Below are 130,510 nucleotides of genomic sequence, written 5' to 3'. Positions count from 1 at the left end.
TTGAACATAATCTGATCGTCGCTGAAGTTCCTGCATTACTTTGCAGTTCAGCCTAAGGCTGAAAGCCTCCTAAATAAAGCTAAATAGTAATAATAATACTTTGCAGTTCTTTAAACTGCATTGAAAGCCATGGAACTCCCTTAAAATGATCTCACATTTTCCTGATGCTCATGTAACATCTCTTATGATTCTGAAATTTAAATAAAGGTCTTGGTTGGTGAAGTTTAGGAAATTCCCTGAGTTTCTTGGAACTTCTTAAGCATTCTTCAATTCCCTTGAAATTAGTTGAACTGTTCTTAGTTTATCTGATCAGTCCTTCTGTTTTCGAAGCATTCTTGAAGTACTTTCAATTCTATTGAAGTTCTTGGTATTACCAACAATCAATACGAAACTAACGATTTTAAATTGGCTCACCACTTTAGTAGCCTATTGGTCCCAAGCAAACGATTAACGTACCCTATTCTAGTTGAAATTCTATTACTACACTATGTTTGTTTTGATTCGCTATGAAAGTTTGACAGATAACATCAGGGGTGTGTGGATTCATGCAGAACATGCAGGGGTGAGTGAAATAGCTTGGGACTGCTTGGGACCGTTGTTCTGGTACTGAGTGAGCCAAAAATAATAATGATTTTCTTCGGGACCCAGTGGTCTTAGAGTTACCTCTGTAAAAACTGTAAAAAAAAAAAATTTCGAAGTTTTTCTGAAGTTTATGGAATTGACCGGAATTTATCGGACCTTACTCATACAAATCTTCGAACTTTCCTTAAAGTCTGGAATTTCTTGGTTTTCACGAAGTTATGAAGTTTCTTAAACCCATCTAGTCTAACTTCTTTGAGGTACTAGGAAGTTCTTTAAAATGTCAATTTTCCTCTCTGAAATTATTTTGACTTCTCTAAAGTTCGCTAGATATCCCTGATTTTCTCAAATTTTCTTAAAAGTTCCTGAAGTTTTTGGAACCAATTTGAAAATCCTGGAGTTTGCCTGACGTTCACCAAAATTTCCAGAAGTTTTCGGAACTTCCCTTTTGTTCCCGCAGTTTTCCTATAAAACTTCCTGAAATTCTCAGTACTTCTTTTCATTCCTCAGACTTTCCTGAAGATTTCTATTGTTTCCTTAAGCTTGCTAAAATTAATGGAACTGTCCAGAAGATCTTTAAACTTTCCTTTAAACATAGATCTTCTGTGTAGCTTTCTTAATGTTTTAAGTTCATTCTCTGAAGTTTTTTACTATCCTTAAATTTTCGGAACTTCTTGATGGTTTCCTCTATTCTACTGAAATAAATGGAACTGCCATAAAATTCTACAAACGAACCTAAAGGTTTAGGAACGTCCCTCAAGTTCTCACAGTTTTCCTGATATTCATGCAACTGCCCTAACATTTTCAGAACTTACCCGAAGTACACGTAACTTACTCATAGGTCATTAAGCTTAAATTATCCTGAATTTAATGGAACTGCCCTGAAGCTATTAGATTGCACTGGAGCTGCCGAAACTTACTCTTAATGATCTTTTAACTTCCCCACATTTTTATCAATCAGAACTTTTTTGTTTCTGATGTTAATAGATCTACCGTATTAAATTCGACCAACCGAGCTTGATACATTCACAGGGGGAACGACACTCATTTGGATGTTTTTTTTCAGTCTAGTAATTACTTGGGATTTTCGGGGAAAAACATAATTGATGGGATTTTTTGAGTGTGTCGTGTTGACGAAAATAGAGCAGGGATAGAAAAAATAGATGGGAATAGATTAGGCAATTGATGTGAAGTGAGGGATGTTAAAATTTTTTAGAGGGATACGAGTCTGAACGCGAAGAGGATAGGTGTAAAAAGAAGACAAATTTGCTGCAATGAAGCGTCCATGAATTACGTTACGCTTATAGGGGGAGAGGGGGTCACCTATATCGTTACGAATTATACATAGGGGAGGAGTAGTAAAGCTTTGTGTTACGTAAAAAAGAGAACATTTTGTTTTTTTTTTCGTTTCTTGATGTAAAGTTTGAAAATACAGGTCTTTTTTGACGTTTTTGGTAACAACAACGAATGCTGTCATCACTAAATCTTGCTTTGCAAAATGGATCTGTTTTAATTTTATAAATTGAGATTTTTGCTATCCTTGAACTTTTGAAAAGGAGGTACTCGATAGTACCATAGAGGTAACTCTAAGACCACTGGGTCCCGAAGAAAATCATTATTATTTTTGGCTCACTCAGTACCAGAACAACGGTCCCAAGCAGTCCCAAGCTATTTCACTCACCCCTGCATGTTCTGCATGAATCCACACACCCCTGATGTTATCTGTCAAACTTTCATAGCGAATCAAAACAAACATAGTGTAGTAATAGAATTTCAACTAGAATAGGGTACGTTAATCGTTTGCTTGGGACCTATAGGCTACTAAAGTGGTGAGCCAATTTAAAATCGTTAGTTTCGTATTGATTGTTGATAGTACGCTGATCTTTTGTTTTTGTTTTGAATATTAATAATATAATTAATTACCTAAAAATCAGGGTTATAACATGTTATCCAGCATTTTACGAGCGCTAATGGCCGCCACAATCTGACTGAGTTTTTGGTAGGGAACATATGATTTGACGTTTGGGTTGTGTCGTTTGACGTGTAAACGTTCAAATTTGAACATTTACACGTTAAACGACACAAGCCAAACTTCAAATCTTATGTTTCCTACCAGAAACTCAGCTCTGGCTGGCGGCCATAAGCGATCGTAAAATACTGGATAAAACGCTGTACAGACTGGAGAGTTATAACATGTTATAACGGTTGTCAAATAATTGCAATACAGAAACCACCATCAAGATAGCGCTATAACATGTTATAACCATAGAGGTAACTCTAAGACCACTGGGTCCCGAAGAAAATCATTATTATTTTTGGCTCACTCAGTACCAGAACAACGGTCCCAAGCAGTCCCAAGCTATTTCACTCACCCCTGCATGTTCTGCATGAATCCACACACCCCTGATGTTATCTGTCAAATTTTCATAGCGAATCAAAACAAACATAGTGTAGTAATAGAATTTCAACTAGAATAGGGTACGTTAATCGTTTGCTTGGGACCAATAGGCTACTAAAGTGGTGAGCCAATTTAAAATCGTTAGTTTCGTATTGATTGTTGGTATTAGCATAGAGGTAACTCTAAGACTAGAAGGTCCCGAAATAACGTGCTCAACTTTTTGGCTCAGCTCTGGTACTGTCTTCGGTCCCAAGCTAATCGATTCACCCCTCGAAACATAGGAAAAACCAATCACCCCTCATTTTATCTGTCAAACTTTCATAGCGAATCAAAACAAACATTGCGTTGTACTAGAATTTCGACTAGAATAGGGTACGTTAATCGTTTGCTTGGGAACAATAGGCTACTAAAGTGGTGAGCCAATTTAAAATCGTTAGTTTCGTATTGATTGTTGGTATTAGTACCTCTGGAAGTGAATTAACTACCTACGTGACATCGGTTTACTGGATCCCGGTAAATGTACCTTACTCTCCGCTTTGGACGTGAACTGCTTGCCTTCAATAAATTGAGTGATTTGACTAGTAACTTCAAAAGAGGTTTTCGTTGGACCGCTGATTCTGAACTGTATTGTTCCTTCATTGCTCAACATTTACCGTTACCGTTGGGACTTCCGGTCTTCTTTGCTTAGCCAACCGGTTAATCGTATTGAAGCGATACTTCTAGATTATTATTACGCCTATACTGTGGGCTCATAGAACAATAAAACCATAGAGGTAACTCTAAGACTACTGGGTCCCGAAGAAAATCATTATTATTTTTGGCTCACTCAGTACCAGAACAACGGTCCCAAGCAGTCCCAAGCTATTTCACTCACCCCTGCATGTTCTGCATGAATCCACACACCCCTGATGTTATCTGTCAAACTTTCATAGCGAATCAAAACAAACATAGTGTAGTAATAGAATTTCAACTATAATAGGGTACGTTAATCGTTTGCTTGGGACCAATAGGCTACTAAAGTGGTGAGCCAATTTAAAATCGTTAGTTTCGTATTGATTGTTGATAAAACCGAGCCTGGTTATTGGGTAACACAAAATACTAAAGTAGAACATTCTACCAACATATAGAGTCCAAGAGATTCCTTCAAAAAGGCACTATATATGCGACCGAAACTTCGGATGAAATCCAAACAGATATTTTGAGAGGAACCAGTCGATCACAATCCTCTTATTGAGTTTAACCGGTATTAACAGAGAAATAAGACGCGTTAACCACGAATCCTTGGGAATGATCGTGACACGCTTCATATGGATGACGAATCGTCCTCATCTCATCCTCAGAAAATGGTACCCATTATTTTAATCGGCATCCTTTTGAAAAATTCCCCTCACAAAAAGGCTTTTCATGTACTTCCAGAGGGTAGGGGGAGAGGGGCAATTTAATTATTACTAAAATGAACGAAATTTACGATGTGCGCTTCCATCGTGCAAACTTTATTTTGATTGCCGAAGCATACACTCAAAAAATTTACCACATAGGTATCTAATGGATAAAAACCATGTGAATTTCACATAGCTAAAAATCCCACCACAAAATCACATGAATATCAGGAGGACGATGAAAGTCATGAAAAAAGTGTCGGAAAAGCATTAGAAAATTAATCGTTAAACTCTTTCTTGATAATGTTGTGGCCCTGAAAAGGGCCATTTTTCCAACGCGCTCGGCGTAGTTGCCCTTGCGGAGCATACGGTGAATACGACCGACTGAGAACTGCAGCAGCTGGGCATTCCATGACGGCGGCCCAGTATACCGGAGCACTGGCACCAACGCACTCGGCGTAGTTGCCCTTTCGCCCCCAGGCTCTGCTGCCGCTGCTCTGCTGCCGTTGATCTGCTTCCGCTGCTCTGGTACTGCTGCTCTGCTGCTGGGTCGACGATCGGATAGACAATGATGGAACGGGCGACCTTGTTGGACACTTATATAGTAGAACAGAAAATATCAGAGGTGTCAGATACTCGCATCTGATGTCTCGGTTGGAGAAAGTATAAGAATATAAAAAAATCAATCGATTTTCACCATCTTTAGACAATGGTTTACTTTTAACCATTTTTCAATAGTTTACAAAATGAAATCAATAATTTTGAAACATTCAGCAAATTGCTAGAAATATTTCCAATCGATTGATGCCATTATCTCGTAAATCTATCGAAAGAGGTTGAGTTATTATCGTTCAAAATCTTTTAATTTTTCGTAACTCATCCAAAATGACTGTTTTCAATTTTGTACCCCCGTATGTTGCCGAAAGACGTTATCCAACGTCAAAAATGACAAAATGATACGCACTCTTTGCCGAGGGGGGCGACTCTATCTACGATGCAGAAAAGATTGTGTTTTGCTGTGGCTAGTGTACACACGCTGAGTAGATATAAGGAAGATTTATGTCGATTTTGAAGATTTCCTGCAAAAAGATGAAGCACGATGCAAGTAGATGCGAGAAATGAAAGATGATTTTTTTGAAGATTGATTCGCTAGTGTGAGATTTTTTGAGCATCTAGAATTGAGATTTAGATGTGTCGCCCCCCCGCTCTTTGCACATGTGCACTGTCAAAGAATCATTGTACACAAAATCAACTTTGTTCAAATCAAAACAAAAAAACTAACCCATCTTCCAAGAAGCACAAGCTTCCAAGAAAATTCTATTACAGTGAACCACATTATTTAAATGGATTTCTTCGCCAGTTAGTCGTCTGTCACTTCGTTTGTAATTTTGTATCTACTTTTTGCTATTACATAATTATTTCATTCATCAGCTTTGAATTACATTGATCGATATTACATTTTTTTTTTGCTGTGTCTTCGTTCTAAATATTTTTATCGTTCTGATCGTTTGACTGGTATGTGTGGCGGAAGGGGGAATGTTTATGTTTAGTTGCAGATGCATTAATGTTGGAATCAAACTTAACAAAATTTATTGAATAAAGTTTAGCAGTTTCCCTTCTTTGATTCATCAACCAGTGGAATGTTCTGTTCTTTCTGCACGAAAAGCGCTTCCAATTTAGTAACAGTATGTGATAGTGTAATTAATTCAGTCAAAATATAATATTATGATTGACTTGTTTTGCATCCCTGTTTCTAAATGTAGCATTCATTATGCGGCTGCTGTTTGAAGCATCTCGAATGCTACGAAGCAACTGTGGCCAATCGATTGGCAGATCATGCAAAGAAGATCATCGTACCGGATGAAGATGCTAATGGGAAGGTCGATTGCGAAATCTGCCTGGAGAAGTACCCGGAAAATGAATTTGAGGAACACCGGGAGATGTGCACGGCACGATTGGTGTTCCACTGTGCCGTTTGCGATGGAGACTACGTGAGCAAGGAAGGGCTGTGGAATCATCTGGATTTGCATGATGTAAGGAAGAAATTCTAGTATCATATAATTTTCGATGTGCTATGCAAATGGTTTCTATCAACAGGTTGCAGATGCAAGTAAAGAATCATACTACCGTGAGACGAGAGCCACGTACAAACTACACAAATGTGGATTGTGCAATGATCAACGTGGTTATCAGGAGAGTCTGTACTGGATACACGTTCACGTGAGTGATGAATTTTAAACAATAATTGATTGGTCGTACAACAATATTGGTTTGTGTTGTAGGAAGATCATGATGGGTTCTTTCTGCAGTGTTCGGAGTGTGGCGATAACTTTCGTTCAAAAAAGTCCAAGAATGATCACGCTCTAAGCCACTGTAAAGCTACTGTAGAACAAACGGTGGATCACCAAGTTAGTAACATAGTTCATCCGATTAAAGTTGAAACCCCGGCTTTAGATAGCTGTGGAAATTGGCATCAATGCGGAAATGCTGTTGAAGGTATGAATAGTAGTATGACTGCGGACAACTGCGGCAATACAGAAGAAATATTCTGTGAGAATAGTCCTAGTGAATCATCAGAAACTAAGTGTTCCTATTGTGACAAAATGTTCCACGATAAAACGTTATTAACCTGTCACGTCGAAAATTGTCATCTTCCAAATGTGTGCAATATCTGCGGAGAAACTGTTTTTGGTCGAACCAGATTCCGTTATCATAAGGTAGTCGTAATCCTAGGGGTAGCATTTTTCAATCAATTTAAATATTATTTTTTACCGTTCGATACAGTTGAAAAATCATACGGAACCAAAACATAAATGTCCGTACTGTCCGATGGAGTTTCACCGGAACAATAATTTTCAGCGTCATATGTCCAGACATGTCGAGGAAAGAAATTTTCCCTGCGAGTTATGTGGCGCTAAATTTAAATCTTTGCAATACGTGGCATTGCACAAAAAACGAAACCATGAAGTGAAGAAACTGCAGACTAATCCTCCGGATTGTAACGAGAAGAACTCAGTTGATGAATCGTCACAACACTCTGACCATGTGGCCTCAGATGACGAGCCTTCCACTATTTATCATTGTCCAGTTTGCGATGTAAAGTTCGACGACGAGGAACTATTTGCTCAACACGTTGGCGGAGTCCATCAACTGACCTTTTGTAGCATATGTGGCACAACTTTCGCCAGTGTCGATCAGCTGAATGAACACAAGGTATGTCTAGCAATAGACTCATATTCGTTGGTTCAAATTAGTTCGTCTCTTTTGTCTTTATAGGAAACGCATCATCCAACAGTCAAATATAGCTGTAGCCAGTGTTATCAGACGTTCGATAAGAAAACATCTTTCCAAGGGCATTTGGCAGAGCACGAAAAGAAGGCAAAATTCCAGTGCGGATTGTGTGATCACCGATTTGAAGACCAAACCACGCTTCAAAGTCATATGGTGAGCGACCACAATACCGTTATGAACCCGGATGGGATCCAGTGCACATGTCCAATTTGTGGAGAAACTATTCCTAGTATTCTTATGTTTCGACACCACAAGGTTTGTTGGCTACTCAATCGAAAAGCCGGTTTCCTAAAGCATGTTTCTTTCACAGCTAAAATTCCACACAGAACCGAAATATCAATGTTCGCATTGCCCTCGAAAGTTCCTCACAAAGGGTAACTACATGTGTCATGTCGTGGCCCACAAAAGAAAGAGGATATTCTCGTGCAGATTCTGTAGTGTTCGATACAAACGCCTACATATGCTAGAAGCTCACATGGAGCGACGGCACGGCAGCGAGTTGAAAGATGCCGACCAGTCAGGACAAGTTATTACTATCAACAATCAAGACATGGTTCTGCAGAACGTTGAGCCTGAAGACTTGGATCATGAAAACTCGTTGAGTGCATACGACGAAGGAGAAGGGGATGAAGATGTCGAAATCAAGGAAGAAATTCTAGTTGAAGAAGCTTCAATAGCACCTTCAAGTTTTAACTCGACGCAATGTTCGCAATGTCATCAGATGTTCGGTGATGCAAATGAACTCCACGATCACCTTAAAGTCAGTCATCAATCGATAAAGTGCGCAATCTGTGAACTTGACTTTGAAAATCAAGTCAGATTAAGGTATCACAAGGTTAGTTCGAGCAGTGCACGTATAGAGCTGCTTGCGAAACTTGATTATTTCTTTGCTTTAATACAATTTTGCAGCTGGTTTCTCACACTGAACCACGGTATGAGTGTTCGCACTGTGCAAAGAAGTTTCATGTTAAAACCGCGCTTGTTCGCCACGAATGGACGCATCGGAAGGACGATGGTGCTGAAAATTCGTTGAAACCTGTCATCAGAACCCGCATTAGGTCCAAGTTCGCTGCACCGAAGACAACGACACGTGAAGCAGACCAATCGACCGGTATTGAATGTAATCTGTGCTCGAGTAAATTTCTAACTGAAGAGCGGCTACAACGGCACATTGACTATACCCATTCCAAGGCAGAGGTGCAATGTACAATCTGCGAGCTCACTTTTCCTTCGCAGTATAAAATGTATTATCACAAGGTGTGTAGATGCTTAGTAGATGTTAGTGCCTAATCGATAATGTTTCACTGTGTCAAATTCTAGACAAAAGTTCACACCGAACCCCAACATAAGTGTCCACATTGCGAAAAGAAGTTCCATGTGAAATACCGCCTTCAGGAGCACTTGGTTGTCCATTTGACGTCGGGGGATAATCGCAATCTGAACGGCTCCGAATGTCCTGCGAAAGTGAGAGAGGAAATGTGATGTGGTATGCGGTATGGATGATATTTTCTAATCAGTTTTTTTGTCTGAGTAGAACTCACTTAAATAAATTCGGTGATACGGTAGATGTACTAGTCATGGCTATACATTCCTATTATTAATATCAGTAATAGGAATGTCCTATGCAATTGTCAACCCATCTACCTAACAAGTATTTTAATTACCTCGAATAATTGTACTTTACTAATAATTTTGTGAAACTCCATCTAACCATATACATACATATTATCAAACCAGTTCGCTCTCAGCTGCTGTCGAGATTGGCAGCAGCAGTTGTATCTTTTAGTGTGGGTAAAGATCGGATCATGCGATCGTTTGTGAAGAATACGGTCTGCTTCGATTTTCCCAATGCGAAGTTTACCTACGACGAGATTGCCAATTTAGACAAGAGACCCATTTGACGGAATGCTGCATTTCGCGGAAAATCCGGGATTGCATTGTAGAAATGCGAATTATGAATTTAAAAGAATTACGAATACAGGATAACTCTAGAGGAAAATTCTTCTGAGAGTTATATAATTCACATTACTTATTCTTATTTCAAGCCGGAAACGCAAGAAGTTTAGAATATACAGTAAAACTGAAATAAACTGAACATCGGACTTCACATTGTGCTCACAAGTTTCCCATATTTAAAAAAGCACATGAAAACTCTAAAGAAGGAAAATTCTTCAAAACTATAAAAATCAGATTTTACATTTTGTTATATCCAAGCTAGAAGATCACAAGTTTCCCATAATTTAGAATGCACAGGAATTCTCCAAAGAACTGCCATTGTTTCAAAGAAGTACAATTCTCCTACTGTGTAAAAATCAGATTTCACATTTTGTTTATTTCAATCTACTAATTATATTTAAAAAAAAAAATGCCAAAAAGAAATACTTCGAGTTATTAAAACATTCCGCCAAATAAAATTCCGCGAAATGGGTTATTCTACCAAATGGAACCCCGCGAAATGTACTTCCGACAAATGAGTCTCTCTGCGAAATGCGTTAGGGATTTTTTCAGTTTCCTTCATTAGTTTTCATTTGATTTTGTAAAATTAAAAAAAAAGGGAATATGAAAATCCAAAAGATTATTAACTTTAGCAGCACATTGTTTTTGAAACAAAAATAATATTTTTTTAGTTAAAAAATTGAGTGTGTTATTGAATCAAATTATGTTGCTTAGCTTAAAAAAATCATAACATACATTCACAGACAAACAGACAAATCTTTCACCTCAATCGTCCAACACGCATTTAATCGCATTTAACGTTCAATTTAAATATTATTAGTTGCGCGAATACCCCACCACATCGCTGGCATCGGATCATTTTGAAGTTTCTATATATATATTTCATCGAACTTGTATACAAGGCAGGGGGAACGACACTCATTTGGATGTATTTTTTCAGTCTAGTAATTACTTGGGATTTTCGGGGAAAAACATAATTGATGGGATTTTTTTGAGTGTGTCGTGTTGACGAAAATAGCATAGGGATAGAAAAAATAGATGGGAATAGATCAGGCAATTGATGTGATGTGAGGGATGTTAAAAAATTTCAGAGGGATACGAGTCTGAACGCGAAGAGGATAGGTGTAAAAAGAAGAAAAATTTGCTGCAATGAAGCGTCCATGAATTACGTAACGCTTATAGGGGGAGAGGGGGTCACCTATATCGTTACGAATTATACATAGGGGAGGAGTAGTAAAGCTTTGCGTTGCGTAAAAAAGAGAACATTTTGTTTTTTTTTTCGTTTCTTGATGTAAAGTTTGAAAATACAGGTCTTTTTTGACGCTTTTGGCAACGACAACGAAGGCTATCATCACTAAATCTTGCTTTACAAAATGGATCTGTTTTAATTTTATAAATTGAGATTTTTGCTATCTTGAACTTTTGAAAAGGAGGTACACGATGGTACGCTGATCTTTTGTTTCTGTTTTGAATATTAATAATATAATTAATTACCTAAAAATAAAAAATACAAAACGAAATCATACATTAATTAAATGAAAAGGCGGGGGAGGGGGGTTTATAGAGCGTTGCGTAATAAATAGAGGGGGGTCATTTTCATTGTACCGTTTTGTTCCAAACATATTGATTTTTAGCGAAACGGAATTAATGGACACCGCTCGGGACACCGCCCAACTATAATAATCAAAGCTCACAGCTCAAGTGCAGAAAACGGTTCCGCACCGAAAAGGTCGAAACTGCACAGTAGGATGAACGGGTGATGGCGATGGATTACAAGGTTCCAGTTAATATTCCCAGCTGTATTTGAACGGGAATTTGATCCGCAATATTCTCGCACAGAAATACATCACCCGGTGGGTGTCTTACTTCACCATTAGCTCTTTCTTATCCGAACCCTTGACCAGCAGCAGAGACGAGTAAAACTTGGGCCGAGTGGAAGAAACGACCTGAATTCCTTTTCCACCTGCTTGTCGTAGGGGGTTTCATTGGTAAGGCTTTTCCCGGGGCTAGAATCAGCAGTTCGAACGAAATCAATAGTTGCTTCGCGCCTGTTCGGTAACTTCCATGCTACAACACACAGAGACCCGGGCTCTTATCCGTCGAATTCGATCGGTTTGAGTCCGGGAAATGGATGTGCGTTGCCGTCTCCTCCGTGATGCACTTGATGTTTTTTGCCCCCAAGACCGATTATAGACGAATGGTCCGTCATCTTTTTTTAGTTTTCGCACCGATTTTTTACCGGCATGCTCAGCTGACATACGTGGTGTTTGTTGTGGAGAGTGTTGGAAACTGACAGTGAGTATGGCAGAGTGCTTCGCGGTCGACCTGAAAACTTCGAGAAACTGCACGGCTTGCTTGACAATTTGTGTGCATGCAGAAGGGATAAGTTGGGAATAGAAAGAATAGATAGGATGGATTGAAATTTTGTGCACGTTGAAAATTATATGAGAGGTTTGGGTAAAAATGGGATAATCCTGAAGTGTCGTTCCCCCTGATACAAGGTATTTTCATTGCTTGCACTGAAGAATTATGGATTAAAATATTTTCCTTCACTCAAAAAATTCCACACGTAATCGTAATGTGTCTCCCACTTAATTTTTCACTTATTGTGAAACACATCCACTTCATGTGTGAATCTTATGTAATGAACCATGCCTGAACTCTATTGATTTGAATTGTGACACACTTGGATGCTATGTGTCTCACATGGTGATATCAATAGCATTGCACATCATAGTTTGTTCTACATTTATCGACATCTACTTTACCGACGCTAAAAATGAATCCACAAAATATATAAAACCGCCTCGCCGGGACCTCCTCGGCAAAGCTGTATCACCTGTATATAGTTAGTGTGGAATAAAGAATGAGTAGAGTCGAGTGAGCGAGAAGAGTTTAAATTCATATGAAAAATCATATAAAATTAACGTGATCGCATAAATGTTACACGGCGAATGAGAACGACACAAATTTGAGTTTAGTTCACTCATAATCGCCAAAAGTGCAGGAACTCAGCGATGAGTAAAATTTGTCTCATGGTTTCCTGTGGAAAACCTAAAAAATCTGCCGGAAAATGAGGAAATTGACGAAAATTGTATTCAGTCTCGGAGTAGTACCAATAGACTAAGTGAATCCAATCTTTACTTTTCTCAAATTCGGCAATTTTTCCCTGGAAAATCCTGGAAAACATGCAGTTTTGGCGATTATGAGTGAACTAAACTCAAATTTGGGTCGTTCTCATTCGCCGTGTATGTGAAATTCAGATGAATTCCATTAATTTTTCGGTGTACCGTAACCTGACTAAAGCCCTACACCGAAAATAGTTTTCAAGCTTCCATTGGAAACGCAAATGATCTTCATCCAATAAACAAAATTAATGGAATTCATTCGAATTTCACATAACATTTGTGTGATCACGTTAATTTTATATGATTTTTCATATGAATTTCAACGGCCTCATAATATTCATGTGATTTTGTGGTGGGATTTTTAGCTATGTGATCACATGAAAGCTATGTGAAATTCACATGGTTTTCATCTATTAGAGGTTGTATATAGAGGTTGCTAAAGTGTGATTGTGTCAGTGATTTGTTTTCATCGGGAAAATTGCAATATTACATCAATGGATGTAATTTTGTTCGCAAAATCGATGTACATCGAACAACGTTATATTATACCTTGTACAGACATACAAAGTACACTGTTGTACTACCGTTGTATTTCTTTAAGCTTGTACCTCAAATTGTACCTTTTGAGGTACTCGATTAAAGGAGTACAACGGTACTGCTTTGTATATGTCTGTCAATGGTATTACACAACCGATGGATTGACCTGGTTGCAGCAGTTTGGATGTAATATTCAACAACTTTTTTTTCTGTACGTGCGTACGATAAACGTCAGCAATCTCTACACTGAACCAAAACACCCGCCGCCTCCTGAATGATTTTTGCCTCACCCAAGCCCCACCCGCATAAACGCGAACCATAAATTGACCTTACCTAAAATGGTTAAAAATTGTTTATAATCCCTGCTAAACTTTAACTGAAATGGTTATGGAACTTTACATGAACGTTTAATGATAAAGTTTCAACCTTATGTATTATGGTTTTTTGGAACTGGACTTTACAAATAATGGGTTGTTAAGAACCATTACACAGAAAAAAAAGTTGTTGAATATTACATCCAAACTGCTGCAACCAGGTCAATCCATCGGTTGTGTAATATACACTCAAAGATAAATTAAATCATAAAAGCTTAAAAAGTATGCAGTTTCCCGCTTCACCTTATTGAGTCCGAGCCATGATTACTTCGGCAATAGTCATGCATGATTAAAATCGAAATAATCTTTCCAGTATTAAATTTTATTCTTTTTGAATACTGATATATAATCAAAAAAGATTAAAATTCAATCAAAAATTATTAAAATAAAATCTAAAATGATTAAAATTTATTCAAAAAAAGATAATCTACAATCTAATCAACCATGATTAAACTATGATTAATATCAGATGCTTATTTTTTAATCATTCGATATGATTAAACTGAGTTTAATGTCAAATTGATTAAATTTCAAGCAAAATGGGAATAGTTCAATTTATCAGTGTAACGTTGTACGATGTACATCGATTTTGCGAACAAAATTACATCCATTTATGTAATATTGTAGCTGCTTTTTGCTATTACATCATTATTTCATACATCAACTTGAATTACATTGATCGATATTACATTTTTTTTGCTGTGTACCATTCCAAATTCTTGTTTTCTCCATACATTTTCAGAAAGAGAACTATATAAGAACGTTTTTACTTATGATTTGAGAACATTAATGGTAATGGTTATGGTAGTCAGTAAGGTCCATTAATGGTTTTGTATTATCGCTCAACTTTACGTGGAATATATCGTGAATTGGTAATCAGTAAATTACAGGCAACCAATTCGCGATATATTCCACATAAAGTTGATCGATGTTACAAAACCATTCGTGGACCTTACTGACTACCATAACCATTACCATTAAAGTTCTCAAACCATAAGTTAAAAGGTTCTACTATAGTTCTCTTTCCGAAAATGTATGGAGAAAACAAGAATTTGGAATGGTAATGGTTCTTAACAACCCATTATTTGTAAGGTCCAGTTCCAAAAAACCATAATACATAAGGTTGAAACTTTATCATTAAACGTTCATGTAAAGTTCCATAACCATTTCAGTTAAAGTTTAGCAGGGATTATAAACAATTTTTAACAATTTTAGGTAAGGTCAATTTATGGTTCGCGTTTATGCGGGCATGCTTATAATCAGATGATTTTAAGAAGATCGTCATTCAATTGGGTTCTTTAAGGGTATTGAGATAAATGCATCTTCGTAATCTTCATTAAAAATGGAACCCAAACCCAAAATTTCATCAATTTTGGTACACTGGAACTATTTTAAATAAGTACGATTACATTTGCAAAAATCACCTTATTAGCGCCCCTCGGTGTCACTTTGGATGGGAGCGAGCTGTCAGTTTGTCAGTTTAGTGTCAAACAGTGAAGTTATTATTTTGCTTTAAATCTTGATTTAAAAATCGAGATAAAAGTGTGTGGGTTCGAAAAAAAATATCGCTGTGCTCAGAAAACGAAGCTCTTTCAGATAGTATATAAAAACCGATATATTTTTCAAAATTAAAGAACCCAATTCATATTTTGACAGAATCAAGTCAAATGTATGAATATAATTTAAAATCAGCGTTATAATAATACATCAATCAAACCAAAATAGAACAAGATGTGAATGATTTGCATGAGCATGAGCATGATTGACCGCCCACGGTTGCTACTCTGTTATTGCCAGACCAGCTGTAATTACACAGAGAAGCAATCATCCTCAATGTGTAAAAACTGGTGATCTCGAATTAGGTAATACCAGCGCCAGCCGCTCCTGAACGCAGGTCAAGAAAGGAATGGGTAGGAATGTGTTGACGTGACAGCAATGAATGTGTTGGGTTTGCAGCAGGGTTCGTTTTGGTAAACGATAAGCTGAATTGATGTCCTAACGATCGTATAACGCGAATGAGCTTGGGATTGAACCCACGGTCTTCTGCTCAGTAAGCAAAAACGTTTGCTACCAGGCAAACGATCTCTTTTTTAATCATCGAGTTGCTATTATTACCATGTAGTCATATTAACAAATAAAACGATTGACGAATCTTGATGTGGATGGGCTTGAGATTAGACTCAGGATGTTCTGCTCAGTACGCAAAAACGGTTGCTCTAAGGCCACCGAGCCCCTCATATCACATCATACCGTTACTCAAGCTGTTATAACTATTAGAACCCGGCACCGACGACAACGAAAGGTTTAGCAAAACAAGCGATCTTACCATACATTTTTAATATGAAAGAACCTGGGACCGCGTTTTGCTGCTCAGTAAGCAAGTCACTGCAACCGACGATCTTTCAAATCCGAAAACAAAAGGCTACGAAAAAGTATTTAGGCCTTGATTAAATTCCACTATCACGCTTTACGCATTGTTCAGGCAATCATAACAAGCTATGACCGACGTGACGATTGTTTAAAGTAATATGAGTAATGTGAGTATTATTGTACAAATTACAGTACATTGTAGAAGTTACCTCATTATTTTGCAGCGCCAGCGGTTTTTATTTCTGGATCTTGAGTTGTTTTGGTGATATACTTACTTGCGACATACTATTTTGGGCGCCCATATAGGCGTGTACTATGTAGGGTAGCTCATCTGAGCGAACAGCATCCTAATCAGTAGATAAAGCAATGTTGTCTCTAGCCGTTCTGATCCTGTCTCGGTAACATCGATTTCTTTCAGCATCAGTTTTCAGCTGCTTCTTCGGAGGTTTGTCCGCTTGCAGTTCCTTTGAGCGCTTACTTGATCCACGCTTGTATTGGGTTACCAAATGCTGCGACATGGCTGTATCGATAAACTCACAAACAGTTTCTCAAATATCACTTATTTCGCAATACAATTGTAGAATTTTGAAGAGGTTGAACCATAGAGGTAACTCTAAGACCACTGGGTTCCGAAGAAAATCATTATTATTTTTGGCTCACTCAGTACCAGAACAACGGTCCCAAGCTATTTCACTCACCCCTGCATGTTCTGCATGAATCCACACACCCCTGATGTTATCTGTCAAACTTTCATAGCGAATCAAAACAAACATTGCGTAGTACTAGAATTTCGACTAGAATAGGGTACGTTAATCGTTTGCTTGGGACCAATAGGCTACTAAAGTGGTGAGCCAATTTAAAATCGTTAGTTTCGTATTGATTGTTGGTTGAACTGCCTATTAATTTTGGTATTCGGACATTAAATCTGTGTTAGGGAAAACACATCAATCACAGAATCTGAGCATACCGGACGGTACCTACGTTAATGCATTTTGATGCAAATTTTAAGCTCCTCTTATTAATAACATTGAGGATTATTTTAATGCAATTTTCAATAGTAACCTTTAGAAAAATGATGGCCTTAAATTTAACAGATTCGCAGGAAAAATTTCCTATTGATTGGTGTATTAAGAACAAGATGTGAATGATTAGCATACATAAACTTTTCAACTCATCAGTCTGGTAATGGAAGAAAATCAGATCGTATTTTAATGATGTCCATATATATCTTCTTCTTCTTCTTCGCATTTCAAGCTTATTGCACATCGCATATTAGCTTATTGCGTGCTCTCAACTTAGTTTTCTAGATGCACTTCCACAGTTATTAATTGAGAGCTTTCGATGCCTGTACCATTTTTGTATTGGTATTATTGTGTGGCAAAGTCCAATCATACTTCTATGCCCAGGGAAGTCGAGAAATTTTTCAACCCGAAAAATTCCTTGACCGGACCGAGAATCGAACCCAACCACCTCCAGCATGGTCTTGCTTTGTAGCTGCGCCTTTACCGACTGAGCTAAGGGAGGCCCCATGTCTATATCTATGTAGTTGGCTTAATAGAGGTATTTGCTTTTCAGAAATCTTATTGAAATAAATAATTACACAACCATTTCAATCAGTTATAAGCATTACTAAGTAATAATCTAGGTAATAATCGAAAAAATGCTTTTTCGCTTTTTTCTACTGTTGAGATTACATGAGTCATCTCTAATGAAATGGTTGTATAAATAAATGTTTTTATCATATTTAAATACTCGTGCAGTCACAATGCTGTTTGTTCGCCACCATTTGCTAACTGATATGAAATAGAATTATTTTGATACAGGGATATTCATTTTGGTTCATATGAAAAACATACGCTTAATGTGCCTGTTAATATGTGACTGATTATCGGATGCATAGAAAAAACATTATTTTGAAATGTAAACAAAAATAACTTATTGCTGATCATAAAATCATTCGACTTGATTGTCATTCAATCTCAGGAATCATTAGTTTTGCTTGACACTGAATGAGATTTCATTCAACGGGCGGCGGGTGTTTTGGTTCAGTGTATACAGTAAAAGTATGGTCGTCTGTCAAAAATTGTTCCAATCGAACGAATCGAACCGTCAAAATGCACCGTTTTGTTCGATTGGAACAGCTTTTTTTCAGATACTTTAACTAGAGGGCTTTAAACCTGACCGCTTATTTCTTAAAAAAAAAACTGTTTTTGATGGACTGTTTTTGTAAAATGATCTTTAAATTTAGTAATAATTAACGCAGTGGAAACAAATTTACTAATCTACGGATCGTACTCCATGAAACGTGAACAACACTGAATAGAAGAAAAATACATCGCTTGGGTATAATGTCTTGTTCTTTCTGCAAAAAAAGTGCTTCCAAATTAGTTACGGTAAGTGAAGAAGAATCTGTGAATGGCTGCAACCGTACCAACATTTTATTTTATACATATCAGCACTCACTATGCGGCTGCTGTTTGGTGCACTTGGAAAGCTGCGCTGCAACCGCAGAAAAGTCCATTCCAGTCGTTTGGGAGGAAGATGCGGCTCGGAAAGTTGAGTGTGATATCTGTCTTGAGGAGTACCAGGAAAATGAACTGCAGCAGCATCGGGAGACGTGCATGCCACGGTTGGTGTTCCGGTGCTCCTTGTGCGACGAAGACTATATGAGTGAAGAAAGTGTGTGGAACCATCTGATTGAGCATCAGGTATGAGGAAGATTTTTATGTTTCATCGAATTCATGTCGTATTCAGAGGTTTCCATTAACAGATTGCACACGAGGACAAAGAATTGTACTACCGGGAAAAGAGAGTAACTTATAAACAACACAAATGTATCCTTTGCAATGATCAACGTTCTTATCGGGAAAGTAGCTACTGGCAGCATGTTCATGTAAGTGATTTGGAATTTAGATAGAATCGATTGTCATATCATTTGGTTCACTTTTCAGGAAGAACATGATGGGTACTACCTACGATGTTCAGAATGTGGTGAAAGTTTCCCATCAAAAAAACGTATGGCTGAGCATGGTCTTAACCATTGCAAATCTAGGGAACAAACGATAACATCTGAGTCTGGTGGATTAGAAATGGGTGATGATTATGCGAATACCAATATCAATGAGCATTCATCGCAAGAAAAGTCGAACGAAGCGTCTGAGAAGGATTTTGAAACGAACCAAGATCAGCAGTCGTCACTCGAAATCGAGGTAGTTGAATCCTATGGACAAAATTCTACGTTGGTTGAGAATTGTGACGATGGTCTTACTGATTGCAATCAAATCGGTGATGATGTGGACGAAGATGAATGCAAGGGGCATGCATCAGAAGAAATTTTGCAGCCCCCTGTTGAGAATTGTTCGAGTAGACCGTCCGATGCACAGTGTCCTCAATGCAACAAAGAATGTTCTAATGCTAGGGCACTCTCACGTCACATTAAGAGCACACATCAACCGGCCACGTGTGATGTTTGTGGGCTTTTTTTCAGCAGTGGTAACCAAGCTAATTATCATAGGGTTTGTTGTTTGAAACTTTACTATAAATATCTACATGATAATGCAACTTTTGTCTTTAGATAAGAAATCATTCAAAAAAGAACTACCAATGTTCGATATGTTTTAACACATTCAGATCAAAGGATTCTCTCGGGAAGCATGTAAGAGGTTTTCATTTTCATCGGCAAATAGTGGCTCAAACTGGCTCCTCCGACAGTGTCAAGAAGCAAGAGCCGAATAAAGCCAAGATATTGTGGAGTGTTAAGACTGATTGTCCAATTTGCCGGAAAAAGTTCAGCGATCAAAGTCAAGTTTCTCAGCACGTCGAGGAGATGCATAAGGTGACCATTTGTACCATTTGCAGGGAGATCTTCACCAATGCGGATGAGCTAAGCAATCACAAGGTTCGTATAGCGATAGACATTTCCCGTCTACCTTACCCTATAATGAGTGGGAGTTTGCGTCGGATTAATATTTTGTATTTTTTGCAGTGTTCAATGTGCCCTCACTGTAGTAAAGGGTGCTACAATCGCACACGTCTAATAACTCATATCGAGTTGTGTCATGAGATGATCACGTGTGACGTCTGCGGAGTTTCCGTTTCCGGTAGAAGTAAAATATGGCATCATAAGGTCGAATTCGTGACTATATATAAAAAAAATCAACAATTTCATTATTATCTTATCATTACAGATGAAAGTGCACTCGGCGCCGAAACTGAAATGCTCCCAATGTTCGAAGAAATTTCATTTCAAATGTGACTATAAGCGCCACTTGTCTTTGTGTGTGAAGAATGAATATAAGTGCAAATTATGTGGTTGCAAGTTGAATTCTTTCACCTTTGTCGCCACTCACATGAGAATAGTTCATGGTGTTACGAGACCCCAAGAAGCTCTCGCAAACCGCAACGATAAAAAGTACCATGACATTTTGGATGTGAAGGAAACATCGATGTTGAAATCTGTAGATCGAATGCCCCATGACCAATCTGAGCGTAGTTTTACCATTGAGGGTGATGATAAGGATGATACGCCTAAAGATGTCGCTAAGACAAACAATTCCATGTCCTCTCAAGTAAAAGAATTTAAAGGCAAGAATAGAAGAGTTAAAGTTGCAGCGAAAGTCTCGCAAGTTCTTGGTGGGACTACATCGAGTGCGAAGAAGTTTCACAATGAAGGTGCCTATAAACGTCATCTATCTAGGCATAATAAGATTCGAAACGTGTTCCCCTGTAAACTCTGTGGTCGCAAGTTTAAGCGTTTAGCTTACGTCAGGAAGCATATAAAACAGGTTCATTCTGTAAGAAAAACTCAAACCAATATTGCAACCAGCAAAGAACTGAACCAAGAACTTGATCTCAAAACGGAAATCTCAGTAGAGGAAACTCATCTACAACAAAATGAAAGTCAAGTTCGAAATGACGACATTGAAAAATTCATCTCAAAACATACTGTTTCCAATGCTTCTCAAACCAATACTGCAACCAACAAAGAACCGAACCAAATGGAAATCTCTGTAGAGGACACTCATCTACAACAGAATGAAAGCCAGTTTTTAAATGACGACATTGAAAAATTCCTCTCAAAACATACTATTACCAATACTGCAACCAACCAAGAACTTGAGCTCAAAATGGAAATCTCTGTAGAGGAAACTCATCTACAACAGAATGAAAGTCAAGTTCTAAATGACGACATTGAAAAATTCATCTCAAAACATACTGTTTCCAATGCTTCTCAAACCAATACTGCAACCAACAAAGAACTGAACCAAGAACTTGACCTCAAAATGGAAATCTCTGTAGAGGAAACACAACTACAGCACACACCTGCTGTTGTCAATTCTTCATTCCTTGAAAAGTGTCCCCACTGTGACAAAAACTTCAAGTACACATCTCTATCCCGTCACATCAATGATAACCACAAGATGCGCTTGTGTGATTTCTGCAGAGTTTCTTTTTCAAGCAAACGTCAACTCAATTATCATGTGGTTTGTATGGTAGATTTTTTTCATTGTTCATTATTTATAATGCAATTGTTCATTTCAGATGATTTGCCACACGGATCCGAAGCACAAATGTCCTCACTGTCCGCAGACGTTTCACGTGAAATCTACATATTTACGCCATGTGGTCACACATAAGAAATAAAACTGTGTAGCGAACGAGGGAAGGACGAAAAGAAAAAGAATAATAAAATGGGACAGTTCAAGACCAATAATTGAAATGACCTTAACTCCATTTTGTAAACACACCTTGTAAGGCCATTTTCTCGTGAACCGATACCTTCATTCGCAAACCTAAACCACAATAGGGTATAGGAGAATTTCCCCTACCTGTTAATTATGTTGGTTTGCCTTTGCGTACTTTGGTTCACGAGAAAATGACCTTACAAGGTTTGTTTACAAAATGGAGTTAAGGTCATTTTAATTGTTGGTCTTGAGTTGTTCTTTTAGTTTTTCTGTTATGATCACTTCATTCGTTTTGTTTTTGATGTATCCAAATCCAATATAGGTATACCCCATCAACTTTCATTGATTTTAGTGCCCATTTTATGGTTGGCTTACCACGAAACTGGCTCATTGAGATCAAAGAATTAGTTTAGAACTCGACAATAATAAATTGATTAATGTGAAGCCTAATGCCTATCTATTACTATGATCAAAAATCGAAATGAAAACATTGAACGAGATTTATCTGCCAAATTTGGATCGAAGTGTGCTCTGCTTCTCCATGAACGCGAACAATTTCCAAATGTTATTTTTCTGAATCGCGTTTTAGCTCAAAACAATGTGCCACTCGATAACATAGTTCTAGAAAAGAACTCTAGTGCAAAGGAAGTGCAAGTGAACGAGTATTGTCCTATGCATTCCAAAGTTTTTTTTTTATCAGTATCCTTTTCTTCAGAACTGTTATAAGGCGATTGGCAGGCTGGCGCGATGATTCTGATTAGAGGCGGATTGTGCAAAAGTTTCTTTGAAGATCGGATGGAATGTTGTGAAATGTTGATCTAGTCTTTTAAGTTTTTGCTTCACGGGCAAGCCGTCGTTCATTTGGTGAGTTCGTTCCAGTTTATATATTCACTTGTTTTGGTATCTAATATCAGTTTTCTACAACTTTGCCTTATACATCTAGAGCTGCTATCGTGCTGTAATTTGTTGAGAAATGTCCAGCGCGCTATTCTCAAGTGGTGGTAGGAATGGCCAAGTTCCAGCACATATTTGCCCACTGGTTCATTGGGCAAGATAGTAGTCCTAGTACTTTTGTCTCTGGGTTTAGACGTGATGCTTTTGTACTTGAAAGTTCCCTTTTTGTGATCATCATGGGTCTGAAGAGTTGTTGAGCTAATTTGGAATAGCTCGGAAATGTATTGGAATAGTCTTTGGTTCAACAGTAGTATGGTAGTACAGCAGGACAGTAGGAGTACAAAATTATGAAATTGGATGCATCTCATGAGATCTTTTCTTATTTTCATTGTATGCATACAAGTAAAACATGCCATCATACCATCTTTTGGTTTTATTATTCCGAAAAACATTATTTTAGCTGAAATGAGTCTTTGCAACCTTGGATTTCAGTAGAGAGAAATAGAACGAAAATCAGTATATTTCGTTCTATTTCTCTCTACTGAAATCCAAGGTTGCAACGACTCATTTCAGCTAAAATAATGTTTTTCGGAATAATAAAACCAAAAGATGGTATGATGGCATGTTTTACTTGTAACTTACAAGAGGGGTTACAAAGTATGCGTTGGAAACATAAAACCTGTAAATGTTGCTTTCTATGAGTCACAATCAGCGATTTGCTGATCACTGATTGAGTGAGTGAGTGAGTGAGTGAGTTTGTGAAAAATCGCTGACTGTGACTCTCATGAAGTGAAATAAACAGGTTTAATATGTCAAACACATTCTTTGCAACCTCTTCTTGTATCCTACCAATTCAAAATTTGATCATGGCATCTAATTATTTCATAATTTAGAAAAACATTGTTTTAGCTGAAATGAGTCTTTGCAACCTTGCTGAAATCTAGTCCTTACCTCTTCGTTTTCAGCGTTGGATAATTTCGCGGGATTTTATGAAGCTCACAAAAGGAAAAATTCCCGAGTCATTGTGAGTTTTCGCGAACCTTTCCTGTAGATTGATTAGAGACCCGTGTTTTCTCAGTTTTCATACAAGGGGAGGATAGAACCAGGGTTCCATTCTCCTACGTCCTTTTCTTCAAATTATCTCTCTTCAGAAAGTCAGAAACAGTGCACAGTGGTACAGGAGGGTGTTTTTCAGGTAAAAACTAAATAAGTGCATAAAGATGCAGTTTAATCAAGTTGGTGTCTTCAGACAAGTTTATATTTGAAGAAAGGCGCATCTGATGAAAGGGTCGTCCATAGTTTAAATCCCTTAGGACAAAAAATAAATAAAAATTCTAACTATTTTTCTTTGCGGTTTAGAAAAATAAAATGTTCCACAAAGTTGTAGATCTTATCATTACAAACTTTGCTGAAAACATCAATGGTTTAAATCGTCGTTTTCATTGAGATATGAAGTTTTTTTTTTTTTTTTTTTTTTTTTTTCTTTATTATAGAGATTTTTAGCCTGAGGCTAGTTCATCTCTTGAGATATGAAGTATTTTTTAAGGAAGGTCCCTTCAAATCGTTTTTTCAACCACAACTTTTTTTATTTGATTTTTTTCTTGGCATACTATGTTTGAAAGAGTAAACAAGCAACATTCTACAATACTTGAACACGCTACCTCACAAATGCAACATGTTAAGAGCGTTTATGTGTTCAAAACATACGATATTCTGGTGGATAATTTGCAAATTTGGGCAAACAGTTTTTCAAACTAATGACGTGATCAAATTTTACGTGCTTTGATGAATATTTTCATGTAAAAATATTGGAGGGGAAGTTATTTTTCATTACAGGAAAGCTATGGTTTTTAGCTCAGTTTTACTTAAAATTGGCTCTTTTCTGAACTAACTTTTGTACATGGTGAGTTTTGGATCAAGTTTCGGTTCTGGTCACTTCCCCGGGGGCATCCGGGAAATGCCCGGAAGTGGCTAATGTGGTCATAGATACTTAATAATAATAATAATATTAATAATAATAATAATAATAATAATAGATTTGGCTTATAGTTTTTACACGCCCGTTCAAAATTACCCAAAAATGTGAAAGATAAACATTGTAATGGAATATGAACCCCGCTAAACATTTGCACATTTCACTAGCACACGGCGAATGAGAACGACCCAAATTTGAGTTTAGTTCACTCATAATCGCCAAAAGTGCAGGAACTCAGCGATGAGTAAATTTGCCTCATGTTTTCCCAGGATTTTCCAGGGAAAAATTCCCGAATTTGAGAAAAGTAAAGATTGGATTCACTCAGTCTATTGGTACTACTCCGAGACTAAATAAAATTTTCGTCAATTTCCTCATTTTCCGGCAGATTTTTTAGGTTTTCCACAGGAAACCATGAGACAAATTTTACTCATCGCTGAGTTCCTGCACTTTTGGCGATTATGAGTGAACTAAACTCAAATTTGGGTCGTTCTCATTCGCCGTGCACCAATACTGCCGATACTCGCATAACTGTCCCATCTTTGCTTGATTTCCTATTCATATGGGACAGTTATGCTTTTATGGGCAGAATAAGTCCTTTGGGCTGGACCTTGTATAAATGACATTGATTTCGATCAGCTGCAGCGGCAGCAGCTCATTGTTTGCGTGTCTCTAAATAGTAAATAAAGTCTCTGACGTATTAGAGATAACAAAATTTCGGCTATGTATACAATCAGAAAACATAATTAAAATGCAGCACCATGGCGAAATGTTATGTTCTTTCTGCAAAAAAAGTGCTTTCCAATTAGTTACGGTAAGTGATGAAGAACTTGTGAAAGGCTGCAACCACTTCAACATTTTGTTTTATACATTTCAGCACTCCTTATGCCATTGCTGCTTAGTGAATTTAGAATGCTGCGATGCATCGGCAGAGAAACCCATTCCGATCGTTCCGAAGGAAGATGCGGTTCGGAAGGTTGAGTGTAATGTCTGTCTTGAAGAGTGCCAGGAGGATGAATTACAACATCATCGGATGATGTGTATGCCCCGGTGGGTGTTCCGGTGCTCCGTTTGTGACGGAGACTATCTCAGTAAAGAGGCTCTGTGGAATCATCTGGCCCTGCATGAGGTACGGTCCTCACGGGGAAATTGTTTTCTAGTTCCATCGCTTTCTATGTTGAATGAAAATGTTTCTTTTAACAGATTGCAAACGATAGCAAAGAATTACATTACCAGGAAAAGAGAGTAACGTATAAACAACACAAATGCATACTCTGTAATGATCAACGATGTTACCGGGAGAGTATCTACTGGATACATGTCCATGTAGGTGATGGTTTATATTTTATGATTGTGTCGCATTACCCCGAATGTCACTTCCCCTTACCGCGGTTACCCCAAATTTGAAAAAAATGCACAGCAAGAAGACACTTGCATTCGGGGGAACGTCAATCGAGGTAATTTAGCACAACCCAATTTAAACCTAACATTTTGATTCACTTTACAGGAAGATCACGATGGATTTTTCTTGCGGTGTACAGGATGTGGTGAAAATTTTCGGTCGCAAAAACTTAAAGCGGATCATGCTCTTAACCATTGCAAACATAGGGAACAAATTGTACCAACCGAATCTGCTGAAGTAGATGTAGATTATGCGTATGAAATTAATACTGTTAACAGACGACATTCAGCACAAGTGAAAGAAGTGCGTTGTGAAATACCGGAGAAGCAGGATTCTCACGGATCAAAGATAGTTGGATCCTTGTCTATTGATATCCAGGCAAATGATTCCACTGTGGTAACGGATAGCGACGATGCGGTTACTAGTTTTAATAAAATCGTTGATGATAAGGACAGTAGCGAAATCAAAAATAATGATGAGACAGAAGAAGCTTCAGAGGAAATTTTGCTATCTCAAGCTGAGGATCCTTCTGGTGAATCATCCGGTGTAAAGTGTCCTCATTGCGACAAACAGTATGCTAGTGTCAAGTGCCTCGCACATCACATTGGCTATTGCCATCAGCCGACTTCATGTGACATCTGTGGACTTTTTTTCACCACTGGTAACAAAGCTCGTTATCATAAGGTTTGTTGTTAGAAGTTTCGCTGTAAATGTTTACTTGATGATGCTCTTTTTATTGTTAGTTGAAAATTCACTCAAAAATGAACTTCAAATGCTCTGAATGTCCAAAGGAATTTGTTGTTAAAGGAGGATTACGACGTCATCTAATCTCGCATCAGGTTGAAAGAAAGTTTCTCTGTAAAGAATGTGGAGGCACGTTCAAGACCTCAGCCGCTCTAAAGAGGCATACGAAAGTTGTCCATACTCGTTATGAGAACCTACAGATTGACTGCTACATTCCCATCAAGAAGCAAAGTAAGGTCAAGAAGGTTGTCAAGATTGATTGTCCAATTTGTCGGGAAAGTTTCAATGATCAGAACGAAATTTCCCAACACGTCCAGGAGATACATAAGCTATCTATTTGCACTATTTGCAAGGTGACCTTTACCAGTGCTTATGAGCTAACCGAACACAAGGTTTGTAAAGCGATGAACAATATTATTGCTCGGAAGTGTACCGTTTTAAAGCCTTATGGATTCTATTTTTCCTCCAGTGTACTATGTGTTCCCACTGTGGCAAAGAGTGCTACCACCAAATGCGCCTTAAAAGTCACATCAAGTTGTGCCACGAGCTGATCAAGTGTGACGTCTGTGAAACTTTTATTCCCGGTGAAAGTCAATTGGTGTACCATAAGGTTTGTTGGTCGAATTTGCAAATCTGAAATTACTCATTATAATGCAAATTAACTACCTATTATCTTTTCATTACAGGCGAAAGTTCATGGGGAACCGAGATACAAATGCCCTCATTGCTCGAAGAAATTTCATCTGAAACAAACATATCAGCGACATATGCTCAAATATTCGAAGATTAAGAAGTTTCCATGCGAATTATGCGATCGTAAGTTTAAAAGTTTAATTTACGTCATCAGGCATATGAGAAAAATTCACCGCATAAAGAAAGCTCGAAAAGATCTCGTAAATTACAACGAGTCCAATTGCAATGACGCTTCAAATGACGAACCAGCTGATGTTGCATTTACATTGGAAAGCATAGTTGAAGTTGGGGAAACAACGCTTATAAAACCTGAATATACTTCTGAATGTAGTTCCTCCATCGAGAATATTGCTGATCATACGAACAATGCGGTAGCTAGGATCAATATTTCAAAGTCTTCCCGAATTCCAAATTTCAGAGGCAAGAATAAGAAGCGAAAAGTCTCACGAGCCATTGGTGAGAATCCGTCGGCTGAACCCTCCGATACAGTTTGTCCTCACTGTGACAAAGAGTGCTACCACAAATCGCGCCTTATTAATCACATCACTTGGGGGCACGATGTGACCGAGTGTGATGTTTGCGGAATTTCTTTTACCGGCAAAAGTCAAGTCTGGTATCACAAGGTTTGTCTGTGGCAGACAACACTTAAAATATTTTATTTAAAATATTTCTTCTATTATTTTAGTTGACAACTCACTCGGAACCGAAGTTCAAGTGTCCTCAATGCCCGATGAAATTTCATTTAAAACATTCCTATCGGCGTCATGTGTCTATGCATGATAAGTATAGCAAAGTGTTTCCCTGCAAATCATGTGGCGCCAAGTTCAAAACTTTAGTTCAACTCAGCAAGCACGTGAAACAAGTTCATTTTATCAGAAAAGGTCAAACCGACTGTACCAACATCAACAAACTGGAAAAAGAACTAGATGGTCAAAAATTTGAAGAGATTTCCATTAAAATTGAATCATTAGAAGACAAATCATCGCTTCAGCACCTAGATGACGACAATGGAAAGTTTACCATACAGGCTTCTACTATGGATAACCCTGCAAAGTGTCCCCACTGTGGCAAAAAGTTCCACCAAGAAAGTGCCCTATCCCGTCACGTTGCAAACAGCCACGTGCCGACTAGCTGTGAAATTTGCGGAATTACCACGGACAACAAACATAAACTTGGCTATCATAAGGTTTGTCCATACATCTCATCAATAATCGTAATTGCATAGATAGGTATGTTTGTTCATTTCAGCGGACAAGTCACGTGGAACCGAAGTACAAATGTCCACATTGCCCGGAGAAATTCTGCATGAAAGCAGGTTATGAGCGTCATGTGTCCAACCATGGAACAAATAAGTTTCCCTGCAAATTCTGTAGCCTCATGTTCAAAAATGGTCTCGCCATCAGTAATCATGTAAGGCAAGCCCATCTCGCCAAAGCAGGTTACACTACTAAGGTCAAAAAGAACTAGATGAAAAAAAAAACAAAAAACGATTGGCATTCTACGATGAAAGTATGGACCTTAGTGGACAAATAATAATAAATGGATTAATAACCGATAATGAAATTGATTTAGAAATCACCATTCCCAAGTCTGTTTAACAGCGCATAAGCATTTTTATCCTGAACCTTCACTACATTGATCTGTATCAGATTTAAATAATATGCGGCAGAAACAGTCGAGCATTTTACCATTTTACTTACGATGAAGACTCATCCAGGCTTATTCTGCGGGCAGGGTGGCCACATTATTTTTTCATTATAGGTAGCTTCTCAAAACTTGTATAGGTAGTTATCGGTATACCCATGTAGTCACCTTGGGTATAAAAGCCTTTTAAGATTGCACTCGTATACTTCTCCGTGGACAATTTTGAAACCATCATCACTTTCATAGTTCTTCTATTCTCCACGAGTGCCAACTTTGATTTGCCAATGTAGAAGTCCTCTGTTGCCAAGTGAAAAGAAAGAGAATCTTTCGAAAACCGTGTAGCGATTTCAACTATTTTTCTCTTGGCGTGACTCATTATACACCGGCTCTAGGATGTTCTTGTTACAATTGGTACGATACTTTTGAAATGCTTTATACATTTTGTAAACAAAAGTTGTCATGCCCTTTACACGCGAACCGAAGTACGCCCACGCAAACCAATACAATTCAGTGCCAACATTTCAAAGGGTCGTAATTGCTTTTGTAAACAATGGCTTTAGCCATCGATTTCTCGCAAATAAAAGCTCACTCCTCTAAATTAACAATGCTATCTGGTAGAAGAAACATTCCTCTACCTGTTGGTGTAATTAATTTTCATGAGTGAGCTTTTATTTACGAGAAATCCACGGCTAAAGCCATTGTTTACAAATTCACTTTTCATCATAATAAATTAATCACATGGCTTTTAAATTTAAAACACGTGAAATCCATGGGTGCTACAAATCAATAGAGCATTCATGAGATATGGTTGATTTCATAAGATCGCCACTTGAAATGAACACTGATAAATTAAACTATTCCCACTTTGCCTGAAATTTAATCAATTTGACATTAAACTCAGTTTAATCATTTCGAAAGATTAAGAATTTATACTCTCTTTCTAAAAACTAAGCATTTGATATTAATCCCAGCTTAATCATGGTTGATTAGATTGAAGATAATCTTTTTTGAATAAATTTTAATAATTTTTGATTCTATTTTAATAATTTTTGATTGAATTTTAATCTGTTTTTGTTTATATATCAGTATTGAAAAAGAATAATATTTAATACTGGAAAGATTATTTCGAATTTAATCATGCATGACTACTGCCGAAGTAATCATGGCTCGGACTCAATAAGGTGAAGCGGGAATCTGCATACTTTTTAAGCTTTTTTGATTTAATTTATCTTTGAGTGAATGTGTTTGCCAGGTTTGCCAGTACACTGAGCGAATTTACCATGTCGTCATTGCATGATTAATCATTCAGAGCTATCCGATTTCTTTAACATCGAAAATAATATGAGATACCCGATTGACTGATAATTGACATTAAATGGGATGATTCATCATACATATCATAAAAGGAAATAACATCAACCACTTAATGAAGTACCGTTCAAATTTTGAAAGGTATTAACAATAAATGAATTCAAGAACAGAAATGAACTAAAATCATCCAAGTGAACCCCATAACGAAAATCATACAACAACTGTCATACGATTCATTTTCTTGTCGTTTCAGTCTCCCATTGCGTTTTGGCCTTACCATTTTTTCGCAGTTTGTTGCGTCTCTCGAATAGCAGTACACAGTTTTTTCGCATACCACGGGGAGTGTCACCAAAAAGCGAACGAAAAAAAAGTTTTCGGATTCATGTGGCAAAAAAATATCTACTCGTTCCGTTCCCGTTTGATTCGAATGCTTCAGTGCCCGTGGATTGTTCGCGATCCAGCCCCCCCTCGAGGAGGTGGTCAGCGACTTTGAGGAAAGCAAGTACCAAAACGCCGAACTGCGTCTTTCGTACTACGGCAAGTCGTCGAACGAGTGGAGTTTTACAAACTGGCCAAGTGGCCATAGACAGAAACGTGTAATCAAAACAACATCCGCTGGTTGATTCAAATTCCTAGACTTCAGTAAGTTACTGGGAGGGAGGTCCTTTGTTTCAAGCAATACGATTCTAACAAAACAAATTTATCTTCCAGTGATATCTTCAAGACCAACCAGCTGATGAGCTCGTTCCAGCAGATTTTGGACAACGACAAGTCGCCGAACGAGTGGAGTTTTACAAACTGGCCAAGTGGCCATCAGAAACGTGTAATCAAAACAACATCCGCTGGTTGATTCAAATTCCTAGACTTCAGTAAGTTACTGGGAGGGAGGTCCTTTGTTTCAATCAAAACGATTCTAACAAAACAAATTTATCTTCCAGTGATATCTTCAAGACCAACCAGCTGATGAGCTCGTTTAGCAGATTTTGGGACAACATTTTCAAACTGCTTTTTGAGGCCACAAACAACCCGAGCCAACATCCTAAATTGCACAAGTTCCTACAGAACGTGATTGGGTTCGATTCCGTGGATGATGAGTCCGAACCGGCGAATCCACTGTTCGATGGGGACGCCAGGGGCGAGGCCGGCCCAGTGCAGCATTTAGTGTGGTTGTTTTATCATAAATGAATAAAACAATTGTTCAGCTTATAAAACAGAAGTGTTTCATTTACAACATTAATTAACAGTTCCAACAATTTAGAAGAGATATATTTCGTTATGATCACAATTTTTAAACAGTAAAATAAGCTTTCTGCTTCCATATATTTTTCATTCAGATTGCACTTATATTTCATTTAAACGTTGCATGACAATATTTATTTTGAAACTGTATGACGAGTCCGTATCTTTCTCAATGTTAATCATACGGTTTGTTCATTTCAAGTCTTCCTAAGAATGGATGATAATCATGCTAATGGTTTACAGCGTGCAGAACGAAAATCATCCTGTTTTAGAATTAATGCTATTCAGTTCTTCTGTGCTTTGAGAGCTGAATCAGAGAATGATAATCTTTCGCAAATAGAAAAATAATCCGTATGGGGCTCAAGTGAAGCAATAATCATACATTGATGTATGGACAATTTGGTTCAGTGTATGCGCAAATTCAAATGTGAAGCACATGATAGTTCGTGTATTGACTTCTCGACGCAACATCTCACTTATACAACCTAGCTAGCGCAGCCCTGTAAAATCGCTTTGTTTATTATTTTCAACCACGAAATCAGCTGTCAAAGTGTTCGACTTGACAGCGGTTTGTTTTTTATTTTCAACCAGTAAAATGCATGTATTAGTGAAACTTCTCACTAATACTAACGGTGGTAGAGAACTCTATAGATTTTTTTTCTCAAGTGTATGGAATGTTATGGTAGAATGACGTTGTCACTTGAGTGCTCAACAATGTTTACAATATTTATTTTCACTTCTAACACCAGCAAGCTGCCTGTTGGTGTGGACCTTATACACTGAACGAATTTGACATATTCCTGTTATGTGGAAGTCTAATAAATTTGCGCTATAAGATAATCCATTGAAAATGATATGATTGAAAATGTGTCAGGTAAATTCTATATGAATATCTGATACATTTACAATGCTGATAATTTGGTAACTTTTATATGATCGTCATATGATAAATGAAAATCGATTAAATTATAATAATTAACTGAAATGGATTTGAAACCCATAAGCATAACCCTAATAAAAATGGTATGGTTAATTTGCTTAACGACGTGTTCTGGGTATCATCCAAACCATTTGTGGAATAGTTCAATGATTTGGGTTATCGTTCGTTTATGGTTATTTTTTATTAGGGAAGCTATACTTTTCACCACAATATAATATATGTGTCATAAATCAATCGAAGTAAAGTTTATGTGAAAATAACATGAAATTTACTTCTTCTTTTGATACATATATATTTAATCGATTTCTAAAAATAAATTCGAAAAATAAACATCAGGCAGTGGGAGCTTTCACAGTTGTGCCTTTTTTTTATTGTAGCTGATTTGGGATTCGATCAAGATCTGTTGAGGTGTGATGCTTTCGGTGTCTGTGCTCGATTCCACTGGGCCACGGCTGACTTCAAGATTGAGCTCGTTCAAATAGCAGCTCTCCCGACATGGAATGTAGTGCAACTTTATGCTCGTTTTGCTAGAGTGAAAACAAATAGCACTGACAAGTTTATGTTCCGTTTCGGTGGTGTGGTTTGTTCAAATCTTTCTTAATGCACCTGTGTGCAATAAATCAACGACTAAATTATATGATTTGATAGAACTGGCTCATGAAGTTCGAGTACTACTTAGGGCTGGAATCTGAATTAGCCGTGTAGAAGGCTTACAATTAGAATCATAGCAAAGTAAATATTACAGTAGAATCATTTTTTTTTTCAATCTCAATACATTCTTTTCTGGAACCAATTATCATATGAATGAGTGTACGTTAACATCGTTGAAAATTGTTTCAATAATTTATAAAGAACAATCAAGATGTATATGTATTTTATTGGGAGCGATATTCATCCCAGAAAAACATGCAAAAACAAATGCTTGCTGTTGGATTTCTTAAAAGGCATATCTATATGACTATTTCAGTGCCAACATTTCAAAGGGGCGTAATTGCATTTGTAAACAATGGCTGTAGCCGTCGATTTATCGCGAATAAAAGCTCACTCATGAAAAATAATCACACCAGCAGGTAGAGGAATGTTTCTTCTACCAGCTAGCATTGTAATTTTGGAGAAGTAAGATTTCATTCGCGAGAAATTGACGACTAAAGTCATTGTTTACAAAAGCAATTACGCCCCTTTGAAATGTTGGCACTGATTTAATGATTGGGATAGATCTGTTTACAATTTTTAAACGTCAAAAATCAAAGCAAGCTATTACAATGAGATATACATGTTTTCCTATACTGCAAAGTTAAATGACAGTCCAATAGTTTCTACATGTATATTTACACGCGACATATCAACAAACGTCAAAAATCAGTAAAAGCAACTCCAATAAAATATACATGATTATCTTATAAGATATATATTTTAGTGGGCAATATTCATCATGAAAACAGGTATATTTTACTGAATTTTCTCATAGTGCAAACTTATATGATTTTCCATTAGTTTCTAGATGTCTGTTCCCACCCATGACATATCAACAGTTTTTCACCATGAAATATATCAGACAATACTCATATACTTCTTACCTTCGCTAACCACGTTCGAAGCAAAGTATTATCAAGTACTAAGTATATGAAATTACGGTAGAAATCATTCCATATCGCAGTCATAGTTTTTAAGTGATAATCCAATGGAATCTATCAATCATCACATAGAATGAATAAATCTGCTGACATTGCTATGTTATAAGATGAATCCAATAAACAGTACATGTCGATTTGTTTCAGTGTATATAAACGTCATTGTCATCTCCCCCAGCACGGCGAATGAGAACGACCCAAATTTGAGTTTAGTCAACTCATAAATCACATAAAGTGCATGAGTAAATTTGCCTCATAGAGTTCTCTACCACCGTTAGGCCGTTCGCAATGCTGTTGTATTTTATAAGGATTGTTTCAATTTGAAACTAGAACAGAAACGCACCTCTCGCAATGCTGAGTTGCAGTTTCATTATTCGAGCACTATTTTGCACCAGATTTGCAACTGCTCGACTATTCTGTTTTATTTCTGAGCGAGTTTGAAACACGAATGGAACTCTGTTTCAAATTTCTTTGTATGTATTTAAAGATGTTTCGAAGAGCTTCACAAACAACTCTATGAACTTCATAGAAAACAGTAAAGTTTATGGAACTTGATGATTACAAACATCTTTTAGAACTGTGCGTTGCGCTGATCGTGTTGCAGTTTTATTTTTGACAGTTTCAAATTATAGAATTGTCGAGGAGTTTAAAACAATTTTGAAACTCAGCATTGCGAACGGCCTTAGTATTAGTGAGAAGTTTCACTAATACATGCATTTTACTAGTTGAAAATAAAAAAACAAACCGCTGTCAAGTCGAACACTTTGACAGCTGATTTCGTGGTTGAAAATAATAAACAAAGCGATTTTACAGGGCTGCGCTAGCTAGGTTGTATAAGTGAGATGTTGCGTCGAGAAGTCAATGTTTTCCCAGGTTTCTCCAGGAAAAAATTCCCGAATTTGAGAAAAGAAAAGATTGGATTCACTCAGTCTATTGGTACTACTATGAGACTGAATAAGATTTTATTCAATTTCCTCATTTTTCGGCAGATTTTTTAGGTTTTCCACAGGAAACCATGAGACAAATTTACTCATCGCTGCGTTCCTGCACTTTTGGCGATAATGAGTGAACTAAACTCAAATTTGAGTCGTTCTCATTCGCCGTGAGGTAAAAGGAGGAGCAGACAAAACAAATCGGCCTGAGTAAAATTAAATTTGTTGTTCGCAATGTTCTGTTCTTTCTGCAAAAAAAGTGCTTCCAAATTAGTTACGGTAAGTGACGAACCGGAATCTGTTATAAGTTACATAAGTTCCAACGTTGATTGAAGAAAGTAGTTCGGATTGTATGCAACATTAAGCGTAGAAAATCAGCAGCCACGGAACGGAGCAGAATCCCTGAATTTGAGATTAATTACTTCCACTAATGACTTTATTGTTCTCCTTTAGTTAAAAATCAAATGTTGTGTTTTCCTTGACCTGAGCAATGGTGTAACCGACAGGCTAACGTTACGATAATAAATTACAAATTACGAAAATTGCAGCAGCTTTTTCATGCCGTTCAGAGGTACTTAAAATGTCACAGGTCACATTCAAAGGAAGAATTTGCTGAACGTCTGGCCACAACAACCAACAATTTTCGCCTTCAAGGCTGCCCTCAAAGGGTATTGGATAAAATTTTCACTGAAAACTTTAAAGCTGAACAATGCTCTTTGCATCCATGTTAAGACATTCCCAGTTATTTTCAGCACACAGATCGGTTATCTAGATTCTAATACGACAAACACGATAAGAAACGGTTCTATACGTAAGTTATTAACGAAAGAGAAAGTCAATGAAGATCATCGATCAATCTTACTTAGGACCTAATGCATTGTTCAGCTTGATTTCTATATGTTTTCCTTGACTTGATGTAAAGCACCACAAGCAGGGTATCGATGACTAAATAAAATTACAATTGCTTTGTACCTACATACATTTCAGCACTCGTTAGGCGATTGCTGTTTGGTGCATTTAAAATGCTGCGAAGCAACAGCAGCGAGTCGATTGGCTGTCGGTGAAGATGCGATTCGGACGGTTGAGTGTGATATCTGTTCCGAGGAGTACCAGGAGGATGAACTCCAACGGCATCGGGAGATGTGTATGCCACGGTTGGTGTTCCGTTGTTCCTTGTGCGACGAAGACTATCTGAGTAAGGAGGGTCTGTGGAATCATCTGAGTCTGCATGAGGTATGTGGAGGGGTTTCTATTTCATCGGGTTAGTCGTCCTATGTACATAAATGCTCATAAATGAATTTTATCAACAGATTGCAAACGAGAGTAAAGAATTATATTACCAGGAAAGAAGTGTAACGTATAAGCAACACAAATGTATCCTGTGTAATGATCAACGTTGTTTTCAGGAGAGTGTCTACTGGAGGCACGTTCATGTGAGTAACTCGGCTTAGAATTAGATTGAATTGTTTATTACAAGAGTTGGTGCACCTTTCAGGAAGATCACGATGGCTTTTTCCTGCGGTGTTCCGAGTGCGGCGAAAGCTTCCGGTCACAACAACGTATGTCTGATCATGCTTTGAACCATTGCACATCTAGAGAACAAGCGATGCCATTCGAATCTGGTGGACTAGACATGGATGACGGCAATGCTACTGGTGACAAACAGCAGGATTCACTCGAATCAGAGATAGTTGAATCCTTGTCGGTTGATTTCTATGAACATTGTTCTGAATTGGTTACGGAGTGTGACGATAATCGTACTGGTTGTTATGATCAAATCAACGATGAAATCGAGAAAACATCCGACGTGCAACCAGTTTCTCAACTGAAAAACAAAAAGAATAATCCGATTCCGAACGTGGCTTCAGGGGGCATTTGTTCGAGTGAATCGTCCGATATAAAATGTTCCCAATGCAACAAGAAGTATTTCAGTGCTAAGATCCTCTCACGTCACTTCCAAAGATGTCATCGGCCGACCACGTGCGACGTCTGTGGAGTTGTTTTCAGCACTTTTAACCAATTCCGTTATCATAAGGTGGGTGGTTAAAGTTTAACTATAACTGTTTACTTGCTAACGCAATTTTCCTGGTTAGTTAATCAGCCACTCTGGAGTTCTTTATAAATGTCATGAATGTCCGATGGAATTTAATGTAAAACATTCTTATCAACGTCATGTGGCCAGACATCACAAGGCTATGAAGTTGTGCTGTAAAATATGTAATCGCAAACTCAAAACCTCAGTCGCTTTGGCAAAACATATGAGTTTATGCCATAGTGACTTTACTAAGATCCAACAGCAATATCAAGCCAAAACGGTTGTCAAAACTGATTGTCCAATTTGTCGGAAAAGTTTCAGCGATCAGGAACAAGTTTCCCAACACGTCCAGAAGATACATAAGCTAACCATTTGCAAAATTTGTGGGGAGACCTATGGTAGTACCGATGAGCAAAACAATCACAAGGTATGTACTGTTACAGCGATAGACGATTTTCGGAAACAAGGAAACGATTTCTTGGGAATTGACATAGAATCAAGATTGACCTTTAAGATCTTTTCAGTGTAAAATTTGTCCCCATTGTGGTAAACAGTGCTACAACCCAACGCGTCTAATTGTACACATCACCAAAACTCATGAACTGACCGCGTGTGACATCTGTGGAATGTCATTTGCCGGCAAAAGTAAAATGATGTATCATAAGGTTTGTTTGTGAAATTTGTTACTCTGAAATTTCTCTCATTAATTCGATCTCAATCTCTACAATTCCAGCTGACAGCACATTCGGAACCAAAATACAAATGCTCACATTGCTCGAAGAAGTGTTATTTGAAATATGACTATCTGCGTCATTTATCGTTTTGTTTAAAGGGTAAGGTCTTGCGGTGCAAAATATGTCAACGGACGTTCGGAAAATTAGTCCATCTCACTGATCATATGGAAATGGCTCACGGGGAGAAAAGAATCCAAACAGATCTCGGAGACTGTATCGAACCAAAGTCCTGTGATGTTTTGAATGTGCGGCAAGAAGAAGAGATGGAAATGGAAAGCATAGTGGAAGTGGAGGAAACAATGCTTCTTAAAGCAGAAAATAAAATACCACACGATCCTGACTGTAATTCACCAGTCGAGAATGTTGCCAATACGAGAATTCAAAATAAAGGGCAGAATAGACGGTTGCACATCTCACAAACTCTGGATGGGTATCCGTTGAGTGGATTTTCCGACACAAAGTGTCCCGACTGTGGCAAAGAGTGCTACCACACCGAGCGCCTTACTATACATTTCACGCGTCGCCATAAGGTGACCGAGTGTAAAATTTGTCATGCTTCTATTGTCGGCAGAGATCAAACCTGGTATCATAAGGTTTGTTTGTCGAAGTTGTAACTCCAAAATTTCTCTTAGTAATGCAACCTCATTTTCTATATTTTAGTTAAAAGTTCATTCGGAACCGAAATACAAATGCTCCCATTGTTCGAAGAAGTTTTATTTAAAATACGGCTATCGGCGGCATATGTCCGTTCATAAGATTATTAAGGGCTATCCCTGCAAGTTCTGTGGCCGAAAGTTTAAAACTTTACATGATGTGGGACGCCATGTAAAGCATGTCCACTTTGTGAGTAAAGTGCAACCCGACCGAGAACATGTCCAGCAGATGGCAATCAAAGAAGAAATCTCAGAACTAGATGACGACGGAGACAAATTGATGTCACTGCCTTCTACAAGCGGATCCACGATAAAATGTCCCCACTGTGACAAAAAGTTTCAGCAAGACAAATTTCTAATCCGTCACATTGCAAGCAACCACAAGCCGCGCACTTGTAACATCTGCGGACTTAACTTTGAAAAAACACATCAACTTTATTATCATAAGGTTTGCGATGTTCGATTTTTTATACTGATCACCATTCATCATAAAATTGTTTATTTCAGCTGACGTGCCACTCGGAACCAAGGCACAAATGTCCGCACTGCCCGGAGAAATTTCACTTGAAATCTCTCTGTGATCGCCATGTGTCCAGGCATAAAGAAAACACATTTCCCTGCAAATTATGCAGCCTTAAGTTTAAAACTGCTCTCTCTGTTAGCAAGCATGTGAAACTTTCTCACCGTGCTAAGGAAATGAAAACTGAGGCCACAAAGATGTAGTTTTGGTAAGTTAAGCCATCTGCATCCCTGATTCAAAACTGATATAGATCCAAATATTTAGATCTGAGCCGATCTGAAATCATGCACCTCGGCGTTCTAAATTTGGTTTTAATTTCATACAACCACAGTTGTTTATTTAAATATTTAACCCTCAATTATTCGCTTATTTAATCAACAAGAGTTTCTCGAACGACCCATAGTTCCTAGATCTTGCAATACTTGGATGAACAACCAAGCTCGAGGGGTTCCACTGCGTCTTCGTTATTGCCTTATCCTCTCTGTCTATAGTACCTTCCTTTCTTTAGCTACCTACTGTAGGATATAACCACAGAGAACAGACATGGAGGCTCGAGCAAAATTTCTCTAAAAACTTGTGTAAAGATTCCTATTCGACTTAAGCGTCACTAACGGTGACTTCCCCACTTAAAAACCCTCTTTGACAACATGATGGCGCTGGCGTTGAACAAATTACACTAGACACTAAGTGCTAGTAGCGCCAAGTGGCAATTTTCAACAGAAAATTTATCGATGCTAGCACCAAATTGGTCGAAAGTGGAAAATCTATAGAGAAAATCAGGAGATGCTAACACCACGTAACGGCGACGTTCCCACTTATTTTACACAAGTTTCTGACCGAACTTGAACGTCTGTTCTCTGTGATATAACTAAATAATTTGGCCAGCTTTCTCAATTTTTAATCAATTCGCCAAAGATGGTGACAAGCACACGACGCTCGAAAACTTCCAACGCTCCTCCTCAAGCATTCCCCGCAGATAACTAAAGGCCTTAAGGGTGTGTGTTGACTACGCCCCGTCAGAATCAAACGTGACCGTGCCCACATTTAACGCTCCGCTACTGTACGCCACACCCAGCGCTGGTCAAGGGATTAATAGCACTACGAATGAATCATCACCCGAAGAGATGCAAAATAACAACAAAGCGGCCATCGTTAAATCAAATTAATCTACAGTTTTTTTTTTGTTAAACGACAATTAAGTACTTAATACTAAATTGGTTATTCCTAAATTTACGGAAATTTGAACTATCATCTACTGAATTGTTCGGATTAAGCTAAATTTAGGTGAGTTATTTACAAGATAATGATATAAGAGTGAAAATATCGTATAATACTACATCTAGACGAAAAGGAGGTTATTCAATGAGAACCAGGCTTTGAACAGCCCGTAATGACGAATGCCATTGTACTGTCGTTAGCTCATAGGTGAGAAATTCCTTAATTCTATAGCTATTTAAATACTAAACGAATATTATATACACAAACACAGGTCGTTAGCTGCGGGATATTCGAATATTACAGTTGTTAGAGAAACTAGAAACACTAAAAGTAAGATTAACTTAAACTTAATTGATTAATCTGCTGACATTACCAGTAAAAACTGTTTCATTCTTAGGAATTTTATAATTTACAACATTGACGGATTAAATTCATGGAATTTAGTTTCTTGTTTCACTCTCTCAACAACAATTTATAAAATTCTTTTATTATGTCGCTGAAATCGTCAAGTTCCACACGGACGATCATTGCAACGCAAACACCAAGGCACATAGGGGAAAACGGAGACAATCTAGTCCCAGGAACCGCGAGAACCAGTGCAAGTGGCACATCTCCGTTTGTGGTCATACCCCCTCCTAGCATCATAGGCGAGGAAAATGCTGACGTTGCCAATATCACACAACCCCAAGGAACTGGGGCAATTCCACACCGAAACGCTGTCAATGTCGAGAAAAACAACGCTGGTACCGTGATCGCTGCTAGACGTAACCCTATTCGCAATGTTAGAAGAAATCGTGATTACCAGTGTCAGTTGTGTGAAGAGCGTGATGATAATCAGATGGTGCAGTGTGATGGTTGCGATCGATGGTTCCATTTCGTATGTGTGGAAGTTTCAGAAGATATCGCCAACGTCAGTTGGGTCTGTCCGGAATGTAAGGACGTACTCATTCCCCTCACCAGTACTTCCACCACAACGACTGGTCAGCAACAACAAAATCCCCCCCTAAAGAAGACCAATACAGTACGAACCAAGAGCAAAGCCAGTTCTTCTCGCAGTGAGGCTAGAAGGCTGAAAGAACTTGAGCTGAAAAGACTGGAAGAGGAGTTCGAGATGGAGAAGCGTTTTCTGGAACGAAGGTACAATGTACTTAAGGAGTACAGTAGCGAAACATCAACCGAGGTCGATGACGTCGAAGATCATGTATCGAGGATTGCAGAGTGGTTAGCTGAATCGAAACACCAAGGGGAAGATTCTGGATCAGTAACGCAGGAGACGAATTGGCCACCGAACACGTCGGATAGGCCTGAGAAGCACCAAGCTTCAGATGTCGTCCAGTGCAAGCGAAATCCATCAATTTTCCGTACGAATCAACTCGGTCAGCGTCGGTCAGAGCCAGTTTTGCAGTCTGAACAGCAGTATCACTCATGCCAGTCATCCACCACGTCGGTTGCAGCTCCAGAAAGGCAGTACGAACTTCATTCATCGGATGCTCATTGTTGGCAAACTGCACATTCGCAGTTCCACGATAAACCAACGTTCTTCCATAGGAAGATTTCGAATACACATTTTCGCCAACAAGCAGCTGATATTCCTGAGTTTGGACAGTTGAATATTCACGCTAAAGCACCGCTTGCACCTGAAGCAAATCCTAGTGCACAGAGTGGCTACCCGCAGCAAGCGCAGCCACAATTACATGCCAGACCATCGTTCGTTCCTTCCATTAATGCAGGTATCAATGTCAACGAGTTCGCTCCAGGTCAGTATTCAACTCCAAAACAATCGACTAATCCGAGATTATACCCGGCAGCAACAACCGCAGACGAAACATTCTGCATTCTGAACCGGAACCAAATTGCAGCACGGCAGGCGGTGTCCAAGGATCTGCCTGAATTTGACGGAACACTAGAGGACTGGCCACTATTTTACTCTACGTTTAATTCGTCCACACAGATGTGTGGTTTCACGAACGAGGAGAATATGCTGAGATTACGCAAGTGCCTGAAAGGTAAGGCTTTGGAAGCAGTAAGATGCGAGCTACTTCACCCGTCAAACGTAGCGGATGTTGTGTCGACTCTGAAAATGCTTTTTGGGCGATCAGATGCAATTGTCCAGTCGATCGTCAAGAAGATCAGGAGTCTACCTCCACCAAACATGGAGAAACTCGAGACGGTGGTGAATTTTGCACTGGCTGTGAAGAATATGGTTGCGACAATCCGAGCCTGTGCTGTAGACGACTTTGTCTTCAACGCATCACTCCGATACGAATTAGTAGAGCGGTTGCCGTCAAGCCTAAAATTAGACTGGGCGAGGTTTGTTCGGAATAACCCAAACCCAGATCTTGTAAACTTCAGTGCGTGGCTGTACACTATAGCGGAGGATGTAAGTTCAGTGATGGTTACTACAAGTCGTGATCAGCGATGTCGTGGTACCAAGAAGGATGGGTTTCTAAATCTTCACTCTGAGTCAGAGTCCAGCAGCTCGGAACCGACCGAAGCGTCTACCAAGCCGAAGTCGATTGCACCAAAGGAAACTGTCGAAGCTGAATGTGTAGTGTGCAAGGGAAGCTGTTCGAACGTGGCGAAGTGCAGTAGATTCGAATGCTTGAGTTACGACTCGAAGTGGGCAACTGTGAAGGAGTGCAGACTTTGCCGCAAATGTCTTCGTAAGCACAATGGCTCATGTAAACAACAGAAGAAATGTGGTACAAACGGATGTACGTACCTGCACCATCCTTTACTCCACAACCCGGTGAACCATCAAACATCAACACAATCGACATCGCAACATACTACTGATTGCCTTCCACATTCGGAAGGATCAGAACCAAGCTGCAATTTGCATCAGGGACAGTCCACAGTGCTATTCCGCATCGTTCCAGTCGTATTGTACGGACCAAAAAAAGTTGTGCCGACTTATGCGTTTATCGACGATGGATCTGAGCTAACTCTTATGGAGCAGAGTTTGGCAGAGGAATTAGGCGTTGAAGGACCCAAAAAATCTCTGTGCTTAAAGTGGACTGGCGGTACTCGAAAGTTAGAGAATGAGTCGCAACAGGTGAATCTACAAATCTCCGGGGCGCGAAGCTCAAAGAAGTACGATCTGGCCGGAGTCTACACTATGTCTTCTCTACAAATTCGTCCACAAACGTTGCTGCTTTCCGTGTTGCAGAGGAAGTATCCACATCTGTCTGGATTACCGCTTGAATCATATCATGACATAAGTCCGCGAATTCTAATCGGTTTGGATAACACCGATCTCGGACACGGATTCAAGAGTCGTGAAGGAAAGCCAAACGAACCGATCGCTGTAAAGACGCGCTTGGGTTGGATGGTTTATGGTAACTGTACTGGCAAGCAAGATAGAATCGGATACTTAAACTACCACAGCGTTCAAACCTGTGAGTGTAATCGGGAGTACGACGATGGCCTCCATAAAGCGATGAAATCATACTTTGCGCTTGATAGTCTCGGAATCATCAAACCAAGCAAGCTTCTTCTTTCAAAGGAAGATCAGCGGGCGCAATCTTTGTTGGAATCTCTGACACGTCCTATGAATAACCGTTACGAATCTTGCCTTCTCTGGAAATACGATCGCGTCCGTCTTCCGGACAGTAAAGGGATGGCTTTCAGACGTTGGAAGTGTTTAGAAACTCGGATGATTAAGGATCCCGAGCTTGCCGAGGCACTTAAATTGAAGATGCACGAACATATTAGCAAGGGCTATGTGAGAAAATTGATTCCAGAAGAACTGCACGAATCGCATGCTCGAATTTGGTACCTGCCAATTTTCGTAGTGATGAATCCCAACAAGCCTGGAAAGATACGCTTAGTGTGGGATGCTGCAGCCACTGTGCACGGTGTTTCACTGAACTCAGTTCTCTTGAAGGGCCCCGATCAATTAACATCGCTTCTGTCCGTACTGATTCGTTTTCGTGAGTTCCGGGTGGCGGTATGCGGTGACATCAGAGAAATGTTCCACCAAATACAAATGTTGCTGGAAGATCAGCACTGCCAGCGTTTCTTTTGGATGGACGACGATGAGTCAGAACCAAGTGTCTATGTTGTACAGGTGATGACCTTCGGTGCCTGCTGTTCTCCAAGCACTGCACAACACGTCAAGAATACCAATGCGAAGAAGTTTGAACAGGATTACCCAGACGCAGTCGACGCTATCATCAAACGGCACTATGTCGATGACATGCTCGTGAGCACGGAAACAGAAGAAGAAGCCGTGAAGTTGGCTCAAGATGTAAAGAAAATCCATGAACATGCCGGGTTCGAAATACGCAACTGGATCTCCAATTCTGCCATGGTCCAGGCGACGTTGAAAGGAGCAGCAACGGAGGAGAAAAATCTGAATATCGGCGAGGAGGCAACGACAGAAAAGGTGCTTGGAATGTGGTGGAACACATCAAATGATTGTTTCACGTACAAATTGTCTTCCCGGTATGATGAAGCACTTTTATCCGGTAGCCATCGACCAACGAAGCGGGAGGTTCTCCGGACGCTGATGATGATCTACGATCCCTTAGGCTTCATTGCACATCTTCTAATGTTCCTGAAAGTGCTTCTGCAGGAAATTTGGAGAACGTCGGTTGGCTGGGATGATCCAATTGAAGACTTGCAGTTTGAGAAGTGGCTGAAGTGGTTGGCAGTATTTCCGGATATGAGACTTGTTGAAGTACCTCGATGTTACCGATCATTGACGTCAGTAGAAGCTGAAGTAGAGATGCACACATTCGTCGATGCAAGCGAAAACGGTTTTGCGGCAGTAGTTTACCTCCGATTCCGAGAAGGGAACGTGATCGAATGCGCTTTGGCGGGAGCAAAAACCAGAGTGGCTCCACTGAAGTTCCTGTCCATCGCACGGTCCGAGCTACAAGCAGCGCTACTCGGAGTTCGATTAGCGGATACTATACTGGCGTCCCTCTCCATCAAGATCTACAAACGGTACTTCTGGACAGATTCCAAAGATGTCCTCTGTTGGCTGGCATCCGATCATCGGCGATACAGCCAGTTCGTGGCTTTTCGGGTCAGTGAAATATTAGAATCGGCCGACGTCAACGAATGGCGATGGGTCCCAACGAAGCAGAACGTCGCTGATGAAGGAACAAAGTGGACACGAGTTCCTGATTTTTCCAGTGATAGCCGGTGGTTCCGTGGACCAGATTTTCTGAAAGAAGACGAACATGGCTGGCCAGTAACCCCTAGCTTCAAAAAATCAACGGATGAAGAGATTCGGCCACACCTGCTTATCCACGCAATGCAAATGGATCCGGTGATACGTGTGCAAGATTATTCCAAGTGGATTCCTCTTCTTCGTCGGACGGCATACATATTTCGCTACGTAGAAAATCTTAGGCGTTCCATGAGAAAGGAACAACGCACCTGCGGACCATTGATTCAGCAAGAGTTGGCTAAAGCGGAAAACTATCTGTTCCGATTAGCACAGTCGGAAGCCTACGCTGATGAAATCGCTACGTTATCCACACGCGACTCTACAACAGACCCGCAAAGGAAGATCGTCCGAAACGACCCGCTCTTTCGCAGTGCTTTCTTGGATGACAACGGAGTTGCTCGAGTCCGAGGTCGAACTAAGGCATGCTCATTTGTTGACCGTGATGCAGTTGAACCGATCATTCTTCCTCGCCATCATCATATTACACGACTGATTGTCTCTGACACTCATGAGCGGTTGAACCACCAGAACCATGCTACAATTATCAACGAACTTCTTCATATTCCTAGGCTGAAAGCGACTTACTACGCCATTCGGAAAGATTGTCAGCAGTGTAAGAATGATCAAGCAAGACCGCAGCCGCCAATGATGGGTGATCTTCCACAATCACGTCTGGCTGCGTTCAGTCGACCTTTCACTTACATGGGGGTGGATTATTTTGGTCCGATACTAGTCTCGGTGGGCCGACGATCTGAAAAGCGTTGGGGGGTCCTCGCTACTTGTCTCACTACTTGCGCCATCCACCTGCAACTCGCTCACACACTGACCACGGATTCGTGTGTAATGGCAATTCGGAACGTCATGGCTAGGAGGGGAGTTCCCGCTGTTATCTATAGCGACCGTGGAACCAATTTCCAAGCTGCTAGCAAGGAACTCAAAGCAGCAATGGAGCTACTCGACCATGACAAGCTAGCGAACGAATTCACTTCAAGCTGCACTCAGTGGACCTTCATCCCACCGGGTTCGCCACATATGGGTGGAGCGTGGGAACGGCTGATTCGCAGCGTCAAGCTGAACCTAGCTAAAGTACAAACTAGCAGACTACCTACCGACGAAGTGTTGCAGAATGCGTTGGTGGAAGTTGAAAATACCATCAACTCACGACCACTGACCGACATTCCTGTAGATGACGATGAATCGCCCGTTTTGACGCCCAACCATTTTCTGCTGGGGTCAGCAAATGGCTTAAGGTCGTGGGTTCCCATCGATGACAGTCCTGTGATGCGGAGGAACTGTTGGGCTCAGTCTCAGATCATGGCTGACATGTTCTGGAAGCAGTGGGTAAGAGATTATCTGCCCACCATTACGCGTAGAACCAAGTGGTTTACACCAGCGAAACCAATCACTGTTGGAGATATCGTAGTGATCGTCGATCCGAAGCTGTCCCGAAATTGTTGGCCTAAGGGTAGAGTTATCGCTACGCATCAAGCTCCCGATGGACAGGTACGTTGGGCAACCGTACAAACAGCGTCTGGTGGAATATACGAGCGCCCGGCGGTTTCATTGGCTGTGCTCGACGTAGGCGTTAGGACGAATACGCTATTGGATGATCCTTCGCGCATTCCGGGGGGAGTGTTGACTACGCCCCGTCAGAATCAAACGTGACCGTGCCCACATTTAACGCTCCGCTACTGTACGCCACACCCAGCGCTGGTCAAGGGATTAATAGCACTACGAATGAATCATCACCCGAAGAGATGCAAAATAACAACAAAGCGGCCATCGTTAAATCAAATTAATCTACAGTTTTTTTTTTGTTAAACGACAATTAAGTACTTAATACTAAATTGGTTATTCCTAAATTTACGGAAATTTGAACTATCATCTACTGAATTGTTCGGATTAAGCTAAATTTAGGTGAGTTATTTACAAGATAATGATATAAGAGTGAAAATATCGTATAATACTACATCTAGACGAAAAGGAGGTTATTCAATGAGAACCAGGCTTTGAACAGCCCGTAATGACGAATGCCATTGTACTGTCGTTAGCTCATAGGTGAGAAATTCCTTAATTCTATAGCTATTTAAATACTAAACGAATATTATATACACAAACACAGGTCGTTAGCTGCGGGATATTCGAATATTACAGTTGTTAGAGAAACTAGAAACACTAAAAGTAAGATTAACTTAAACTTAATTGATTAATCTGCTGACATTACCAGTAAAAACTGTTTCATTCTTAGGAATTTTATAATTTACAACATCGACGGATTAAATTCATGGAATTTAGTTTCTTGTTTCACTCTCTCAACAACAGGTGTGTTTATTTGTGTATTTGTTATGTTAGCATCAACAGACTAGAAATAGTCCCGATGATGTGTTGTAAAAAATACAGGTTATACAGACTACATATACTACAGTTACAAACGAAAATAACAAGGAAAGCATTGTAAAGTTACTAAAAATGTATAAGTCTAAAATTTTACGCTTAGCTGTTGGGCGTCAAGCGCCTTCGGTCAGCAAAAAAGGCATAGAATATTCGGCGATGCATATTCTGTGTCAAGTGGAAATCGAACATCGACGCTACTCGGTTGAACACTCGCTGCACGCCGTAAATAGCGCTCCCTAAGCTATAATTAGTTCGAAGAAGTGCTTCGCAGTCGATTCTTCCTTGCATAGTATCGACGACGGTTAAGGCTCTGAAACCATCTCTTCGGATACGTAAGGGCTCGACATTGATCAATTGGCAGCGATTCTCGTAGCTTGGAAGACGAAGTGGGTATCTCCAAGGCAGCTTACGGAGCGCGAAGCGAAGAAAACGTCATTTCACAGATTCAATTCGCTCGGCCCCTTATTGTAGTTCGGGGTCCAGACTGTAGAGCAGTATTCCAACGTAGATCGTACGAGAGAGCAATAGAGCAATTTCAAGCAGTAAATGTCTGGTGAAGTTCTTAGTAATCTTGCAGACAAAGCCAAGCGTTCTGGACGCTTTGTCGACGACATACGATGTATGGTGTGAGTATGTCAGCTTTGAGTCCAGAAAACGCCCAAGTCTTTCACGCAATGCACCCGTTCGATAGTCGTGCCTGTGGTAACATGGTGAACGTCGTCGAAGTAAAGGAGACATACCAATGGTCCCAGCTGGATACCCTGAGGTTTACCGGACTTTGCGCAGAAGCTTGCTGAACGACAAGTACCCAAAGTTATTGTCAGTTGGCGCTCTGTGAGGTATGAACGAAACCATCTCAAAAGATTTCCACCGATCCCTAGCCTATCAAGTTTAGCGATAGCGAAATTTCGTGGTTCAGCTTATCGAAGGTTGCCGTAAGATCTGTGTAAATGACGTCCGTTTAGGACCGAGCAATCAAACTGTCTGTGATGTAAGACGTTAGGCAAAGTAGGTTCGTAGTTGTGATCTATTTTAGATATTGCGCATTTAGGGACTCTATGATAACCAATTCAAAAAGTTTTGATACAGCACTCAGCGACGTGATTCCCCGGTATTTGTTTACGTCGCGTTTGCTTCCCCTTTTATGAACAGGAAACATATCCGCAGTTTTCCAGCAAGACGGTGTCCTTACAATCCACTCTCATTCCCCCTATTGTGTGAGTCGTGTGACTCTCTGTCACTAGTGACGTGACTCCATTTTAATTGCAGGGATTTACCTGACACAACGCGACTTTTCGACGCATCGACAAGAACGTCATCGATATGAATACGCTATGTACGTACAACACTGAATAGTTAACTTAACAAACCATGTATTTGACTAATACTAAAAGAAATGCATATATCAAAAGCTTAACTTACTGCTCTAATGCTACGTTCAGACTAGCTGATATTACGTAATGTAGACTGTCTTGCAATAGATATTGATTACGTAATATCTGCTATAGTCTGAGCGTAGTATAAGATCTACTTTCCCATATTCTCCTTGACCCAGGGGTGCTTCATCACATCAATGAGGGTAATTCGGGAACCACTCGGCTTCTTCAGTAGCTTCGAGATCAAATCCTTAGCCCCGGAGGTCATGAATCTTGGATAGGCCACCTCCAGACGACGAATTTTGTCATAAGTGGCTTCAGTAGTTTCGGACTCGAACGGTGGGTATCCGACTAAAAATTCGTAGCACAGAATTCCCAAGCACCACTGGTCAACGGAATCGTCATAGCTTTTTCCATCCACCATTTCTGGTGGCAAATAATCCAGTGTTCCGCACATGGTCTTCCTTTTGTTGGAGTTTGTGTGCGCGGACCAGCCAAAATCGGCAAGTTTCACGTTGTCGTCATCGGTCAGCAGGATGTTCTCCGGTTTCAGATCGCGATGGATTACGTTGTTTGCGTGGCAGTAGTTTAACGCGTCTGCAACCTGATAGGTGTACTTGGCGGAACGTTGCTCATTGAATCGTCCGTTTGGTGATGCTTTCAGGTGTTTGTATAGTTCACCCTGAGAAGCAAGCTCTAATGCTAGGTAGATGCGACGTTCGTCATGAAACCAGGTGTACAAACGGAGGATGTGCGGGTGCCTGAAAAAATATGGTAGATTATTAAAAAAAAAATCTTCAACCCTTTCCTTTTAAGAGTTGTCATTGTTATGAGATGCAAAAGTACGTTTTTGAAAAAAGTGCTGAAACAAAAGATGTTTCATAGTCTAAAATTGTGTCTGTGCTATCATGGGAAGGAGAGGGTTTGAACACAAGATCCAACACCCAAACCAAATAGTAGCACACAATAAATACCCTTGAACGTATCGTGTCAATAGAATTGAGCAAATTGCATAGAGTTCTAAATTGTCGATACTCACTTCAATCGGGACTGAATCTCCACCTCCCGGAGCAGCTGCTTCTCCACCCGTCCCTTGGTGAGCTCGGATTTAAACATCACTTTCATAGCTACCATAAATTTGGAATTCTTTTCACGAGCCAAGTAAACTCGCCCAAACTTTCCCCTTCCCAGTGGGCAGCCCAGCTCGAAATCGTCCTTTGTCCATTCGTATTTGTTCCCGTAAGCCGGGTGGGACATCATATTCACGATGACCTGGGTCACTCCGATGACATTCTCCGAACTGACGCCGTCGATCAGCTGCGGAAGATCGTCCATGGTATACATGCGCTCCGCGGTATTCATGTTTAACGGCACTGAACACTCGGTATAAAGTTTAAATTCCACAAAAAGTATCACAAATTTCAATCATTCGAGGTAGCGTGCAATCAACTGGAGAAACACGAAACGATTTTTTTTGACAGCTGTTTAAAATTGACATGGAAGACCTGATTAGGTCAACTCAGTAAGGTCAACAAAAATTCAGCACAAGATGCACTCAAAAATAATTAGGTTCTGCAGCGTGACGTCACAAATGAACTCAGTGTTAAACGGCTGAACCTTTTTGACAGTTCAGTGGTACTGTTTACAAGCACTTAGTCGTTTTTTCGAAAAACAAATTTTCTAAAGTTTCTGAATTTAAACTTGAAAATTGTCGAGGAACAGCGCGTTGCAAGGATGTTGTTCGTGAACATTGCAGAAATGCTGTGTACATCTCACTGCAGTCTGAAAAATTATCGAGAAAATCCACCCAAGAAAAAATCGGCTAAGTCCACGTAAACAGTACCACTAAACTGTCATCAGATTGAGGTTAACCCCGACGGTGCAAAACCTAATACTATTCAAATACCCCCTGCAGGGAAAAAGAAAAGATGTTTACACTGTACCAAAACATCATCCTCTGTTCGAATGAAACCTCAGGCCAAATCCCCGATCAAATATGTATGGGTATTTTGCTCGAGATTTTGCTTCACGATGTGTTCATGGTATCATCCAAAACATATATGTAATAGTTCAATAATTTAGGTTATCGTTCGTTTAAGCTGACAGTTGTTTTGTAGTCAGATTATGCTCGTGATAAAGTTTTAACCTTATGTATTATGATTTTTTTAAGAGGACCTTACTAATAATGCGTTGTTAATAAATTATTACCATTCAAAATAGTTGTTATCTCCATACATTTTCCGAAAGACAACTATATTAGAACCTTTTTACTTATGGTTTGAGAACTTTAATGGTTATGGTTATGGTCAATATGGTCCATGGATGGTTTTGTAACATCGATCAACTTTATGTGGAATATATCAAGAGCAAATTTTCATTATGTCGTAAGTAACATTCGCACCAATCCGAGAAAAATAAAGTTTTGTTTTGATGACCGAAAAGTTATTCCTATTTCCAAGTAAACACATATAATCTCATAGTGATAGCCTTGTTTAACATATTTAGCAGGGTTTTAATCATACAAATGCAAATCGCTAGCTTTCATGCTAAAAATACTGGTTTTTGAGTCAAAAGTTATTAAAGGGTGATACGGTCAAAATTTGGTCAAGGGAAAACGCGTGTAAATCGGTGAAATCGTTTATTTAAAAAATCAAATTAAATTTCTTTTTCAAGTTCAATTAGTATAAAATTCAGGAAAAATATTCAGTTAGGCTTCCGCTTTTCCAAATCCGAATTGCCGGGCCTTACGCTTGACCCCTGCCATCAGATTTTGTACAGCCACCTTGTCCACCTTCTTCGCCACAGAAAGCCAGTTTGCCTTGAACTGCTGCTCGCCCTTAGCAGTTTTTTTGGTCTTCTTTAGGTTCCGCTTGACAATAGCCCAGTATTTCTCAATTGGGCGGAGCTCTGGCGTGTTGGGAGGGTTCTTGTCCTTGGGAACCACCTGCACGTTGTTGGCGGCGTACCACTCCATGGCCTTTTTACCGTAATGGCAAGATGCCAAATCCGGCCAAAACAGTACGGAACAACCGTGTTTCTTCAGGAAAGGCAGCAGACGTTTATTCAAACACTCTTTCACGTAAATTTCTTGGTTGACTGTCCCGGAAGCTATGAAAATGCTGCTTTTCAAGCCACAGGTACAGATGGCTTGCCAAACCAGATATTTCTTTGCGAACTTTGACAGTTTCATGTGCTTGAAAACATCTGCTACCTTTCCCCTTCCTTTTGCCGTATAAAACTCCTGTCCCGGAAGCTGCTTGTAGTCGGCTTTGACGTAGGTTTCGTCGTCCATTACCACGCAGTCAAACTTCGTCAGCATCGTCGTGTACAGCCTCCGCGATCGCGCTTTGGCCGTCGTATTTTGTTTATCATCGCGATTTGGAGTCACTACCTTCTTGTAAGTCGATAGTCCGGCTCGTTTTTTGGCTCGATGCACGGTTGTAGACGATACATCCAGCTTATTTGCGGCATCTCGGAGAGAGAGGTTAGGGTTTCGCTTGAAACTACCGGCAACTCTCTTTGTCGTCTCAGCGGCTTCCGGTTTTCGATTTCCCCCCGATCCAGATTTCCTGGCTGTCGACAAACGTTCCCCAAACACTTTAATTACATTTGTAACGGTTGATTTGGCAACTTTTAGCGATTTTGCCAACTTTGCGTGCGAGTAGCTCGGATTTTCGCGATGCGCGAGCAAAATTTTGATACGCTGCTCTTCTTGCTTGGACGGCATTTTGACAACTGAAGAGTGAATTCCAAAATCAAAATAGGAGCAACATTCTACACACACACACACCTTCAAAATGAGGGGTGTTCAGGTTTTTTAAATGCAAAATTTAAAGAAATACGTCAAGTTGATATTGACCAAATTTTGACCGTATCACCCTTTATACGTCGTTTGGTGGCCCATATTGTTACTTAAGTCAAAGTGTATTTACCAGGATATTCGGGAGAATTATCAATTACGTCTCGTTACGTGCAGCCCATTCATCATTTTAGGACCACCGAAATCATCTTAGCAACAAACAGTTCGATTTATTCACTTTAATAATGAGAAAGCGAAACGACGAACGTACACTTTTCACGGGTTTCTCAGCGCTGTTACTTAAGTCAAACGGCATCTCCATAGAAATTGGGTGTCTTAAGTAACATCGAAAACTATTTTGATCGGAAGGTGATTACGTCAAAAAGCAATTTGACTGGTAAATAAATTTAACAATGGGATTTGATCCTATATTCGGACAAGTGTAATAGCAGGAGAATCGATTTACACTGATAGCTCGACTTTGTTTACCTTTGTTACATTCGACGTAATGAAAATTTGCTCTTGATATCGCGAATTGGTTCCCTGTAAATTAATGATCACCAATTACCTTTTTGTATTAGCGAGCTTGATGGTTGCTTGGATGCACGGCCAATCATACCAACTCAGCGACTAAGAATAATTGATTCAGAGAATTTTCTTTCCATACGAAATTTACTCAGAGCTATAAGCTGTGAGTAACTGCAGTTTCTTCCAAATCTGAGAAAATTTCGTATGGAAAGAAAATTCTCTGAGTTAATTATTCTTAGTCGCTGAGTGGTATGATTGGCCGTGGTACACGAGGCTGAACATTAATGCATTTGACAGCTGGTTTGACACATTAAATGCATTAAAATTTAATTTCAGTTTACGAGCGCCGTTCGGTGCGAAGAGTAAACATGGCATTGTTTTGATTTTTTTTTTATCGTCAGGTAATGCATTTCGATCTTTTTGTAGACAGTTTAGCAGCTTTTTTGAACGGCAGAAACAGTGACGAATCAAACCTGTTAGATGTCCAATGCAAGGATGGTCGAATGTGGAATTTGCCTTGAAGAATACCAGGAGGGCGAGTTGGAGTTGCATCGGGAGATGTGCATAGTAAGGTTGGTGTTCCGGTGTGTTTTTTGTAATCGGGACTACGTGAGTAAGGAAGGACTGTGGAATCATCTTGACCTGCATGAGGTAAGAAGAGATCTATAATGATTAATCCATCGTAGGCAAAATGGTTTTTCTTGACAAAAGATTGCAGATGAGAGTAAGGAACTGCACTATCAAGAAATTAAAGCGAAACACAAGTTGCATCAATGCATTCTGTGCAATGACCAACGTGCTTATTCAGAGAATCCCTACTGGAATCATGTTCATGTAAGTATACTAAATGTACATAATGTACAGCACAATCATTAGTTTCTATTACAGGATGTTCACGATGGCTTCTTCCTGCGGTGCTCTGAGTGTGGGGAAAAGTTCAGATCTGAAACAAATAAGAATGATCATGCCCAGAGTCATTGTAAGACCAGGGATCAAATGGTTACCTCGGGCTGTGGTTACCTGGAAGCAGATAAGAAAGTCAGCGACATATTTCCTATTAAATCTGAGTCAACGATTTCTGATTCTGTACACTTTATACTATCGCAGGCAGAGCAGAGCAACCAATCAAATGAGGGAATTGAATCAACAGTGCCTAATGTGGATTCTCGACCGAATGAGTATTCGCGTGTTGACTTGAATGCTGCCAACGATACGTATAATAATATAATCGAGAAGAAACCCGAAGTGCTTCCTATTGTGAGGACTGAAGAGAAGGATTTGCCATTCGCCTGCGATATTTGTGGAATTACATTTCCCTCGAATCACACCCTCTATTATCATAAGGTATGTAAACCGATTGTCTTCTACAATCTGACTTCAAGTAATACAATCAAAATTACTTAAAACAGAGGACGAAACATGGACGGATGGATAAATGTCCTCATTGCCGGAGAATATTCCCGATAGAAGATTATCAAGCACACTTGTCAATATGTGAGGCAAATAGGATTTCGTGTAAACTATGTGATTCAACATTCCAAATTCAACGAAATCTTACTAGACATATGAAACGAATTCATCATGTTAAAAGAACAGTTAAAAAGACGCAAAAAAAGAAGCAGCCGTCACTTGTTCTGACATTCACTTGTGATATTTGCGGCAATACATTTTCCTCTTACCAGCATGTCCAATATCATAAGGTATATATTATTGTATGATTTGCATTATTCTCACATTAACTTTCACTATGTAATGCGTTCTTTATTGCTCAAATAGAGGAAGGACCATGGACGGAAGCATAAATGTCCTCATTGTCGGAGCTTATTCCAGATAGAAGAATATCAAACTCACTTATCATCATGTGAAAAAACGACAAGAATTTCATGTGAATTATGTCATTCAAAATACCGAAATTCAGTATATCTTGCTAGACACATGAAACGAGTTCATCGCGGTCGAATTCAAATGAAGAAAAACTCAGTTGTAGAAACAATTACGAGCACTAGTCAAGAAATTTTAGATTCAAGATTAAATGAGCATTCACCTGCTAACTCTAATTATGACTATGATACAGATAGTAATATGGCTAAGAAGAGCTTGCAGCAGCTTGCCGACGATCCATCAAGTAGATCATCCAAGACCAATTGTCCCCACTGTGGCCGAGAGTATACCAGAGGCAGATCTTTGCTTAACCACATAAGAAGTACTCATAGGCCGTCCAAGTGTACTATCTGCGGAATCACCATTTACGGCATGGAGAAAGCCCGCTATCATAAGGTATTACAGTGTATTACATGTATTTCTATGCATTGTCGAGCTTTGTCGATATTATGACTTCAGCAATTATTACCAATAATTACAGAAAAAATGGATGTGTTTAATTGTAAACTTGAGAATGTTGCTCCAAAGACTTCAACAATTTAATTGGAGTAAAGTTTGAATTGCAATTTAATTTTTATTCAAAATGTACATAACTATTAAAACTAAACTTAACATGGGCCCAACCCCCTATTCTCGTTCGTCGTTCGAACCGTATTTGTAAGGAAAATACGATTGGAACGTTAATCGAGAATATGGGTGCTTGTCATTTCGTAGAATGGATAATTGTTGCACTCTGAGATACATTTATAATACTGTCTTTATCACTAATTACAGGTTATGAAACACACGAAACCGATGTTCGAGTGCGGCAACTGCTCGAAAAAATTTCACTGGAAAAAAGATTTTATGTTTCACCAAAGCATTTGCGATCCTGTCCAGATTGACCTCCCGAATCACAAAAAGCAGCAAGAGCAAACTGAGGAGATTGATCTGAAAATGGAAATAAAAGTAGAGGAAACAACGTTAGTGCCACGTGATGGCTGTGAAAATTCATCGACAGATTCATCTACCGTAATTGATTGTCCTGATTTGAGTCAATCCGAAAAAAATTGATACTTAGTAGTTCTGAATCTCTGTCAGTAGGTTGCAGTAGACAGAGTTCAGTGTTGATGCAAGAGAGATCATTTCACACGAAGAAATTGCATCGTCATGTGACTTTACAAGTCAAAAGTGTTACTGATCTTTTCGGGTTGACTCAACATGTTTAATCAATTTAATCTTCATTGCAATTTCTCTAACAGGATCTGCATGGCGGTAAATCGATGGACGAAGTGACTGAAGATGCAACTTTAAGATTCTCGATTAAAAAAGAATGTTCAGAAGAAGAAGAAAACACCTAAATCAAATCATACCTCAGAGTACAAACTGGTTTATATGGTTTTGCCATTAAGCTAACAGTTAAAATGTATGACGAAAAAGTATGATTCATTTCTATGCGATGACAATACTTGACAATAGATAAGGAGAGTAACTACATTAATGTAGGGTTCTGAATGTTTAACTCCTGTTTTAAAATTCACCTTGGCTCCCAGTTGACAAGCAAATGGAGAGGAAGCGCACCGCCCAATAAATTTTCCTGAGTTTTTCTATGTTTTTCTAGGAAAAAAATCTCGAATATGAGAAAATTCAAGATTGTTACTACTTCTAGACTGAGTAAAATTTTCGTCAATTTCCTCATTGTCCGGCAGATTTTAGAGGTTTTCCACAGGAAAACATGAGGCAAATTAACTCAACACTGGGTTCAAGCATTTTTTTTGGGATTTATGAGTAAATTAAACTCAAATTTGAGTCGATCTCATTAGCCGTGTAACACCCACAAAAACAGACTTCAAACACGGTAAGCAAAAAGTACCTAACGGTCAGTTCACTTTTACCTACTTTTGACTAGTTTGTCTCCTTTTCTCCTTCTAATGTTGTCAAAAACGGAGGAGCAAAACCACCCAACAGGGGTAGTAAAGTGTGGGTACTCAACGTTGAGTATAATCATGTTTACCTACTTTTAGGTACACGGCGAATGAGAACGACTCAAATTTGAGTTTAGTTCACTCATAATCGCCAAAAGTGCAGGAACGCAGCGATGAGTTAATTTGCCTCATGTTTTCCCAGGTTTTTCCAGGATTTTCCAGGGAAAAATTCCTGAATTTGAGAAAAGTAAAGATTGGATTCACTTAGTCTATTGGTACTATTCCGAGACTGAATAAAATTTTCGTCAATTTCCTCATTTTCCGGCAGATTTTTTAGGTTTTCCACAGGAAACCATGGGACAAATTTTACTCATCGCTGAGTTCCTGCACTTTTGGCGATTATGAGTGAACTAAACTCAGATTTGAGTCGTTCTCATTCGCCGTGTACAACTAACTTACTTTTGGCACAGAGAACAGACGTCCAACTTCGGTGAGAAACATGTGTAAAATAAGTGGGAACATCGCTGTTACGTGGCGCTAGCATCTTCTGATTTCCTCTATAATTTTTCCACTTTCGACGCTAGTTACGATAAATTTTCTGTTGAAAATTGCCACTTGGCACTACCAGCACTTAGTATCTAGTGTAATTTGTGCAACGCCAGCGCCTTCAGGTTGTTAAGGAGTCGAGTTTCGAACGCCTTTGGATACGGTTGTGTCTAAATTTGCTCTCTGTTTTGTACGTGCATTCTCTTTCATAGTTTTCGGCTGTATTTGCCGGATTAGCGCTGGCACTCTGCCTCCCGGACGGTTATACGTGTGTGAATGGTGGTTTTCTCGCTTTCCGAGAAGTTTTAGAATCAAGAAAGAAAACATGATTCATCATGTTTGCAAAATTGCAAGCATCAGAAGATTTGGCGCTGCGTGGTTTGATTGTTTCTCCCGGACCAAAAATATGTTGCATCGCGAGTGAAAATTTTAATTTCTGTTTATTTACGCGGTGATGAGCACGGCACTGATCTATTGTTAGGGTTTTGCGATGTGCATTGCTTTTGTGCACGGAGTGTCTTGAAAAAGAAAAGTGAAGAAAAGTGATATTTGGTTGTTGTGTGGTTGGAGTGGAGAGAAAAATATGCGTGGAAGCATCGGGAATGCGCTCCGGGTGAAGTGATTTGGTGAGTACGTTCCAGTTGAAGATTGTTGACAAGTGTATTTGTGGTGATGCAAATTATGGTTTAGATGACGCATGGCTTTAAACATTTTGTGTGTTCAAATAAAACATATTACATACTAAATACGCACAGGGCATCGTCTGCTGACCATTGCCGCGGGTATATCGTGGGAGTCCCAGGTACCCGGTTCAAGCTTTAGTTGGCGGCGGTGGCTCTTCTTGACCTTCTATCCCCTGAGTAGTTAGTGTGAATAAGGGCGTCTATGTGATGTTTTGCTGTACCTGTTGTGGACATCTAGTGCATCCTGTTCCCTTAACTTGTTGAGGACAACCTGTCTTGCCTCAAAAGTACTTCAACTAGTCTTCACAACATAAAGGGCACCATTACGGAGCATGAGATTTGATCAAATTATTCGCAGTTCTACTTGTCCAACGCCCCCGGCTGGGTGAGGGATAGAGGATGACACACACACACAGCGCCTTCAGGTTGTTAAGGTTTTTAAGTGGGGAAGTCGCCTTTAGTAGCGCTTAAGGTGAATAGGAATCTTCACATAAGTTTTTACAGAAATTTTGTTCGAGCCGCAACGTCTGTTCTCTGTGCTTTTGGGTAGCAAGCTATAGAACATTCAATATGAATTACACAGAAGTAAATGAAAACTACTTTGGCCCGCTTTACCTACTTTTGGGTTCCTGCACTATACACAGAAAAAAAGTTGTTGAATATTACATCCAAACTGCTGCAACCAGGTCAATCCATCGGTTGTGTAATATAACGTTGAACGATGTACATCGATTTTGCGAACAAAATTACATCCATGGATGTTATATTGTATCTGCTTTTTGCTATTATATCATTATTTCATACATCAGCTTGGATTACATTGATCGATATTACATTTTTTTTTGCTGTGTAGTCACAAAGAACAGACGTTGAGGCTCGAACTTAATTTCTGTAAAAACTTGTGTAAAGATTCCTATTCGACATAAGCGCCACTAACGGCGACTTCCCCACTTAAAACCCCTCTTTGATAACATGATGGCGCTGGCTTTGCACAACTTACTCTAGACACTAAGTGCTGGTAGCGCCAAGTGGTAATTCTCATCCGAAAATTTATCGATACTAGCGCCAAATTGGTCGAAAGTTGAAAATTTATAGATAATGAAATAATGCAATCTACGTATATTGTTCTTTTCTGGCTTGCCTTTGGTCAAAAAGAACATTTTACTAGAATGCATTGAGGCCTATTCTGTGCCTCATGTGAGGTGGCTCTCCGAGTACATCAACTAAAGAATCACCTCACATAAAGTGACTTCATTAGTGACAGCGAGTCACCTCACCTCACAGTGGTGCGCAGAATAGGCCTGATTATTATTGAAGATGCATTTAATAAAGAAATTAACCAAAGAAATCTACCATAAATACACATAAACATCACTGCAAAATCCAGTGACATGTACTAGAAAATCACGTAACTTTTAAGTGGAGCCAATTTGACGTCCATCGGTGCGTCCGATAAAATTTACGTGAAAATCACTTGATTTTCATATGATACATTTGAAAAAAAAAAAAATATTCCAAAACACGTAATATTCACCTGAAAAGTTCGATGGAAAATATCTACGTACCTTTTCAGGTGAATATTACGTGAATTTTATTTGCAGTGTATGCAACAGTAGTAAAGCCCTACAGTAAAAGTATGGACGTCTGTCAAAAGTTGTTCCAATCGAACCGCCCTAATTTTTTTTTTTTTTTAATTCTTTATTTAAGAGATTTTTAGCCTTAGGCTGAACCGCCCTAATAAAATTGTTATGGTTATTTTGCTTAACGACGTGTTCCGGGTATCATCCAAACCATTTGTGGAATAGTTCAATAATTTGGGTTATCATTCGTTTATGGTATTTATTTATTAGGGCGTCAAAATGCACAGCTTCGCTCGAACAGCTTTTTTCAGTTTTGTGGTGACAGTCGTCCATACTTTTACTGTAGGGCTTTAAAATGGATGAGTCATTATTGTTTTGAAAAGATCAAAAAGTTGCTTTTGTTTATAATCAGGTAAAAAATACAACATATTTTTTTTTTTATGTTCTGCTGTAAGTGACTGATTTCATTGATTTTATCCAAATTGTTCATGTTCAATAACCATATTAAATGTGTATCTTAAAAGAGCATTCTTCATGTGACTCCTGTTTCCAATAGGACAAAATTTAATACAGTGAAACGACCGTGTAATCAAGCCATGCTGGTCGAATGCGGAGTTTGTCTTGAGGAATACCCGGAAGGCGAGTTGGAACTGCATCGGCAGATGTGTGTGGTGCGATTGATGTTCCGGTGCGTCATTTGCGACGAAGATTACATGAGCAAGGAAGGACTGTGGAATCATCTTGACCTGCATGAGGTAAGAAGAGATCAAACATGATCAGGCGATCCACACCGAAATGTTTTCCTTGCCTAAAGATTACAGATGAAAGTAAGGAACTGCACTATCAGGAAATAAAAGCAAAACACAAGTTGCACCAATGCGAGCTCTGCAACGACCAACGTGCGTATTTGAAGAGTCACTACTGGAAGCACGTTCAAGTAAGTGATGGATTGCAATACAAATACCATAGTTCAATAAAGGGTTCGCATTACAGGACGTTCACGATGGGTTCTTCCTGCGGTGTTCTGAGTGTGGGGAAAACTTTCGATCTGAAAAGCTTAAGAATGATCATACCCAGAGCCATTGTAAGTTTAGGGATCAAACGGTAACATCGGAATTGGCTGATCGAAGGGTCAGTCGCGTAATCTTTCCTTGTGTAGTTGAAAAAACAACTTCTGATGCTGAACAATCGCGAAGAGAGCAGGGCAACAAATCAAATGAAGCAGTTGGTGTAAATTCTCGACTGGATGAGAATTCACCTGTTGATTTGAACGATGTTACCGAAACAAAGATGCTTTCTATTGATACTACTGATAATGATTTGATGCAACCTGTGCTGCCATTCATGTGTGATATTTGCGGTAATACATTTTCTTCTCACTTTAAGGTCCAGTATCATAAGGTATGTATATCATGTTTCACCGCCAAACTTCTCTATCTAGTACCTTCTTTTTTCGTCCAAAATAGAAAGCGATACACGGACGGATATATAAATGTCCTCACTGTCGGAAATTATTTAATATGGAAGATTATCACGCACACTTATTATTATGTGAAAAAAAGAAAAGATATCCATGTGAATCATGTCGTACACAATTCTCAAAGCCATTTTATCTTGCTAAACATATGAGACTGGTTCATCAAGTTACTAGAACTTTGAACAACAAGAAGCAAGATCAACCTCACACGGAGCAAATTAATAAACCAACAGAAACAATTACTAGTTCTGGTAAACAAACAGCAGATACTGGTGTGATTGAGCACTCAGCACCTGCTAATTTTAATGCAGTTCAGGATACAGATTGTAATGTAGTTGAGAAGAGCATCGCAGAGACGAGCTTGCAGCTACTTACTGAGAATTCAACAAGAAGATCATCCGCGATAAAATGTGACCACTGTGACAAAAAGTATAACAGTCGTAAAATTTTAGGTGCTCACTTCAGAAAACATCATAAGCCGATAAAGTGTAGCATCTGTGGAATCACCATTTATGGTGCGCAGAAAGTCTTATATCATAAGGTTGGTCTGCAAAAGCTAATTGCGAAGCATGGCGATGTATGAAATAATTTGCTATAATATTGTTTTTTTTTTTTTTTTTTTTTTATCGTAAATTAGTTGACTCACGAGGAGCTACCATACAATTGTGCTATATGCAAGAAAAAATTTCGCTCGAAATTGGATTTTGAGGAACATGTTAGCAATTGTGTTCCTGAACAGATTGTCTCTCCTAATTTTACTTTGAAAGACAGGAGTGACCCAAAAGTAGCGAAGGAGAAACCTTCGGGTAAGGATTGTCCCCAATGTGGAAAAAATGTGCGTGATGCTGTTGCCCTAAAACGTCATATCCAACACAGCCATGTGCCAACAACATGTAATATCTGTGGAATTAGTTTCCCCAGTTTTTTGCGGGTGCGATATCATAAGGTTTGTGGACTAAATAATGCTATTTTTTTTTTAATTTTATCTATGTGTTTATCGTTTAATACAGGCTGCAATTCACAAAATAGCGAAGCACAAATGTCCTCGTTGTTCGAAGACTTTTCTCACGGAAAAACGACTTAAGATGCATATATCCATATGTGTTGACCGGAATTGTGAGTTTTGTCTCAAAATTTTCAAACATCGATGCTCTGTCAGTCGCCATCAGAATGGAGCTTGCCGTGTCAAACGACGTTTGGAGAAGAAACAGGAGAAGCAGCGGCTTCTAATGGAGAGAATTTCACTCTTCCGTAGTTTACATTCAAACTTAAACAGTATGCATCAGAAAACAAATCGCCAAGATAAGAGCAATTTGAGGAATGTCCCAGAACAATCACTGGTAAATCCATCCATCATAGTTGATAAAGCCAGCCTTAACAAAAAGCCAAATGCTAAAGAAGTAATTTGTTCAAGTGGACAGAGCAATGCAATTGTTCCCGAAGAAAATGATTATCTAGTTAGCTCTCGAGACAGTCAATCATTTGCTGATGATACGGATAGTCATATGATCAACAAGGAATCCAGTGTGCTCTATGTTGCTTCTATGAAAGCTAAAGGTGATAGTTCAGAGAAGCCATGTATTGAAAAGCTATCAGCGCACCAATATCGGTGCCCCATCTGTGATATTATTTGGCCTAGCTATCGCAAAGCAAGGTATCATGCGGTATGTTGGTAAAATTGACGTTCTTGATTTCTGTTTGTAATACCTACTTTCTTTTTCGTTCAATTCAGCTGACGAGGCACATTACATCGAAGCTCCAATGTTCCTATTGTTTGAAGCAATTTCATTCTAAATCAATGTTAAAAATACATGCGATAAGTTGTGTACAAACGAAATATCCATGTGATTTGTGTGGTAAAAAGTATAAAAACGCGACCCGTGTCGAGGTGCATAAGATTCTAGTGCATGGAATTAACGATAACAAGCCTTTTAAATGGAAAAATCGCGATGCGAATAGTAAAGGCACTGATGACCATAACAAAAACAGTGTTGGAATGAAGCATTCTAAGCAACCGTCAGCCGATAGCAGAGGAGATCCATCGAGTGGATCATCCTGTGCACAGTGTTCTTACTGTGTGAAATATTTTCCCAGTGAAGATTTATTATCTTTTCATATTAAAAAATGTCATGTTCCATGTGCATGTAATATTTGTGGAGCTATTATTGCTAGTGTCGATAAACTAGGGTATCATAAGGTATGTTGATCAAAATTTACTTCTCTAGTTTGATATAGTTAATACAGATTTTATTCTACAACACAGGCCACGACGCATAGGAGTGCGAAACACAATTGTCCTTATTGTCCGCTTAAATTTTATCAAACCTCGCCTTATCGGTTACATATAGTCAAATGTAAGAATCGGAATTTTTCCTGTGATCTATGTGGTAGAAAGTTCCAAAGTTCTAAAACTTTTAAGTTGCATAACAAAGTGCATCATCAAGATAAGGAAGTGTTGAAGAAAGGTCAACAATGTCGTATAACTAAAACCGAAGAACGCAAGCAACAGCAAACCGAGAAGATTGCTTTCACAAAGGAAATTACAGAACAGGAAACAAAATCAAATCTAGTGGTCATTACTGACTGTTCGATTTGTGGAGAAAATTTCGCAGACCAGCACTTAGTTTCCCGACACATCGAAACAACTCATCGGATGACTATTTGCTTGATTTGTGGAATGACGTTTCCCAGTGCTGATGAGCTAATGAATCATAAGGTTTGTATGATGTTTAATGATAATTTGTAATGTATCTATTTTAGTTAACCTGCTGGAATTGTCTGAATTAAACCTTTCCTGCCCAACCCCCTATGTTTGTTGTTTAGGAGTGATAGTAATTTTGTTACCAATGCCTTGAATTTCTCCTCACAATCGCAATAGTTTTTTTTTTCTCAGAATAATCGTAGAATTAGTATTACATTCTTCTCAAACTTCGAATGAAATTCTCATGATAATTCTTCAATAAGCCAGATTCTTGAATTCTGAATAATTAATGGGTAGTTCTCAGGTTTACTTCCCTTTACGTGTTTTTCAGTTAGAAGAGCGTATCAACTGGAACGTTTATCTTATTCCTGGAATCTTAAAGAAAATTTCAAATCTATTTGTTATGTTTTTAATCTTATGTTTTCTAATAATTATATTCTAATATATATATATATATATATATTTTTTTTTATCTATTTCAGCTCAATTGTTCTCAGCATCTAGCAAAGCACATAGATTCTCAATTCGATACAGAAAAAAAATCACTACTCCAAGGTGAGAATTTATCCAGCGTGGCAAAAGAAATTCAAACTGATTCCTTGCCACAAGAAGAAAATATTGAAATCAAAATGGAAATTCAAGTAGAGGACATAATGCTGCAGACAGAGCAATACCCAGTTTCAAGCAATGATCGAGGAAAATCATTCACCACGACTTCGGCCAGCGTTAGTGAACTTGAAGTTGGCAAGGTTTGTATAAATTGAACTTTATTATTATGTGTTTTCTGAAGTGATTCACTACTTTCCGTGGGAGTACCTCGTTTGGCATAATGGCCGTTTGGAATAAATTATGAAAAGAAGGGGAAATTATCGTTTTGTCTTCTTTTGAACATATGCTCTTCTTTATTTTTTTTTGAGAACCGATAAGAATGATAAAAAATCAGTGATGTTCGATAGAGACTATACATTTTTTTCTCGTTTATGCCAAACGGCAGTTATGCGATACACAATTCACTTTTTTGCGACCAATACAGAATTTGTCTTTAAAAACTCACCTCAAATAACAGCTTGATTTGGTTAATTAAAAATCGTGAAGTCCGACGAGAAGACTCCGTGATTTAGACATTCAAGCCTGTTATTTTCAAAGTTAGTCAAGACCATCAGATAATACAATTTCTATTTTTCCGTTGCCTGTGATCTCGAAATAGCATAGACAATTTCATCACAAATTATGTGATGTTTCGAAAACCCCTCCCCTTGGCTAGTTTTTGCACCTTGCTGTTGGTGGGCGGCCTTTATAGTGGAGTGTTGGAGACGGTAGGCTTATGACCAGCGTTGCTGGCTCATGCCGCGATAGAATAGCGCCATGGGCAGGCGATGGAGATTGCTAAACTTACCCTCTCTGATGAACCACTGCATGAGAGAACCAAAGATCTAGTCTGGCAGTGATAGTATCACACTTGTTACTCCTTTTATTGAGAGCCGCGTCGTGGTACGCTTACGTACAGGCACTGACGTTGGGTGTGATACTGGCGGGTTTTGCCGCAAATCACTTATTTTAATTATTTTCATACAGATAGATTTATTTGCGTTTGCAAGGAAATATTTCAGAAAGTGCCCCACCGTGCTCCTTTTATTTGCGTGACAAGCTTTCATTGTTTGAGTGGGTTGGTTTATTTCCTTTAAATTCCGTTATAATTGCTTATCTTTTGACAGTGCCACTGAGTACTTGGCACTGATGAAGTCTGCAAGTAGTAGACGAAATACGCGTATCTGTCAAAAAGAAGCAATTCCGGAGAACTTTGAGAATAAAGCGTAATTGCTTTTGTAAACAAACACGACAATCGCCGATTTCTCGCCAATTAAGGCCTAATAAAAAAAATAACAGCACAAATAGGTAGATAAATGATTCCTCTATCATTTGGTATGGTTTGTTCGCGAGATTGAGTATCAATTTACGAGAAATCGGCGATTGACGTGTTTGTTTACAAAAGCAATTACGCCCAAATCTCAAAGTTCTCCGGAATTATAACGGAATTTAAAGGAAATAAACCAACCCACTCAAAGCTCTTCATAAAGGAATTCCGTTAAGAGTTCGACAAATTTAAAGGATCTTTCATTGTTGTTTTCATTGAAGTATTACTCAGGGAACAATGTTAAACAACATTTTTGTACATGGTATTGTAACTAATCTTATATGTGCTTCATTTGGGATAAATGTTTGAACTATGGCTCGGGATTTCCACTGTGGCGTGCTTCTATTGTGACATACCCATACGTATTTCTGTGGTGCGACATAGTGGAAGCGTGTTTACTCCAGCAGGCCTGGGTTCAATCCCAGTCGGCGCCGCCGGGATGTTCGGAACGGAAGTAAAGCTGTTGGTCCCCGGTTGATGAGTTGATGGGTCGATATGTAGGGTCCAGGTGTGGGAGCTACCTCCCTTGCGTCGGTAGCATTGGTGCTCAGCACGGAAAACAAATCAAACTTATGGGATATTTAAACCATTATTTGTTTATTTTTAAAGGAGCATGAAAAATGCTCATGATAGGTTGTGACTGAGAGTTTATAAAATTTCTCGAAGTGGGTCAACAAAAGATTGGAACCATTTTTTTCGATCAATAAATGTCACTATTAGTCACTTTATTATTGTTTAAAAGTGCATATTTGATCACCTTTTTGTTTTTTTTAAACTTAATTATAGAGATTTTTAGCCGTAGGCTAGTTCATCTCGTATCACCATTTTCGTTATTTTAGTTACTAAAGTCACTACTTTTATATTACATAAACCACTACCAGCCCTGTAGTGTATTACAGAATTTTCACACTAGATGGCGCTGATTCTAAAATAATAAAGTTGCGCTCTAGGGGTGAGACAATGTTGCGAGTTTCTGATAGCCTTATTTGCCGTTTTATTTTAATTCAGCGTTCCGTTTCGCATCGTTCCATTTCGCTTTACTCCATTCCATGTGCTAAATGACGGACGGTCTGACGATTCACGACTGCGGTTTGGATGGAAAATTTGTGTGCTGCTTGAAAGGTAAGGCACCACGTACTCCTTTTCCGAACGAATCCAAATCGAAAGCACCAATGGACCTGGTGCATATGGACGTTTGCGGTACTTCTTCTTCTTCTTTCCTTTATTTAACGTCGGTCTCTGTTCCGCAATCTAGTTCCAATCACCGACGGACATCGATTGCCATCCATTGACGACAATCGAATGTGCAGAAAGGCAGCTTCCACACCTGCGTAGGATATCGCATCCATTCAACACACATGGGCCGGGACCAACGGCTTTACTTCCCTTCCGAAGGAAGACGTGACCAAAGATTTTTATGCCTCAGAAAAATCCCACCGACCTCGGCTGGGATTGAACCCAGACCGATTGGGGTCACGCTTACCACTACACCACCGGCGCCAGCGGACGTTTGCAGGAGTCGTCGGTCAGTGGTTATCAGTATTTCATTACCATAATCGGCGACCACAGTCGCTATTGCATACTCTACCTCCTGAAAGAGAAATCGGAGGTCGCCACGAAGATCGAGGTGTATGTCGACTTTGCCAAAACGCATTTCGGTCGGAAGCCAAAAGTAATCCGCTCCAATCAGGGTGGCGAGTATAGCGGGAAGCAGTTGCGTTCCTTATACAAGCGTAAAGGGATCACACCCCAATACACCGCCAGCTACCCACAGAAAAATGGGATCGCGAAACGGAAGAACCGTTCCCTCTTCGAAATGGTACGGTATGCTGATTTCCTTGTTAAAAGGTAAATGTAATAAGGTAGGGAACGAAAAGCTATGTTTGTTTGGCCAATGTCACTGACGCTATACATATTCTTCATCTTCTTAAGTTTTGAAAGTATTCAAAAAAGAAAAACAATGCTACACGGCCAATCATACCAACTCAGCGTCTGGGATTAATTTACTCAGAGAATTTTTTTTCCATACGCAATTTACTCAGATAAGGAATAAACTGCAGTTACTCACAAGCTATCAGTAACTGCAGTTTATTCCAAATCTGAGTAAATTTCGTATGGAAAGAAAATTCTCTGAGTAAATTAATCCCAGTCGCTGAGTTGGTATGATTGGCCGTGTAGGATTAGCAGGGTAAGGTAGGCCAAGATGGGTCAGCTAGTACATGTATTAATTTATTTGTTTGTCAAAATCAATAGGTTCAATAGAACCTCAATGGTGGTTTGCTTTTCCAAACCAGCATTAGGGATATTGAGCCTGTTGATTTAATCGATTAAAAAATAAATCTTGCCTCACCCTACCCTATTTTTTTTTAACTAAAATCAAAATAATTTTAACTTCTAGGAATTTATTTATTTATTCATTGTTACATGCAGATGAAATGTCATTCGAAAGCCAAATATACGTGTCCTACTTGTGGAAAAACAACTAACTACATACGAAGCTATAAATCTCACATGTCAAATTGTAAGGGAATCCCAACGATAATCAATATAAATAAAACCATGCTCTTGCCACATGATGACCACGGACAAGACCAAAGACAATCAACGGTTAATCCATCCACCATACTTGATGGTGCTGCCTTGAAGAAAAACGCAAATAACCACGAAGCAGTTTGTTCGATTGCAAAGAGTGATACTCAAGCCGGTGCAAAAGAGATTACTGAAAAGCAATATTTTTGTACCATCTGTAGAATTAGTTTTTCTACTAAAGAACAAGGCAAATATCATAAGGTTCGTTAGTTGAAATATTCACTCTAGTTTTCACCTTATAATACTGTTTTTCTCTTCGTTTTTTCAGCTCAAATATCACACGAAAGGGAAACACCAATGTCCCCACTGTTTGAAGAAATATCACCGAACCGGAGATTTAAAAAAACATGTTCCAGTTTGTGCGGGTAGAAAATCTGCCTGTGATTTGTGTGGTAAAAAAGTCAAAAACCTGAGTATGGTCAAACAGCACATGAAACGAATCCATCATGTTGACAACAGCCGTAGAAAAAAATCGGATATCGAAGTAACGAATAGCACTGAGGAACAAAAGCCAGGCAGAGTTGAGACGAAAGATTACAGTGGAGAGAATTCATCTTTAAATAAGGTAACGGAGATGTCGAAAAACCGTCCAGTGGAACATCTTGTGTCAAATGTTCTTACTGTGAAAAAATGTTTTCGAAAGAAAAGTCTCTATCTCGTCACATTGAACTCGGCCACATACCATTGTTTTGTCTATTTCAGCTCACTTATCCTCGGCAGCAGCTGGCAAAGCACGTTGATTCTCAATCTGATACAGAAGGAATCTCATTGCTCCAAGGTGAGCACTCACCCAGCGGATCATGTATGGCTGTCCATGGTGCCAAAGAAGTTCAAACTAATTTCATGAATTTGCCAGAAGAAGACTATATTGATCTTAAAATGGAAATCCAAGCGGAGGACACAATGCTACAGGAACAGGAAAACCAAGTACCAAATAATAACCGAGAGAAATCATCAACCACAACTTCGGACAGTGTTAGTCAGCTTGAACCTTGCAAGGTTTGTGTAGTTTTACCAGACATAACACATTGAATATTTCTCAGTTTAAAACACTACTGCCATCTGATGAGTACACTGTGACTGGTAGTACGCTCAACAGATTGCGATAGTGTATAAACGTCAAACGCAAGGCAAATAAATCAAGATAATCATATCAGTCATTCACTTCGCTTGGTTTTTTATGCAACTAGCGAACATAGCACAACATATTTAAGTTTTAACATATTATTGCCATTTCACATGCAGCAGCCGGATGACGGTAAATCAAAGGTCGTTGCATCTGAGGATACAGATCATGTAACTGGAATCGCCATCAAAGTGGAATGCCCAGGAGATGAAGAAGAAGAGGAGACCTTAATCGTTCCACAAAGTACAATGGAACCAATGGACCTTATACTTCATGGAACTGATGATCAGGAGAAGGCAAAATGCAGCAACAAGTATTCCCATCCTTCCTCAGAACTGTTATGTACCAAATGCGATGTCAAGTTTACTTCACGCCATCAGTTAAATTGTCATATGGTGCGCACAGCGATAACAATGTAATCAGTAATGTTAATAATGAACGGTCCTTTTTACCAACTTGCAGAAAAAGATACACACTGAACCTCGTTTAAAGTGCCCAGAATGCGAAAAATCGTTCAACAATCAACGCGTCCTTCGGAATCATATGGAGGTCCACTTAAAGGCCGCCAAGAAGGAACTTGGTGGCAAGAATCACTCGTCGGATGGTTCCGAACTTCGCAGATCAAAGAGGACGAGGGTGATAAAGAAAAAATGATTTGGTAAGAAAACTCCAGTTTTAAATGCACATTTTGCCAGTCGGGACAGACAGCAGACGTTTGACCAGTGCTTCAAATTGTCAGTCGTGGTGTAACAAACAACCACATATTTCGCCATATTATTATATTTTCGGAATATAATAGGTGGGTATAATGACGCAGCTCGCACTCGGATTTTTCTGTCATACCTACCACGAGCAACTATAAGCTTGTTCGACTTGCTTTGCAATTTTCTTTATTTTTGCGGTGAAAAGCCTATAAAAAATTCAAATTACATGTAGATTAATTTTCTATTGTTCCCGTGGTCATACGTCAACATCTCGACCGAGTTCGACCAGTTAGAATTTACTCACACTAAATAGTGCGAGCTGTTTCAACCATATCACATTCGGTTATATTTTGGCTGAATGGACACCGGCACAAGTAACTCGAAGTAGGTTGGGTCGGCTGAATGAACGAGCGCTCTTTATACAAAGCTAATATTAATATTCTCTTTATATGAATTAATTAATAATTATGTTGGTTACTATAATACAACAAATGTATTAATAAATCTTTATTCAGTTTGTACGTATTGTGAAAATTCTTCCATACATGTGATACAGTTCAAAAACTAGTTTATTGCTTTGATTGTTAAATACCTAATACATTAAAATCTTGTAAGGAAAATGACGGATTCGGAAATACCTTCACCTAAACTGTACCACACAGAGTACGGTGGCTCTGTTCGAATAAAACCTCAGACCATTCAAATCGAAACATCCAAATCGCCTTTTCGAATGATAGCTGCAACTGGATGACGGTTGTTTTTAAATCAGATGATTTTCCTCTCGAATACAGGATGAACATTGTTATGAGAAGGAATAGGGCCTTCAGTTGGAATGCATAATGCTCTCTTCAGAATGATAGTCATCTTAAATTGAAAGGCATTTGGTATTGCCCGCATAAACAATAACCATGAGATGCGCCTAACCACCAATTCGGGATATAATTCTAACTTTATGTGGTACGGTCGTACAATCTATGATATCGTTAGTGTATGGCACCCGTTTATTAGATTGTGCTACATTTCCCCGAATGTCGTTTCCCCGAATGTCACTTCCCCGAACGCCATTTCCCCGAATGTGCCATTTCCCCGAATGCCATATCCCCGAAAAAAAAAATTAGGAAATTTCCAACCGTTATTGCTGGCAATTTTCTTACTATATTTTGAGCACAGTGAGCAGATTGCAAACCAGATTAAATTTCAAGCCATGCAAATGGAAGGTTTATGAGATTAACCCAACTACCAATTAATTTGCTTCGAGTAGCTAGAAACGCATTGCCAAAGCACATGATGCTCAACTATGCCCCTCTTTTCCCTATATTAATGTATTGAGCCGTTAAAACCATTTTCATTTTTATATATAGAATAATAATCCAAAACCAAAAAGGCAGACCAAAACCAAAGAGCACAAACAATTTGGCAAAATATCGTCGGTTTGACAAATTGGTTATACATTTTAAGGAGATTTTGCCTTCTTTTATTTACGAGCAATTCTTTCGAGAACTTTGGAAAAAACATGAGAGATCGATGGTTTGACAAAATGGTAAAATATTTTTAATCCTACTTTTTTACATAAGCAGTTCTTTCGGGAAATTTAGCAAAACTTGTTTCGGAAATTATTGCAATCAAATTTCAACAGGTGACAGTAATAAACAGAAGTTATGGCGATTTGTTTTGTACGCATACAACCGGAAAATGTTTATTTTATTAAATTAGAGCCTTTTTCTTGGCCCTTTCAAAAAAAATATTGGTACAGAAGGTGGCTTATATTATGGCGCAACACCCCTACCAAGTATTTTTTCTCGTTTCGCCTCAACAAACGAAAATTTAATAAAAATGTTGAAATCTGCATACATTATTTTTCGGTTTAACTTTTCGTCCATAGAAGGTCCCTGTCCAAGGATGAGAGGCTTGATGATGATTTGTCAAGCAAGTGTCGCTATGTTTTTTATGCAATTTGTTAAAATTTTAGTTTTTTTCAGCTCATTGATTTGAACGGTTCAAGCGAGTTAATTTCACGGAGCCGGAAATTGTAGTTTTATCATAATTTTAATATTAGCATAAAATAAAATAGTAATTTTAAATTCGCTTTTGTAATGCTAAAGTAAATAGTTTGCTTTGAGTGTAAAGTTAATTTATAAGAAAGTTCTAACAGTTTTTTTGCACTTCGAAACTTGACGGGTCATACCTCTAACATAGTAGCAGTGACAGTGTCGCATGTCCTAACAACAACTGCCTGCGACTAGTGTTCGAGGGGCCGACAGGGCTGAATAAGGGTCAATACTAGCAAAACTATAACACTAACATGACCCCGAAACTAACGTTCATCCATTGCACAGACAAACAGACATAACACATTGAATATTTCTCATTGTAAAACATCGTCGCTAAAACATTACCGCCACCTGTTGAGTACACTGTGGTGGGTAGTACGCTGCACAGATGGCGGTAGTGTGTAAACGTCAAACGCAAGGGAATTTTCTATGCGCGCCACAGGTGGTAGTACTACCAACTGAGATACTTTCAAATTGACCGTTAAATGCTTGTTCGATGAACAACTTATGAGTGTTATGTCTGTTTGTCTGTGGTTATAATGTAGTTGTACTTTCCTACACTCAAAGATAAATTAAATCAAAAAAGCTTAAAAAGTATGCAGATTCCCGCTTCACCTTATTGAGTCCGAGCCATGATTACTTCGGCAGTAGTCATGCATGATTTAAATCGAAATAATCTTTCCAGCATTAAATTTTATTCTTTTTCAATACTGATATATAGTCAAAAAAGATTAAAATTCAATCAAAAATGATTAAAATTTATTCAAAAAAGATAATCTACAATCTTATCAATCATGATTAAACTGGGATTAATATAAGATGCTTATTTTTTAGAAAGAGAGGATAAATTTTTAATCATTCGATATGATTAAACTGAGTTTAATGTCAAATTGATTAAATTTCAAGCAAAATGAGAATAGTTCAATTTATCAGTGTAATAACCCAATTATCACAGACAAACAGACATAACACTCGCATTTTGTTCATCGAACACGCATTTGACGATCAATTTGAGCGCACGGTCGGTTCCCTTGCGTTTGACGTCTGCGCACTAGCGCCATCTGTTCAGCGTACTATCCGTCACCTGATACTCAACAGATGGCGGTAGTGTTTTAGGGACTACTGTGTGTGTGTGTGTGTGTGTGGGGGGGGGGGGGTAACCAATACTAATAACTTTCTCTCTGTTCTTTTATTCGTTTTCTATATCCCTTCACCATCACCCCATATCCCATCATTTTGACGAGAGATGAGTTACTTGCATGGTGCACGCCCAAGTCGTACTACAGGATAATATGTCGAGCGTGGTTATATCACAAAAACCACGCAGGAACGGAAATCGATGGAGCTGAGGAATAATGAGGTAAATTCTACACAGTATTTTAAAGGAGCCAACTCTAAGCAGGTTATAATAGCAATTAATAATTAAACAACCATAAAAAGGTAAGAATGAATTTATTTATTTTAAATACAGTAATGACCCGATTTTGTCAGCCCCTCCGCGCTTCAGACTTTTTTCTTTAAATAATTTCACATAATCATTTTTTTTTTTTTGTAGTGATCCAGTGGCAGCACTTGCTTAAACTCTACACTGGACCCCTTTTATTGATAAATTTTGCTTCTATGAGCCTCTATTTTAAATCAACACACAAACGTTCCTAGGCTATGGTGCCCATTTGGTCACTGTTGTTTTTGTGCTGATCCAAATAGTTTTGATAATATAATTGCGCATTCTTTTTTTTTAAGGTTGATTTTTGTCCCAGTCTTGTCTTCTGTCGTCACTTATTTTGTCATTTTGTCTTGTGTATTAACCCCCACTTGTCTTGTTTATTGTGTCAACTTGTGTCTATTGTCCTTCCCCATTTGTTTTTCGTTCTGTTACTCTGTCATGACTAATTTCATTGATATATAAAAATAGTAATATCAATTACAGGATAATATGGTTGTTTCTCGATTACTTTTTCAAAGGGAAGCACCAGCTCCTGAAAACAATGCATCCGATCGTCGATCCGGCGCTACCGGCAGCTCGCGCACGCCTGCCAACACCACTACCAGGTAGAGGAAAATTTCCCTATCTGATGATAGTGCTAGCATGCGTGGGCGAGCCACCAGCTACGCCAAATCGACGACCAAACGCACCGCCCACAAAAGCCGATACGCTCCCTTGAAAAAGTTATCGAGATTTCTACTAATTAATGAATTATAGACAATTACCTCTCATGATCCTTGGCTCCACTATGATTTAACTTACCACTTTTTGATTATTTATCAAATACCTCACCGAGTATATAACGCCCATAACGCCCCGATGCCTTGTTGATTTCTGGTCTCATTTGGATTGGTCCTGAATTTGTTTGACATCCTGTTCGAAGTAATTCTTTGAGTTCCAGCTTGTTCGTGTCTCACGTCATATGATTCGCCATTCATAAAGATAATGGGTTAAAAGGGAGTAAAACATACATAAAGGTAGATTAGTATTAGGTGTACTTGATCCAAACAATAGAAAGAAGTATAGATGACTTAGTAGAAAAATAAAACTAATATATAACTAAAAGTGCAATGGATAAGTGTTAATTCCGGGATTATTTTAGTGTTAGTAGTTATGTTAGTTTTGATCCGTATTCAGCCCTGCCGGCCCCTCCAGCACTATTTGCAGCAATTGTGATAAGATTATGCGACACTGCTACTACTACTATGTTAGATGTATGACTTGTCAATTTTCGCAACGCAATGTCTTTCAATAAATCACTCAATCACTTTGATGTCTGAAAATTTGCTCAAAAGGGTTTTGTTGACACATCATACCTTACCTAAAGCACAACAATCCTAATTCTTATTTCAAACCCATCAACATATTTAACACATCTTTCCTAAAACTTTACTTGTTCGTAAGCGTCTGGTTGAAGATATGACTTTCGCTATTAACATTGCCTGTAATTAACAAATACACTAAATAGGAAGATTTATTATACAACTTCAAAGGCTAGTCGCCTCCCTAAGCGGACCCCCCGCGTCCTATCTCTTATGTTAATTAACTTTCTGAATTCTCTAATTGAAGTTTATTTAATAAATAACTGAAATCTCTAATCTACCTACACAATCATAACCCATGCTTTTAAACTTAAATTTAACGTGTTTCAAGTACTTCTGGCTTTGACATATATTAATTATATCTTTGTTCGTCCCAGGTGACACCTTCAAGTGACTAAAATGCTTCACTTTGAAGTAAGTTTCCAAGCTAATTTTAAATTGTATATTGTATAGGATAAATGTTCCAACTGCGCTCTCACGTTTCCACTATGTCGCACCACAAAAATACATATGGGTATGTCACAATAAAAGCACACCACAGTGGAAATCCTGAGTCACAGTTCAAACACTTATCCCAAATCAAAATGAAGCACATATAAGATTAGTTACAATACCATGTACAAAAATGGTGTTTAACATTGTTTCCTGAGTAATACTTCAATGATAACAACAATGAAAGCTTGTCACGCATATAGAAGGAGCACCGATAGGCACTTTCTGAAATATTTCAATAGTATAATTCCCTTGCAAACCCAAATAAATCTATCTGCGTAAAAAATAAATAAATTAAGAGTGATTTGCGGCAAAACCCGCCAGTATCACACCCAACGTCAGTGCCTATACATAAGCGTACTACGACGCGGCTCTCAATCGAAGGAGTAACAAGTGTGATACTATCACTGCTAGACTAGATCTTTGGTTCTCTCATGCAGTGGTTTATCAGAGAGGGGAAGCTTAGTAATCCCCATTACCTGCCCATGACGCCATTCTATCGCGGCATGAGCCAGCAACGCCGGCCATAAACCTACCGTCTCCAACACTCCACTAAAAAGCATGAAATTAAGCCCGCCCACCAACATCAAGGTGCAAAAACTAGCTAAGGGGAGGGTTAAATAATTTCACATAATCATAAATCTAAATTTTTCTCATTCATCGTTAAGAGGGATATTTAAAGTATACTTTGGTGCAATAGGTTCAAGAAGATTACTGAAAAAGGGCATGGGTTTTGTAGAATATTGGAAAACATTTTCAAAAAAGGGGACTGACAAAATCGGGACATTACTGTATTCCATTTTCATTTACATGATTTATCACATATTTTCGGAGAGCTTCGAGGTTGAAGCGTAGTTGCTTTTGTAGATAGGTATGTCATTTGCCGGTTTCTCGCGGATTGGGTCTCAGTCTGGAAAAACTAATAACACAAACAGGTAGAGGAATAGTTCCTCTATGATTTGGTATAGTTTGTTTGCAGGATTGTTCTTTTGTTCGTGGGAGACCGGCGATTGACGTGTTTGTTTGCAGGGGCGATTGCGCCCAGATCTCGGGGTTCTCCGGATTTATGGTCGTAATCTAATACACACAGTTGATCACAATACGAGCCTAAAAGCTGCAGTGACCTAGTGAGCACCATAGCTCGAGTCGTCTGAAAGTATTGTGTATCGCATGGAGAGCCCAACCGAGATGCTAGCCTATTAAGACTGCAGTTGGTCAACTCTCGAAAAAAAAAAAAACTTTTCGTTCATAGAAGGTGGTGCTATGCTGGCAGTAGTTGTGAGTGTAAATTCCTCGATTCATTTGTCAAATCAGTTTTGCCAAATTCCTCGATTTGAATTTATAAAAGAAAAAATCTCGTAAAACTATGTTATCAATTTTCGACCTCACATATTGTCTAAGTTCTCGGAAGACTGCTCGTTTATAAAAAAGGGAAAAATTTCCTCAAAATACATTACCAATTTTTCAAACCGTCAATCTCACAAGTTTTGAGAAAGTTTTCGAAAAAAAAAAATTATAAAAGAAGGATAAAATACGTCTACGGCTGAAAATCTCCTTAATAAATTTAAAAAGAAGGGAAAATATCCTAACAATATATTACTAATCTGTCAAATCATCGATATTAGTTTTGCCAAAGTTCTCGAAAGAACTGCTCATGTATAAAATAAGGGAAAATGTCCTAAAAATATGTTACCAATTTTTAAACTTCCACTTCTGGTACTGCCGCCGCCTCACTAAAACCAGCAATCAATACGAAACTAACGATTTTAAATTGGCTCACTACTTGACTAGCCTATTGGTCCCAAGCAAACGATTAACGTATCCCATTCTAGTCGAAATTCTAGTACTACGCAATGTTTGTTTTGATTTGCTATGAAAGTTTGACAGATAAAATGAGGGGTTATTGGTTTTTCTTATGTTTCGAGGGGTGAATCGATTAGCTTGGGACCGAAGATAGTACCAGAGCTGAGCCAAAAAGTTGAGCACGTTATTTCGGGACCTTCTAGTCTTAGAGTTACCTCTATGCTAAAACTCTCGCCCCATTGATTTACTTTGAACAGAGATTTTCCCTTCTTTTAATCATGAGCTGTTCTTTTAAGGTTAATTGTTGCAATATTCAAAGATGTCTTCTTAATGCTCGCGAAACCAACCTTAGAAATGAAATACAGTCAAAGTATTTTATAAATTTTTGGATTTCATTCGAGGAAATTACATTCGGGAAATGGGATTCGGGGAAATGGCGTTCGGGGAAGTGACATTCGGGGAAACGACATTCGGGGAACTGTAGCACATTCGTTGATTACGGTGGTTCAGCCCCTTAAAGCAAATCATTCAAAACTATGATATAAATAATTCTACTGAACGTCATTTGCTGCTCTGAGCAGACAAACGAGGTGGAAGCATACCCTGAACGAGAACATCCGCAATAGTTTGACTGATTATTGTATTGCTCGAGCCCTTTAACAATATGCTGTCGAATTTTGGATGATTTCCTTATGGTTGAATTATTCGTCATCAACTGATGAGCATCCATATGACTGTCTTCCAAATAAAGGGTGATATTTAGTTGAAAATTGGCTGTAAAACATACAGGGCTCAGCTTTTAGGTTGCATCTTTTGCATACATGGAACAGCGAGCCATTGAACATTTAGAAGACACGAATAATTTGAAACAACTTTTCACAACAGTAGTATATCGAAAAATCAACCAAAATAAATGTTTACGAAATGAACGTAAACAAATTCGACAATCAAAACAAAAACAAATTGTATGCATACCATGACAGTCTACAAACGTTAGTGTGTATAAAATGAATCTTCTGCAGTGGCATTATAGTCGCTATATTCATAGTCAGGCGGATAGAATTTCGATCCATCAAAAAGCGGAACCAATTCAATATATTGTAGACCAACAATTGAAAAGGCACTATCAACTTTTATAAACAAAACGTTGATTATTCTTTCCTCGCCAATCGAACACAAATTACCGGCATCATCGGATAGAGGAAACTTTCCTCAACCCAAAGATGGTGTTAGTTAGCGTAGGCAAGCCTTGAGTCACGAGAAAAGGGTTTCCGAAGTTTTGTTCGCAATAGCTGATGTGCTCTTTTCTGTTGTTGGTCATGATTTGCTCGATTGGTTCCGCTATTTGACGGCTTAATAGGTTCCCGAGATTCTATCCGCCAGACTATGAATATAGCGACTATAAGTGGCATATGTATTGTATAAAAATAGCATATGTATTGCTGTGAGAACTGTCAAAATCCTATGAATTTACACGCAGCAATCTCACGAACACTACACTATTGGGCTATCCAAGTAGAATCTTAAGCTGGGTTTAGACAGGGCAAGTCAATTGATCAAGTCAGTTGAATTCAACTGACTTGAACGCGAATTGAACGTGTAAACAGGTGTAAACCATGCTATTCAACTGACTCGATCAACTAACTTGAATTGAAAAAAAAAAGTTGAACCAGGCTCAACTTTTCAAGCCAATTGAATTCAACTGAGTTGATCATTTGACTTGCCTAGTCTAAACCCAGCTTTACGAACATTGCTGGAGCTGGAGAAGATTATACCCTAATAAACAAATACCATAAACGAACTGTATCTCGGATGGGTACACGATGGGAAATACATAGGTGCCACAGTCGGAAGAAGTGTTAGTTTGTTTACATAAATGAACCATGCTCATTTTGTTATGGCATGTTTGCTATAAGAAATGCGCCTCGTGTTTATTAGCGAATTTCACATCAAAGATTGATTAATTGAGTAGGAAATCAGTTTGGCACGGCATTTGTGACCAGCATACACCTTCCGGTAGTATGAAACAGGTCAAAAACTGTTCAAATCCGCAGATAAAAATTTTTGTTTTGAATTTCTGTATAGCAAAATAGTGAACTTTTCGTGAACATTAACGGCAAAGAACTCACCAACACTGGGAGACTGTGAGTTCCTGCCCACCTGTCATTTACCATCGTGGGATGGGTAAACCTGTAATAAGGCCCTCTGTGTCGTAATGTATGTTGTTAGCAGTGTGTCATTCACTTGCTCACATTGTCATTCGCTTGCTCAGCAATGTTTACAACATGTTTGCCTCTAACACCAGCAAGCTGCCTGTTGTTCCAGACCAAGACGGTTTTATGACAGGTAGGCAGGAACTCACGGTCTCCCAGTGTTGGTGAGTTCTTTGCCGTTAATGTTCACGAAAAGTTCACTATTTTGCTATACAGAAATTCAAAACAAAAATTTTTATCTGCCGATTTGGACAGTTTTTGACCTGTTTTATACTACCGGAAGGTGTATGCTGGTCACAAATGCCGTGCCAAACTGATTTCCTACTCAATTAATCAATCTTTGATGTGAAATTCGCTAATAAACACGCGGCGCATTTCTTATAGCAAACATGCCATAACAAAATGGGCATGGTTCATTTTAGTAAACAAACTAACACTTCTTCCGACTGTGGCACCTATGTATTAGGCGCCGAGGTTCCAGACCTTGTATGTGTCAATCATATGGTAGTAGGTCGAGACGGTTTTATGACAGGTGTGCAGGAACTCACAGTCTCCCAGTGTTGGTGAGTTCTTTGCCGTTAATGTTCACGAAAAGTTCACTATTTTGCTATACAGAAATTCAAAACAAAAATTTTATCTGCGGATTTGAACAGTTTTTGACCTGTTTCATACTACCGGAAGGTGTATGCTGGTCACAAATGCCGTGCCAAACTGATTTCCTACTCAATTAATCAATCTTTGATGTGAAATTCGCTAATAAACACGAGGCGCATTTCTTATAGCAAACATGCCATAACAAAATGGGCATGGTTCATTTAAGTAAACAAACTAACACTTCTTCCGACTGTTACACCTATGTATTAGCCGTCTCGGTAGTAGGTAATCTTATGTATTCTACGCGGTTCAGTTGATGTTTCGATGCGTCTTTTGCGGCGAAGACTACGTGAGCAAGGAAGAACTGGTGAATCATCTGGACCTGCATAAGGTAAGAAGCGATCATGATTCATCCGTCATAGCCAATCCATGCCGAAATCGCAAGCGTAACTATTCAAATCGACGTGTCTGATTTTGTAAACAATCACTTCAATCGACGATTTGAGGCAAAAGTGGCAAATCGGGCAAATGCTAGCTCACTCACAGAAACTAACAACAGCTAGTTATAGTCGCTATATTCATAGTCTGGTGGATAGAATTTCGATCCATCAAAAAGCGGAACCAATTCAATATATTGTAGACCAACAATTGAAAAGGTACTATCAACTTTTATAAACAACACGTTGATTATTCTTTCTTCGCCAATCGAACGCAAATTACCAGCATCATCGGATAAGGGAAACTTTCCCCAACCCAAAGATGGTGTTAGTTTGCGTAGACGAGTCTTGAGTCACGAGAAAATGGTTTCCTTAGATTTGTTCGCAATAGCTGATGTGCTCTTTTCTGTTGTTGGTCGTGATTTGCTCGATTGGTTCCGCTATTTGACAGTTCAATTGGTTCCCGAGATTCTATCCGCCAGACTATGAATATAGCGACTGTACATCAAAAGTAGGGGAAAGATTCCCCTACCTGATGATGGTGTTTGTTTGGGTGGGTGAGTTAGCAGATAAAACAAATCATCGATTGAAGTGATTGTTTACAAAAACAGGTATACGTCGATTTGAATAGTTACGCTTGATGGTGTTTTGTGAAAAGATTGCAGATGATCGTAAGGAATACTCGCGTCACTTTTCAAAACGTCCTAAGTAATAAATCTAGATAGAGCTGGAGTTAGGGCGTAACAGCTTTTGTAAACAATGACTTCTCTCGATGATTTCTAGAAAGCCAAGACTCACTCACTCAAATCAGCGTCACCATCGGGTAGGGGAAGACTTCCACTTCCCGTTGGTTATGTTGGTTTGCTTGGGCGCGAGATGGGAAATGACAGGTGGGCAGGAACTCACGGTCTTCCAGTGTTGGTGAGTTCTTTGCCGTTAATGTTCACGAAAAGTTCACTATTTTGCCATACAGAAATTCAAATCAAAATTTTTTATCTGCGGATTTGGACTGTTTTTGACCTGTTTCGTACGACCGGGAGGTGTATGCTGGTCACAAATGCCGTGCCAAACTGATTTCCTACGCAATTAATCAATCTTTGATGTGAATTTCGCAAATAAACACGAGGAGCATTTCTTATAGCAAACTTGCCATAACAAAATGGGCATGGTTCATTTAAGTAAACAAACTAACACTTCTTCCGACTGTTACACCTATGTATTAGCCGTCTCGGCTTGGGCGTGCCTTGAGTTTCGAGAAATCATCGAGAGAAGTCATTGTTTACAAAAGCTGTTACGCCCTAATTCCAGCTCTATCAAGAAATATAAACAAATCGATTAGATTACAAACTATTGCTCTTCTAACATTGTATGTGATACAAAAACACCCATCCAAATTACCTATAATTTATTTAATATAATCATAGGTCAAAAATTGTCCAATGTACAGTTTGAAATGATGGGAACGTGATTGTTACTTTGAACATTTGGACTGTCTAATATGATTGGGGCCTCATAGTCTAGTCAGTAAAAGGCACGGTATTACCAACAATCAATACGAAACTAACGATTTCAAATTGGCTCACTACTTGACTAGCCCTCGGACTAGCCTATTGGTCCCAAGCAAATGATTAACATACCCGATTATAGTCGAAATTCTAGTACTACACAATGTTTGTTTTAATTCGCTATAAAAGTTTGACAGATAAAATGAGGGGTTATTGGATTTTTCTATGTTTCGAGGGGTGAATCGATTAGCTTGGGACCGAAGATAGTACCAGAGCTGAGCCAAAAAGTTGAGCTCGTTTCTTCGGGATCTTCTGGTCTTAGAGTTATCTCTATGGTATTACCAAACCGGAGGCGGCGGGTTCGATTCCCGGTCCGGTCGAGGGAATCTATCGGGTTGGAGATTTTTTCGCTTGCCACACAATATACAAATTCATGCATTGGTATTGGTATCGAAAGCTCTCAATTAGTAACTGTAGAAGTGCATTTAGAACACTAAGATGAGAGCACGCAATAAGCTAATATGCTCTAAGCAATAAGCTTGAAATGCGAATAAGAAGATGAAGAACATGATTGGTGCTCATTTTCTAAAGACGGGGCATGGTTAGGCTAGGTATTCTATTCTGAAATCTGTGAAAGGGAATCTAGTATCATGCAGAACAAAACGTCCAATGTAACACTCATTGATTATGTCATCGAGAAAAATCGTTCAATGTAACATGTCCAATGTAAAACTTTACTAGTTAAAACGTCCTATGTTTTTTCTCTATATTGTAGCATGAAATTCAAAGTAAAATTGTGATTTTAACGTTTCAACTGAATTTTCAAAGTCATTATTCACTGACTATAGTAAAAATAGTATTGCCAAATGTATTGTTTCTAAACAGTTAACATAATAATCTGTCGTTGAAGTTCGATTTTCTCAAAATGGCGAATATATTACATTGGTCTATTTGAAAAATGACGCGAGAATTGCACTATCAGGAAATAAAAGCAACACAAGAGAGGAATTTAAATATTCACGGAGAAAATTGATTTTCGTAATGCATTCACAAAGTTTAAACAAGAAATCGTAGACTAGCGTTCGAGTGAGCAGCTAGTTGCTAACATGAATGATGACGGTACGGATAGGCATACGATCGACGAGGAATCCAGACTGCTTTCTGATGATACTGGGAATGATAGTACACACCTCACCTCAAAACAGCAATATTGGTGCGACATATGTGAAACTACTTTTCCTAATTATGCCCAAGCCAAATATCATAGGGTTCGTTTGATTGAAAATGTCGTTTATATTTTCTCTTTGTAATACTGTTTATGTTTTCAGTTGACGAGGCACACAGAAGGGAAGCACAAATGTCCACATTGTTTCAAAAAATGGCACCGGAAAGAAGACTTTAAAATACATATGACAGTTTGCGGAGACCGAAAAATTTCCTGTGAATTGTGTGGCAAAAAGTTCAAACGCCTATATGGTGTCAAACGACACAAGATACGAGTCCATCATGTTAACGGACCTTTGAAAAAAGTGAATAGGGAAGATTGCATTGAGGAGCAAAACCAAAAGCAAAACAGCGTTGAGAAGATAGATTCTGAAAAATCGTCAATAGATTGCAATGGAGAAAATTCAGCTTTGATTAAAGTGAATGATTCCTTTATGCATGATGCGGTTAAGGTAACACAGAATAATTTGCAGCCACACGTTGATAATCATTCTAGTGGATCATACAACACAAAATGTTCCTACTGTGAGAAATGTTATTCTAATGAAGGCTTCCTACGTCGTCATATCGAACAATGCCATGTACCATTCCCATGTAATATCTGTGGAATAACCTTTGATAATGGTTTTAAACTACGGTATCATAATGTATGTTGGTTGAAATTGACCTATCTACTTTCTATATTTAATACAGTCTACATTTTACATAATAGATTACGAAGCACATGGATCCGAAGCACAGATGCCCTCATTGCCCGCAGACATTTGAAAAAACCTCACGGTATGAGGTACACTTACCCATGTGCAAGGGTAGGAAGTTTTCCTGTAATCTATGTGACAAAAAATTCAAAGCCCTTCGATTTGTTGTCAAGCATAAAAAAGTAATTCATCACGATAAGGAAGCTAGCCATTGTCATAAAAATGGCAGTGAAGGACAAAACCAAAAACAAACTAAGATGATTGCACTCAAAACAGGAGATGCAGCTCATCAGATGGCAATTTGTACCATTTGCGGGATGACGTTCTCTAGTGCTGATGAGCTGATGGATCATAAGGTTTGCATGGCGATTCATGATTTTATTTTACGTATCTTATTTACTTTACTTGCTCTTGAGAATCGATCAGATTGATGATCAGATGTTATTTCTTTAAAGCACTGGTGTTGGGAGTAAGCAGCAGATTGCATTGCATTGTTTGTCTATTTTAGCTCACTTTCCCTCAGCAGCACGTTGATGTTCAATCTGATACAGACGATATCGCACTGCTTCAAGGAGTTAATTCACCCAGCGGATCATATATGGCTGTCGAAGGCGTGAAAAAGTTTCAAAATAGTTGCATGATTGTGCCACAAACTGCGACCAATGAAATCAAAATGGAAATTCAAGTAGAGGACACAAGGCTGCAAGAACAGGAATACCATGTTCCAAATGATGACCAAGACCAACCATACACCACGACTTCGGCCTATGTCAGTCAGCTTGAAATGGACAAGGTTTGTATTTTTATGAACATGTAGCACCTATTATAATAAGCTATCTACAAAACCCTAATATATAGTGTCCGTTAAAAGCTGCAACGAAAATTAACCGTTACTCTTATTGCCATTTCACATATAGCATCCACATGGCGGTAAATCAAAGGATGTTGCATATGAGGATGAAGATCATGTAGCTGAAATTAAAATAAAAAAGGAATGCCTAGAAATTGAATAAAATGCAGAAAACACCTTAATCGTACCTCAGGGGGACAACGGAATGTTTGAAATATAATGGAAATCCCAACGATCGAAACAGTTCCTTTATACATCATGAAGCTGATGATCACAACAACAAAAATCCTCATGGCGGCATTTTCGACAAGATGTATTAGCATCCTTCCTCAGAGCGTGTGTGATTTCAAGCTTACTTCACGTCATCAACTAAATTATCATATGGTACGTACAGCATTAACAATCTTATGTAGGAGGTTTAATGTCCCTAATTTCGCCTAAGTGTCCCTAATATTGGGCCCACCAAAACTATCCACTTGCACATATCAGGAGATTTTTGTCGATGGCACCGTTCACATTACAGCGTATATCACGTGATATACGCTGTCTTGCAATAAGCACTCATACATCTAGTTTTCACTGGAAATCGTATGTATGAGTGCTCATTGCAAGACAGCTTATATTACGTGATATAGGCTCTAATGTGAACGGGGTATTAGATCCATATATCTAGATAGAGCTGGAATTAGGGCGTAACAGCTTTTGTAAACAATTACTTCTACAGATGATTTATAGGAATTTAAGGCACGCCCACGAAGACCAACCTAACCATCGGATAGGGGAAGTCTTTCCCTACCCGATGAGAATGTTGGTTCGCGTGGGCGAGCCTTGAGTTTCTAGAAATCATCAAGAGAAGTCATTGTTTACAAAAGCTGTTAGGCCCTAATGCCAGGTCTATCTAGATATGGCCTATAGGCCAACTTTAGAGCCATTTTCTCTATCTGATTGTTTACACTCTTTGGAGGGTTCCGAACTTTGTGGATCATAGAGAATGAAGGAAAAAATGAAATATGATTTGATGAAGATAAGCCAGTTGTAAATGGTAAGTTGGTGGTGTTTTGTTTGTATGGACTAGAGAAACCTGTTCGGGATATTTCGCTATATTTTTCCGGAATATGATGTGTATATGAATGAATTAATATATTACTTCCTATAATTTCAACCGAAAAAATAATATGGGTATTCACAAAGCGCATAGTAAAAGTAAACACCGCATTACACTCCAATGGACACTAGTATTTTTTACGATAGTGTATATGTTTACGATGCGCATAGTGAAGACCCCTGAATATCTTCATTCCGTTTGTACGTATTGTGAAAATCCATTAAGAAATGCTAATGTATCAAGATGTCGATTTCAGGGGATGGATATGGCTGTCATATCGCTTAAGTTTGCTGCGTACCGAACATGTGCAACGTTGTCAGCGGTACCATGATATGTTTTGTTATTTTGATGTTGAGTACGTGTATTCAGCTATATGTCAAACCCCTGGTCGATTTTTGTTTATTTCACTCATGATCGAGTTGTTGTTGTTGGACCTTGGTTTGCTCCCACGATTTCTCTGTACACAGCAAAAAAAAATGTAATATCGTTCAACGTAATTCAAGCTGATGTATGAAATAATGATGTAATAGCAAAAAGCAGATACAATATTACTTCAATGGATGTAATTTTGTTCGCAAAATCGATGTACATCGTACAATGTGATATTACACAACCGACCTGCTTGCAGCAGTTTCGATGTAATATTCAACAACTTTTTTTTTGCTGTGTAACACTCCCCATTATTCTGCGCTGCGAGTGAAATGAGGTGACTCGCGGTCACTCTTCATTTGATTTACACGGAAAGTCACCTCACTCACGTAACTTTTGTCACCTTACTAGTGACAGTGAGTCACTTCACCTCACTCCCGGCTCAGAATAACGGGGACTGCTGATTAAACAAAAACAGCTGCCAACGACACATCCTCATCCCACATCCATTTTATCCTCAAATCCGCATTCTCATCCACATCAACAAAAAAAATCTTAAAACTTAAGCATTTCATATATTAAAAGGTTCGACTTATGAACGACACATCCAGAACAACATGTGAAAAGGGCATACAAGCTTTTTGTAAACAAACCTTCTTACACAGCAAAAAAAAATGTAATATCGATCAACGTAATTCAAGCTGATGTATGAAATAATGATGTAATAGCAAAAAGCAGATACAATATTACATCAATGGATGTAATTTTGTTCGCAAAATCGATGTACATCGTACAATGTGATATTACACAACCGATGGATTGACCTGGTTGCAGCAGTTTCGATGTAATATTCAACAACTTTTTTTGCTGTGTATGCCTTTTTCTCGCCACCCAAATGACACCAACGCAAACCTTTAACATCACCGTATAGGGGACACTTTCCCCTTCCCGATGATATTGCTGGTTTGCGTGGGCGACCCTCGGTTGGTGAGAAAAGGGCCTACAAGGGTTTGTTTACAAAAAGCTTGTATGCCCTTTTCACATGTTGTTCTGGACATATGAATTTCATATTACTATTTTATGCATCTCTCTCTATTTTTTGCAAGATATTTATATTGAACACCCCTGTTCTAGTCCGATCTATAGAAAAGTGTTTACATGCTAAACACTCTCTACCACCGTTAGTATTAGTGAGCAGTTTCACTAATTCAAGCGTTTTATTGGTTATTGAAAAAAAAAAAAACAAACCGCTGTCAAGTCGAACACTTTGACAGCTGATTTCGTGGTTGAAAATAATAAACAAAATCGATTTTACACGGCTACACTAGCAACGTTGATTGGTAAAATCTTGCGACAAGAAATCAATTAGGTACTCCCGGTACTCCAGCGTGACGTCACAAATAAACTCAGTGTTCATCGGCTGAACCTTTTTGACAGTTCAGTGGTACTGTTTACAAGCACGTTACATTTTTTTTTAAATTTTCGAATTTTAACTTGAAAATTGTCGAGGAAATTGCGCGGTGAAAGGCTGTTGCTCGTGGACATTGCAGGAGTGTGGTTTACATCTCACTGCAGTCTGAAAAATTATCGAGAAAATTTGCCCAAGAAAAAATCGACTAAGTCCACGTAAACAGTACCACTGAACTGTCATCCGATTGAGGTTAACCCCGACGGTGAAAAACCTTATACAGATTGTTTTGATTTTGTTTTTAGTTTTTGTCATAGTCAATGTTTTAAATTTTATCATCCAGGCACTGTAAGGAAGTGTTTCTATGATTTAAATTAAAAGTGGTAAAGTGGAAAATTACAAAATCGTATTTAAAAATTATTTGTGCTCACGTTCATTATTTTTTCGACTTCTGCTTCCAACGGGGCAAATAAAGATAAACAACGACAAAATCAAAACTCTTGGATAGTCAGTAAAAATGATGGAATGTGGAATCTGTCTTGAGGAATACCCTGAGGGCGACTTGCAACTGCATCTAGCGATGTGCGTGGTACGGTTGGTGTTCCGGTGCACCCTTTGCGATGGGGATTATATGAGCAAGGAAGGACTGTGGAACCATTTGGACCTGCATGAGGTAAGGAGATATCAATGATCAATCCGTCATAGCCGATCCAAACCGGAATTGTGTTGCAGATTGCAGAAGAAAGTAAGGATTTACACTATCAAGAAATAAAAGCACCGCATAAATTGCATCAATGCACTCTGTGCAACGACCAACGTGCTTATTCGGAGAGTCCCTACTGGAAGCACGTTCATGTAAGTGATAAATTGAAAAACAAATGGCATAATATATAGTGCAATAATCGGTTCTTATCACAGCATGTTCACGATGGCTTTTTCCTGCGGTGTTCTGAGTGTGGGGAAAACTTCCGATCAGAAAAGCTTAAGAATGACCATTCTTTAAGTTATTGTAAGGCCAGAGATCGATCCATAACATCGAAAACTGATGATCTGGAATCTGTACAAAAGACCAGTAACATAATATTTCCGATCAAAGCTGAAAAAATCACTTCTAATGTTGATCTATCGCGAGAAGAGCAGAGCAATAAAGCAATTGAAGGCAATGATATACCATTACCTGGTGCAGATTCTAGACAGAATGAATATTCTCGTGCTAACTTGAATGCTGATGTCGATGCAGGTAATACTATAGTAGAGAAAGAAATCGATGTATCTCCTATTGATACGGCAGAAGAAAAGGATTTTTCGTCACCTGTAGAGCCATTCGTTTGTCATATCTGCGAAATCACATTTTCCTCTTATCGTAAAGCCAATTATCATAAGGTATGTAGTATGCTGCTGGACATTTGGAAATCATATTTTCCTATATATTGTAACAAGTTGTTTATCCTTTTAAACAGAGAATTAAACACGGACGATTGCAAAAATGTCCGCATTGTCCGAGAATAATCCAGAAAGAAGAATATCAAGCACACTTGGCATTGTGTGCAAAGAATCGCTTTCCATGTGAATTATGTGATTCAAAATTCCAAGCTTCACGATATCTTACTGCGCATATGAAACGAGTTCATTCTGATAATGGATCTTCCATAGACGAGGAACCAAGGAAGGAGCAGTCATCAGTTCTGCCATTCGCTTGTGACATTTGCAAAAGTACATTTTCCACCTATGCGAAAGCCGATTATCATAAGGTATGTATGTCATCACAGCGTTTTGCGGTTATAAAATGCTATATTTATCGTTGAATATAGATTATGAACCACGCGGAAGGGAAGTATGATTGTGCAACATGTTCGAAGAAATTCTATTGGAAAAAACATCACTATCTTCATTCCAAAGTTTGTGATGCTGTCCAGGTGGAAACCAAAATGGAAATAACTGTAGAGGAAACAACGGAAAATGTATCCACTGTAACTGAGTGGAATGGTGAACTTATTTTGACAGACAGGAGTGACCCAGATGTGGCGACAGAGAATCTTGCGGGTGATAATGGATCCTGTAACAAATGTTCACATTGTGGAAAAAAGCTGTCCAGTGCTGTTACTTTATCTCGTCACATTCTAAACAGCCATGTACCAGTCCCATGCAAAATATGTGGAATTACATTGTCCAGTCTTGCCCAAGCCCAGTATCATAAGGTTTGTGGACTGAATTTAGAGCCTTTTTTTATTTTTTCTATATAATGCTGTTATTATCATTCATTACAGAAAATAATGCATAAGGAATCAAGGTACAAGTGTCCATATTGTTCTCGAAATTATCTCGAGAAAAAACGTCTTCAAAACCATGTCTCCAAATGTGTGGATAATACAGTTCCCTGTGACTTGTGCGGTCTAATGTTTAAAAATCGAACCACAGCTAATGAACATAAGAAAAGATTTTGCCGTGTTACTAAAGCATCGAAAAAAAATCAGAATGATAGTTTCAGTGAGCAGGAACATTCCGAGACGATTGACTCTGACCTTTCGGCGAAAGATTACAGCGAGCAGAAATCCAACTTGCATCAAGAAAAGACATCAGATATACAAGAAGAAACTGATTCATCCAACGTCATAGAGAAAATGTTGCGACCTCTAGTTGAAACTGGATTATCCGGAACAAACTGTTCCTATTGTGGCAAAGAGTTCTCCAATATTGAATCTTTATACTTTCACATAACAAGTGTCCATGAGGTGACCAAATGTGATATCTGTGGAATTACTTTCACTAATACGTCCCGGGCCAAGTATCATAAGGTTTGTAAACTAGACTTTGCGTATTTTCAACTGTCTCCATGTGATATTCTTCATCTTCTATTACAGTCTCTCGTACATAACTCGAAGTACAAATGTCCACATTGTTCGATGAAATTTTTCCGAAAATATCGTCTTCAAAGGCATGTATTCAGATGTGTGGATTTGAAAATTTCCTGTGAGAGGTGTGGTCGAAAATTTAAAGATTTAAACGCTGTCAATGATCATAAGAAACGAGTTTGTCTTGCTGATAAAGCTTTGAATGAAGTACAGAATGACTGCAAAAATGCCAGTAAAGAGCAAGGGCAGAAAAAGGCCGATGCATTTCAACTCACCTGTCCACAGCAGTACCCAAACAAACACGATAATTCTCAGTTCGGTGAGGAAATTTCATTGCTTCAAGATGAAAATTCACCTAGTGGATCATGCATGACTGGTGAGTATATTGGAATCAAAATGGAAATCCAAGTAGAGGACACAGCAATTCAGGAACAGGAATCCCAAGTACCAAATGATGGCCGAGGGAAATCATCCAGCAGAACTTCGACCAGTGTTAGTCAGTTTGAGATTTGCAAGGTTTGTTTAGTTTGATTATCTATATACTGTCCATAAAGCCGATCAAGGATCTGTAAAGCTAAATCTAAAGGTTTATCTATTAGAACCACTCTGCGCAATTGCACTATTTCTGATCCGGCTATGGATTGAAATGCAAGGTCTTTGGAAAATATTAACCGTTAATCTATTTTCCATTTCACAGCATCCGCAAGGAAGCATCTCAAAAACCGTTGCATCTGAGGATACAGATTATAAAAATGGAATTAGCATCAAAGAGGAACGCCCTGAAGAAGAAGAGACCTTAATCGTATCGCTGAGTACAACGGAACCTTTCTAATGTCATGAAGATGCATAGAATCTTCTAGTTTGTTTTATCCATTGCAAGTAATATTTCGAGATTTGTGAACGTTTTGAGATTAGGGAGACGCAACTGGAGTTGCCAGCGATCGAAGCTTGTGGCGCTGATGATTATGAGAAGGCTCACGGTAATAAGCTAAATTGAATGCTATCTGAAATGATAATACGAACGAATAACATCACCTCGTATCAAGTGTCGACTACTATGCTAAAACATGATCCACAATCATCGCTTCCTCCGAAATCAAATGGTTGTCAAAAATAACGTCCTCTAAGTTGTGCTTTATTCAAAAGGCAACAGAGAAGAAACACGTTTCGGATCAAAGAGGACGTTGGTAATAAAGCCAAATTGATTTGATAAGAAGCAGTTTTTATTGCACAATATGCTTCAAATCGCGAGTCGTGGTTCTACAATCAATATGTCTTTTGGGTTATTATGCGTTTCTGTTTATATATGATTAGAAAATCTTGTACCAACAGCCTGCATTTTTCTTTTGCAATATGATACATCAATATTTCTTTGGTGTTATTTAATTAATTAATATACAGTCTTCTACAATTTCAAACATTTCATTCAATCAAAAATCTTCATTCTGTTTGTACGTATTGTGAAAATCCTTCTAGAAGTATCAATTTATCTCAAGAATTGAATTTCGCTCGTGGGCTAAGTTTTAGTTGGGCTAACGTTGGGTTGTAGCCGAGGGGCACGCAATACAATGAACCGGTGCGTTGAAGTTGTACTTTGACCCAGGGGTACCCGGACGAGCAGCATCAACACGCGAGCTTCGCAGCTTGTTTTTTGGATACGAAATTGTAATTGTAATTGTAATTTATTATCGTAACGTTAGCCTGTCGGTTACACCATTGCTCAGGTCAAGGAAAACAACAACAAATAATTATTGATTTATATCAACCCGACGCTGTAAGGTAAGTAAGTAAGGATCGTAGTAGTCCGGAGTAATATTTGTCACAGACTTACGCAGAACACATTATTTTGGCCTTGCAAGATGATGCCAGTAACGCGCTCTCAAAGAATTGTAAACACACCAAATCGTAAAAATTTAATTATTATTTCATACAATTTGCTTTTCTTTATTTTCAGATGCGGCTGTTAGTAGGGGAACGGGAGCACCCGGAGCAGGAGCATTCCGACCAGGAGCACTCTGACCATTCGTCAGGAGAGCCGGTTGCAGGACCCAGTAGGAAGAGGATGCGCCGCGTTTCTCCGGTTTCCGTTTACAGCACGCAGGATCCCTTGGCGAAGGTTCCGGCGGAGTTCAGCACTCTGGAACGGAGGGTCGGTGTTGGTGCGCTCCTTGGCACCAAGACGGTGAATTCTCCTCGTCAAGGCGGAAAACAAGCAGAATCGAGTCAGTTGGTCCAGCGAATGCGGTTTCGAAAGCGCACGCTGATTTTCTGCGACATTAGATATTTGCATTTGACCTTTATACCCCAGACAGACTACATCTAGTTTTCACTGGAAATCCTATATATGAGTGCTCATTGCAAGACAGCCTATATTACATGATATAAGCCATAGTCTGTACGGGGTATTAGAGTCCGTTTATTCGTTGTTAGTATAAAAACTGATGCTCTTTTTAAGCTAAATGTCGCCGCGAAAAGCTACTTTCTTCTCCGGTTAGAGAGAGTCTTTCGCTTACTAGGTCAGACACTGTTTCTCGATTCTAGGAGCTACTTTTTTCTCCGGTTAAGGAGAGAAGTTTTCACTTCCAAGTCAAGAGTTCTTCTAGGAGCTACTTTTTTCTCCGGTTAATGAGAGAAGTTTTCACTTCTAGGCCGAAAGTTCTTTCGGATTCAAAAAGAGAAGAATCTGGAGTAACCTACGAAACTTCATTTTACTCAACCAAATTGTACAAAGTGATCTTACGGCTACGTGTTGCATTAGCAACTTATAATTATGTAAAACTTTTACATGATTTGTCCAGGGTTTAACATATCCCTTTCAATGCCGAACTTTAACCTAATTTGCCTATTCTAATTAGCTAGGATTCCGATCGCCCTTGAAAGGGTAAATTTGTGTTGTTTAGACCTTATATACTATGCCCTCTCAGATCTGGGATTTCTCAGATATCTTGTAAGTTTATTTATTTTTGTAACTCAGATCTGATATGGCTCTACAAATAAGAATGAGACATTTGTAACGTTTAAACATTATAATTATATCCTTCGTTAAGGATAAACAGAGAGGGAAAGCTAAAAGTAACCTAGATGCGCAAGCATGCCATGCGTGGGCGTGTTTATCCCACTTGAACGCAGAAACGTTCCTAAGTAAATACTGCAGTTAGATTATGTAAAACGAGCTCTCGCTCCTTTAGCCCTACTTTTCATTTCATAATCTTGGCCTTGGTATCAACGTCAGCTAGGGCTATGCAAACGAGAAGCAACTATGTGGTTATCTTATGGTTTTGGTTTTAAATTAATTGCCTCACGGTAACACTAAACATTGTTTATTTACAGGTTATTCGAAAAAGTATTAAATTTCAATCTAACTGCCCTAATAAACGGATACCATAAACTAACGATATCATAGATGGTACGACCATACCACATAAAGTTGGAATGATATCCTTAATTGGTGGTTAGGCGCTTCTTATGGTTATTGTTTATGCGGGTGTGTTTACTATTATTTTTGAGTGTACTTTGCCACGAAATGGGCACTTTTTCACCCATTAATGGGTATTTTCCAGTTAAAGGCCTGTATAGAGATCGAAGCGAAGCGAAAATCTCATACAAAATACTACATTTTTCACCTGCGTGAAAAACGTAATTGGCAAATATTCCGCTTCGCTTTGAACTGTAAACAGCGAAATCTTATTTTGTGGATCGTATCTTTTTCGCTTACGTTCATTTTTTTTCGTGCATGCAGCGCTAGCGAAAAGAGCAGCAGGTAAGCGAAAAGTTGACGTTTCGAGAAAGACCGTATCTGTCAGATTGTCACTTCACCGGAGGTGTAAACTGACCGATTTCGTTTCACACTGCGAAAAAAGGAAACTGGAAAATGTTCCACAAACATTTTTTCACAACCTTTTTCGCTAGCGAAATTTCATGATTTTTCGCGTGCTTCAATTTTCGTTTCGCTTCGATCTGTATACTAAGCTTTACAGTGCATGCACTGAAATAAGGACCATACACTGATAAAAATAGTGTAGTACCACATACCATAGAAACGTGTTTAATTATACCACGCCAGTTCATAGTAAAATCTATCAAAATTTATTTCAAAACGACTATGATTTCAACAAAATTACTATGCTCCCCTTAAAATTGAGCATAGTACCATTAATAACATTCATGGTTAAAATAATAACTTCAAATTTACCATGTTGCCATCTGTATATAGTAATATCAACAGAAATAATCTTCAATGGAAAAATAAAGTGATTACTATTTCATAGCGAACCATGGTAACTGCAGATTCTTGCATAACCACCATTTTGAAAAAAGAGCAGTTGACAAGTGCACATCAGTGGAAGCTGTTGTTTTTTAAGTTGGAGATAATGGCAGACGAAAAAGTGGAAATAATTATTGACGATATGATTGCTGATGTGGAGCTCATCAACGGTAAGAATACATAAATATAAACATAGCGTATTATAAATTCAATGGATGTTTATTTTGGGCTTAGAGGCAGATGAAATACCGGAGCTCCGGAATCTTTTGGTAGAGGATTGGAATCTGGATCCCACTGTTTATGCCATCCTAATTAGTAAGTTGAAACAATTATTCGATTGACTATTTATAACATGCACAATTGCAGACCACGGAATAACCTTGTCGTATTTGAAAGACCTTGACGAAAAGGCATTGAACGATGTGTTTTCGGTAATAAAATGGACCGGACACAAACATTCGCTACGTTCTAAGCTGGAACATTGGGATGAAAGCGTCTTATTTCGACCACCTTCCATCAACCAGCTGAACGAACCAACTCCTTCGAGTTCTCAACAGGAAAACGTCTACAATACTCAGCCAGGACCTTTCAAACGCAAATTGCTCCCTACAGCTGTGACAAACAATTTGTTTCTCGACATATTGCAGACAAACGAAAAGAGAAAAATAGTCACCCAACACTACATAGCTAATCACAGGCTAGATGTTGAGCACAAGCGCTTTTTGGCCCATACTGTAGTCGACTACTATATTGCCAACGATAATTACTTCAACCTTGCTGACATGGAACGTTTCGCACAATTGATTGCTGCGCGATTCCCACCTGAAATAGCTGTAATTTTTCAACATAAACAGCACGGTTATACATATTCTAATATTTCGGTTATTTCAGGAAACCTACTACAACCCGCGTGACTTCACAGCCAATAAGATGCACCCTTCAGGACTATTATACGACATATTCCACAACAGAAACAAAAAATCACTCATAAGCCGGCGAGCAACAATTATTGATCACTGGAAAGAGTGTAAGGCAAAGGTATCCAATCTTTCATCAGACGGTGAGTTGCTAAGCTAGATATGAAATATCGTTTTATTAAAACAATTCCCAAATTGATTAATTCCAATTTGCTATAATTATCACGCATCGCGCGTGACGTCCACTCTAGCTGCACCCTAATTGAGGGTATTTTTTTATATCTGGGATGTTCATTAAAAACAAAATAAACATTTCAAAAGGTCCTATCTGCATTGATCAATTCTCTTCATCGACTTTCTCTTTCGTCAATAACTCAGCTGCAAAACCTTTCCCTGTTGTATTTGACGTTTTGGACGCTAGATAAGAACCTCCTTTATCAAAATATGTGGTAGAATTAGTGCAAAATCTGTTTGCATAACAGTGGTTATGAAAAGAGAAAGTTGATGAAGAGAATCGATCAAAGCAGATAGGACCATTTGAAATGTTCATCGAGATACTATCAACATTGACGTTTGAGAGCAGAGTGTAATGTAATCAGTGAAACATTGACGAGTGCACGGATGGATTTGAGTTCACTCACTCGACAAAAAGTGACACAACAGCGGGGCCCCCCTAATAAAAATTGTATGGTTAATTTGCTTAACGACGTGTTCTGGGTATCATCCAAACCATTTGTGTAATAGTTCAATGATTTGGGTTATCGTTCGTTTATGGTTATTTTTTATTAGGGCCTGTTTACTAAAAATGAACATATATGTGTTCATTTTTAGTAAACAGGGCCCCGCTGTTGTGTCACTTTTTGTCGAGTGAGTGAACTCAAATCCATCCGTGCACTCGTCAATTGTTTTATTTATACAGAAATTGAGCGATTATCATCAGACAAAAACTGGCTAAGAAATAATCTTGATCCGTTTGACGAAATTCAACAACGGTGGAAACAGTCTACTTTGATTCGCTTGAAAAGCATACTGCATGAAACGGACGTTAACAAGTCAAATATTCTTAATGAGTGGCCACGGGTTGCAGGCCGAAACGGTTATTTACTGGTAAATTTAGAAGCAAATTTAATTGGAAATTTTAATAACAAAAAGTTTAACAAAATGTTTAAAACTTCTTTATTTTGGTTTTCAGATAGATACTGATTTTGAATACATTTATGGAAAGACGAGCAACTCCAACAAGCTTTACGATACCTGGGATCTCTTTCTTGTAGTGTTTCGAAAGTATATTAACATATGCAATCTAAGAGATCATTATTCTCTTCAGCTGCTGGAGTACCTGGCCAGGGATTCTCTTGCTGACGGTAAGAGGACTCTATCTTATTTGTTAGCAAAATTAACTTCATGTTATTTGAAACATATGACCACAGACAAACAGACGTAACTCTTTGAAAAAGTTTTTCTTGAAAACATAGTATCTCAAAACATAGGACCTCAGTAACGACATCTCTCGGGCTTCTCGCGGAAAACAAGCTTGCTCGCTAACTCGCAAACAATATTGCATAAAAGTTCTATAGAATGTATAGAAATGTCAAAGTGATCCGATGCCAGCGCAGCGGCGAGTAGTTCGCGGAACTGATAATATTCAAATCAGTCGTTAAATGCGTGAATGAAGATACACAATGAAGAGTTACGTCTGCTTGTCTGTGATATGACAGAGAGTAACGTGCAATTCCCCAATATCCGGCCCAAAATTTACCCCAAAATAAACGTACTGATGTATAGTTTTTTTTTTTTTATTTCATTGTTGCTATTTTTTGGAAGAAACTTGCAATATACATATAGGGAAAACAGTCCTATTGTTGCGGTACGTTAGCAGCGTTAGAAGCCTATTGTTGTGTATAAAGGTCTCCATACACAACAATAGGCTTCTAACGCTGTTTCTCTCGAGGTTTCCCCTATACATCGATTTTATTTTCGTTCGTCGAAAAAAATTTCACTCTAAGAAACTTTTTTCAGATACCCGGAACTTCATCTACTGTAATTCATGCTGTGGCAACCCTAATGAAATTGGTATGGTTATTTTTCTTAACGACGTGTTTAGGGTATCATCCAAACCATTTGTGAAATAGTTCGACCATTTGGGTTATCGTTCGAGTATAGTTTTTTTTTATTAGGGAAAGCCGACACGAACATCATCCTCCATCCATTACCAAAAATGGGTAAACTGTGTTGTGAGCGAGGGGGACGACTCTATCTACGATGCAGAAAATATTGTGCTATGCTGTGGCTAGATGCGCGCACGCTGAGTAGATAGAAAGAAGATTGATGACGATTCTGAAGATTTCCTGCAAAAAGATGATGCTCGATGCAAGTAGATGCAACAAATGAAAGAAAAATTTTCGAAGATTGATTCGCTAGTGTGAGATTTGTTGAGCATCTTAACTTGAGATTTAGATGTGTCGCCCCCCTCGGTTGTGAGTGACAAATTGATAAATGAACAACGTCGATCGGATTCATGTCAATGTTGTTCATTTGTCAACTTGTCACTCCCAACACAGTTTACCCATTTTTCGGTAGGTTCAGTTTTGACCGATCTGGGTTGATTGTACCCAAATTTGGGTAGTTTTGAAATAGCGTGTAACGTTAAATAAAGGAAAAAAAAATCGTCGAGATTCTCGAGATTCACCAGTTTCACGCAAAACGGTAAACAGAAAATAATCACATCTCTTGTTTACGTTTTGACACCAGTCGATATTTAGCGTTTTTTCAAAAATCAGATCGTTTTCCTGAACGAAAATGCTAACGAAAATTGCAATTCTTGAGCCACTGAAAGCGCCGAAGTTGCTGTTCTTCTAGAGCAAGCGGCTGGTAACAACCGGAACTCTGAACAGCTTGTAGGTTGCATCTTTTGCATACACGGAACAGCCAGCCACGGAACATTTAGAAGGCACGAATAATTTGATACATTTTTTTTCACAACAGTGGTTATTGAAAAATCAACCAAGCCCGAAACGAAATGAACGTAAATAATATTACAACAACAAATTCTACGCATCCTTGACGGTCTAAGTTCGTGTGTATAAAATGATATAGGGTAGTAATCGCGAGGTTTGGCTTGAAGAACTTTATACAGCTGGTAGCGGTAGATTACAATAATTATGTACGGTTTATTCGCATTCAATTCAATTCAATTTATTCTATAGCGGTACAACGGTAAAATCAAACCAGTTAGCGATTCCAGCCAAAATGGTCGGATGTGGAATCTGTCTTGCGGAGTACCAGGAGGAAGAGGTGGAACTGCATCAAAAGATGTGCGTAGTACGCTTGGTGTTCCGGTGCACTCTTTGCGATGAGGATTACATGAACAAAGAAGGGCTGTGGAATCATATGGACTTACATGAGGTAAGAAGTGATCAATGATTCATCTGTCATTGGTGATCTATACCGAAATGGTGTTTGTGTCAAAAGATTGCAGATGAAAGTAAAGAATCGCACTATCAGGAGATCAAAGCAAATCAAAAGTTGCACCAATGCGCACTGTGCAACGACCAACGTGCGTATTTGGAGAGTCACTACCGGGAGCACATTCAAGTAAGTGGTGGATTGTAACACAAATAAAATAGCAAAATAATCGGTTCCCATTACAGAACGTTCACGATGGCTTCATCTTGCGGTGTTCTGAGTGTGGGGAAAACTTTCAATCTGAAAAGCTTATGAATGATCATACCCAAAGTCACTGTAAACTAAAGGATCAAACGGTCACATCGGAATCTAGCGACCATGAAGCGGATCAAAAGCTCAGCAGTATAAAATGTGCTATTAATGTTGAAAAATTGACTTCTGATGCTGTACAGTTGAAACATTCACGAGGAGAATCAAATGAAGAAATTGATTCACCATTGCCTTGTGATGATTCTGGCGATTATTCGCTTAGTAATATGAATGCTGATATTGATACGGCTAATAGTATCATCGAGACGAAAATCGACGTACTTCCTGTTGTTACGGCTGATAGGACTGTTCGATCATTCGCTTGTGATATTTGTGGAATTACATTTCCCACATATTCCAAAGCATATTATCATAAGGTACGTAGGTCAACATTCTTCCATCATTATTTTATGTGTAATACGTTCTCTTATCTCACATAACAGAGGAAAAAACACAAGCATATGAAACGAGATCATCGTGCTAGAAGATCTTTAAGAAATAAGAAAAATGGTCCAACTGCCAATAATACGGAGAACATTGATCTCAAAATGGAAATAACAGTAGAGGAAACAACTTTAATGCCTCTTGATGGCTGTGGAAGATCAATGGCGCCAAGTTCATCCACCGAAACTGGGAGGAATGGTGCAGTTATTTTGACAGACAGGGGTGACCCAGATGTGGCGACTGAGAAGCCTTCGGGTGATGATATATCCTGTAACAAATGTTCCTACTGTGGAAAAATGCTGTCCAGTGCTGTTACTTTATCTCGTCACATCCTAAACAGCCATGTACCAGTCGCATGCGATATTTGCGGAACTACTTTGCCTAGTCGTTGCGCGATCAGGTCTCATAAGGTTTGTTTGCTGAATTTTTATCCTTTTCATCTAATACTATAAATAGTATCGTCAACACAGAATGTGGAGCACAAGCAATCTAGGTTCAAATGTCCACATTGTTCGAAGTGATTTCTCGCGAAAGCACTTAAACATCATGTCTCCAGATGTAAGGATTGGAAATTTTCCTGTGAGTTTTGTGGGCAAATGTTCAAAACTTGCACCTCTGTCAATTACCATTGGAATCTAATTTGCCATGTTAATAAAGCCTTGAAGAAAGTTCAGAATTCCAGAGAGGAGCTAGGGCAAAATAGTGTCGATACGGTCTCTTCTAATCTTTTGACGAAAGATAATAATGAGCAAAATTTCAGCTTATCTCAAGACAAGACATCAAATGATATGCACAATAGAACTAATTCTTCCAACATAATAGAAAAAGTTCCGAGCCTCTTTTAAAAGTGGATTGTTTCAAACAAAGTGTACCTATTGTGGCAAAGAGTTTTCCAACCCGATATCCTTACGGTATCACTTGAGATATTTATTAACATGAGAAAATCAAATGCAAGGTCTGCGGAGTATCTTTTATTGGGTTGGCAATACACAATTATCATAAAGTTTGGTGCACTTATTTTTGTGACTTGTCAATTAGGCTTGATTGAATTAAAAATGTACCCTATAATCAGTAACCTTAGCCTGTGTGTCCTTTGATGTACACAGAAGTGGTCTCCATGCATCTCGATCCATGGCCGCACGCCGTAAGCCTCGCAGTCTGCGAAAGGTCCGCGGGTCGCCTTCCACCTGGTCGAACCACCTTACCAGCTGCACGCCTCTTCATCTCGTTCCATTAGTTTCGTTAACGAAAACCGTTTTAACCGGGCTGACATTCTTATGACGTGTCCAGCCCACGGTAGTCGCCCGGTTTTTGCGATGTGGACGACGGGTGGTTCTCGCAATAGCTGGTGCAATTTGTGTTTCATTCGCCTTCTTCATGTTCCGTCTTCCGTCTGCACTCCACCGTAGCTGGTACGCAATACCTTCCGTTCAAAAAACACGAAAGGCGCGTTGGTTCTCTGCGAGCATAGTACATGTCTCGTGGCCGTAGAGTATACAGTGGTGCGACGAACTTTATTCGATCGGAGCGTCCCAAGTATCCACGATTCCCTGCCATAATGCGTCTTTGTATTTTTCTGCTGTTGTCATTATCGGCGGTCACCAGTGAGCGAACTTATCTACCACCTCGATTTGATTACCGTCAATCCGAACGCGTGGTGAGAAGCTAACAATGTCTTCTCTTGAACCTCTTCGTCTCATGTATTTTGTTTGCAATCGAGTCGATGACGATGAGTCTAACCCGATTGTCTTCAGCCTGAGGTACTTACCTTACCAATCAGGCTAAGGCCTTGTTGTCCTCTGCTGTCCGAAGAAGTCGTCTCCACTCTACTCGATCCATGGCCACAGTTCGCCAGCCTCGTAGTCTGCGAAGGGTCCGCAGGTCACCTTCTACTTGGTCGATCCACCTTGCCCGCTGCGCGCCTCTTCTTCTTGTTCCTGTTGGGTCGCTTTCTAGAACCATTTTCACTGGGTCGTCGTGCGGCATTCTTACGACGTGCCCAGCCCACCGTAGTCGCCCAATTTTTGCAATGTGGACGATGGATGGTTCTCCCAGCAGCTGGTGCAATTCGTGGTTCATTCGCCTCCTCCACGTTCCGTCATCCATCTGCACTCCACCGTAGATGGTACGCAACACCTTCCGTTCGAAAACACCAAGGGCGCGTTGGTCCTCCACGAGCATAGTCCAGGTCTCGTGGCCGTAAAGGACCACCGGTCTAATCAGCGTCTTGTAGACAGTCAACTTCGTGCGGCGGCGAATTTTATTCGACCGGAGCGTCCTCCGGAGTCCAAAGTAGGCACGATTCCCTGCCATAATGCGTCTTTGAATTTCTCTGCTGGTATCATTTTCGGCGGTCACCAGTGAGCCCAAATACACGAACTCATCGACCACCTCGATTTCGTCACCGTCAATCTGAACTCGGGGTGGGAGGCTAACATTGTCTTCCCTAGAACCTCTTGCTTTCATATATTTTGTCTTTGATGCGTTGATGGCAAGTCCAATCCGTCTAGCTTCAGCCTTCAGTCTGATGTACGTTTCCGCCATCATCTCAAAGTTCCGTGCCATAATGTCAATGTCATCGGCGAAACCAAGGAGCTGGATGGACTTCCTGAATATCGTGCCACTCGTGTCTATCCCAGCTCTTCTGATCACACCTTCTAACGCGATGTTGAACAGCAGACACGAAAGTCCATCACCCTGCCGTAACCCCCTTCGAGATTCAAAGGGACTCGAGAGTGTCCCCGATACTCGAACAACGCACGTCACTCGATCCATCGTCGCCTTGACCAATCGCGTCAGTTTATCCGGAAATCCGTACTCGTGCATAATCTGCCATAGCTGATCTCGATCGATTGTGTCGTATGCGGATTTGAAATCGATGAACAAATGATGTGTGGGCACGTTGTATTCGCGGCATTTCTGCAGAACCTGCCGAATCGCGAAAATTTGGTCCGTGGTAGCGCGGGCACCCATGAATCCCGCCTGGTATTGCCCCACGAACTCTCTTGCATATGGTGACAGACGGCGGCATAGAATTTGGGAGAGTACCTTGTAGGCGGCGCTCAGCAGTGTGATCGCGCGGTAGTTGCAGCAATCCAACTTGTCGCCCTTTTTGTAGATTGGGCATACGACACCTTCCATCCACTCCTCCGGTAATATCTCCTCCTCCCAAATCTTGGCAATTACCCAGTGCAGCGCTCTAGCCAGTGCTTCACCACCGTATTTCAATAGCTCACTTGGTAGTTGATCTACACCAGTTGCTTTGTTGTTCTTCAGCCGACCGATCTCCTCCTCAACTTCTTGAAGATCAGGGGCCGGTAGCCTGTCGTCTTCTGCGCGTGCTCCAAGGTCTGTTGCCGTGCCACCTTCGTTTTCTGCTGCTTCACCGTTGAGGTGCTCGTCATAGTACTGCTTCCACCTCTCAATCACCTCACACTCGTTCGTGAGAAGGTTACCGTCCAAGTCCTTGCACATATCGGCTTGCGGCACGTAGCCTTTGCGCGAACTATTTAGCTTCTCGTAGAACTTCCGTGTGTCGTTTACGCGGTACAGATTTTCCATCGCCTCGCGATCTCGATCTTCCTGCTGACGCTTCTTCCTTCGGAAAACCGAGTTTTGTCTGTTCCGCGCTTGTCTGTATCGCTCCACATTCAATCTCGTGCGGTGTTGCAGCATTCTCGCCCGTGCTGCATTCTTCTCCTCTACTAAGAGTTTGCATTCGCCGTCAAACCAGTCATTTCTTCGGTCCGGGATTGCAGTACCTAGTGCCGCTACAGCAGTACTATCTATGGCTGAACGGATGTCCCTCCAGCCATCTTCAAGAGAAGCTGCGCCAAGCTGCTCTTCCGTGGGTAGTGCAACTTCCAGCTGCTGCGCGTAGTCCTGGGCAACTCCGGTGTCCCGTAGTTGCTCAATGTTGGGTCGTGGCGTTCGACTTCGACGTGTGTTATGCACCGTCGAGAGTTTTGAGCGCATGCATACTGCAACTAGGTAGTGGTCCGAATCTATGTTCGCACTGCGGTACGTGCGGACGTTGATAATGTCGGAGAAGAATTTCCCGTCGATTAGAACGTGATCGATTTGGTTTTCTGTGTGTTGGTCAGGTGATCTCCAGGTGGCTTTGTGGATATCCTTGCGGGGGAAAAAGGTACTTCGAACTACCATACCCCGGGAGGCTGCAAAGTTCACGCATCGTTGGCCGTTGTCGTTCGATACGGCATGCAGGCTGTTTGGCCCGATTGCCGGTCTATACATTGCCTCCCGTCCTACCTGAGCGTTCATGTCGCCGATGACGATTTTGACGTCCCGTTGCGAACAGCCGTCGTACACCTGCTCCAGCTGCGCATAGAACGCTTCTTTCTCGTCGTCGGGTCTCCCTTCGTGTGGGCAGTGCACGTTGATGATGCTGTAGTTGAAGAAACGGCCCTTAATCCTCAACTTGCACATCCTCGCGTTGATCGGCTGCCAACCAATCACGCGTTGGCGCATCTTACCCAGCACTACAAAGCTGGTTCCCAGCTCGTTGGTGGTGCCACAGCTCTGGTAGAAAGTAGCCGCTCGATGCCCGCTTTTCCATACCTTTTGTCCCGTCCAGCAAAGTTCCTGCAGTGCTACGACTTCGAAGTTGCGTGGTTGAAGTTCGTCATAGATTAACCTATCGCAACCCGGGAAGCCGAGCGATTTGCAGTTCCATGTTCCGAGTTTCCAATCGTAGTCCTTATTTCGTCGCGTAGGTCTGTGCCGATTGTTCCGATCCGTATTTCTTTCTTCGGTATTTGCAACTTTGTTTTTTTTTCCAGGGCGGCTTGTTGGGCCTGCCCCAACCCCCTGTCTCGCCGGGGGACCATCGTGCACAGCTCTGTTTAGAGTCCCACGCTGGCACTAGGACGGTGATCAGCCGCTCCTAACATGGAGAACAGACGCCGTTTTGAGCCGCACCTCCATGGTGAGCAGACGCTCAGGTTTGGTGAAGCATTTCCTCTATCACCGTACTATGGTTACCGCGCCAGTGTTCGCGTCGCACCTCTTCACTTTGCTATTGCCGGACTGGCAACATTGCCCAGGCTACGCCAACCAGCTGTGTCCATGTTTCAGCTGGTAGTCTTTTGTTATCATATGACTCGAGGAGGCGTGAAGTAGGAACTTGTGAGGACCAGGGCTAGGTATTCCGCTCCTTCCAGGTTGTCAACTCACCATTTTGTAGCCCAGCCTGAGGTACGTTTCCACCAAAGTCTCAAAGTTGCGTGCCATGATGTAAATGTCATCGGCGGAGCTGAACGGACTTCCTGAAAATAGTATCCTTCGTGTCTATCCCCGGTCTTCGGTGATATTAAACCTTGCCGTAACCCTCTTCGAGATTCGAAAGAACTCGAGAGTGTTCCCGAAACTAAGACAATGCACATTAGATTTTAAATCGTTGAAGCAAACAGCCTTTTAAGATTTCCGATGTATAAGAAATGAGCGTCTGAAAGTTCTGAAAAACTGTTTATGTAGTTTGTGAACAGATACAGAAGGAATCAGAATCATCGTTTCTAGGTTCTAGGTTGATTATCGGAATGAAATAATTCATAGATATAAAACAATAATATGATATAATCTTATAATTTCAATGAACATTTCTTTTTCTACATAATTGTAATGCCGTCTTTATTGTTCAATGCAGCACACATTTCATGCGGAACCAAAACACGTGTGTACTACTTGTGGGAAGAAATATCACTTCAAATCACAATATCGTGCACATTTGCCCGCTTGCGAGAGTAGGAAGTATTCATGTGAAACATGTGATCAGAGGTTCAAACATGCATCCACAGTCACCCAGCATAAAAAACGATTTCATCAAAAAGAGGACAATCTGACGAATGTCCAGATTGACCAAGAACAACTGCGAGCCGAGAACAATGATCTGAAAATGGAAATAACAGTAGAGGAAACTACCCTGATGGCATATGATGATCAAGGACAATCAACGGTAAATCCATCCATTGATGTTACCACCTCGCACAAAAACGCAAATGATCACGTTGTAGTTTGTTCAAGTGAACAGACTAGTAGTGAAAAACAAGCCGGTTCAGAAAAGATTTCGCAGTCGCTTGCAGAAAATTTGTTAAGCCAGCCATATTGGTGCCATATCTGCGGAATTTCTTCGCCTAGTTATTCCAAAGCCACACATCATAAGGTTAGTTTTGTACATTAAAATAGACTTTTTGAATTCTCTTTGTAATACTGTCTTCTTCGTTTAACTCAGCGGACAATGCACACAGGATTGAAGCATCAATGTCCTCATTGTTTGAAAAAATTTTACGACAAAGGAGCCTTAAAAATTCATGCGCCAGTGTGTGCGACTAGAAAAGAAACCTGTGAATTGTGTGGTCGTAAGTTCAAAAACAAGAACTGTCTCACAGGACACTTGAAACGAGTCCACCATGTGAACGGAACTTCGAAGAATGTGAATTTCGAGGGCATGGAGAGCAGTGAGGAGCAAAAGCTTAAAAATGTTGAGAAGGTTGATTCGGAAAAATCGACAGCACGCTGCAGTGGAGAGAAATCAACTGTGAGGCTAGAGGAGAATTCTGATTCGTTTAAGGTAACGGAGAAGAACGTGCTACCACATGTTGAAAATGTACCCTGTACAAAGTGTCCTTACTGTGGGAAAGACTTTTCCAATGGAGGCGGTTTTCTCCCTCACCACATAGAACAAAACCATATACCATGCCAATGTAAAATTTGTGGCATAACATTTGCTAGTGCTAGGAAAGCGACGTATCATAAGGTATGTTGATCGAAATGTACTTCTTAATTTTATATGTTTAATACAGTCCTTCTCTTTATCGTTTAACACAGTTCTCGAGGCACAAGGAACGAAAGCACAAATGTCCCCATTGTCCACTAAGATTCAGTCAATCTTCACGGTATCGGACACATTTATCCGTATGTGAACGTAAGAAATTCTCCTGTGATCTATGTGGTAACAAATTCAAAAGTTATGAGACTGCTGTCCGTCATGAAAACATATTTCATCGAGATAAGAAAGCGTTGATAAAAACTCGAGTGGTCATAACTGAATGTCCGATTTGTGGGGAAAATTTCGATGAACAGCATTTACTTTTCCGACACGTTGGAGCAAGCCATCAGATGACTATTTGCGTCATTTGTGGAAAGACATTCGCCGGTGCTGATGAGCTGATGAATCATAAGGTGTGTATGGTGTCACATGTTAATTTTGTTACATACCTACTAAGATAGATTTACATCGGGAGAATCATCTAATTTAACGATCGAATCACAAAAGGTAGAATATCGAAACACATGGCAGAAACATTAAGCCACTCAAAACAGACGTAGAGGCTCGAACAACATTGCTTCAAAAACTAGTGTAAAGATTCACAAAGCACTCAAGCGCAGCCTACGCCATGTTCCCCACTTGCAACCTTTTTAGCAACATGATGGCGTTGGCGTCGATACTATAGCGCCAAGTGCCAAATTGAGAGAGGAAATCAATGGATGCTCGCGTCACGTAACGGCGATGTAATCACTTACCTTTACACAAATTTCTGACTGAAGTTGGACGTCTGTTCGCTGTGATTAGGCCTAAATGAACAAAGTGGAATGAATTTGAAGTGTTCTTCGAGAAACTTTCGAAAATAAGTCAAATTGTGTCTTACTTAATCTTCTTTAATTAAAATTGCTTCTAGCCTGGTTGACAGTTACACTTTGAATGAATCATAACTATTTGGTGCCTCGCAGTCAATGGTTGCTTTGATACATTGATTTCTGTGATCCAGAATCAAAACACTTTCCAAATGAGTTTATTTTGCAGTTCAGATTTAAATAGGGGTAAAAACGGCTTCGGCACTTCTTTACCTACTATCGTAAAGTGAATTAAGTCCTTGAGCGTCGTCAACAAATTTCTTTTTTAAGTACACTCCTGTAGTCTCTTCCGATAGAATCCAGAGGGCTCATGCAGATGCATTGCAGAAAGAACGTTGGAACCCAACAAAAATATTATCTGAAAAATGTTTCCTGCGAAAATTCTCACGGTGCAGGAACATCTCAAAGTAAAACAATTTTCCAGGGGGCGAGACACCTTGGCTGAATATATCATTTTTTTTTAAGGTTTTTAAATTTTCTTGACTTAGACTTAAAAACAGAAGTATCAGTGACAAAAAAATTGTTCAGCTGTACATTTTACATTTATTTTGGACCCCTCCCCCCGCTATGTAACTATAAGTAACACTTGACAAGGCTACCCTCCTCTAAAATTACGTAGCGCCAACTCATCCGAACTTCCTTTTTCAAGATTGAAGAAAAATCTTAATTAGCAGTTTGAAAAGTTTTTATTAAGTTATAGATAGGTACAAGGGTCGCGTGGATTTATTTTCCAATACCTCCTCCCCATCCATACGTTAAGAAATTTGTACACGAAGTCAACCGTTAATTTCATCTAAATTTCCCATCTAGCATCCGGAGAATGATACATCGAAGGACGTTGAAGCTGAAGATGCAACTCTTGAAAATGCAATCAAAGTCAAAGAGGAATACATAGAACAAGAAGAGGATTTCCTAACTGTAGATCAGAGCAAAACGGAATCTGCGGATTGTAGTGGAGATTCCAGCGATCGAAACGAGGCCCTTGTACGTCATAAAGTTGATGGCCAGTTTGGTCCGTGTTCTATTTGTGGACTTACCTTTGCGACCAAACCCAAAATGGAATACCACATGGTTAATTGATACATTACTTGGTTAAGAAATTTCAGAATTTAAAGTGTTTGTTTTTTTTTCAGATTACATTTCATACAGAACCACGGTATAAATGTTCGCAATGTCCCAAGACGTTTCATTTCGTTAATAGGCAACGTCGTCACGAGATGTCTCACAGCAGGAGTCGAAGCAAGAAGTATATCCTTCCTTCTTCAGAGCTTCTATCGAATCATGAAGTTGGTGATCCGTGCTCCATTTGTGGACTAATCATTAGAAAATACAAAATGAAATATCACATGGTAGGATGAAGCTCTACTTGACTAAGCAATTGCAGAATTTAAATAGTTAGTATTTTTATTTAGATCGTGTCTCATACAGAACCACAGTACAAATGTTCCCAATGTACAAAGATGTTTCATTCAGCTTTTGCTCTACGTCGTCACGAGATGATTCATGGAACGATGCTAGACAAGGAGTCTGTAAATACTTCCTCAGAGCTACTCTGTAACAAGTGTGGTCTCCAGTTTTTTTCAAATCGTCAGCTGAATCATCATAAGGTACGTTCTACAATAAAAATGTGATATAATATGTACTAACTAAGGTTGCTATCAAACAATTCGCAGATGACGAAACATACTGAACTTCGTTCCAAGCAACCACTCCGTAATCAACGCGTTTTCCAGAATCACATGGATGTCGATTCCCAAGTCGTCAAGAATCAACCTCATTCGCAACGTAAAAAAACTTCTTCGGATTGTTCCGAACTCCGTAGATCAAAGCGAATAAGTATTCAAAACGATGCTTAGAATTACCAGTAGGCAACGGTGCTTCTTTTTGTAAAATATAACTTGTTCAACATTTTTTTTATCTCAGGTTATGATGAATATTAATTAATTTATGAAGCGGTAAATATGTTTTTTAGTAGTTCTGAAACTTAAACTCATCTATTCAAAAATCTTTATTTGGTTTGTATGTACTGTGAAACTCCATATAAAATCACACTCGTATATTCCTATTTATATAATAACAAATTGGGTTGAACGCTTTGAATGATTTCGAACCTCTTAACGGAATCCCCTTATGATGAGCTTTCTAGTATAGTGGCTATATTATAGCTAAATATAGCGACTATACTTTCGAGCTGGTTGAGTTATTTCCTTTTAATTCCGTTATGAATACTTTTCCTTTTAATTCCATTATGAATCTTATCCAAAATCTTCAACTGTCTTTGTTCCATATAACTTTAAAATTCATTCAAAACTCTTTACATCAGGATGCTGAAAACCTATTTAATAAAGATTACAGGATTACTTTGTTATGCTCTCAAGATTTTCCTTAGAATCACGCTCCTTCCTTGAGAGTCTTTCTGATATTCCTTAGTACTTCTCTTTATAACAATCCCAAAATTCTCTGCAGAATACTAAATATTACTAAATGCTCTTAGCATTTTTAATTTATTCTTCAAACAATTCGCTTAAGCTTGTCATTATATTCTATCTATAATTTCCAAAAATTCCAATTTGCAATTGAACTGTAAACTGTCTTGAAATTTTACCAAAGTTTGTTGTGGAGTTATCCCCTGAATTATTCTGATAAGGGCCCATGCATTAATTATGTCACGCTAAATCGAGCAAAAAATTACCCCCTCCCCCCCATCGTGACATCTTTCCTATACCTAATGCATTGCTTGTCACAAAATCTTAGACCCCCTCTCCCTTAGAGTGTGATACACCCCCTTATTCTGCGAGTCACGTGACTCTCTCTCACCGGTGAGGTGACAATTGTCACCTCGTATGAGGTGACTCTCCATGCAAATCAAACACGGAACCAAATTTTCTTCATTTAAGTTAAAAATATATATGTTTATTAAATAAAAATATGAATAGTTCAAAGTAAATTAAAAACATGTTTTCAACAAAAATATGTATGTTTAAATTAAATTCAAAAGCATGTTTATTTCAACAATACATAATCTGGGTAATCAATTTTTAGCGTGTCATTTTTTCCTTCTTGTTTACATTCGGCAAACTTAACCGAAAACGGCCTGCAAGCGGCGAAACCAAAGTAGAGGGTCCGGAAACCAACGCAAGCAAGTGCTCCAAGCTCGACAAAACCGGTGGAACATCACAATATTAACGTCAATCCGTCGTTTCTGATGCTGATCCCCATATCATCCTCACCCCCCACCCGACGTCGAAAGAAAAGCAGATCATCCCCGAACACTAAACTTAGAAAGAGGCCGGTATGCGGACCAGCGTCAGAAACGAAAAATGACGCTAATATCACAAAGTTTCACCGGTTTTACTGAACTGGGTCTGATCGGACACCCACCCCGACGGCCCCCCGGATCCAAACATCCACAGACTTTCCATAATAGCAGAAATTTCTATTTATTTGCTATCAATTTTATTTTGATTTATTCAGCATTCAAATGCCAAATAATTTCAAAATATGTTTGTTTATTTTAAACATGAAAAGCATGTTTAAAATAAACATATTAATTTTTGATCGCATATAGTTTTCAAATAAATCAAAAATATTCACGTTTATTTTCAACACGAATATTTTTAAAATAAACGTAACATTATTTTTGTTTTAAACATTATTATCAATGAATTCAAACATAGAATACGTTTGAAATCAACCTAGTTTATGTTTGTGGCCAGAACAAACTGAGTTTACGTTTAAATTTACCTCAAATATTTTTGTTTCGACGGTAAATTTTTCTGCGTGAATGGAGAGTCACCGCACACGAGGTGACTATTGTCACCTCACCGGTGAGAGAGAGAGTCACGTGACTCGCAGAGTAGGGGGGAAATGCATCAACCCTAACTAGGGGAAAAAGGCTCTAATGTTGGCCTATGGATCTAAAATTGGGCGTTTACTTTGATTTTTGGTTTACTAATACAACCATATTTCACGATCTGCTTCACCTCTCTCTGTACCCATTCGTGTAGAGTAGAAATACTCAGAGGGAGAGATAGGCGGAGAAAACAGAATACAATTCGGCAGCAGGGATTTGTTCCTAAATTATTGTTCGATGATTTGCGCATCCCTACTGCGCTCCCCAACCGCAAGACTTTGGCACACCCTGTGCGATAACAATTCAATTACAACACACAGTCCTTTTCTGTTCTTTTGTTTGACCGAATAAAGTTAGTTGTGCTCCATAGTCATGAGAATCGAGACGCTTTTTATTAGATTGACTATTGATTGTTCGTAGAAACCGAACCCCCAAAATTTACAGTCCACTCGATACCGTTAACAAAGTGGTCCTTCGAGCCGGATCCTCAGAAACCGGTGGATTTCGACGCGGTTTACGTGAATAAAGTACGTGAATTTCGATCCGAGCATCGGTTTTGTACTGCGGTCGAACCGGTGTTAGTGACGCGCTAGCAGCTTGGCTCAAAGCGGTCGCTACATGTGAAAAGTGAAAGAAGAATTCCTATCTGATCCGTTCCGAAACGTTTCCGACGCTAAGGCGTTTTCAAGTGCATTAGTGCCCTTTTCTAAAAATTCGTACAGCTAAAGCGGGATTTTTTTGCAAATGGCGGTTTAGTTGTGTGCGCGAGTGAAAAAGAAGATGCCACCAAAGACACCGAGAACGCCTGTACAGCCAGCTACACCTGTTGCTGAACAAAAAGTGGAGAAGAAAAAGAAAGAAGAAAATAAAAGGATGGAAGAGCAGCTCAAGGGGCTAGTCAATCAGAGAGTGGCAGTTCATGGCAAACTGGCCCGTGTTAACACTGCTTTGCAGTACAGTGCGGATCAACCGAATCCGAACATTAGAAACATTCATTTTCTTCAGTTCCACAAAAAGACTGTAGAGAACTGTTATAACGAGTGCAATAGTATTCAGAATCAGATTTATGTACTACCACTCTCTGAAGACCGCCAAGAAGAAGAAACCGAGAGCTACATCGAATTCGAGTCGCTATACAACGACGTTTCCGTTCAATTGTGTATGTTGATCGAGGCGGTGACGAAAACAGAAACTGATCTGATTCTCCCGGTCGGACATCCGAATCCAGTTCCACCGTTTCCAATCCATCCGTATCTCCCACCGCTACAAGTGCCCTTGCCGACATTCGACGGCTCTTACGAAAAGTGGTATTCGTTCAAGTCTTTGTTTACCACCGTGATGAACCGCTACCAGCAGGAGGAACCAGCATTGAAACTGTTCCATCTGCGAAACAGTCTTGTCGGGCAAGCAGCTGGCATCATCGACGAAGATTTGATAAATAATAATGATTATGATGCCGCATGGATGTTGCTTACACAGCGGTACGAAGATAAACGTGTCGTTGTTGACAAACACGTTGAAAATCTATTCAACCTGCCGAAGGTTAGCCAGGAGAACGCAGCGAACATGAGGAAATTGATCGACAGCAGCACCAAGAACGTGGAGGGCTTGCGGCATCAGAACTTACCGGTGGATGGACTCGGAGAACAGATGCTGGTGAATCTTATCGCAGCGAAGATGGATAAAAGGCTCCGGGTGGCCTGGGAAGCCCGTCAGAAGAAGAATGTGCTATCGACGTACGCTGCAACGATAGACTTTCTGCAAGAGCAGTGTCGAATTTACGAAAAGCTCGACGCGAGTATGAAGCCGTTGACGGAGAGTGCTAAACCGAAAGCGATGGCTAGGAGCCATACGCTAGTGACAAGTGATATGAAGAATGACAAGTTTGAATACAAATGTCCAGTGTGTAAGGCAAGCCATGAACTTTGGAAGTGCGAGGCCTACAAAAACAAAAGTGTCAGTGAGAAATACGAAGTGCTAAAAAGGTGCGGCGCCTGCTTCAACTGCTTAGGGAGAGGCCACCGAACCAGTGCATGTGCATCGTCACGTTCTTGTCGGGAATGTGGCAAGAAACATCACACTACGCTCCACGTTGAAGACGCATTTAAAAACGTGAACAGCTCCACTTCCTCAAATACGACTGATTCTTCCACGCCAGTCGTAAAACCAGCTGGAAACCTGATGACCAGCACTACAGCAGGAACGTCAACAACCCTGTGTGCTGAGAATTCCGAGAAGCAGACCCTGCTTTCTACTGCCGTTGTTTTGGTCAACGGCTTGTGCAGCACTCCATATCCATGTCGTGTGCTTCTGGATTCCGCTTCGCAAATGAATTTTGTGACAGAACGATTTGCGAACCTACTCTCACTGAAAATGGTACCTGCTAACTTCACGGTTAGCGGTCTGAACGGCAAGAAAACTAGGATTTGCCGTATGCTGCGCACCACGATTAGGTCTTGTCACGCTGACTTCACTACTGACCTAGATCTACTGGTTACCCCACGAATCACTGGTGATCTGCCGGTGAAATCATTCGATGTTTCGGAGTGGCCCATCTCGAGCGAGCAGGTGCTGGCCGATCCGACGTTCAACAATCGAGGACGTGTCGATATGTTAATCGGCGCTGAATACTTCTGGAACCTGATGGAGGATGGCCAAATCGAACTTGGTTCGAATCTTCCAATACTACGAAACACGAAGCTGGGATGGATTGCTGGAGGAATAATCGCGAGCGATGCACCTGTCGTTGCGCGCACTTTCTGTCAAACAACTGACGACGACCCGATCATCGATCTGCTGAAGAGCTTCTACAGGGTGGAGGCTTGTGATGAAATTCGCCCATCCGCTACAGCGGATGAAGAGAAGTGTGTCGAACATTTCCGTCGCACACACCTACGAAATGAGGAAGGGCGGTACATTGTGCGTCACCCCTTTAACGAACGCAAGCACGAACTAGGAGATTCACGTGAAATGGAGCTGAAACGCTTTCTGCACCTGGAGCGGAAGCTAGACAAGCAACCAGAATTAAAGGAGCAGTACTCGCTGTTCATCCGAGAGTACGAACAACTCGGGCACATGCGAGAGATTCAGGAGACAACGGAGGAACCAGGATCGGTGTACTATTTGCCACACCACTGTGTGCTGAGACCCACCAGTACGACGACCAAATTAAGAGTTGTATTTGATGGGTCGGCTAGAACGTCCTCGGGTGTATCGATCAACGATATACTGATGACTGGACCAAGTGTTCAGAGTGATCTCATCGCGATTTTGCTTCGTTTCCGAGGATTCCAGTTCGTCTTTACGCTGGACATTCCAAAAATGTTTCGTCAAGTTGGCGTACATTGGTTAGATACAAGGTACCTACGCATTTTTTGGAGGTACAACAAAGATGACATCCTGACCGTCCGAGAGCTGCAGACGGTTACGTATGGCCTGGCATCATCACCGTTCCAAGCAACGATGGCGCTCAAGCAAACTGCAGTTGATCACAAGGAGGAATTTCCGGAAGCCGCAAATATCGTCGAAAAAGGGACGTACATGGACGACATCCTAACAGGTGCCGATACGCTAGCTGAAGCATGCAAGCTCCAACGAGAAGTGACGGATCTGCTGGCGAAGGGATGCTTTGGCGCTCATAAGTGGTGTGCCAACCACCCCGATATTGTGAAAGGTGTTTCTGAAGAGCTACGAGGAAACTCGTTCGTAGTATCTGACGAAAATTCGAAGTCGATCGTGAAGACTCTTGGCATGACCTGGGATCCGGTCGACGATTGGTTTTCTGTATCGGTTCCGGAATACGACGTTTTGGATGAAGTGACTCGTCGCAAGCTTCTAAGCCAGCTGGCCAAGATTTTCGATCCGCTGGGCTTCTTCGGCCCCGTGATTACAACTGCAAAGCTGATTCTGCGAGAGGTTGGCGAAATGCAGATTGATTGGGACGAGCCAGTCCCTTCTGAAGTGAGATCCAAGTGGCTAAATTTTCGCACAGAAATAGCCGTCCTTAACAAGGTGCGAATGCCAAGGTGGATTTCCTGGAATGGTGCGTTCAAGTTTGAGCTGCATGGATTTGCGGACGCCTCCGACGTGGCGTACGGAGCGTGCCTCTATACACGAGCAGTTTTTCCAGACGGATCCGCTCAGATGAAACTGGTTTGCAGTAAATCCCGCATTCTACCGATGAAGAGGGCGAAAACTAAGGCTGTCACGACTCCTCGTGCTGAACTGTTGGCGGCCTTGTTACTCGCCAAGCTGACTGTGAAGTTGCAGGACGCTACGGAATTAGACTTCGCGTCGACGAATCTGTGGAGTGATTCAAAAATAGTGTTAGCGTGGATCAGCAAACCACCGAACGTCTTACATACCTACGTTTCGAATCGTGTAAGTGAAATACAAAAACTTACCCCGAATTGCAGCTGGAAATATATTCCTACGGACGAGAATCCGGCCGACCTTATATCCCGAGGAGAGCGACCGAAAAAAATACTCGAGTCTAAGATGTGGTGGACTGGCCCACCCACATTCAACGGTTCTGTTGTAGAGATGACAGATGTAGTAGCTATTCCGGATGAAGAGTTACCGGAAATGCGTGCTGGCGTAGTACTGGCTGTGACTGCTCTCACCAAAAGAATGCCAATGTTTGACAAGATTAGCGATTTCACGAAGGTTGTGCGTAGCACAGCCTACCTGGTACGCTTTGCGATGTTCATCATATCCAGGAAGAAGGAGTTGTTAAAGGGCCCGCTCACTGCTGAAGAAATAAAGCGGGCAACAATAGTGATTGTACGGTTGGTTCAACACGAAACGTTTCAACCAGAGATTCTCGCCCTGATGAGCGGCACGGACGCAAAGCATCGACTCAACGGATTGAAAGCGTTTTTGGACCCGGAAGACGGCGTGTTACGAGTCGGAGGTCGAATCAAGCGAGCGTTCATACCATACGATAGTCGACACCAGATGTTGCTGCCAGCAAAGCACCCGATCACGGAAGCACTCGTCCGACACCTACATCTAGAGAACCTTCACATCGGGCAGAAAGGTCTACTTGCCATCGTACGACAACGATTCTGGCCATTGAACGTGAAAAATACAATTCGCAAGGTGATTCGAAATTGTATGGTGTGCTTTCGAGCAAATCCGTTGAAGACAACTCAGATGATGGGTGACTTGCCATCATATCGTATCCGACCTGCTCCAGCCTTTTCGGACACTGGTGTGGACTACGCTGGGCCTTTTTGGCTTAAGTCATCGTCTACTGCTCGTAAGCCCTATATTACCAAGGCCTACGTGAGTCTCTTTGTGTGTATGCAAACCCGTGCCATACATCTGGAATTAGTCTCCGACTTGACGACGGCCGCGTTTCTTGCTGCTTTGAGACGATTCCACAGCCGACGTGGGTATCCGAAAACAATGCGCTCTGACAATGCAACAAACTTTGTCGGAGCCAAGACCGAGTTGCATGAGCTGTGGCTACTGTTCCAGAACCAATGTTCTACAGGAAAGATCGTGAGGTACTGTACCAACAAGGGAATCGAATGGTCCTTTATCCCACCGCGAAGTCCACACTTCGGTGGCATTTGGGAAGCTGGCGTTAAACAAGTGAAACATCATCTCAAGCGTATTGTCGGAGACCGGAAATTGACTTTCGAGGAGCTGTATACTACGCTGACTCAAATCGAAGCTGTATTAAACTCTCGACCCCTGGCGCCTAGCTCGGATGACCCAAACGACTACACAGCTATAACACCTGCTCACTTCTTGGTAGGCCGCGAGATGCAAGCCATTGCTGAACCGTCGTACTTGCATTTGAAGGAGAACACTTTATCAAGGTGGCAGCTCGTGCAGACCATGCTGCAGCACTTCTGGAAACGATGGACAGCGGAATACCTGCCGGAACTCCAGACTCGATCCAAGTGGCTGAAAACGAACGAAATCAAAGAGGGTTCGCTAGTATTGCTTGTGGACCAGAACGCACCGCCGCTGCAGTGGCCACTAGGAAGGATTTCAGCCGTGCACCCCGGACAGGATAGCGTGACACGTGTCGTTACGGTGAAAACAGCAAATGGAGGAGAGTTCAAGCGTGCTGTGACGGAGGTCTGTTTGCTGCCATTTGTCCATGAGACTTGAAATCGGCATTTCAACGCCGGGGAGCATGTTCGATGATTTGCGCATCCCTACTGCGCTCCCCAACCGCAAGACTTTGGCACACCCTGTGCGATAACAATTCAATTACAACACACAGTCCTTTTCTGTTCTTTTGTTTGACCGAATAAAGTTAGTTGTGCTCCATAGTCATGAGAATCGAGACGCTTTTTATTAGATTGACTATTGATTGTTCGTAGAAACCGAACCCCCAAAATTTACAGTCCACTCGATACCGTTAACAATTATCTTGCAACCCTTGCTAGAAGCTAGCATTTCAAATGACTTTTCAAGAGCCACATATAAAAAGGGCATACAAGCTTTTTGTAAACAAACATTTGTAGGCCCTTTTCTCGCCAACCGAGGATCGCTCACGCAAACTAACAACATCATCGGGAAGGGGAAACCTTCCCCTATCCGGCGATGTTGATGGTTTGCGTTGGTGTCATATGGGTGGTGAGAAAAGGGCATAAGAATGTTTGTTTACAAAAAGCTTGTATGCCCTTTTCACATTTTGTTCTTGTTTTATTTTTGATTCCATTTACGTGCAAAAGAATAATTTAACAGGCCTGTGACTTGGAGACATACTTCAAGTCCCCGCGTACATCGTACGGGCTAGGCAAAAATGTGCGTCATCTTGAAAACTGTCGCTTTAATGGCCCTTCGCTCATTTTCAACTTCTATTCAATTTTCATACTGCCGTACTCTAACGGAACTATCCACCTACATTCTTCTAAAGATCATTCTCTAGCTAATAAATCATCACACTAAAGCTTCATGTTAGCATTTCCAACCAACTCTGAAAATCGTTAACTTCGCGTATGAAGTAACATAAAAAACACTTTGAATATTTTCATAACTTATATTGTGTATATTACTTTAAATTTTGTCTGACATGTCACTGTTGTCATCAAATAAAATAAAATGCTGAAATACATTTATTTGAAAAATTTATATTAAACACAGAAAAAAAAGTTGTTGAATATTACATACAAACTGCTGCAACCAGGTCAATCCATCGGTTGTGTAATATAACGTTGTACGATGTACATCGATTTTGCGAACAAAATTACATCCAATGGTGTAATATTGTATCTGCTTTTTGCTATTAAATCATTATTTCATGCATCAGCTTGAATTACATTGATCGATATTACATTTTTTTTGCTGTGCACAGAGGTGCTTCCATCGCTAAAAATTCGGTTCGCCAGCTAAGCGAAAAAGTGGATCATATTCCCGCATAAACAATAACCATAAGAAGCGCCTAACCACCAATTCGGAATATCATCCCAACTTTATGTTGTATGGTCGTACCATCTATGATATAGTTAGTGTATGGTAACGGTTTATTAGGGTTGTTAATATAATATATTTGCTGGCATGGTACAAGCATAGAGGTAACTCTAAGACCACTGGGTCCCGAAGAAAATCATTATTATTTTTGGCTCACTCAGTACCAGAACAACGGTCCCAAGCAGTCCCAAGCTATTTCACTCACCTCTGCATGTTCTGCATGAATCCACACACCCCTGATGTTATCTGTCAAACTTTCATAGCGAATCAAAACAAACATAGTGTAGTAATAGAATTTCAACTAGAATAGGATACGTTAATCGTTTGCTTGGGACCAATAGGCTACTAAAGTGGTGAGCCAATTTAAAATCGTTAGTTTCGTATTGATTGTTGGTACAAGTGAACACTTTGGAATTGTACGTGCTACCATACAATTTTTATGAGTGTATTAAATTTGCTTTACCGTTATGGTAAAACACTATCGGTCGGTGAGTTATTTTCTGTTACCGTATAGAAAGTGTTTGCATGCTGAATGTAAACAGTAATCATATTTTTGTTTTTAAATTTTATTGTTTTGGTTTGATTATCAGGCAGGCAGATTTTTCTTATAGAAAGAATATTGTAATAATTATTGTGCTTTATTTAGTCTATAATACATTTGGAATCTGCTTTGATAACTACAGAAAATAAAAGTACTTCAACACGGTAAGTTTAATGCTCCTTGAAGGCTGAGTTGGTAGGCTATTGTTCTGCTACTAGCGGCAGCCTATTTCGCATTTCCATCGACGAGAATACGAATTCCTTTCTGAAATGGAATGCCTTGGCATTTTACGAAGATCAATCTCGATTCATTTGTCCCCTTTGTAGATGTTGTTCATACATCCCAAGAAGCGCTGCCGATGAAACAGCTGCGTTCGTGGTAGTTACCCAACAACTGTGTCAAATTTGAACAAATTTGATTACGATCTGGGTTTACGATAGAAATTTAAAATTTATATGGGAAACGAAATGAAACGATTCAGTTATATGTCAAAAATTCAAAAATTGCTCAAAACCAAAATTAATATTGGAAAAACTATGAAATACAATTTTGTGGAAGATCGATTCGACTTATTATTTAAGTTATTATGTATATTTATTAGGTTAGCTACTGTAATTATTGCATTCAAATTATTCGTGTTCAATTTCCGTACTTTTAAGATTATTCTTCAAGCAATTCTTGCTTTAAACGGGACAAATACAGTGTATCAAATCTGCCAAATGTCTAAGCCAAGTTGCCTTGAGGAGCACCAGGGGGGCGAGTTGGAACTGCATCGAGAGATATGCGTGGTACGGTTGATGTTCCGGTGCGACATATGCTACGATGATTACGTGAGCAAGGAAGGCATTTGGAATCATCTGGACCTGCATGAGGTAAGACGAAATCAATGTTATAGTCGATCCATTCCCCTATGTTGTTTTCATCAAAAGATTGCAGATGAAAGTAAGGAGTTGCACTATCAGGAAATAAAAGCTAAGGACAAATTGTATCAATGCGCACTCTGCAATGACCAACGTGCTTATTTGGAGAATCTCTACTGGAAGCACGTGCAAGTGAGTGATGGGTTTAAATATTATTGATATAAGACAAATAATTGATTCCCATTAAAGGACGTTCACGATGGCTTCTTCCTGCGGTGTCCTGAGTGTGGAGAAAGCTTCCGATCCGAAAAGCTCAAGCATGATCATGCCATCAGTCATTGTAAGACCAGGGATCAAACGGTAACATCGGACTGGAGCGACCTAGAAGCGGATCGCATAACATTTAAACCACGAACTCATCAAGATAATGACGAAGAACATCAAAAACGAGCCCAAACTAATGATATCAAAATGGAAAGAAAAGTAAAGGCATCAACGCTACTGTCACACGAAGGAAAATCATCGATAAATCCATCCACTAAAGTTGGTAAGTTTGTTACACTGAACAGAGTTTGCTTCGTAAATTAATTAAAAAAAAAACATTTATTTTCTCTTAGATCCTCAATCAAGTGAACAAGCATTTGCCGACTTAGACTGCAATGATGCTACGGATAGTCACATAATCAACAAGGAGTGTAAGGTGATTCCTGTTGCTACTTCAAACGATAATTCTGAAGTACAAGTCCGGTCAGAGAACATTTCGCAAACATTTGCTGAACATCCGCCAAACCAGCCATATTTGTGCGACATTTGTGGAAGTACTTTGACCAGTTATTCCCAGGCCAAATATCATAAAGTTCGTTGATTGAAATTGACCTTCTAATTTTCTCTTGGTAATATTGTTTTTTTTTATTATAGCTGAAAAAGCACACGGATGGAAAGCTCCAATGTCCTCATTGTTTTAGGATGTTTCACCTGAAAAATAAGTTTAAATTACATAAGTTAGCTTGCGCAGGAAGGAAAAATGCATGTGAATTGTGTGGTCGAAAGTTCAAAAACCCAATCGGTGTCAAACGGCACAAGCTACGATCCCATCATGGTAAGAGACCTTTAAAAAATGATAATATCGAAGGCAATGAGGAGCAAAAGCAAAACAGTGCCGTGAAGATGGATTCTGATGAATCATCAGCGAATTGCAGTGTAGATAATTCAGCTTCGACACCAGTGAAGAGTTCCGTTATACACGATTCATTGAAAGCAGTACCGCAGATCTTGCAGCCACAGGACAATCCATCGAGCGGATTATCCAATATTAAGTGCTCTTACTGTACGAAGGAATTTGCTAATGGACTCTTCCTACGTCGTCACATCGAACATTGCCATGTACCATGCGTATGTAACATTTGTGGTATTACTTTCGAAAGTTTTGTGAAAGCGCAGTATCATAAGGTTTGTTGATTGATATTTGCCTATCTGTTTTATATATTTATATTTAATGCCTTTTCCGTACAATACAGATTAAGTTGCACAAGGAACCGAAGCATAGATGTCCGCACTGCCCAAAAACATTCGAAAAGTCTATACGATATTCGCTGCATTTAGCCATTTGCAAGGAAAGGGAGTTTTCGTGTGATTTATGTAATCAAAAGTTCAAAACTTTAAAATATGTTAAAAAGCATAAACGTTTGTATCATCAAGATAAGAATGCGGTAAAGAAAGTGTCTAAGAAAACGACAAAGAAAGCATCAAAGAAAGCGTCTGAGAAAGCGGTCAACAAAACTAAAAATTGCCGTACAAATGGCAGTGAGAAACGAAAACGAAAGCAACCCAAGAGAGATGCAGCCGAAAAATCCCAAAACTCAAAACTAGCTGTCATAACTGATTGCCCGATTTGTGGGAAAACTTTCAGCAGTCAGCACGTAGTATCCCGACACGTTAAAGCAACTCATCAGATGACTATTTGCATCATTTGCCGAACGACGTTCTCCAGTGCAGATGAGCTGATGGACCATAAGGTTTGTATGGTGGTCTCAGTTGGAAAGTTTTTGCTTTTCGAAGCAGTATCTGAGTATTTTTTGTTTGTTTCGCAAGTCAAACTTTTAGTTTCTTAAAAAAAATTGTTTGTCTAAATTTGTACGAATCATTGAATTACTTCGAAGACAACATATCAATGAATGATGTCTTCGAATTCTTTGAAATTTTCCCAAGTGTTTTTATAGAGCTCTGGATATTTGTTGAATTGGGTTCTTTAATTTTGAAAACCATATTGATTTAATCCTTTAAATTTGTCGAACTACTTACTACATTGGTCAGCCGAAAAGGACTTTGGAAACAAGGTTTAAGGAACACATCGCAGAGGTAAAAAGGCTAACAAAGAGATGGATAAAGGACTTCATTATGAATTTAAATCCAAGGTTGCAGAACATATCGTTACAAAGGGGCACAATTTGACAAAGGATAACATTAATATCCTGCGGAGTGTATCTTCACCTTGGAAACTAGATGTAGCTGAAAGTTTAGAAATATTTAAACATAATCCACCAACATTGCTTTTTTTTTTTGTCTTTATTATAGAGACTTTTAGCCTTAGGCTGGTTCGTCTCTTTATTTAACAGAAGAGGCATCGAAGGAGACCCCCTTGGCAAAGCATAAACATAAGTTTTCATAAAAATAATTTTGTAAAGTTCCATAAATTGAAATGTCCGGTTTAGTTGCGTTGTTCATCACGTCAGTAAAGTTGTTAATCAAGAAACCTTAATCGTAGTCCTGTAGTGGCGCACTTTGTTGTTGTTTAGAAGTTCCCGTGGTTGATGTCAGCTAAATTCGTTCGTACAGTTTTGTGTCTTTAAGGAAACAGAGCAAAGCTGTTTCTGTTGAAGGGTCGTTAGCAAGAATATCTCTTATACCAGTTTCTAGTCCGTATATTCTTCTTGAATCTTGATACTGAGGGCAAACAGCAATAATGTGTTCGACAGACTGCCGAATCCCACAAAAATCGCATAAGCTTTGATCGTATCGTCCCGACTGGAAGTGACTAATCTTTTCTATTATTTTGGTCATTCCATTTGGTAGTCTCACCTTTGACCTTACGAAGAAAAAGGTCTCTCTCTTGTTGCCATGCTACTGCCCAAGCTACCGAAATTATGTTTTTAACCCAGGTTTTGGCATCTTGAAAGGGTACCTGTGTGGTGAGTAGCTGCGAATCTCGACCTAAGGCCGCAAGCTTATCTGCGCTTTCATTGCCCGGGATGCCGCAGTGTCCGGGAATAAAAACAAAAAGAGTGTTAGGTTTCACTGCCGCCCGGATCATTTGTACCCATGGGTGACGTATACGGTCCGTTTCAAGGGCTTTAAGGACACTCGCGGAGTCTGATAATATGGCAGTATAAGTTGCCTTTGCATTGGTCGCTGCTTGATGAATAGCTATGGCCTCAGCCGAGAAGACTGAGCACATGTTTGGTAGCCGCTGGTGTATCACAAGATCTCTTCCTGACACACCAACACCTACTCTGCCATTGGCCTTGGAACCATCGGTGTATATTAAATCATATCCAGCTAACGTCGTCGCTTTCATACGATTGAAAGTACTTATAACTCCAGCCTTACTTTCTCCGACTTTATAAGAACATTGAAAAGACCAGTTGACCTTCGGTTTGGAAGAGTCCCATCCTTGGCCTCCGATCCGGTCTAATTCAGCTACCGGTGGGAGTTCCTGATGAGCCAGTTTCTGAAGGAGTTTGTTAGCCTCCCTTAGGAGGAACACTCCCTTCTCATCTCCGTATGTCTTTTCCATGAAGCTCAAAGCTCTCGAGCAGGTGGTTATGGCCATGATGTAATGGAAAGGTAACACTCCAGCTTCGACACACGCTGACGACGCCGGCGTGGATGGTAGCAAACCAGAGACTATTCTTATGCAGCGATTGTAGGTTGGTCCTAGTTTCTGCATCATCTCGTCTGAAGATCGGCAGGTGAGCTCTATACCGTATAACAGTCTGCTGGTTACGATGGCCGTGGAAACTCGGAGTGCAGTATCGCGGTTATTGTGATTCCGAAGGTTCGTTATCAAGCGTAATAGGCGTATTCTTGATTGACAATCTTCTCGGACCGTGTTAAAATGTTTTTGAAAGTTGAGGTGGCGGTCTAGATAGACGCCGAGAATGCGACAGCAGGTCTTATATGGCACTGTGTTGCCTTCGATTTTGATAGGGTTTGACTCCGCCCGGTGTCGGCTGTTACAGATGTGTGTAAAGTTACTCTTGCTCGGTGACAACTCAAAACCTACCGATTTGGCCCATCTGTTAACGGCATTGACAGCTGTTTGAAGCTTTCTCCGAAGTGAAACTGGTCTATGCCCGACAACAACGAGGACGATGTCGTCAGCATAAGCAAAGATGTATATATTTTTGGGAAGGTCCCCAAAGACTCTGTTCATAGACACTAGGAACAGTGTTACTGCGTGAACAGAGCCCTGGGGGACTCCAGTCTCTTCCCTTGCGATGTTAGACCTATGATTCCCGATGCCGACTTGGAAGGTTCTGTTCTTGAGGAAATTCTGGACAAAGTGGAGTATGTGGCCGGATAGGTCCCATTCAGATAATTGTTTTAAGACGAAGGGTGTCCATGTCCTGTTATAAGCTTTAGACAAGTCCAAAGCTGCTATGTCTACGTGCTGTTGGGCTTGTAGGGCGTCATCTAGAACTTTACCGAGGGAAGCAAAGTAGGTTCCCGTTCCGTAACCTTTACGGAAGGCATGTTGTCGGCAATCCAACAGATTGTTGTCTTGAAGGAAGTCAGTAAGTCTGCGGTTGACCATACGTTCCAGAACTTTACAAGTGCAATTTGTCAATGAGATAGGCCGGTAGTCCTTTGGATCAGTCGAGGATGATCCATTCTTTGGTATGGGAACTACCAAGCTGTGTCTCCATTGCTTTGGGAAAACATCCTGGGTCCAGTTCTGGTTCAGAAGTGAAAGAAGGATCTGCTTGCCCCTGTGTGGTAGGTGTTTCAGCAATGGGTAACTTATTTCATCAAGGCCAGCAGATTTACCATTACTGTTCGCAAGGGCAAAGCTTAACTCCAACATGGAGAAAGGTTGGTTGATCGGTAGAGAGGAGACGTCTTGTGGAATGGGAACTCTATCTAATGACGTTAAGGAGGCAGCATTGCTTCTGATGAAAAGGCCAACATTGCTTAATAGAAATCAAGGAAACGGATACTTTGGACTTCTTTGCATTACTTTGAAGTCTCTAAAAACACAGACGCGATTCGTTTGTGTGTTGTTTGAATAATCATTATTTATTTCAGTTCAGTATCATAAGTAAGTTCCTTAATTCTAGTAGTTTTTCCTAGGTGGTGGGAGAATCTCGAAACAACCATTTACCAATTAACCAATCAAAGGAAAGCAAAAGATAAAGATAAATACCAATACGTGTACGCGACCGCGTCACTGGTATGTTCAAGCTATGCGCTATTGGAATAGGTCAGGAGTAAAAGGAAAGAATATAAGTGCATAGCGCATTGGGTGATTTCTTTGAAATTCGATGCCATGAGACCGTTCGTCGTTTGGTACAACATGGGTAATAATTATGAGTCGACACTTCGGTGTCTGGGAACACAAGTGCATTGGACTGTTCGCAACACTTGATGAAATTTTGAATTTCGGCTCCATTTTGATTGAAGGCGATAACATTAAAGAACCCAATTTGGTGCACTGGAACTAATTTAAATAAGTGCGATTACATTAGCACTAATCACCATCTTAGTGCCCATGGTGGGACTTTGTATGGGAGCGAGCTGTCAACTAATAAATTTAGTATCAACATAATTTGTTTTAAAAATCGAGATAAGAGTCTTGCTATCTGTTCCGACCTTTCATTGAACAAAGCTGAGCAAACGAGAAAATGATTGCATTGATTCTGTTTTGTTTCTTTCAGCGCACTTGTCCTAAGAACCCACCAGAGCTCTCCGATTCTCAATTCGGTACAAGGAGAATGTCACCTAATGTGCCACTAGGTGATAATATTGAAATAAAAATGGAAATCCAAGTAGAGGACACAATGCTGCAGGAACAAGAATACCAAGTTCCTAAAGATGACCAAGGGAAATCATCCATCACAACTTTGACCAAGGTTTGTATATTTTTGCTTTATTTTAATCACCTGTTTTTTATTATTTAATTAATGTAGTTAACGGTTACAAGGAAGGGAGATATTTGATTAATGTCAAAATCTGATTAAAAGTTTCCGTGCATACATTGCAGAAACAAAATTAAAAAACTGCTTGAAAATTGAAATCTGTGTTTCATTTGGTGAATTTTCACTTAAATTTCAAATACATCTGCTATTCTACCTGACTTATTTCAACTATGATTCCTTGTCTGTCATAAATAAATCTTCTAGAATAGCAGGGTTATTTGACACTTGAAACATAAATTAAAATTTTCGAAAATCATTCACTTGTTGATCGATCGATTTTCGAATCTGGTTGACTAGCAAAATTATTTGAAAAATATCAAACCGTCAAATTTAACACAGCCTAATACCCCGTTCACACTACAACCCCCCTATATTCTTTGGTGCAAACAATGTAAATATTTACCTTTTTTGGCAAAACCCACGTAATCATGACGTTGATGATCGCAGTAGGCCGCGCTTGAAAGCTGACGTGTTTTTCTTTTGCTGCGTATTTTTCGTCAGCGAATTAAACTTTTTTTGACTTGAATTTGTTGATTTGTGTGCTGAAATTTAGTTTCAAGTGTTCATAAAGTTATCATTTAGTGATATATCGTGTTTTTTCCTGTGTTGAGGCGTCCAGTTTTGAAGCCAAATTAGATTAAAAAAGAGAAGAATATAGCAAGTGAAAAATAGAAACAAGCAGTGACAAAAGAAAGAAGTAAGAAAAAAACGGTCCGTCTTGAGTGCTTCGGTTGACCTTGAATTTAACCTCCAAAATCTACGTCGCAGCTTTAGTTCAATTGTTTGGTGTCGGTTTAGTTGCCCGGTTCTCCGAGTTCGGATGCCACACTTTCGGCGCGTAGTTCTATTGAGAGATTCGTCACCGCGGACGAGTTTTAATCCGGTCCGATTGGTAAATTAGCCCGGGCAAGTGCTGATAATATGTCCGTCGCGATTTTTGATGGTGACTCGGTGGCAGACGTTGCCGCTTGGAAAAGTGTTCGGCTGCTGGTCTCTTGACAATGTCGGAGATTGCGACTAATCTGAAAAATGCCTCGCTCAAGACTTGACGGGGTGTAACTGATGGTCACTAGACTCGACAGACAGACATGGCAGTGCAAGAAAATTTGTGTTCGGAACTACGTAACCCATGGGTTGGGGGATCAAATTATCATGGTGAGACCAGTCCAAATACCTTTTACAATATAAAAAACCTAAACTAAATACGTGCCAGGATTCAAAAGAACATTTTGAAGCTGGAACTGTGTGTGTAATATTAATATCCAATTGATAGAGGTAATACATACATGCGGGGCTTATTGTAAGTGAAAGTAACCTCGGAATGGGCGTGACTCTCCAAACATTCTGAAATGGGTTGCTGGATCTGCAATAGAGCTATCACCGTCTAACTCCCGGACTAAAGCTGTCTACAATGACCATAAATGCGACATAGTAGAGAGAGTTCGAGCAGATTATATCGTAGTCGTTGCAGTGTTTTAAGACTGCCGCACAGTGGCACGAATATGAATAAAGACGGTCAAAAATATTTTCTACCCTTTTTCGACGTTTTAGAGACTGGCTGTCTTGGGAGAAGTTGCTCAAAATTATATCTCGCATCTTTTGAAATACACACCTGAATAATCTTTAAGCTAGTATTACACATCCAAATTCTAACTTTTTCCAGTTACGAGATAATGGTTCCATGTCTTGGACAAAGTTGCAGAGCAGTTGATTTTATGAACATTTGCTAAAGACACCAAATTTCTACATCATAACTCTGTAGAGCTATAATAGATTTTCTTTTAAGACTACCTTAATATTGGTTTTTTTAGTTAATTAGTGCTTTTTTCAAATTTTATCAATTTATTATGTTCTAAAAAATTGTTGGCATCATTAAAATATACAAATTTGCTGAATACACCAATGCTTTTCATTGACATCTATGTGATATACAGCCCATCAAGCGTTTTTGTGACGTCATATTCAACGGCTCGAAAAGAGGGTGGGCGGGCCCTGGCGGGGTTTAAAACTGGTTGTATTTTGAAGATTACCTTATAAAATAGTATTTCTGAAAATTTCAGCGTTGGTTACTGAGGGGTACCTAGTCAAATCTCGATTCGAAAATGTCAATATTATATACAGCCCATCGGACGGTTTTGTGACGCCATATTGAACGGCCCGAAAAGATGGGAGGCGGCCCCTGGCAGGGATTGAATATCGAAGATTACATTATAAAATAGTGCTCCTGAAAAGTTCAGCGTTGGGTATTGAGTTATGAATCACTGATTTTAACCTACACGTGTTTGAACTTGCAAATTATTTAAATTATTAAGCTTAATCTGGAGATGTATTTAAAGGGTTTGTTCTTAATTTGTTTGTTATTCAGTGTACCTACATTGATATGTACATTCATTGCAATATTGATACTCATATGTTGATAGTTGCAAATATTATAATGCAAGCTAATAATATTGGTATATTCCTTGCCCTTTATTATATACAATATGGACTAAAATATTCGCAATACCTATCGGTATAACTTTCAATAATACTAGATTAAATGATAAAATTCTGACTACGGTTCCAACTTTGGACCTACCCACCCCACCCTCTTTTCAGAACATAGAACGTGACTTCACAACAGATGTTTGAAATTCCCGCGTGCACATCGCTGAACGCTGCTGCAGATGACTTTTTTGTGCTTGACGTTTTGGCGATAGCAAAGAGCGATAGGGTTTATTTAATTATCTAGGTGTGATTTTTTCACGAACAACTTGTATCGAAGTTGTGGTTCAAAATGAATTCATTCAATCTTTGTCGGATGGAATTGTTCAAAGTGTGGGCGGAGAAGATTCACGGAAATATTATCGAAAATAGTCAGGTAAGGAGTAATTAAAACATATTTTTTTCAATATCGGCATACTCAAAATATCAAAGTTCAGAATATACAGTTGATGAACAAACCCATTGATTATATTTCAAGATAATGCATTTTTTATATAGTTGTAAATTTTATCATGAGTAAGTAGCACACTCGTAGCACACATTGGTTTATAACTTGTACTAAATATATATAAACGAGATTTGACTAGGTACCCCTCGGTACCCAACGCTCAAATTTTCAGGAGTACTATTTTATAAGGTGATCTTCCAAATAAAATCAGTTTTCGACTACATCAGGGCCCGCCAACCCTATTTTCGAGCCATTGAATATGACGTCACAAAAACGCATGATGGGGTACATATAACATTGACTATTTCGACTCGAGATTTGACTAGATGACCCTGGAAACCCAGCACTGAACTTTTCAGGAGTACTGTTTTATAATGTAATCTTCGAAATTCAATCGGTTTTAAACCCTGCCAGGGGCCGCCTCCCATCTTTTCGGGCCGTTCAATATGGCGTCACAAAACCGTCCGATGGGCTGTATATAATATTGACATTTTCGAATCGAGATTTGACTAGGTACCCCTCAGTACCCAACGCTGAAATTTTCAGAAGTACTATTTTATAAGGTAATCTTCAAAATACAACCAGTTTTAGACCCCGCCAGGGCCCGCCCACCCTCTTTTCGAGCCGTTGAATATGACGTCACAAAAACGCTTGATGG

At 39.6% G+C, this 130,510-nt stretch overlaps 10 protein-coding genes and 2 long non-coding RNA genes across 13 annotated transcripts; 11 read left to right on the top strand and 1 right to left on the bottom strand.

The window, feature by feature from the left end:
* Positions 1-5,940: 5,940 nt before the first annotated feature.
* On the top strand, positions 5,941-39,388 carry LOC135705266 (uncharacterized). Its single transcript, XM_065226888.1, has 27 exons — positions 5,941-6,041; positions 6,120-6,389; positions 6,454-6,576; positions 6,639-7,073; positions 7,141-7,569; positions 7,633-7,902; positions 7,958-8,482; positions 8,557-8,904; positions 8,968-9,125; positions 18,387-18,405; positions 18,469-18,720; positions 18,783-18,905; positions 18,964-19,527; positions 19,587-19,910; positions 19,998-20,138; positions 20,200-21,495; positions 21,554-21,654; positions 31,068-31,139; positions 31,295-31,505; positions 36,086-36,331; positions 36,409-36,531; positions 36,594-37,133; positions 37,192-37,560; positions 37,658-37,798; positions 37,867-38,460; positions 38,528-38,968; positions 39,028-39,388. The coding sequence occupies exons 1-27, from the start codon at positions 5,997-5,999 to the stop codon at positions 39,241-39,243; spliced, it is 8,376 nt and encodes a 2,791-aa protein (XP_065082960.1). The 5' UTR covers positions 5,941-5,996; the 3' UTR covers positions 39,244-39,388.
* Positions 25,211-29,036, top strand: LOC135705292 (zinc finger protein 729-like). Its single transcript, XM_065226939.1, has 9 exons — positions 25,211-25,376; positions 25,440-25,691; positions 25,766-25,888; positions 26,070-26,648; positions 26,708-27,100; positions 27,178-27,318; positions 27,395-28,024; positions 28,087-28,587; positions 28,650-29,036. Exons 1-9 carry the CDS (start codon positions 25,314-25,316, stop codon positions 28,866-28,868), a joined length of 2,901 nt encoding a protein of 966 aa, XP_065083011.1. The 5' UTR covers positions 25,211-25,313; the 3' UTR covers positions 28,869-29,036.
* Positions 39,389-40,748: 1,360 nt separating the features above from the next.
* Positions 40,749-47,102, top strand: LOC135705265 (uncharacterized). Its single transcript, XM_065226887.1, has one exon. The coding sequence runs from the start codon at positions 40,749-40,751 to the stop codon at positions 47,100-47,102; it is 6,354 nt and encodes a 2,117-aa protein (XP_065082959.1).
* A 2,148-nt stretch (positions 47,103-49,250) lies between these two features.
* aurB (aurora B) lies at positions 49,251-50,643 on the bottom strand. The gene is made up of 2 exons (XM_065227046.1): positions 50,247-50,643; positions 49,251-49,968 (listed from the first exon to the last, which is right to left on the bottom strand). Exons 1-2 carry the CDS (start codon positions 50,567-50,569, stop codon positions 49,359-49,361), a joined length of 933 nt encoding a protein of 310 aa, XP_065083118.1. The 5' UTR covers positions 50,570-50,643; the 3' UTR covers positions 49,251-49,358.
* A 10,154-nt stretch (positions 50,644-60,797) lies between these two features.
* On the top strand, positions 60,798-67,337 carry LOC135705307 (uncharacterized). Its single transcript, XR_010517833.1, has 10 exons — positions 60,798-60,883; positions 60,943-61,065; positions 61,122-61,529; positions 61,595-62,146; positions 62,243-62,551; positions 62,616-63,269; positions 63,338-63,802; positions 63,869-64,321; positions 64,789-65,055; positions 67,230-67,337. It is a non-coding gene; the product is annotated as an uncharacterized LOC135705307 (long non-coding RNA).
* Positions 67,338-67,999: 662 nt separating this feature from the next.
* On the top strand, positions 68,000-71,072 carry LOC135705351 (transcription factor E4F1-like). The gene is made up of 6 exons (XM_065227045.1): positions 68,000-68,083; positions 68,652-69,011; positions 69,079-69,375; positions 69,513-69,809; positions 70,056-70,331; positions 70,399-71,072. Exons 1-6 carry the CDS (start codon positions 68,000-68,002, stop codon positions 70,588-70,590), a joined length of 1,506 nt encoding a protein of 501 aa, XP_065083117.1. The 3' UTR covers positions 70,591-71,072.
* A 9,841-nt stretch (positions 71,073-80,913) lies between these two features.
* LOC135705352 (uncharacterized) lies at positions 80,914-83,958 on the top strand. The gene is made up of 3 exons (XR_010517836.1): positions 80,914-80,992; positions 83,599-83,811; positions 83,872-83,958. It is a non-coding gene; the product is annotated as an uncharacterized LOC135705352 (long non-coding RNA).
* A 4,326-nt stretch (positions 83,959-88,284) lies between these two features.
* Positions 88,285-92,013, top strand: LOC135705293 (zinc finger protein 567-like). Of its 2 annotated transcripts, XM_065226941.1 has the most exons (9): positions 88,285-88,580; positions 88,673-88,870; positions 88,930-89,052; positions 89,116-89,580; positions 89,658-89,948; positions 90,009-90,395; positions 90,465-90,992; positions 91,059-91,565; positions 91,747-92,013. In XM_065226941.1, exons 2-9 carry the CDS (start codon positions 88,715-88,717, stop codon positions 91,879-91,881), a joined length of 2,592 nt encoding a protein of 863 aa, XP_065083013.1. In that variant the 5' UTR covers positions 88,285-88,580; positions 88,673-88,714; the 3' UTR covers positions 91,882-92,013. The 2 variants fall into 2 exon arrangements, with proteins under 2 accessions (XP_065083013.1, XP_065083012.1); XM_065226940.1 differs by having other exon boundaries at positions 88,285-88,870.
* Positions 92,014-95,419: 3,406 nt separating this feature from the next.
* LOC135705264 (uncharacterized) lies at positions 95,420-96,390 on the top strand. The gene is made up of 4 exons (XM_065226886.1): positions 95,420-95,483; positions 95,548-95,628; positions 95,680-96,146; positions 96,205-96,390. The coding sequence occupies exons 1-4, from the start codon at positions 95,420-95,422 to the stop codon at positions 96,388-96,390; spliced, it is 798 nt and encodes a 265-aa protein (XP_065082958.1).
* Positions 96,391-99,195: 2,805 nt separating this feature from the next.
* On the top strand, positions 99,196-109,894 carry LOC135705263 (zinc finger protein 729-like). Its single transcript, XM_065226884.1, has 12 exons — positions 99,196-99,375; positions 99,437-99,635; positions 99,702-99,824; positions 99,881-100,321; positions 100,388-100,798; positions 106,051-106,566; positions 106,636-107,160; positions 107,232-107,585; positions 108,849-109,109; positions 109,172-109,387; positions 109,451-109,645; positions 109,712-109,894. Exons 2-12 carry the CDS (start codon positions 99,480-99,482, stop codon positions 109,892-109,894), a joined length of 3,381 nt encoding a protein of 1,126 aa, XP_065082956.1. The 5' UTR covers positions 99,196-99,375; positions 99,437-99,479.
* Positions 109,895-112,764: 2,870 nt separating this feature from the next.
* LOC135705262 (uncharacterized) lies at positions 112,765-118,017 on the top strand. The gene has a single exon (XM_065226883.1). The coding sequence runs from the start codon at positions 112,765-112,767 to the stop codon at positions 118,015-118,017; it is 5,253 nt and encodes a 1,750-aa protein (XP_065082955.1).
* Positions 118,018-119,951: 1,934 nt separating this feature from the next.
* On the top strand, positions 119,952-126,854 carry LOC135705261 (zinc finger protein 729-like; the record flags this gene model as incomplete). The annotated part of the gene is made up of 8 exons (XM_065226882.1): positions 119,952-120,030; positions 120,526-120,738; positions 120,796-120,918; positions 120,976-121,273; positions 121,344-121,582; positions 121,645-122,175; positions 122,244-122,741; positions 126,660-126,854. Coding segments are annotated over exons 2-8 (2,037 nt in total), but the record flags the coding sequence as incomplete, so codon positions are not given.
* Between the last annotated feature and the right edge of the window lie 3,656 nt (positions 126,855-130,510).

The sequence above is a fragment of the Ochlerotatus camptorhynchus genome, unplaced genomic scaffold (genome assembly GCF_037179485.1).
Source record: "Ochlerotatus camptorhynchus isolate MF236.1 unplaced genomic scaffold, CSIRO-AGI_Acam_v1.1 ptg000265l, whole genome shotgun sequence".
Lineage (NCBI taxonomy): Eukaryota > Metazoa > Arthropoda > Insecta > Diptera > Culicidae > Ochlerotatus > Ochlerotatus camptorhynchus.
The sequence above is the reverse complement of the archived record's forward strand: the minus strand, read 5'-3'. Positions and strand labels throughout refer to the sequence as shown.

Excerpts from the sequence above, each read along its gene's own strand:
- LOC135705266 (XM_065226888.1), top strand. The coding sequence starts at position 5,997 with ATGTTCTGTTCTTTCTGCACGAAAAGCGCTTCCAATTTAGTAACA. Across the intron at positions 37,134-37,191 it reads ACCAATTCCGTTATCATAAG|TTAATCAGCCACTCTGGAGT; the intron begins GTGGGTGGTTAA and ends TTTCCTGGTTAG. Across the intron at positions 38,969-39,027 it reads ATCAACTTTATTATCATAAG|CTGACGTGCCACTCGGAACC; the intron begins GTTTGCGATGTT and ends TGTTTATTTCAG.
- LOC135705292 (XM_065226939.1), top strand. The coding sequence starts at position 25,314 with ATGCAGCACCATGGCGAAATGTTATGTTCTTTCTGCAAAAAAAGTGCT. Across the intron at positions 25,377-25,439 it reads GTGCTTTCCAATTAGTTACG|CACTCCTTATGCCATTGCTG; the intron begins GTAAGTGATGAA and ends TATACATTTCAG. Across the intron at positions 27,101-27,177 it reads ATGAGCTAACCGAACACAAG|TGTACTATGTGTTCCCACTG; the intron begins GTTTGTAAAGCG and ends TTTTTCCTCCAG.
- LOC135705265 (XM_065226887.1), top strand. The coding sequence starts at position 40,749 with ATGTCGCTGAAATCGTCAAGTTCCACACGGACGATCATTGCAACGCAA.
- aurB (XM_065227046.1), bottom strand. The coding sequence starts at position 50,569 with ATGAATACCGCGGAGCGCATGTATACCATGGACGATCTTCCGCAGCTG. Across the intron at positions 49,969-50,246 it reads GAGATTCAGTCCCGATTGAA|GCACCCGCACATCCTCCGTT; the intron begins GTGAGTATCGAC and ends ATATTTTTTCAG.
- LOC135705351 (XM_065227045.1), top strand. The coding sequence starts at position 68,000 with ATGGGATCGCGAAACGGAAGAACCGTTCCCTCTTCGAAATGGTACGGT. Across the intron at positions 69,012-69,078 it reads AACAAGGCAAATATCATAAG|CTCAAATATCACACGAAAGG; the intron begins GTTCGTTAGTTG and ends TCGTTTTTTCAG. Across the intron at positions 69,810-70,055 it reads GTCAGCTTGAACCTTGCAAG|CAGCCGGATGACGGTAAATC; the intron begins GTTTGTGTAGTT and ends TTTCACATGCAG.
- LOC135705293 (XM_065226941.1), top strand. The coding sequence starts at position 88,715 with ATGATGGAATGTGGAATCTGTCTTGAGGAATACCCTGAGGGCGACTTG. Across the intron at positions 88,871-88,929 it reads ACCATTTGGACCTGCATGAG|ATTGCAGAAGAAAGTAAGGA; the intron begins GTAAGGAGATAT and ends ATTGTGTTGCAG. Across the intron at positions 90,396-90,464 it reads CCCAAGCCCAGTATCATAAG|AAAATAATGCATAAGGAATC; the intron begins GTTTGTGGACTG and ends CATTCATTACAG.
- LOC135705264 (XM_065226886.1), top strand. The coding sequence starts at position 95,420 with ATGGCAGACGAAAAAGTGGAAATAATTATTGACGATATGATTGCTGAT. Across the intron at positions 95,629-95,679 it reads TGTTTATGCCATCCTAATTA|ACCACGGAATAACCTTGTCG; the intron begins GTAAGTTGAAAC and ends GCACAATTGCAG. Across the intron at positions 96,147-96,204 it reads GATTCCCACCTGAAATAGCT|GAAACCTACTACAACCCGCG; the intron begins GTAATTTTTCAA and ends CGGTTATTTCAG.
- LOC135705263 (XM_065226884.1), top strand. The coding sequence starts at position 99,480 with ATGGTCGGATGTGGAATCTGTCTTGCGGAGTACCAGGAGGAAGAGGTG. Across the intron at positions 99,636-99,701 it reads ATCATATGGACTTACATGAG|ATTGCAGATGAAAGTAAAGA; the intron begins GTAAGAAGTGAT and ends TTGTGTCAAAAG. Across the intron at positions 109,110-109,171 it reads CCAAAATGGAATACCACATG|ATTACATTTCATACAGAACC; the intron begins GTTAATTGATAC and ends TTTTTTTTTCAG.
- LOC135705262 (XM_065226883.1), top strand. The coding sequence starts at position 112,765 with ATGGAAGAGCAGCTCAAGGGGCTAGTCAATCAGAGAGTGGCAGTTCAT.